This window comes from Euleptes europaea, chromosome 4 (assembly GCF_029931775.1).
Source record: "Euleptes europaea isolate rEulEur1 chromosome 4, rEulEur1.hap1, whole genome shotgun sequence".
Lineage (NCBI taxonomy): Eukaryota > Metazoa > Chordata > Lepidosauria > Squamata > Sphaerodactylidae > Euleptes > Euleptes europaea.
This window is the reverse complement of record NC_079315.1, coordinates 91,666,333-91,810,511: the sequence shown is the minus strand read 5'-3', so window position 1 is coordinate 91,810,511 and position 144,179 is coordinate 91,666,333. Positions and strand designations below refer to the sequence as shown.

The 144,179-nt window shown below is 43.3% G+C and overlaps 3 protein-coding genes across 3 annotated transcripts; 2 read left to right on the top strand and 1 right to left on the bottom strand.

Annotated features, from left to right (window-relative positions):
- The first annotated feature begins 19,474 nt into the window (after positions 1-19,474).
- SERINC5 (serine incorporator 5) lies at positions 19,475-48,285 on the top strand. Its single transcript, XM_056848615.1, has 11 exons — positions 19,475-19,635; positions 23,753-23,931; positions 25,400-25,482; positions 28,534-28,627; positions 31,031-31,242; positions 31,976-32,071; positions 34,470-34,596; positions 35,668-35,734; positions 38,601-38,640; positions 44,556-44,703; positions 48,040-48,285. The coding sequence occupies exons 1-11, from the start codon at positions 19,555-19,557 to the stop codon at positions 48,185-48,187; spliced, it is 1,275 nt and encodes a 424-aa protein (XP_056704593.1). The 5' UTR covers positions 19,475-19,554; the 3' UTR covers positions 48,188-48,285.
- A 14,309-nt stretch (positions 48,286-62,594) lies between these two features.
- Positions 62,595-112,931, bottom strand: THBS4 (thrombospondin 4). The gene is made up of 22 exons (XM_056848612.1): positions 112,857-112,931; positions 100,798-101,001; positions 93,443-93,690; positions 92,706-92,811; positions 89,662-89,756; positions 88,741-88,792; positions 85,808-85,980; positions 85,411-85,548; positions 84,299-84,376; positions 82,787-82,939; positions 81,094-81,198; positions 80,308-80,415; positions 77,241-77,400; positions 76,341-76,459; positions 75,171-75,223; positions 73,389-73,582; positions 72,600-72,778; positions 71,183-71,231; positions 68,147-68,343; positions 67,739-67,911; positions 65,009-65,148; positions 62,595-62,818 (listed from the first exon to the last, which is right to left on the bottom strand). The coding sequence occupies exons 2-22, from the start codon at positions 100,937-100,939 to the stop codon at positions 62,757-62,759; spliced, it is 2,724 nt and encodes a 907-aa protein (XP_056704590.1). The 5' UTR covers positions 100,940-101,001; positions 112,857-112,931; the 3' UTR covers positions 62,595-62,756.
- An 8,884-nt stretch (positions 112,932-121,815) lies between these two features.
- MTX3 (metaxin 3) lies at positions 121,816-133,735 on the top strand. The gene is made up of 9 exons (XM_056848617.1): positions 121,816-121,896; positions 123,178-123,247; positions 123,881-123,957; positions 124,701-124,793; positions 125,975-126,157; positions 128,931-129,007; positions 131,782-131,939; positions 132,209-132,297; positions 133,594-133,735. The coding sequence occupies exons 1-9, from the start codon at positions 121,816-121,818 to the stop codon at positions 133,702-133,704; spliced, it is 939 nt and encodes a 312-aa protein (XP_056704595.1). The 3' UTR covers positions 133,705-133,735.
- Positions 133,736-144,179: the final 10,444 nt, after the last annotated feature.

Genomic DNA, 144,179 nt, shown 5'->3' with positions numbered 1-144,179 from the left:
CAATCCCCGTCATCTCCAGTTAAAGGGACTAAGCAAGTAGGTGATGCGAAAGACCTCTGCCTGAGACCCTGGAGAGGTGCTGCCGGCCTGAGTATACAATACTGACTTGGATGGACCGAGGGTCTGATTCAGTATGAGGCAGCTTCGGGTGTCCATGAGCTATTTGGGGAGGGGGCATGGCTCAGTGGTAGAGCATCTGCTTGGCATGCAGAAGGTCCCAGGTTCAATCCCTGGCATCTCCAGTTAAAGGGACCAGGCAAATAGGTGATATGAAAGACCTCAGCCTGAGACCCCGGCTGTCTGAGTAGACAGTACTGACTTTGATGGACCAAGGGTCTGGTTCAGTATAAGGCAGCTTCATGTGTTCATGTTAAGTGGCATTATAAATACCGGTAAGTCTAATGTTTTTATGCATGATAGTAAAAGAGCCATCCCTTTTGCTGTTTGTGAATGTCAGGGAGGGTTAGAACACAGAAGAAAGACTTTTTAAAAACGAATGTTCATTCTGTCCAGTTTAGGGGGTGGCATCAAACCATAGAGAAGAAAATGGGGAAAATGTTTACTCACAGATGAATAAACTCTTAAGAAAATTCATTTTTTGTCACATTTTTATTACATAACTTTAAGTGTAATGTGCACATTCAGTGTATAGTTGTATACAAACTTGCTGTCTTCAGTGCCTTGTGCTGTTACACATTTGAAATTCTTCTCCCCTTTCTGTCTACTGATATTAGCCATAAGACTTAAGGTTGCCAGCAGTGAGTTGGGAAATACCTGGAGATGTTTAGGGCGGAGCCTGAGGAGGGTGGGGTTTGGGGAGGGGAAGGACTTCAATGCCATAGAGTCCTATTGCCAAAGGGGCCATTTTTTCCCGTTGAACTGATCTCTTGGCTGAAGACCAGTTGTAATAGCAGGAGATCTCCAGCTAGTACCTGGAGGTTGGCAACCCTAATAAGATGGTTTTTAAAATCATTTCCTCAGAGATGAGACATATCTCTGTGTGGGGAGGGGGGTGATTTATGTTGTGTTTAGATAAAGTGTGACTGCTCAGCTGTTCAGTTCGGTTGGCTTGCTAGTCCAAACCAAAACAGAGCTGTCTTGAAATGGTTCATAATATTTCCACTTGAAAAGTTCATGTTTTCAAAGTTAGGCTTAGAAATTCCCCAGAGGAGAGACGGCATTCGTTGGTGCACAAGACACAACATATATAGTCATACTGCTGAAGGACAACTGCTTTTTGACCTGTTTGAGAAACATATAACAGTTTTTCTACCAGCAAAGGGAGAGAGAGAGAGCGCATCTCCTGTTGCTGATGACATGGGTTGGCAGGGCTGATAACGCATTTTTCTGTAGTGAAATTACACTGTGTTAAGGCATGTTGCAGACAAAGTTATACATTTGTAGGTCCCGTTGACTTCAGCAGGATCAAATTAGCACATACTTACCTTGATCCTCTTGAAATCTATGGGGTGTAATGGGATGTGCCATTAGGAAAGGATTTGCGCTAATGTGTTTTTAGAAACACCCTAACCGTCTGTAGCATGGATCTAGTTCAACAGAAATACTGCTCTGCCAGTTGAGTCCCGTGGTTTTGATCCTGTGAAAAATTATGGTGGGCTATGTATTGTTGGAACTGGAAAAAATAGCACTTGATCATAAGACAAAACAAATCCTTTGTGCATATACAGTGATACCATTACTTTGGTCAGACCCTACCATTTCTGACTCCCCTTCTGTAGCCGTTGGCTGACCAACTGAGGATCATCAGGAAGCTGACCTCACTTTCCCGCAACACACAAACAAGTTGTAGAATGGAAGTTCCAGATTACTGGATAACTTTATTAAAGGATCTGGATTGCAGTTTATATGCAGAATTTCTGCTTGTAGGTGCAATTTTAGCCTCGCTGCTAATAGAAATTTTAGTATTTTCTTAAGGAATGATCAAGCATGGCAAGCTTAAAACTTGTTTACATCCTATGTATCAGAAGGCAGCATTAGCAAACCTATCTGCATCAATAGCGACACCATCACTATGCACTTGCAAAACAGGGTTGCACTTATTTGTATTTGTTGTTCGTTGAGTTGTCTTCTGTGCATGCACAGGCCTGCTGATGGAGAGAAATTTCTAGCTTCTTAGGAGTAGAAGGGCCATTCTTCCCCGTCACCGTGTGCATCCTAAACAGAATGTGCCGAAGGGGAGAGGCACGATCTTCCCTCAGTTCCCCTGTGCCAACTGAGCAACTCGAAGATACAAGAAAAAACTGTATCTCGGAGAGCTCACAGCAAGGTAGGGAGGAGGGAAAGTGTCCCTGGACAGAAGACAACTTGACGAACAAGAGTTACAGGTAAGGGCAACCCTGTTTTTGTCTTTGGTCTTCTGTGCAGTCCCACACCGGGAGAGTAACTAGCTACTCCCCAGGGATAGCTTCTCATGCTGAGATGATGTTTGGCTTTAATGAAATGTAAGCAAAGGAACTACATTTAAGGGTTGCATGAAAAATATAGGCTATTAGGAAAAGCTTTCTGGAAGTGAGATTGTTGTGTATATGAAATGATCTCTCAGGAGTATTAGCAAATTATACCATCACATGGCATGCTTATAACCACCAATCTGCTGTTGAGAACAATACTTTTTGTTCTCCGAATTCTATACCATTCTTTCAGTTACAGCTTTTCCCTTTGCAGCTGAGGCTATAACCATGTGTGAAATCTGCTAACATGCGAAAGAGCTATTGAAAACATCTTAGCTCACAGATGGCTATCAGATATAGTAAACATTACAATATGTATATATGGATATGCATCTAGGAATATTACAACATGTATATATGAATATGTATCTAGGGATATGTACAATGTGTATATGTATAGAGTTTGCCCCCACGTTCTTCATAGTCTAAACATGGAAACATTTTTGTATATATTGTCCAATTGAAGTATTTCATAAAAAATCTCATGTAATCTTTAATTCTTTGAGTGAATATCTGGTACACATATTTTTGGACCAGATCCAACCTTGCACTAACACATGAGCAACAGATGTGATGTAAATATAACCATATCAAGGATCCACAAATATCGTAATCAGTAGCAACCATACATGAAATTAAAGCAACCCCCCAAAAAAACTTGTAATAGAAAAAAGCTGCCAGCCACATACAGTCAGAATGCCCCTCCTTGATATGATGGGCAGCCCATTCCTGACCCTTTGGCGGCCGGGAACGGCGTGGCAGAGGTGCCGCCACCAAAGCCATTTCCCACCCGCCGAAAAGCTTAAAAAAAAAAAACAGCAAAAAAGCTGGCGCAGCAACGCTGTGCTCCCTGTCGGCATATTGGGCCAAAAGGGGACAGGAAGCTGCCTACTGGCATATCCCGGGACTGCTTCCCGAGGTGCCAGAGCAGGGCTTTGCACCAATGGGACGCCAGCAGAGGGGCCAGCCGTCCCTAGGCGGTGCTGGTACAGCAGCACTGGGAGACCGGCATCTGGGTCCCCCTGCCGGCGTCCGAGCCCACCTGGACTGCGTAATTGGGACGGCTGCTGGCAGCCGTCACACTTAATGCTGGCGCAGCCCCTCCTTGCCCTCCAAAGGACTTTCATCCTTTGAGGTCAGGAATGGGCTGACAGTGTTGCCTTTGGGGCTACCAGTGTAATTTTATTTGTTTTAAAAGGTTTCTGTGCTGCTCCTCAGACAAAGATTCCCCAGACAGTTAACAACAAAATAAAAAATCATTAAAACTCTGCCTGTGGAGACCAAGGCCCTGTGGGATCTCTCCCAATTCCGCAGGGCCTGCAAGGTGGTGATGTTCCACCAGGCTTACGGTTGAGGTCAGCGACAGTTATAATCTGGGACTGGCTGTCCACCGGTGAGGTCACCACAGATATTGCCTCTTCTCTCCCCCCCCCTTTCTCCCAACTATGAATGGTGGCTGCCAGGTTCCTGGGTCTATAGACAAATAAACAAATACACAATAAAATTCCTAAGAATATGTGCATAAAAAGTAAACATGTACAGTGTACTACTGGGGGGGAGTTAACCAACCAAGCGGCTCAACAAAACCAGCCAGATACCTGTCTAAAGAAAATTAAGCTGGCACCTGGAAGTAAGAAGATTGGGTACAAGATAGCTGGGGGTAGCAAAAATATTTTGTATACAAAGATTCACTGCAGAAAAGGTCTTTTTACCAGTAACTAATAAATCATCATTCTTAAGGTACGTTAACCCAAACTGGGGAAAATGTACATTATACATATTGTGTAGTCCTGCTATTACTTGAACTATTTGTGTATACAATACAGATTATTCACTTTCTGAAGAAAATAGCTTGGTAGGAAAAAATATACATATAATTAAGAAGCATATGTGTTTGGAGACGGTGAGGAAGTTAAAAGCAACAAGTTGAGATTTTAGGATTTCCGTTAAGTTTTCAGTCGTTCACTCCAAAATTCCGTAATTCCTTAAGAGCATCTTTTCCTTCATGAATCATTGTCATGTTCTCCTTAGTTCCTCAAAGAACAGTAAATGTTTTCATTATGTTGTAGTCTCTGTAAATAATTCTTAGTAAGTATGAACAGGATCACCTTCAGATTTTAGAAATCTGTCATCCTTGTGTTTATTTTATTTATTTATGTTATTTTTAGCCCTCCTTTCTCACTGAGACTCGAGGTGGATTGCACAGTGTAAGTCAATGCAATGGAAATATCCTGCTAACCTTGAAGGTCATCGAATCATAGAGTTGGAAGGGACTTTCAGGGTCATCTAGTCCAGCCTCCTGCACAATGCCAGAAATGTGCAACTATCTCCCCCCAAGTGTTTTTATAATAGTTATGGGAATAGTGCTTTCAGTTGGTGCATGTAAAACAATTGTTATGTGAAAGCTACTCATGTGGCTAGTATAGCTGGTTATTGTGGGGGGAATTTACAGGTCGTCCCCCCCCCGGGGAGGTTCTTAAGATTGGGTTCTCTGCTTGCTTAACTTACCAGAAGCAAGAATCAGAGTCTTTATAGGAAAATTGGATAGAGCTTGCACTCAAGATAGTTAAAACAGCACACAAAACAGGTAACAGAATTCATGCAGTTTATTAAACCATTCAAGCAAATATAAGAACAGAAACAAAAGCAAAGAAGTCAAAGCAATACGTAATAATAAATGTAACAGACCCCACACAGAAACAGACGCACAGCTAATCAAAGCTCTTTGGATCATTCCAAGGAAAGACAGAAGATGGGAATCAAGTGGAAACCCTGGTCTTCTCCCTAGAACAGTGGTTCCCAACCTTTTTTTGACCAGGGTCCACTAGGACTGTTTTGTTCGGTGCAGAGACCCCAAGGTTCAAAATAAAAATTCCGAGAATTTGAAAATAAATTTTAATCATAACTGTTAGTTAAACATTAAACTTAGAATAATATTTGAATATGTTTTTTTTATAATAGAAAACTTTTAATTGAAAAGATTAATTTATTATGGGTTTATAACTTTGTTTCGCGGATCTTAATTTAGTTCTCGCGGACCCCTGGGGGTCCATGGACCCCTGGTTGGAACCAGTGCCCTAGAATGACAAAGACTGTGGCAATTTGGTTCCTGTTTTATAGGTAAAACCGTAAGAGAGGGTCTCCTCCGGACCCCTCCCATTCAAATTCCTCAGGGTATGAGTTTTGCACAAATCATGGCTAATCTTGTTTTAAAATATAATGTTCCAAAATAATTCTTTCTTTCATCGGGGTCCCTGACAGGCTCCCTGTTTCCCCGTCAGACCTGCAAAAACAGTTCTCCAGCTAATTTGCTGCTGGCCTCAGCGACCTTGTTGTTCTCATAACATAATGTGGGGGCACCCAATGTGTCTTAGCTGAGTGACTCCTAGTAATGCCGTATCCTGTTCCCCTTTAAGGTCATGGGTTAGTTTGGAATTTAGGGCCAGTTAAAGGTCTACTTCATGAAGGCCACAGTCTAAGCTACAGGTTATAATATCCAGGTATGTAGGATTCAGGTTTTTCTTAACTCAAACTAATAATGTTTAATTCAATACAAAGAAATTCTCACCACAGTTATATGCAGTGAATTATTCATATTTGGGAGCTGCAGAAACTTCTCTGGGGTACTGTGGACCTCTAAATAAAGTGTTTCAGCGACTACACACAGCGCCAGTGTTGAGAAAACCGTTGTGTGGCTTTGGTTTCCCTCCAGATTGATCCAGCATTCTAACAGCATGCAAGTTGGTGGGCAAAATTAGTTCTCCTTGTGCGCTGCAAGAAAGAGCTTTGTGATTCTCATTTGAGGGTGGGTCCTCTCTTTTTTATTATTTAGAACCTTTTTATGCTTCTTCCTGCCCGACTTAGTGTTTGCAAGTCGGTGAACGCTTTATAAACAATTGAAAACAGCAGTTAGCAAAACACATAAATAGGAAGGAAGGTCAGTGAGGGAACGAAACCAACCCAGAAAAGTCTTCACCCGTTGGCCGAAGACAATGGTAGAGGGGGACAAAGAAATCTCACTGGGGAGGGAATTCCATAATTTGGGGGCTACAACCAAGAAGGCTCTTTCCAGCTTACCAGCCATCTAGCCTCAGATGGTAGGGGCAGCCAAAGCAAGGTACCGTAGGTTCATATGGGAAAAGGCAGTCCTTAAAGTATGCCGGTCTCACATTGCATAGGGCTTGACAAATAAGTGTGTTGCCAGTGTTTTGAATTGGACTCAAAAGCAAATTGGGAGCCAGTTAAGGTGAAACACGACTGGAGTGATATGGTCCCCTACATCCCACTGTATTCTAGCTGCAGAATTCAATAGGTGTATTATTGGCCTGGGTACAACAGCCCTCCCCCGATATAAACCTCCTCCTTTAGAAGGAGTGCACCTCATTCATAACAGGAGGCAGTTCTGTTCCTGGGTCAGTCCTTCAATCCAACAGTAGCACATCCATTTTGTTAGGATTATGAATTTATTAGCCCTCATCCATCCCCAAACCACTCCAGGCACAGATTCAGTGTTTTAACAGTCTACCTGGGATCTATTGGAAGTGTGAGATAGAGCTGAGTATCATCTATATATTGGTGACAGCCCAGTCCAGATCTCCAGATGACCTCTCTCAGTGACTTCATGTCGATGTCAAAAAGCATGAGGGACAAGATGCAACCTTGTGAGACCCGATAGGTCAGAGTCCAAGGTGTTTAGCAGCAGTCCCCTAGCACTGAAACCTGTCTCCCAGATAGGACCAAAACAACACTGCCATAGGATTTGGTTAATAACCCCTAGATTAGATGGTTTTTAAAGGCGATTGGACAGGTTCCTGGGGAAGGGTCTGTCACTGCTATAGGCCAGGTTGCCTGAATGGGATCTCCGTATTCAGAGGCAAGCAATGATCTGAGCAGTGTTTTGGCCATTGTGTCCTGCTTGAGGACACTCTCAAGCGTCTGGATGGCCGCTGTGGGAAAGATGATGGAATAGATAGACTGTTGGTCTGATCCAGCAAGATGGTTTGTGTCTTCTTATCTGCTTGGTAACTCTTACTGAAGTAGATACTGAGCTTCCTTGGGAGTAAAGTCTTGCTGTTGACGAAATACAACGATACCATTCTGGATATTAGATGGGTCTCCAAGCTCATTCTATGAAATGCACCAAAACTGTTACTGCTCTTTCAATGCAGAATTGCTAACAAAAACATCTAGTCTTAAATGCTCCTCTAACCTCAAGCTAGTAATCAGTTTCCAAGTTTTAATCTCTGCAGTTGGTCCAGTGGACATGATTTCCTGTCTTTTTTTGTGTGGGGGGGGCCTACTTTTTATTATTATTATTTCTTTTTATACAAGTTTCAAATATATATTTCTTTTTCTACATACATTGTTTGTATGACGTACTTTTCTCATTCCCTTCCATCCCACCCATCCCCCTCCCTAACCCCACTCCTTCTCCTTATAATTTTTAGTCTCTTAACCCCAGCCATGGGCACAAAGTCTGAATCTTCCACCGAATGTCTTCCTTCCATTGATATCCACTCTAAATAGGTCTTCCATCTACTTGTGATTTCCCTGTTCTTATCTTCCCATGAAGTCTTCTGATGCATCATCTCGACGATATCCGACTGTATAAATTCAAACAGATAGTTGTGCCAGATTTCTATAGTATGATTTCCTGTCTTGTACAAGGAAGAACCCAGCAGGAACTTTCCTCCCAAGTCACAAAGCAAACGAAAGCTTAATTGCATAGACTGTTAGTCTATCTCTTTCTGTTTGTGTATATTTTCCTTCAAGGAAAATATATAGGTTGTAGCCTGGCCTGCTGTTCAGCCCATACCATAATGGCGTGCGTCTGCTTATATAAAAACATCTGCTCTGTTTTACAGGAAACAGGATTTTACATTGGCTTTTGTGTAGCTTCTCTCCTGAGACTAAAAAGTGAACCTCAATCTTTAAATAAAGCAGCTGCAGTGGAAAAGTTTAGCTATGGTTGTTTTTTTGCATGCATTGTATACACGATAAAGACTAACACTGTTTCGGAGTGATACTGTGATGAGGTGGTTTTGGGAGGCTGTAATGTGTTTTCTCAGGCACTTTGTAATATTTTTAGCTATATTTCCATGACATTATGGTTTGTATAAATAAAAGTAAACTTCAAAGAGCCTGCCGACTTCTGGATCCTATCCTTAATTCAGTCCTACTCATTAGATTTGTCCTTACTGGAAGATGTTGCAACTAACATGGTGTAGTTGAAAAAAAATGACCTGGTTTCTTGGAAAATTTATTGTATGTCCCCACGAGGGGTTCCAAATGATGCACTCCAAACAAAACAGCCATTAAAGTGATCCTTTATTAAAAGCTCGAGCTGAGACGTTCGCCTAGTCTAAGTAGCAACTTGAAGACAAGGGAAGTTCTGCTAAGTTCATTATGGGTAGAACTGTGATAGTTTTAATGACATCACAGCGTTACTTACTAGGAAAAAAAATTGTATCATCCAATTAGACGTATACATGCGGCTTAGTAACTGTATCTAGCCTCTTGAAGCTGCAGAGAGGGTTAGTCAAATTTCTACTCTGTACCCTCTTATCAGTACTCAAGGACCGACACTTTGTCTTCTTTAGTAATTAATCTTTTTTAGAAAAGCAAAGCCAGCAGAAACACTGTCAGGATACAAAGGTTAATTTTTCGCCAGAGCGGAATACTGCAGAAAACAAAGATGGCTTCACTCATACTAACTTAAAATTCACTCACATTGGAAATGTGGAAGTTTTGAACTGTATCCGTACTACAGAGAGTGTCTCCAATAGAGTTAATCTTGAAGAAAGGATTGCACATTCATTGATGCACCACGCTTGTGATTTAGGGAGACAGCTACACCGGCAGCAGCTTCAGGAGCTTCCCCATACTTGTTGCATTGTAAGGGTTTCCTAAATCCAATTATTTTGAGAATTATGTTCACTTCTTAAAGTAGCCCTCATGTTTGAAGAGAAAAGTTTAAAGGGCAACTTCAGTAAAACCTTGAAACATTCCCGGGGTGGAGGGGAGATCAATTGTAGGCACATTTTTATCACCTCAGATTATCAAGTTATCTCAGCGGATAGTTATTTTGGGGCTTGCTGTTGTGTGAAGGGCAGAATGGGTTCTTGAGGATGCAGCGCTATGGATTCTTACCCGTGATGGCACCTCTATGTAAATTTGCATAGGAGTTCTCTGTAAACCTTACAAGTTTCTGGCCATTGCAAATATTTTATAAAACGACTTTGTAAAATCTTGGCTGGCATTTTGTTCCACTTTTGTTTCCTGAATGAATCTTATGAAGGAATATAACTTCTAGAACTGTTAGCATTAAATAAATTAGAGTACAAGACAAGCAATATGAACAAAAGCACAATGCATCACTGAAACCATCTATACATCTGAAGATGGCTTGAATAGTTTCAGTTGCCATTAAGAATGAGAAAGACTGCTTTCTTCTCATGGACATAGGAGACTGACCAATCCCAAACCACTATTAAAGGAGGAATTTTTTTTCCTGATCTTGCATTTGGAATACCATTATTATAGTAATTCCCTGATCACTTGTTATGAGTAAGAATTGGGTAACTAGGCAGGGTAGTGTTCATAAATGGAAGCTGTCTCATAAAAGATGAACAACTATAGGAACATGTGACATGATGATGCCTTACAGATAGTAGGTCTGTCAAGGTCAGTATTTTCTACTCTGAGGAGGGAAGGCAACATGGTACAGCCTGATCTCGTCAGATCTCAGAAGCTAAGCAGGGTCAGCCCTGGTTAGTATTTGGATGGGAGACCCCCAAGGAATACCAGGGTTGCTGTGCAGAGGAAGGCACTGGCAAACCACCTCTGTTAGTCTCTTGCCATGAAAACCCCAAAAGGGGTCGCCATAAGTCAGCTGTGACTTGACGGCACTTTACACACTCATTGTCTACTCTGGCAGCAGCTCTCCATGGTCTCAGGCAGTGGTCTTTCACATCACCTTTTTTTATTAAATTGCTGTCAAATCACATTTGACTTATGGCAACCCCTAATGGGCTTTTCAAGGCAAGAGACATTCAGAGGTGGTTTGCTGTTGCCTGCCTCCACTCCATGACCCTGGTATTCCTTGGAAGTCTCCCATCCACATACTTGACAGGGTCGACTCTGCTTAGCTTCTGGGATCTGATGAGCTCAGGCTATCCAGGTCAGGCCCATCACCTACTACCTGATCCTTTTAACTGGAGTTGCTGATGACTGAATTTGGGACCTTCTGCATGCCAAGCCGAGGCTCTCTACCACTGAGCTGCAGCCCCATGTGGAAAGATGGACTCCTAAAACGATACAGGCTTCTGAAGACTTGCATGCAAAGTTAATCTGCTCCAGTAATGTTTCCATTAAGGACAGTCTTTCATACGTCAACTCCAGTGGAGATTAACTCATATCTTCAGAACACATATGGTAAGCAGAGAGAGAGAGAGAGAGAACTGATAAGATGCATGCAATGCTGGGAAGGCCCTGCAAATATATTTTTAATAATACCATACTTCTACAGGGAGGATAATTTTGGCCGCCACAGTGATTACTGATGCTTCTGTGATCTCCTAAAGCTAGTGATTAAAGGCCTCTACAATTCCCTGTCACCTTTATTTTTTAAAATTGGCAATGATCAGGTACAGCAGATATCTGCTGTTGTATCCCTGGGAGTAGTCCTGCCAAACAGCATTGTACTCCAGTAGAAAGTATTGTGTGGCTTGTGGAGTGTCTGAAATGAGTTACAAGATTACTTTAAGGGATTAAGACAACAGCCATAACCATACATTAAGTCAGTTGGCCTTAGGCCGAAATCCCATGCATTGTAGAGTTCAGTGAGGCTGGAATATGATTGGAAACGTAACTTTCCTGCCTGGGTGTCAGTCCATTCAAAAACCTGGCACAAACTTATTCAAAACTGCCATTTTGCTTTGTTTTTCATAGGCACACCAGCAGTTGGATTGGAGCTAGAAAAGCACTTTCAGTGGCACATGATAAATTCAGTCTTACTTTCCAGGATTGGATTGTGAATTTTTGCTCTTACTCTTTAGTTGTCTGGCTTTACTCAATTTTCTGGAAGATATATCCTCTTAAACAAAAGAACTCTAGTGAGTAAGGAATTTGCCATTTGTCAGTGGAAGAATCTTTTTGTGTTTTGAACATAAGCATAAAGCAGTTACTTCAGCTGCATGCCAGCAACTTTTAAAGGGCTCTTCTCCCATTGTGTTTCTGTATATAGAAGAAGAGTTGGTTTTTATATGCCGGCTTTCTCCACCACTTAAGGGAGACTCAAACCGGCTTACAATCACCTTCTCTTCCCCTCCACACAACAGACGCCCTGTGAGGTAGGTGAGGCTGAGAGAGTTCTGAGAGAACTGTGACTAGCCCAAGGTCACCCAGCTGGCTTCATGTGGAGGCGTGGGGAAACTAATCATGTTCACCAGATTAGCCTCCGCCGCTCATGTGGAGAAGTGGGGAATCAAACCCGTTTCTCCACATCGAAGTCCACCGCTCCAAACCACCGCTATTAACCACTACACCATGCTGGCTGGTAATCTTCTGACAATTTAGTATTGTCAGAGAATTATCTGTAACCTGATTGTTCTTCTTCAATCACAGCCTTCTTTCCTTGGGCTCTGATGAATTGCTGCTGTTAGGAACAGCAGGTCTCATATATGCAATACTGTATTTATTTAGAAATTTTGATGCTGCATTTGGTTCCCAAGATGTTGAGAGCAGTAGAAATCTTAATTTCTGTCCTGTGGTGGTGGTGGTAGCTTTTTATCCTGCCCTCCTCCAGAGAGTTCAAAGTGACGCATATGCTTTGTTTCGTTTTTCATTCTCCCACTTTTATCCTCACAGCCCTGTGAGGTAGGCTAGGCCGAGAGGTACGTGACTGAGCCAAGGTCACCCAGTGAGCTTGATGGCCAGGATTTGATATCTCCCAGAGCTCTGACTCTTGAAAACTTGTACCCTGAAACTCTTGTTGGAATCCAAGGTGCTGCTGGACTCAAATCTTACTGTTCTGCTTCAGACCAACACAGCTACCCTCTGAAACTATCCTTGTCTGACACATCTCACTGGTAGGGTTGCCAGGTCCCTCTTTGCAACCGGTGGGAGGTTTGTGGGGCGGGGCCTGAGGAGGGCGGGGTTTGGGAAGGGGAGGCACTTCAATGCCATAGAGTCCAACTGCCAAATAGCCATTTTCTCCAGGTGAACTGACCTCTATTGGCTGGAGATTTCCAGCTAGTACCTAGCGGTTGGTAACTCTACTCACTGGCATTCCAGGTTGATGGACATGGAGTAATTCTTGCCTTTCCTTTTTCTTCAATGGCTATAGTTGTGATCTAGTGAACCGGGTTTGATTCCCCACTCCTCCATATGAGCAGCGGAGGCTAATCTGGTGAACTGGATTTGTTTCCCCGCTCCTCCACACGAAGCCAGTTGGGTGACCTTGGGCTAGTCACAGTCCTTTCCAAACTCTCTCAGTCCCACCTGCCTCACAGGGTGTCAGTTGTGGGGAGGGGAAGGGAAGGTGATTGTAAGCCGGTTTGATTCTCCCTTAAGTGGTAGAGAAAGTTGGCATATAAAAACCGATTCTTCTTCTTAAGACAGCACTCTTGTTTCACAATACGTTTTTGTATGCATGAGGTATAGTTGCCCCCATCCCCATCTTCACATGTTAAGCTTACCACTCTGCGCCACGGGGCTCTCTCCAAGTCATCTTACATAACAATAATTCCAGAGGAGTAGCTAGCTGTGTTAGTCTGTGATAGAAAAATAATACCAGAGTCTAATGATCCTGACCTGGGTGGTCCAGGCTAGCCCAGCCTTGGAAACTAAGCAGGGTCAGCCTTGGCTAGTACTTTGATGGGAAACCACCAAGTAAGTCCAGGGTTGCTCTGCAGCGGCAGGCAATGGCAAATCACCTCTGTCTGTCTCTTCCCTTGAAAGGGGGTCACCAAAAGTCTGCTGTGTCTTGATGCTACTTTCCACCATCAATGACTCCTCACAGGCATAACAACATTTATTCCTTTGTACGTTTTTGTGAATCGGTACTCACTTCAGTAGGTGCCTGGTGAACTGAGCTCGGACTCTCAAAAACCTACAAAGGAATAAAGTTTTGTTTTAATGTTTACACTAGACTCAGGTTTTATTTTACATACAAAATAGTAACACAGCTGGTTAAGTGGGTTTAGGCAAGCCCAGTGAGATTTTTTTCCTTCCCCTTTGAACCCACCCCATATCATATCACAAACTGCTTTAGAAATTCCCCTTGTTCTCTGAAGCGCTGCTCCAAAACCCCTTTGGGCACGTAGAACTAATTTCTTGGTTCTTTGGAGCCCTGCCCCTCTCTGTGTGTGGGGAGGGGATTATTTACAGCTTGATTCCTGCACCTGCCTAAAGGATTAAGCTTTTCTAAAGCAAAGAATAAAAGAAACGGCAATATTGGTTTTACCAGCAAAACCTGTTTTTGTTCTACTGGCCTGTCCAGGGATTCTGGGAGAGTTAATTCAACTTCAGCCCAAAAAAAAATTAATGTGATCTCTTGCTGTTAAAAGAGCTGTAGAGAAGCTCTTGGGATAAAATCCCAGTTTCGGTCTTTGCATGAGAAAAGAATGAGACTGCTGGGTGTGACTTTCTTCCCCATCTGCAGTCTTTCTGTTTTTGTGTTATCAAAAGGTCTTCTGTGCCAGTTACAGTGAGTTTCACACATGTACACACACAAAACGCCAACTAGGGTAAGGCTGTTTTCTGCCCAGAAAAGAAGTGAAGCCCAAATATGAAACTATCCACAGATGCATGATTTTACAGAATGTCCTCACCGTGCTTCTCTTGCTGATTTCAGTTATCGTAAGTCCAGTTTAAGCAAAGAAATTACCTATGTAAGATTGTATGTGCTTTGAGGACCCTGAAGTGCTATGTGTTGGCACACCAAAAAATCTCTAGCGTGAGCTTTTAAAATAATTTTTATTTGAAATATTAAATGAACCAACATGAATACATTTGCGTGTTATGGGCTGTCGAGTCACTTCCAACTTATGACGACCCTATGAATGGATGAATGACCTCCAAAACATCCTGATAGTTAACAGGCGTACAGTGCCTTTAAAAAGAGAGCATACAGGAGGAGAAAGTCCAGTAATAAGAACCATGCTCAGATATTTTCTCAACAGACCATCTGACTTTGCACTATTGTTAGCTTAAGCTTGTTAGTGTACCAAATCCTCCTCATTTCAGTAACAGTGTCCAATATTTATCTAGCTCTGTTGCATTGTGAGCCTTTTTGCAGGGCTGTTAGTCTCGTTAGGAGCCCCGTGGCGCAGAGTGGTAAATTGCAGAATTGCAGTCCAAAGCTCTGCTCACGACCTGAGTTCGATCCCGACGGAAGTTGATTTCAGGTAGCTGGCTCAAGGTTGACTCAGCCTTCCATCCTTCCGAGGTCGGTAAAATGAGTACCCAGCTTGCTGCTGGGGGTAAAGGGAAGATGACTGGGGAAGGCACTGGCAAACCACCCCGTAAACAATGTCTGCCTAGAAAATGTCGGGATGTGACATCACCCCATGGGTCAAGAATGACCCGGTGCTTGCACAGGGGACCTTTACCTTAGTCTCATTAGGGCATATCACTCCCTTAGCCCGAGCAGTTGTTATGCTGGCATACTGATGTGCATATGGTGGGATTGCTTGTGTAATGGCGCTGTTTGAACAAGACTGTGGGGGCATGCAGAGCTGCATGGGGGGGATACATGAACCTCCATCACACATAGGCTTTTTCTGGTCTGGAGTAATGTCTGATCGGGCGTTTGATTAGATAAAGGGCTTTTAACATGCTTAGGGTTGGATCCCATGATGTCACAGGATTCAACTTGCTGGAACTGGAGTCACAAGATCCAACCCCAAATCTTCTGCAGAATTTAGCAAATACCCATGGTATTTTGACCGTTCAGATATTTTATCTGATTTTTCTGCATGAGCTGGAAGATCTGAATCAGTTTTGTATAACTGTCTTTAACCCACTCATCACAATAGACAGTGAAGGTTTTGAATGTTGAACATAATAGCAAAAGTCTAATAAAGGTTCTAGTATTTTACAATAAATGCAAGATGGCATATACATTGTTTTTCTCTCTGGAATTCTAAGAATAATGACAGGAATATTTATTGGTAGATTAAATACAACATTAAACATCTGTAACACTTATTTGAGCTGCTATAAAGTCCCAGATTTAGTCCTTTTTACCACTTGCAAGCAGTTGCATGTTTAAAGAAGTTGTTTGTGCTAGATCTTATTCCTATGAAATCAAGCCTTCACTTTTTGATAGAAAATTTGTGTGAAAGGGAATTTAGTTACCATTAAACATGGAGGGTAGAAAAACTCAAGTTTTGCATTTTAATTCTCCAGTTTTTCAGCAGGAGTTCCATCTCCCCTCCTGCTCCCAAGCATTTTAGAATACATCTGATTATTCTCCTGGGGAATCTGTGTGTTTGATCAGTGTACTGTATTTACCTTAATATAAGGTAACCCTCCTTTTAAAAAAGTCGTATACAAAAAGTTTATACTGTACATAACTGTAACTTGTTTGCAGATTTAATATGATCCCCTTTTTTCTTGAAGGCACACTGTGGGGGGGGGGACTAGTCTTGGGGGAGGGAGGCTAGTCTTCCTTTTGCGTAAAGGTACAGGTAGTCCTCTGTTCAAGCACTGGGTCATTACTTACCCATGGGGTGATGTCACATCACAACATTTTCCAGGCAGACTTTGTTTACGGGGCGGCTTGCCATTGCCTTCCCCAGTCATCTGCACTTTACCCCCAGCAAGCTGGGTACTAATTTTACCGACCTTGAAAGGATGGAAGGCTGAGTCAACCTTGAGCAGGCTACCTGAAACCAACTTCCATTGGGATCGAACTCAGGTCGTGAGCAGAGCTTGGATGGCAGTACTGCAGCTTACCACTATGCGCCACGAGCTCTTTCCTCTGGAGTAAATGCAGTATTATGTTCTTCACAGATCAGGACTATTAACAGCCTTGTGCTAGTTACATAGTCCAAAAACATAAAGCACGAATGACCAAAAACATTAAAGCATGAATGACTTTGACCTCTGTTGATGGCAAAGGATGGGATCCCGTGACTCCCTTCCCCTAAGAGCCAGACTAGTGGTGATGCCATTCACAGGTTTTGGCACTTGAAAAGATGGCGGTGGGAGACAAGAGCATTTCCGCCTGCCACACTGCAGGTCCGATCAGGACCTGGCAGCTTTTTTAAATTGCTTCCACGGATGCTGTCACGTTTAGTTTGGCCCTAAATGTGTAGTCTTGCTTCTGACCAAGGACTCCTCAGCAGTCAAAAGCAATAGCTCTTGCCAGCTTTTTGAAGTAATATAAACAGAAGTAAAAAAAAAAAGGTAAAGGTCCCCTGTTCAAGCACCGGGTCATTCCTGACCCATTCGTCACATCCCGACATTTACTAGGCAGACTTTGTTTACAGGGTGTTTTGCCAGTGCCTTCCCCAGTCATCTTCCCTTTATTTTTTAAAAAAAATATTGAATATATTCAAGAGCACTTTGCTTGGAATCTTGATCCAATCTAAAACTACTTTTCAGTGGCTTTTAAACCATTAACAAAATTTTTAATCATAGATGTTTGTGTGCAAAATGCCATCAAGTCGCAGCCATTTTTATGGCGACCCCATAGGCCGGGTTTTCAAGGCAAGTGACATTCAGAGGTAGTTTGCCATTGCCTGCCTCTGCATAGCAACCTTGGTCTTTTTGGTAGTCTCCCATCCTAGTACTAAGCAAGGCCCGACCCTGCTTAGCTTCTGAGATATTAAGAGACTGGGCTTGCCTGGGCCATTCAGGTAAGGGCAGTCATAGATGGGGGCATTTAAAACGTTTCCCTTGCTGGCTTCCTTGCTTTTTAAATTCTCTGATGTGTTCCACTGCTATGCTCTTTCCAGTTGTAGGTGTCTTACAGTGCAATCCTAAGGAGAGTAAGTCCAGTCTAAGCCCATTGAAATGAATGGGCTTAGACTGGAGTAACTCTCTTAGGAATGCCCTGTTATTCAGCTATCTTTGGAAGGAGCAGGACTTGAATGGTTTAAAAAGCTGGATTTCCCCCCAAAATAGTATTTGTTAAGGTGGAATCATATAGACTTATTTAATAGAAAGTAACATATTCAAGGGGCAATACATTCTGGTACTGCCTGTTAAAATGCATGTTTATTAAACACTCTGAGTCAAATTTTGCATTACACCTTTGTAATTTATGCACCCCATATGGCAGAATGTAAACTGCTTGCTAACCCTTAACAACAGGGGTGTTTTTAGGTTCCTTTATTTATGTCTTTTAACAACACAAAGCTCTTTTGTAGAGAAGATCTAACTCTTCCCCATTTCATTCATCGCAAAAGTGTGTGGCGAATTAAGAATGGTTCAGTAGGACCATTCAGTCAGTTGCTGTATGTTAGTGGATTGCAAACAGCAAGGGCAAATTTCTCTGTTTCTGTTTATTTGGTGGAAATAGCTGGAATTAGAAGTTTTGTCTGAGTATTGTCAAATGGAAGAGTAAGTTAATTGGAATTAAGTAAATAAATCAAGTTTGATGCTTGTTGTGATGAAAAGATTAAAAATTCAATTTTTTTCCTTAGCACATCATGCAAAAGGAATTATATTTGTGAAAACTTCAAAAGTGCCTTTAATCAGCAATGAATCCTGATTTCTGTTTTTGTTTTGTTTTTCCCCCTGAACTATTAACTGTTCATAATCGTCACTATGCTACAATAGGCAAGCACTGCCCTGTAAACTACTTTCATCCCTTTTACTCTACTGAATGTTATTTCCTCCAAGGAAGTTCTTCCTTCCAATTACTGATTATCTCTGGTTAACAGCTGCTGCATGCAAATCACAGGGGTGGCTATCTCTTTCCTGCCTTGCTTATGATAAAAGTTCATAATTGGATTGGCCACAACTAGAGATGGCATGCCAGACAAGATGCCCTTGGTCTGGCGTTCTGGCCAGGCGTTTCTTACTATGCCTCAACATATGGATGTGAAATATTTATTTGTTTGCTTGCCTTTTCCATTTGGTTCTATAGAATCCTCGGAGCAATTGCTGCGTGAATATGATGAAATGAATTCTTTGCAGAAATTCACCCCCCAGTAATGAGTTACTCTGAAATAACTATAGAGTGTGTATGACTCCCCCCCACTACAAACACTGCTCTTCTGAAACTTATGTACATTGATGGTGAAGAGGTGATGTGTTACGGTCCTAGTTGATAGTAGCCTAATTTTGGAACATGGACAATGCAATCCTGGGCAGAATTTCTCAAGTCTAAGCCCCTCGATTTCAGTAGACTTAAACTGGAGTAACTCTGTACAGAATTTCACTGGGATTCTGTTTAAAGTCTATAAAAGTGCTGCCCAAGTAGTTCCATGCACATAGGGTGGTTTGTTTCATAAACAGCACCTCTTTCACTGCCACATTGAAATTGTGTGGGGGGGAACCCCTTCTTTTTTTTGGTGCAGCAGCTGTCCTACCTGTGTGTGTTAAGTGCCGTCAAGTCGCTTCCGACTCATGGCCACTCTATGAACCAAAGTCCTCCAAAATGTCCTGTCTTTGACAGCCTTGCTCAGATCTTACAAATTGAGGGCTGTGGCTTCCTTTGTTGAGTCCATCCATCTCTTGTTGGGTCTTCCTGTTTAACTGCTGCCCTCAACTTTTCCTAGCATGACAGTCTTTTCAAGTGACTCTTGTCTTCTCATAATGGGACCAAAATGCGATAGCCTCAGTTTAGTCATTTTAGCTTCTCCATTCACGTCAACCACTGAACGTCCTTTAGGCTTTAGTCCAATTGCATCATTAAGAACAGTCCTACCTGCAGTTGTCTAAATCTTTCTAGGCAACCCAGACATTTTGGTGTACCTGATTATAGTTTTCCAACTGATACTAGTTTTGAAAATATTATAATGTTGACCTTTTTCTCTCTCCCTAGTTGGCCTGTTGCTGTGGTAATGCTGCATGTTCCCTCTGCTGCAAATGTTGCCCCAAGATCAAGCAGTCAACCAGCACCCGCTTTATGTATGCCCTATACTTCATCCTGGTAACTCTCATCTGTTGTGTCATGATGTCGCAAACAGTAGCAAAAGAAATGAAGCATGTGAGTAACTGGAATTTTTTAGGTGGGAGGGGACAGACAATTAGAAGTTATTAAAATGAATGAAAGTGACTGTGTTATGTATAGCTAGATGGTCATTACCAGAAGAAACTATGTTTAGTTAGGCTGGAATCTTTTAGACATTTAAAAGGCAAGCCTGTTAATAATCACTAGATCCTGCCTTTTCATAAGAGATGTTTCTCACACTGGTATTGTAGTACATTGTAAATTTACTTGAACATTCTTATGCAAATACTGTTTCAGGAATTTTTAGTGACTAGAAAGGGTGTATTTTAGTAATGGCAAAAGTTTCATCCTTTTTTTTAAAGACTGAAAACTGGAGCGTAGGAAGAGCAGCACAAAGAGTAATTGTTTACATGAAGGCCAAAGATTATTGCTGTCTCTGTAACTTGAGTGTTTGGCAGTTTTGAATGAGAGAGTACAAGCAACTCAAATAGGGTTTCTTTGTCAGGGATCTTACTACTTTCTCTGTTTATTGTGGCAACTTTGCTTATTGCCTGTCAAATATTCAAGAGCCTCTTAACTCTATCAGTGTGTGCCCAGGGGAATTCTTCTGTTGATTAGAGAGCCCAAGAGATTAACTGAATGTTCATTCTTCTCCCACCTCCTCCACCGTCTATTCCTAATATATCTGCTGTTCCCACTCATTCAGCTGGAAAGTAGACTCATTACTGGCCATTTTGCAGAAGAGCTGTGATGGTTGCATCAGAAATATGAAGGGCTGCCATAAGGAAAGTGGGGGAGGGGGGATCTCCAGCCTTTAGACCAGTGGCTCCCAAAGCGGGTAGTACCACCCCCTGGGGGGCAGTGGGATTACCTAGGGGGGCACTAAGAGGCAAGGGGGCAACAGGGGGCTCTAGAGGTGGGCCCCTCCCAACTGTGTTGTTGGATGGGGTAGTGGGCGCTGGGATTGAGTTTGTGGAACCAAGGTGACGTTGGCCCAAAAAGTTTGGAAACCACTTCTTTAGACTGGTGTTTGTACAAAATTAAGGTTACCTTTTTCCTCACACTTCGGGAGGAAGGCAGGCAGGCAGAGACCATTGATACTAATAGAATCGGCGTAGTAGAAAGTATGACCTGTTGGTGTGCACTCACACATACGCATACCTGTAAAGTTTGCAGAGATATCTGCTTTTTGATCTTCACTGACTGAAATAGCGACGAAGAGAGTTTGTACTTATTGGAAATCCCTCTGTCTTTATTTAGTTTAATATATTTTCCAGATGCAGCACGAATGTTCTTGTTTTGGAAAATGTTTTGGAGTCGTGTTCAACTCCACATATTCAGTCCTATATATGTTCTGATCAGCTAAATTTGAAACCACTCTGGTTTTGATTTTATATGTTGGGCTCAGTTCAGACATCCCAGACAAACTAGAGTTCATTTGTGATGGCCATAAATCCAGTTATTTTTCAGACTTGTGTGTTCTGTCTCCCCTCCGTTCTCCCCTCACATGTTTGACTGTCATGTTTGATGTTTGACTGTCATCCCTTAAGGATAACTTCTTTCTCAGTAACTGATATTCTTAATCATAGCCCAGTCCTGGTTAAAAATGCTAATCACTGGTTCTAGGTGCAGTTAGTTGAGCTCCATTGAAATGTCACAAGTAACTGGCATTTGGGGAAGATGCCTGTATTCAACCTTGAGTGTGCTTCACAAGGAACTTGGAGAGGGGGCTGGGAAAGACGTGTTATAACCAGCATTGTAGCTATCATGAACATAGTCTAGTTCATTCCTGACATCTGAAGTGTGCCTTGCTGTTTGATGAAGAAATTATTTTTGAAGGTTTTGGAAAATGTTTGGTGTTCTTGTTTTCCAGGCATACGTGCGCCCCCCTTGAGAGCTCTTATCCAGCCCGCGAGGCAGCCATCCCCCCCACTCGTAATCTGGGCTGATGAGCCCACCGCGGGCTCGTCAGCTGAGGCAGCCACCCCCCACAGTCCCGATCTGGGCATTAACCCAGCCCGACCAAGTGACATTTATGTCATATCCAGCCCTCGTAACAAATGAGTTTGATACCCCTGACCTAAGCATTCTGGAGCACCATTCTCTCTCTTATATTTAGTGAAGGGTTGCTGATATTGGCCAGTATTGTAAAATCTAAAACTGCATATAGTTTTTGCCCTGAAATGGCCAACCAGCCTCTCCTTCACAAGCTTCCATCTTGAATTTGTAATTACTATTATTCGGGCTTTACTGGGAAGGGGTCCTAGTTTGTCATTAGCTATACTATTCCTTGGATTGGATGCATGATTTCCAGGTGTTCGCTTTCTGCTCTTTCTGTTTCAAAGGCCAGTGTTTTTAAACATTTTTGTTTGAATGATGACCTTATGCTATATTCCAAACTGTTTTTGAAACGCCTTAGTTTTAAACGGAGTTTGTCGTGGTGGTTCAGAAACCACGTTTAAAGCCGTATTGAGCTTACGGAACTACATTGATGGGTCTTTTCCAAAAGAAGGTCTGTTGCCTTAAGAAAAGGGAAATGCTATGCAAGCAAAGAGTTATAGGTAGATGGTTGGACGTGGATCAGAGAGACCCAAGTCTGAAGCCAGTTTGGTGACCTGGGGCCAGTCATTTCCCACCCCCCTCAGTATAACCTGTTTTACAAGGTTGTTGTGATGGGAGAGAATGCGGTAAGCCTCCCATGCACACCACCCGGAGTCTCTTGAAGGAGCAGTTGGGATGTAAATGGGAGGAAATGAAATGAGGAAACCGCTTGAGTAGTAAGTTCCATTCTTGTCAAATATAGTTTACAGCTTCCCTTCATCCTGGTTGAGGTGAAATATAATTCTCTGTGTTGTTTTCCCTGCTTCTCTACAAACGATGTCTGTTTTTAAGTCTTGGAGAGTTGGCTCTTTTAATAGGCAGAATAGGTGAGTTATTGATGCTCATTCTAGCTGTTTTAAGAGTCCAGTTTGTCCATGGATATGAGAATATAGAGAGGCTTTTGTTGTTAAAATCTGTGGGTTTATATGCCAATGCATCTGTTGACAGACAACCCTAATTTAAGAGCGAGAATGCCAGTCTTCATGGGGCCCCGCCCAAGGACACGGGCTCCGGTCACAGATACGAGCTTTATAGGTCATGTTTTCTACATGGTGATACACTCTGGTGTGGTGAGCTCAAGGACAGAATGTGTGGCTGGCTGTTCTTTTTCTGTGAACTAGAACATGGCCTTAAAACAAATATTTAACCAGGGAGGAGGCAGATGGAATTTCCCCTCCTTTCTGGTATTTTATTTTTGTAATGATTTTATAAGGGACAGTAAGCGTTTCAAGCAGTTTGGGGACGGCAAAATATATTGTCTAGAGATCATATTGCAAATATACGCTGGTTACTGGAGCATACAAGAGAATTTCAGAAGAAAATCAGCTTGTGTTTCATAGATTACAGCAAAGCTTTTGACTGTGTGGATCATGAAAAGCTATGGCTGGTTTTAAAGGAAATGGGTGTGCCACTACATCTGATCGTTTTGATGCGCAACCTGTACTCTGGACAAGAGGCCACAGTTAGAACAGAATATGGAGAAACGGAATGGTTTCCAATTGGCAAAGGTGTCAGACAAGGATGTATTTTATCTCCCTATCTCTTCAATCTATATGCAGAACATATAATTAGGAAAGCTGGATTAGATTTAGATGAAGGTGGAGTGAAAATTGGAGGGAGGAACATTAATAATTTGAGATATGCTGATGACACTACATTATTGGCGGAAAATAGTGAAGATTTGAAACGTTTAAATCACTGGGCTTTGCTTAGTTGTAGCTTTGCTTAGGATGGCTCTGCAAATCACTATCACTGCAAAAGAAAAATGTGATTCAATTTCAGAATAAGAGAATTGATGTAGTTCAAAAGCCTTCTTTCCAAAAAAGCACCAATAATCTTTCAAGGGATTAATCTATGTCTTGGGTTTTTGTTTTCATACTTGATCGTTTTTGCATTCCCCTGTTGATAAATTTGAAAGACTCAACAAGAGAGCGACTGTGGCCACAGCCCTTAACAATCGGCAAGTCGCTTAAACTTGTTGGGAGCAGTGATTGAGACTGGCATTCTTTGAGTCAGCTGTGTATGTTTTAATGTGTGTATCTGTGTGTTTCAGATTAGCTTTTATGACACGATATGCCAACATATACAGGCCGGTGACAGTTGTGAGAAGCTGGTGGGCTACTCCGCAGTGTATCGAGTGTGTTTCGGAATGGCCTGCTTCTTCTTCATCTTCTTCTTGTTCACAATCAGGATCAACAACAGCAACAGCTGCCGTGCATACATCCACAATGGGTGAGCTGGATTGGGTGCCTCTTAAAAACCAGAAAATAAAAACAAAGCTAAAAGTAAAGGCTAGGAGGTGCTTTTCATCACAGTCTTGGTATTTCTTTCTTATCCGTTCTTTACTTCCTACTCCCTGTTTCCCCGCAGCCTAGTTTGCGACTGAAAGCCTTTTGGTATGTCCTTGTCTCTTGAGGAGATTCCTCATATATCCGTAGTACTGAACAAATGATAATAGCAGTGCTCACTAACGCCGTTTCTCTTTGTCATGCTATATTTACCCATCTCCGTCTCCTCCTGTGTTTGTACTAATTTTTTGCTGGCTTGTACTCATTTTTTTGTCTGTTTCATTAGATCATGATCCAGAAAAATATGTAGTAGTTCATCTTTGAACATTTATTAATTTATAGCCTTTTTCACTGAGACTCAAGGCAGGTTTTGTAATAAAAACAATGTAGTCATACAGTACAAGATAGCATAATAACAATGCAATAATACATAATTAAATGTGAAAAAACAGACAGCCTAAGGCAAGATATACTAAAGACAGTGCAGTAGGTGGAGTTGCAAAGGTAGAAGGTAATGCATTAAATGTACATCCCAGGTGAATTTTAAATATGGCTTGCTCCGGGTTGATGATTGATGATATAGTTGTATTGCACCTTCCTTGATGCGATAGCGGCAGTAGTTCTGTTGGTCCTGTTTAACTCAGATGGGAGGGCATTTTCCGTGGGACTCAGCAGAAGTGTTAGAGGCACTTCATGAAAAGTGTAATGTTTGTTCTAGGGCTGTCAATTCCCATGTGGAAGTGGGAAATCCTGTTGCCTCACTATTGCCTGCCACTGCTCCGAGCAACAGCAGGAGAAAAATTAAGAAAAAACCCTACAGCCTCACCAGCCTCACTGTGTACTCACCAGAACTTGATACAGTGACAAAGGTACGTCTAGGAGTTGCCTGACAATAGAGTTTCTGGTGATTCCTAGAGCTTCCCTTGTCACTTCTTATATAACTTCCAGTAAGTATATGAGGCTGTATTTTAAAAAAAGAAACATTATCCCATGATGCTGTACCTCCCACAACCCTCCCACCAGTTGCCAAACACAGCCTGGCAACCCTAATTTGTTCCTTCTCATCTAAAACCCCTTGGTACAAGACCTTGTTGGTTTTATCCCTTCCTGCATGCCAAGCAAGTCTTTTTTGGGACTACGGGTTATATTTGTTTATTTATTTATTTACTTCATTTATGGTCTGCCTTTTTCACTTAAACTTAAGGTGGACAGGCAGAATAGAGACAAGAACGCATAAGATATTTGTCGTCCTGGATTTTCTTTTGCATTTAGGAAGGCATTGTCGAGAGAGTTGAGATCCCCGTGTGTCTCACATGGGTCAACTACTGTGCAATCTCTGTTTGGGCATGTGATTTTTACAGCTAAGTAAATCCACTTCTCTGTGTGTTGTTGTTTGTTTTTTCCTTCCCCAGATTTTGGTTGATTAAACTTCTTGTCTTGGCAGCCATGTGCTCAGGAGCCTTTTTCATTCCAGACCAGGATACCTTTCTTAATGGTACGAACTTATAATTCTTTTTTTTTCTTCTTCTTGATTTTCCGTATGCAGGTATCAGTTTAAAGCAGCTAACTGGAGAATCTAAATTAGTTATATACAGCGACTTCTGTGTGCCTGCTAACTGTTGCTGAGTGAAAGGAACAGCTATAGTGTTAGGGTTGCCAAGTTCCCCCTCTCCTCCGGCGGGAGGTTTTTGGGGCAGAGGTGAGGCAAGATCACGCGCTCGGCTACACCAACGCAATTGCATCACTGGGAGTTTTAGTGGTAAACTGCCCCTTGCGATGCGGCGCTTCCGGGTGTAAACCGGAAGTGATGTGATGCGGTGGGAAGGCGCGCGTGCACACGTTGCCTGCTTACCCTCAGCTGGTCGGTGGGCAGCCAGGTGGATTGGCGGGGGTTTGCCCGCCACCACCTGGTACTTGGCAACCGTATACAGTATGGTGCTGTATTTGTCAGTTCTTTCCTTCTGAAAGAGACGAGCAAATGGGAAAGTGGAATGGCCAGAAGAGGGAATGGGTATCTATTCCCCAGGCATAGCTGGACACGATGTGGGAAGGGTTGTGTGCAAGATGCCAGCGTGTAGGAAGGGGCAGACAAAACAACCGGTGCAATGTTACCACTGAGAATTAAAACTGTAGGCAATGTAACTTGGAAACATGAAGCATAAATATGTCCTCTGTACACTTCTTCCCAAGCATAAGCGGTGGCATTAATATACGAATGCTTGCTTACTTGTGTGAGTTGCAAAACCCTCCCTACTCACCTTGTTCTGTATTGCAAAATATTATACAGTATTTTTATCCATGTAAGAATATTTCTGGGCACTAAAACTCCAGAGAGTACTTGAGAAATGAGTCACTCTGGAATGTGCGGAACTTCGTTGGTATGTCATGCTGTTATAATTAGTTCACTGAACAGAGGATTTGCTTGCAGGAATTAGTGTTTTGTTCTGTTTTTCATATGGAACAATTAAACCAAAGGAACTGAAATGCAAACTACACTTGAGCTAGTGCCTCTAAAAAATAAAACCAGCAGTGACTGTGGCTGAAAGCAATTGGGTTGGTTCCAATTTGATGATACGTCTGAGTGCGGAATTAGATTTATTGCCCAGCTTCCATTTCATTATTGTACAGACGTGTATCTGAAAAGTAGTGCCTACTAATTAAGGTAATTTGTTGTACTGCTATAAATACTGGCAGATGGCAGTGTCCAAACTCTCCAGGAAGGACAAAATAAAGAGTGCCTAGGAGTTGATCTTCTTGCAAACGCGACCAGCTTTTCATTAATACAAATATTAAGCGGATTGCTCTGTCTGATATTCAGATGATGGCAGAGCAGTTTAGGCCATATTTTAAGGAGTTGCAAATAAACCTCTCTGAGGATGTTGCTCCTAAAATATATGGAGGAGAAAAAACCTCTGCAACTCCTTTGCTATTGATATGAGCTAATTATATTGTGCAGATCATTTATCAGAATCACTGCACTTGTTCTGGCTCCTGGGCCTTTCTGTCATCTTAAAACAAAGCTCACGCTATTAGTTTACAGTTTCTTTTGCTCTCTGGTCATTTAATTCACAGGCAAAGAGGCAAGAGAGAAGAGAGAGCCAACAGCGTTGGCACAGCACAAGCTATCAAGCCTTGTAATGGATCTCAGCTACAGTGAACTCTTTCTCTTTTGGCTGAAGTGTTTAGTCATGATTCAGCCTAGTTATCTGCTGCCAGCTCTGTAATCATTCCCTGGTTTTGCCTGTGCCTATAACTTCACTGGCACATATTGGAGTACCTTTTAAAACAGGAAGACAAAGGTGTTGTGTTGCGGATACTTCAAGCACAATTTCCCATGAAACAATGGGAGCCAGCGTGGCGTAGTGGTTAAGAGTGGTGGTTTAGAGCAGTGGAATCTGATCTGAAGAACCAGGTTTGATTCCCCACTCCTCCACATGAGCGGCGAAGGCTAATCTGGTGAAATGAATTTGTTTCACCACTCCTTCATACAAAGCCAGCTGGGTGACCTTAGGCTAGTCACACACTCTCAGCCTCACCTACCTCACAGGGGAGGGGGAGGTGATTGTAAGCTGGTTTGATTCTTCCTTAAGTGGTGGGGAAAGTCGGCATATAAAAACCAACTCTTCTTTTTAATGCTGGTTAGATACTTGACAGAAATGTACAACCTTGCATGGACCTTTAATCCAGGGGCCGGGTTTGTATTTGATGAAGTGAATTTGGTTTGGGTTGGGTTATTTTGAAGTGTCATACAACAGTGTGAAATTTGAATCTGGGGACAGCTATCCAGTTTCAACCACAGATTCTGGCCTGCTGCAGTTTTAAGTTTGGCATTGGTTTAGTGTTTTCAGGCTTTCGTGTTTCACTTTCCAGGATTTACGTTCTAAGTTTAACCAGTCATTATTAAAACTGTAAGCATGCAGCTTTGAGCCAGGTGTTCCAATTGGATCATTTAATGCCTTGTAACTTTGCAAAATAAATATTTTCCGTCAATACGGCTGCACTTTAAGCACTGTTTAGATCCTCTTTGGCCTTCAATGCAGTGTTCTGGATATTTTGCTTTTTAAAGAGTTAGTTGAATTATTTAGTGCTAAGTTGTGTGGCACAAATCCCCAGAATTCTTGTTCTGACCTGATCAAGATCATGAAGTGCTTGCCTGCAGATATAAGTACATGAAGCTGCCTTATACCGAGTCAGACCACTGATCTATCAAAGCCTGTACTGTCTGCTCTGACTGGCAGCAGCTGTCCAGGGTCTCAGGCAGAGGTCTTTCACAGGACAGCTAGAGGTCTGATTCTTTTCCCTGGAAGTGACTGGGTGAGCTCGGATTTCCTGCATGCCAAGCTGATGCTCTACCACTGTGCTGCAGCCGTTCTGCAACCTTCTGGTGGCAATGGCACATAGAATTGGTTACTGGAAGGGGTCATGGACCAGTTCCACGTGGATCTTCACCACAATTGGATTGCTTAGCAAAGAACTTCCATTGCAAAGAAAATAGTTGGCTCATGAGAGTCCAGTCTAACACAGGAATTCCTTATGTCTCCAATAGCTTGGCGCTATGTAGGTGCTGGGGGAGGGTTCCTCTTCATCCTTATTCAGCTTATCCTGCTTGTAGAATTTGCTCACAAGTGGAACAAAAACTGGTATGTATTTTTCCATATATACTAATCTGCCTGTGGTAGTTGTATCTTTGAGCTGTGTTCTATTTTTTTTTCTAATTAAGAATACAGTTGTTTTTTAATTATTTTTTGGCACCAGGCATTCGGTCTGTCTCTTCCAGATATCTTCCTTCGTTTTTATCCATGCTGGTTCCTTTTATGCCTGGTTTGTGCATACAAGTTGAGTATTCCTTATTCGGACTGCTTGGGACCAAAAGTGGTCCGTATTTTGGATATTTCTGTATTTTGGAATGAGATATCTTGGGGATGGGACCCAAATCCAAGCACAAAATTCGTTTATGTTGTATGTACACTTTATACACATAGCCTGAATGTAATTTTAAACAATATTTTTAATAATTTTGTGTACAATGAACCATCAGAAAGCAAATTGGCGTGCTGCTGAGGGCCTGTTAATAATGCCTGCATGCCAGCTCAAAAAGTCTGGTTTTCAGGTTAGTCTGGATATCGGATGTCTGGATAAGAGATACTCAGCTTGTATTATTGTTTTAAGCTGTGTATGGGCTGCTACTTCTCGATAGGCTGTAGTGGTTAAATGTGGGTGGGGCAGCAGTGCCTTCACCAGTCTTTCTGTAGTTCTACATGGGTCAGATTGGCATAACCATTGTAAGAGAAGTATATGCATTTCTAATCCTGGAGTGGATTCTGATTTGGAGAACTGGGTTTGATTCCCCACTCCTTTACATGAACGGCGGTTGCTAATCTGGTGAACTGGAGTTGTTTCCCCACTCCTACACATGAAGCCAGCTGGGTGACCGTGGGCTAGTCACAGCTCTCTTAGAGTTCTCTCAGCCCCACCTACCTCACGGGGTGTCTGTTGTGGGGAGGGGGAGGGAAGGTGCTTGTAAGCCGGTTTGATTCTTCCTTAAGTGGTAGAGAAAGTCGGCATATAAAAACCAACTCCTTCTTCTAATGAGATTCCAGCATCTAGTTCAAAGGCTGGTGCCTGTCTCAATATATCCTCCTCTTCAGGAGTTACTCAAGTTTGTACCAGTTCTCATCTCTACAGATTCCCTAAATTAAAAAAAAAAAACCACTATCCTTCTCTTTGGTCTTTTTTCATTCTGATAAACCTAAACTCATTTTAATAGGACAAACCTAAGCAGCTCTACTTGAACACACATGAAGCTGCCATACTAAATCAGACCGTTGGTCCATCAAGGTCAGTACTCAGATTGGCAGTGGCTCTCCAGGGTCTCAGGCAGAGGTCTTTCACATCACTCTGCAACATGGTCCTTTTAGCCAGAGATGCTGGCAATTGAACCTGGGACCTTCTACATGCAAGGAAAGGCTCTACCGCTGCACCAAAGGCTTTCCCCTATTTGGAATTCCTTTAGGCCATATCAGTGTTTTGGTCTCAGACATTGCTTCTTGAAGTGCCATAAATACTTACTTAAGTAATGAAGTGAAATACCGTATTTTTCGCTCCATAGGACGCACCGCTCCATAAGACTCACCTAGTTTTTAGAGGAGGAAAACAAGAAAAAATCTTGTTTTCCTCCTCTAAAAACGCGGGCAGGGAGCAGGCGCGCGGGCGCGCCAAGAGCTCAGAGCGGGCGGGGAGGAGGCGGGCGGGCGCTCCAAGAGCTCAGAGCGAGCTGGGAGGAGCCGGGCGGGAGAGGCGCGGCAAGCGCTCAGAGCGGGCGGGGAGGAGGCGGGCGGGCGCGCCAAGCCGCCCCCCCTCCGCTTCCCAGCTGGGAGGCGAGCAAGCGCACAGAGCGGGCTGGGCGGGCGCACAGACCCGGCTGGGCGTGCTGGAACGGCGCGAGGCAGCTTTCCCCGGCTGCCTCCCAGCGCGCCCAGCCGGCTCTGTGCGCACATTCGCTCTATAAGACGCACCCACATTTCCCCTCACTTTTGAGAAGGAAAAAAGTGTGTCTTATGGAGCGAAAAATACGGTATTTTTTGGCAATATCTATGCACTCTTGGTTTCAAGGCAAGTCTTCTTGACAAATTATGTTAACGTTATCTTCAAACCACCAGGTACCTATGTTGTTGGGAAAAACAGGTGCCTTTTGGTGGTGATACCTGTCAAACACATTGCTGGAGGAAGATAAGAAGGAACCTTCTGGAGGGCCTGTAAAACTGTTCTTTTTCTTTTAGGGCTCTTTCTGATTTGTATGATTGATTTTGTTATCTGTTTAACGCAAACTTCTTGGAAGTTTGCACCAATTATTGCTATGTCATCATTATTTTTCACTGTTTGTGTTAATCCCCTAAGTGTTGAATGGGGTATACATTCTCAAATAACACCAGAATTAGGCAATGTAAATGAACGAACTTCAGTGCATTTTAAGACCAATAGTTGGTATCATTCACTAGCTTTTTCTCCAGCTAAATATATAATCGGCTTTTGTTTCCAAATAGGACATCTGGCACAAAGCACAATAAGGTCTGGTACGGCTCCCTAGCTCTCGTCACTCTCGTATTGTATTCTGTCACGGTTGGAGCTCTGTTTGTGATGGCTATCTTTTACACACGCGTGAACGGCTGTAATTTTAATAAGATTCTGCTCGGCGTCAACGGTGGCCTGTGCATGCTTATTTCCATGGTAGCCATCTCACCCTGCGTCCAAGACCGTAAGCAAGCTTTTTTGCTCTGGTATTGTTTGTGCTGAACTGAACTCTGCACTTTCTTGCCGGTATCGCAAAGGAAGGGAAATATGTGCCTTGCAGCTGAACTTGATCCCCAGTGTGGTCATCATAGGAGAATGTTGTGAGTGTTTAGAACCTGCCCATCTGTCCCAGTCTAAAGCCAAGTGGCTACCTCCTCCATGCTCAGAATAGCTTAATGCCCCGCCCACTGTCTGTTCTGGCTATCCATCCGCACAAGGCAGCTGTGTGGTTCTCGGGTTAAAAAACTGTTGAGACCCTTTAGGGGTTGCTGCTTGTGTCAGTTTATGTCTGTCAAGGCTTGTTTTGCACACTTGAGCGTTTGATTACAAATTGGGGGGGACAAACTGGGGGGGTGAAATGAGCGGATGTAATTTTAAGGCTTATTTCCTCCTGTCTAATTAGGTCATCAGTAGATGATAAAATGAACTCCGTTACAGCAGCCAGGGAGGACAGAAGTCAAATCATTACAGTTTGTTTATTTACTTTGCAGTCCATCTTTCTTGCTAAGACTCGAGACGGATTACAGAGTTGTTTAAAAATGAAATGAAAATAGTATAATGCATACAACAAATAATGCAGTAGAACTGACTAAAACTTTGTAATGTTAATAAAGAGTTTCGTTTTGTTTCCAAATGAAAATGCGAGCCGTTTTCAAGTTACCAAAACTTCCCAAAGATTTTTTTTTTTTTAATCCTAGGTAACCCGCATTCTGGTTTATTGCAATCGAGTGTTATCAGCTGCTATGTCATGTATCTTACCTTTTCTGCACTCTCGAGCAAGCCAGCAGAAACAAGTAAGTTCCACTGAATTATGTTACAGTAACTCCAGGCATGACATGTATGTGGGTGGGGCTGTGTAGGTAAATAAGAATGAAAAGCTAACTTTGGAATCAGCGTTGCTCCAGCGTGAGCACAGGTCTTCTTTGGAAGCATCCACCGAAAAAAGCTGCTCTTCCCCATCTTCTGTCTAGGCCCTGACGCTGCAGGGGGGGGGGAAACATCTACTCTATTGTCTGCCCATCATTAACACAAGGATTGTCCAGCTCCACACTGAGGCAGGCTAGCTAGCAAAACTGTTCCTATAGTCTTTGTCCGGCTGGGTAGCATATGTTAGACGAGCTTCTAAACATGATCACAGAGCCAGTTAAACTTGACTCTTGCAATGTTATTTTTATACAAATCACCTATAAGGTAATGGTGATTGTCACAACCTCTGTTCCATGCCTTTCTCTTGTTATTTTATATTTCTTGTTATATCGCTTTGCCAATATCAAGTACCTCAGGCTGGAGAGTTATGACTCACCCCACCACCCACACCCTCCTGTTATGTTGTTATACCAGGTCCGCCGCTAACTTTAGGGGTGAGAGGTCAACTGGATTCCTTGCATTAGTGTGTCTTATTTTAAACACACACATGATTCCTTTATCCTGTACCAGAGAACATATCAGCTGCAAATTAAGACCTTTTTCTCTGGAGCCTGCACAGTGTGGACAACAGGGGAGGCACAAATATAACAAAACACATAAGTTTATTTAGTTTGTAAGTGTGACTTGCAGTGCCTCCCTGCTCTAGCCTGATAGCTGACACAGTTACAAGAGCTGAGAGGTGTGCTATACTTAATAGTTACAATGTTGGTTTCATTCAGCATGTCAGACTTAAAGACAATAACTAGACAGTTTTTACAATTTACTGTTTTTATTGAGGAACAGCACCCAAACCCTGCCTGTCTAAAATTGTACACTACAGTCCCTAGTTGGACTTCCTGCGTAGTCCAGGATACCCCCTATCCTTTCTCCCTCCAAAACTCAACTCCTGTTTATCTGTTGGTTGTTGACAGTTAAACTCCCCTCAGGTTTTTTTCTTCTTCCTTGCTTCAGCCTGTTTAGCCATTTAGCCTGTTTGAATCCAATTGGTTTGGCTGACGGGTGAGAAAAGAGAGCGGGATCATCTCCTGTCCATCACGGCAACCGATATTCACCACAGTGGCTCCTTGACAGATGCATACAGCTAACTCAATGTGCCCAAAAGTGTTTTTGCCTCCCTCACTGTTCTTAGTATCAACACATTAGGAATATTGCAAGCTGGTTTTGTGTTAAACTTGAGCGCCTTCAAACACAATTTGCAATGCAGGGAGATTGACTGAGGGAACAACGGCCAGCTTGGCATGCATGATTCTTATTTGTGCCTAAAAGGACTTGCTGGATCACAGCCTAAGATATTTAGCCTGGCGCAGTGCCAGGTTACCCATCTGCAAAGACATTTGTGGTTAGTGATGAAGAGCAAGACACAACCACCACTGAGCAGCCATTTCTTGGGAACTTTATTATTCTTGACTTGGCCAGCAGTCTTCTGGGCCTCTCTGGCCCAATGCTCCAGTTTCATCTGACCCGTTTATATTTGAGGTTTAGAGTTCGTGTGTTCTGGCAACAAAGTGGTCATTGTATTAAAAACGTATGGAAAAGCTTTAGAGATGTTCTCAGTTTGAGAAATATTAGGACACCGCTAAGTGTAGTGGATGTGTAAAGTATCTGCATACTCTCATACCTGTCAATACCATAATGATTTAACTGCTAATATGTGGTTCCTGCCTGCTTCCCTATCCTCATGTTGCTTCAGGGTTCATTTCAGAACATGGATCTGTCCTATATTGTTGCATTTATGCTAAGAATTTCCATGCTGACTATCATGGCAAGGTATAACGAAGGAAAGGCTGTAGTTTTTTAAGACCTTGAATTGGTTCCTCTGTGTAGGCACACATGCACGCTTGTGGGTGAATCAGTCAGTAAACAATAAAAGAATAAAGAACAGCAACACTCCTTGATGTTAAACTTTGCTGCTACTTTGGGTCTTCAGTTTCTTAGATGAGCTTCTGTTTTAGTATGAAACATGTTGGTTTTCTTTATTTAAGACTAAAATTGTAAGGCCTGAATGTGAAATTGTAGCTTGAATCCCATGTAGATTTCTATGGGTACGGTGGGTGGGTGTGAATTTTGCTGATCTCTCCCCTCCTGTAGGAGACCTCCAAATCCCCAGGAGCAGCATTTCAGAGGGCATTTTGGGCTCCCAGGAGAGGGTTGAATCAGTTAAAATCATGCTCTCTCCTTTTTGCCCTCTGAAATCTGTGCAGGATTCAATCTCATAATGACAGTTTCCAAAAAGAGTCGTGCTAATTTTGAATTGATTTTTTAAAGTTGTAGATGAGAATAATAAGACCATCACAATCTGTGTACCTGAATTTAACCATGGGCTTCAAACGGATGAAAATTTGGTGACTGGGTTAGGAACTACCCTCCTATTCTGTTGCATTTTATATTCTTGGTACGTATGCCCTAAATCTGATTTCTCTGTTACGGTTGCATTGTAGCATTCAAGTTACTGGATGTATTTACAAAGCAAAAATACATCAGCTTGCTACTGAGGAAGAGAGAGTCTTGTTTAACACCATTCCAGGCATGAATGTTTGTTAGATAGTAATTCACAAATGGCTTAATTATGAAGCTACTGTATGAATAGCAAGAAGTTAGGGGAAACCTCTGTCTGTGCATTCATGTTAGGGGCCATCCCCAAGGTGTTAATTGCACCGATGGTATAACTTTAGTACAATTTAAATCTAGTCAGATAAGAGGAGCTGTTACTATTGATATCCCAATGGAAATAACTTCAGTCAAAGTGTTTACACTGCCGATATTATTCTTCCTAGTACTGTTTCTCTAACACAACTGTGTGTTTTAACTGCCTGGCTATAAGAGAGGGTTTTTATGACCTTCCTCTGGAAGGAAGGAAGCTAGCTCTAAGTTGCTGTGAAATCTTCACAACTAAATACTTCTCCTAATGGGCAAGTCTTTACAGGAAAGCTCATGATATTTAGGCCGTTTAGTTAATTTGTAAATTTCTCCGCGCAAAGTATCCCCAGGGAGGCAGTTGAATAGATGAAACAACATCCTCAACCGCAGCACTTGTACTGAGTGAGAGACGGCTTCCTGTGTGGAGCTGCGTCATTCAGGGCGGTTCTGCATGGAGCCATTTACAAGTGTTTGAAGCAGCTCTTGGGGCGTTCCTGTCGAGTTGTTTATAGAATATTGCTTTTGCAGATGTACTTAATGGGGAAAGTGGCTGCCACCTTCAACTAGAAACATTTTATATGGGACTAAGTACCACTGGTGTAAACTCTGTGTGGGAAGGGATTAATGCAGGATGAGTGTGACTCTGCCATGCGCTTCTGCGCAAACAAGCATTCCTCAGAATGAGATGTAAGCCCTCTTTTATTCCACTGAATTAAGTCAGAGTGGTGGCATTCTGAAAATGATGGTTCTAAAAGATGTCTGTTAGCAGCATCAGAAAGAGTTCAGTTGCTTTGATTCATTTCTTTTTCCCCCTGTTGGTTTCTAGTTTGACCTCGACCACACGTGCAAGTTCCGAAGCACTGCGAGGAATATACGCAACGCCGGAAACTGAAGTGAGCTAATGTTTTCCTTTGTCACTGGGTTTCTCTTCTTCAGCCAAGATTAGCCTCCTTGTGGAGGTTGCCTACTGGGAATTTTTCCATTCCTTTTGCGTTTTCTGCAAAAACCGTTCAGAGACACCAAATGTAAAAGCATGGCACTTCTTGTTCTCTCCCAGTATTTTTTGGAGAACATTGTCCTTCTGGATTATTTATCCTCTGTAGTAGTCTTTTAGAAACTGCTAGGTATCAGCCTTTTTATAGCCAGATGTTACTTGTTTATATAAGACCATCAGTGTTCTTGGTACTTCATAGAGCACGCAAACACAGGTCCCTGCCCCAAAGAGGCTGTAATCTAAAAACATTGGCATGGGAAACAAAGCAGAGAAGAAGATGGAGGCAGGGGGAGGTTCTACATTGGTGCAAGTTACACGTGATTTGGTTTAATTTCATTAGAAAGGGAAGGGGATCCACGGGATTGTGTCAAGGGAAAAGGTGAATTTATGATTGAGATAGTGAGAGAGATGAACTCACCCAGGTGGTGGTGAGTTCATCTTGGCATGGAGAAGGTCCCAGGTTCAATCCCCGGCCTCTCCGTTTAAAGCAGTGGTTCGCAACCTTTTTTTGACCAGGGACCACTAGGACTTTTTTGTTCGGTGCAGGGACCCCAAGGTTCAAAATAAAAATTCCGAGAATTTGAAAATAAACTTTAATCATAACGGTTAGTTAAACATTAAACTTAGAATAATATTTGAATATATTTTATAATAGAGAACTTTTAATTGAAAATATTAATTTATTATGGGTTTATAACTTTGTTTCGCGGACCTTAATTTAGTTCTCGTGGACCCCTGGGGGTCCACGGACCCCCGGTTGGGAACCAGTGGTTTAAAGGAACCAGGCAAGTAGGTAATGGGAAAGACCCCTGCCTGAGACCCTGGAGATCTGCTGCCGATCTGATTAGACAATACTGACTTTGATGGACCAAGGATCTGATTCGGTATAAGGCAGCTTCATGTGTTCTTGTGAGACAGTTCCAGGTATGAGGGGCAGCAGGGCAGAAAGGGTGGAATCATTAAAGGGATCAGGAGACATTTGGATGTCTCCTCCAGCAGTGCAGCTGGAGGAGCAAAGATCACAGCTGAGACGTGTTGCAAGAAATAAGGGCAGCAAGGTAGTATTAGAAGGCCAGGACAGCAGACTGTGCGATCCAGGAGCGGACAGTAGCCAGGGTAGGGATGTATGGAACAACATCACATGGTCATAGTAATGAGAGGGGTGAGTGGTTTTGGTGGCTGAGTGCTAGATGGAGGTGAGGAAGGACAAAGTGATGAAGTGGCACAGGTAGTCGATGGGGGGAGGGAATGCATTTTATAGTAAGGTCTGTCTACAGGCTGTAGTGCCTATACCCAAAATCTACATTTTTGCACTGGAATCCCTTGTGGAGAAGCAATATGCAATAATTGTACAGAGTAATTTTCAAATGCACAGAAGTGGAACAGTGTTGGCAATATCATGACAACTTATACCAAGGATTGGTATTATATTGGTTTCAGGCTTGCGCATACTGCTCACCCCAGAATGTGCTTTTAATTCTCTCCTATATTTCTTCTTTTGTAGGAAATTATAGTTGTTTTGTATGTGAACCAGCAAGCCATAGTTTATTCTTGCCTTCCAAACCAGAATCGGAAGCCATGATTGGAAGTATAGTTCTAATTCTACTTTGGAGGGCAAGAACAAGATTCAGATGTAGCAGCAAATGATGGTTTGCAAAACAGGAACTGCAGGAGGAAGTCTGGGGCATGTGAATTCAAATGAATGTACTAGCTTTTTTATGTCGAACCAACTATGGATTTAGTATTAGAAGTGAACGGTCATGATGTCTCAGATGTTTCCAGTGCAGGTCAAATAGGTTGATTACTTCTCACCTCATTTGAACCAGCAGCAACCAGCAATGCTGGACATGGGATTTAGCTCACGACTGGGAAACGCTCCTTAATGTGTCGATGCTTCTTTTACCCCCTGAGAGACGACACAGATGGATTCTGTCTGAAAAGACAGACCTCATTGGATGGGAGAGCTGGGAACTGCTGTACTGAAGTGTACCATAATAGAATTAGTTTTACATCATTTGCTTTTAAAGAGCACTACAAGAACCATTGCTCGGAAACAAAGAAGAGGCTAGCAGCCGGCAACTCGCTGTGTTTCTGATTCTTCCCCCTGACAGAGGGCCTTTTGTCTTCTGATTAGAAATGTAAACATAATTCTCTAGATGCATCTGTTAAACAGGGAGCCATTCTTGCATATAAACGAAAGATGGTTACCCGCATTAGGAGAACTGTTTGCATACATGCCAACATTGCTAATTGCATTTCTCACAAATTCACAAGCCATTACATCTGATAGATAAATCTTCTTAATTGATGTTGTTGTTTTTTAATTATAGAAGCATAAGTGGGAGACCACAAGGATTTGTAGGGGGCATCTCTTCTACCCCTCCCAAACTATTTTTCCTTTCCTTTCCTGAGAGCCCCCATATCCTCTCCCCTTTTCCTGCCTCCTCTTCTTCCCACCCACCAGCCAACTTACCTATCTGCCCCGACTTCAGTTTTCCCTCCTTCCCTACCCCCTGGCAGCCTCTCCCTGAGCAAACTATGGTCCAGTTGCACAGTGCCAGCTGAGCTTGGCCCCTTTGCACTGGGGCAAAGCTCACTTTCTCCTGCATCCCCTTCCCACACTATTTCCTCTTTCTGTCCTCCTAGCAACTCCCATATCCTCAGTTTTCTCATTTATCCTCAGGTTTGCAATTTTGTGTAGGTATGGATTGTATTGCTTCTTTCTGTGGGGAATGAATCTTTCTTTTTCTGTGTTTGTTTTATAGGTAGCACGCTGCTGCTTCTGCTGTTCTCCAGATGAAGAAAGTATGATTTGATTTTTTCATTGAATTGATTTGCATTCATATTGGCATTATTTAGAATAGGCATATATCTATGGGTGACAGCACAGCCTCTGTATGCTGGGCTACAATATTGAGAATTTCAGTTTGTGCAGAAGTACTTATCAGTGTGCCAATAAGTAGGAAAAGTTGGGGTGTTTTTGATTTTCATTCTTCCAGTTGGTCAAGCCTTTGGAACAGGAAGGCACATCTAATATATGAAAGCTAAAAACGAGTGGGTGGAATCCCACAGAGATGTTCTGCTAGCAAGGCTGATTTGTTCCAGGGAAAGGAGCTTATCTCAACACAAGATATTCAGAGAGCCTCTTGCATCAGAGGAAAGTGCTCCTACTAGTGAAACAGACCTCTGGGGTATCCAAGCTTACATTTCCAAAATCTCATGTCTCGGTGAATGGGCTAAGATTATGCCTTGATAGAATTAATGTTTGTGCCATTTGCATCACCAGTGAATCCCAAGGAAATCGGCCTATTCCTCTTGATTCTGTGCCTCGTTTCTATCCTGTCCTTCTTCCAAGTTGCTCAGGAGGGCTCTCTCCATTTTATCCTGAAAGTAACCACCAATTGTGTAGTGGTTGTAGTAGGGACTGAAATCTTTTTGAGCCTGTGGCTACCTTTGGACTGCTGGCACTGGAGGGTGGATGTGCAACCACAAAATGGCTACCACAAGAGGTGGAGCCAACCGCAAAATCTCAAACATATTGTTTAAAAATATTTTCTTGCACACATATAGCTTATCTTCAGTTATACCGTGAAGATCCTTGTGCAGAGGTGGCAGCTGCTGCCAAAGCAACTTTTAAAAAGTCTCCACAGCCAATCAGATCTGAAGTGGACAATCAGAAGCCCTGCTGGGCCAAAAGCCCAGCCCACTTTCTAAAAATACTTGGCAGGCACGAGGAAAGATGACCATGGTGCCCACAGATTCTGTGTTGGGGAACCTTGGGTTATAGTGTTGGTCTAGGCCTGTGGAGACTTGGGTTCCAATCCCTGCTCACCATGGAAAAACTTACCAGGCCAGTCATACCCTAATCACAACAGGACTGTTCTGAGGATAAAATGGAGGTGTGCAGAACCATGTACACCATTGAGGTCTCCTTAGAGCAGTGCTTCCCAAACGTTTTCAGGCCACCGACCTCTTGGTTCCGTAAACTCATCCCCCGTGTCCCTTACCATACCCTATAAAAAGCATTATTCAGAATAGTGGTTTGCACGACTCACTAAGGAAGGTAATAATAATAAAATTCAAAAAAGAAACAATTAATTGCACATTTATGCAAATGTTCCCCAATATTTATATTTCTTTACCATAATTTTGTCTCTTTCTGGAATTTTTATACCCTAAATTTCCTCTCAGTTACCCACGTTTTTCCTTGTAAATTTTTCCTTTAAAATCAGTTTTTTTTTCTTTTTGAAAACAATTATTGAGAAATTTTAAATCCTTGTGTAACTTAGAAATATCAATATTGCATGGGCTGAAACAAAAATAACACTTATATAGCTTTAAAGTACACTTGATAATCAACAGGTTCGGTACCTGAGAACACAGGAAAATACCATACTCAATACTATTATGTTAAGGACTTACCAGCAAAAATTTGAAAAATGTCACAGACAAAAACACACGCAGTGAAGACAGTTATCTCAAAACACAGTAAACTGGTACGGCTAGAGCTCTGATGGCGTATTTCCTAAAAATTTTGATAGTTTCTACCAGATTTCAGCACTATGCAGAATGCCATTTGCTAGCATGATGCTGTATCCAGGTCACTCATTAACTAACAGTGCATTCCTAAGGAGAGTTACTCCAGTCTAAGCCCATTCATTTCAGTGGGCTTAGACTGGAGTAACTCTCCTTAGGAATGCACTGTAAGTGAACAATGCAGTTGAAGTGGCCCACCTCCAGTGCCCCTCTGCCACCCCCTTGCCTCTTAGCACCCCCAAGGTAATTCCACCCCCCCAGGAGACAATACCACCCACTTTGGGAACCTCTTCCTTAGAGGATGAGCCGGATGAACAGTATAATAAATAACAACCTTGCAAATAGTTGGAATGAGAAATAGAGCGCATATTCCTGAAAACGAATATTCCTAAATTGAGTATTCTAAGACCATTTACTCTAACGTACTTCAAAGGGTATAAAACTGTTCTGGAATGCACCATTAGTGAAATTCACGGTTAAGGGGAAATTAGGACCTGGATTCCCAAAGTTCAGCACTTTATCTGCCTCTTTGACTTCGTTGTCTGCATGAACACCAGGCCACAGCTTCTTCTATTTCTGGTGGTGGTTTTTTTTTTAATGCCAAAAGCAAGCTTAAATTTCGCTTTGGGCACTAATAATTCCAGAAACAGAAGAAATCATGAGAAGTACAGTCGGCCCCTGTACAGTGTGGTTTGGCATCCACTCTATTCATGCAAATGACACACAATGTAAATTACATACAGCCCCCCTTCTAACCTGAGGCCCACAGGCATCTCTGTGGTATAGACATCAAACAGATGGCTTTTGAGGCCAGCGCAACTAAATTTAGGCGTGGCTCCTCCTTGCAATTTTGTGGCTTTTGCGTGCTCCATGTAGGGTGTGCTTGGAGCAAACGAACAAGATCAAAGAGTAAAATGTCCTGCTGGGAGGGAACTCTGACCCCTGCTTGTGTGGCAAGAGAGACTTACAAGGAACCTATAAAAACAGAACTTTCCTCCCATCCGTGCCTTCTTCCATGGGTTGGATGCAAGACCAGATGGAAGGCACTGCTGGCCCATGAGCGGTGTTAGGGGAATCCGGTTCTTCTTTTTGATTGCTCCGGAAGTGGAGCTTAGTTGCTTCTGTTCTGGATTGCTTTGAAAGTTTTCTGCAGCTGGCAGGCAGCAACTAAATCTGTGTTGGAAAGGCTGTCCCTCCAGCCCACAAGCAAAACCAAAGCAGGAGGCAAATGAGCAGCTTTGTCTTGAATGCACATTATATAAACCCTGAGGTGCGTACAGGAAGCATTTTTCTTTCTTTCTTAAATGCAGAGAAAATGTTCTCAAAACCAAAGAGGCGCAGATATTATATTTTAAATTATTTTGGTGCTTCGTCCCATTTTCCATCTTTTAACAGCATGGCTATTTTTGTTGCTGGGGGTGGATTTGCTATGGCATGTATAGAAAAATGTATGCCGTTGCGCAAGAAAGAAGGGCGTGCAACTTGAAAGGATAAACACAAGGATGTTAAATTACAGGCTTAATTTAAGAAAATCAGGGGAAACTTATCTGTGGATGGAAAATGGCACATGTCCTATTTACCCTCCGTGTGTGTTTAATATGCTTGTTGATTGCATTAGATTGTACCCTTGTGCCTTCTTGCACTGGGACTTTTTCATTTCTCTCCTTTCTACACAAACAGAAGAAGAAGAGTTAGTCTTTATATGCCAACTTTCTCTGCCACTTAAGGGAGACTCAAACCGGCTTACAATCACCTTCCCCTCCCCACAACAGACACCCTGTGAGGTGGGTGGGGCTGAGAGAGTGTGACTAGCCCAAGGTCATCCAGCTTGCTTCGTGTGGAGGAGTGGGGAAACAAATCCAGTTCACCGGATTAGCCTCCGCTGCTCATGTGGAGGAGTGGGGAATCAAACCCGGTTCTCCAGATCAGACTCCAATGTTCCAAACCACCACTCTTAACCACTACACCACGCTGGCTCTTCCATTATTGATAATGTGTATTGGGGAGCAGTAAGTGAGTGTATTACAGCTGCTCCATTCTGTCATGTGAACTCCACCCTCTCCAAACTGTAACATGAATTTCAGGTTTTCAGTCTAAGATTGCCAAGCAGTGTGCTCAACTCATTAAGATAGCGCTAAAGTAACAAAAACACCTCCTCTTACTGCTCCAGGCATTTACCTCCATGCCTCCAGATAATAGAGTACAAAGTTTGAATGAACAGGGTTTCTCACAAATGGTGAACACCAGTGTCCCTCAGGGGAGGAGCTGTGATGCAGTGGAAGAGCCTCTGTTTTGTATGCAGAAGGTCCCAGGTTCTATCCCTGGAATCCCCCATTAAAAGGACCAGGCAGTAGGGGGCCGTGAAAGACCCCAGAGAGCAACTGCTGGTCTGAGTAGACAATTCTGACCTTGATAAACCAATGGTCTGATTCAGTATAAGGCAGCTTCACCTGTGTTCGTGTGTATCGAAGGCAGCTTTTGCTTGCAGAAGGGAGGTTGGCTCTTAACTGGGATGCCAGTTGCTGGCAAAAGCTGCATTTGTACTTTGCTATTTTTTTTTACATCTTTTGCATGTGTTTGTACTGAAGATCGTACTGAACAGTAATGTTTGAAGCAGCCCGGAGCCCAGCAAGGCTGGGTTGAGGAGTAATCGGAGGGAGGCCCTGAAGTGGCTCACCATTCGATTGGCAAAGAAATGATTAATGCCAGTGGCAAGAGCCAGGTAGGGGGCCGGGAAGTCCAACAACCTGCCTAGGGAATAAATCTGCAGGAAGAATAAAATTTAAATAGTCTTTACGGCAAGATGGCTTCCTCATTTTACCCCCGCCTCATCTTATCAGAGCCAGCATGGTATAGTGGTAAAGAGTGGTGGACTCTAATCTAGAGAACCGGGTTGGTTTCCCCACTTCTCCACATGAAGCCAGCTGGGTCACCTTGGACTACTCACAGACCTCTTAGAGCTCTCTCAGCCTCACCTACCTCACAAAGTGTCTGTTGTGGGGAGAGGAAGGGAAGGAGATTGTACACCAGTTTGATTCTCCTTAAAAGGTAGAGAAAATCGGTATATAAAAACCAACACTACTACTTGTCAAAATCCTTTTTAACCTCCCTCCTTCCCGGTTAATGTTTTCCTTGCCACAGACACACACACACACCCCGCTCCTGGCTACAGCTCTCCCAGCTCTTCAGTCTGTTTACATCACATGCCTGCCACCTAGCCATTTGCACTCATTTTTGTATGCATTAATTTATTTATTTTATTTCTACCTCAGGCAAATTGGCATCCTAAAGTAGCTTACAGTACAATCCTCTCAACGTACAATTCAGGTAGCAACAAGAATTGTTGCCGTTGAAGAAATATGCAGAACTCTGTTTGGTTAGTAGAGTGTAGAGCAGGGGTGTCAAACGTACGGCCCTGGGGCCGGATCTGGCCCTCTGATAGCTCTTATCCGGCCCACGAGCCAACCAAGGCAGCCACCCACCCACTCTTGGTTGGGGCTGGCAAGGCATGGCCTGTCCCAACCAAGTGACATTTATGTCATATCCGGCCCACGTAACAAATGAGTTCGACACCCCTGGTGTAGAGTTTCTTTCCAGGGGGGAGACATGACAGTGTTCTGCGCTGGAAATGCCAGCTGCAAGGAAATGGATGTGAAGATGGTAATGACTAAAGCCCTCTTTCCCAAGCCTTCAGGAGCTGCAGCTAGTACTTTTTGTAGATGCCTTGCCCCTTCTATGCAGCACCTGAAGCTTGAATTGAAAGGAGATCTTTTTCCCCTTGGGCCCTGGAGATGAAACACAGCTGCAACTGCAGATGCTGGTACCTCTGTGATGCCTTAATAGATGTGTTTGAGCAGCGCTTACTTTGCATAGTGCAGTTTTTGTTTTTTTCTTTGCAATCAGGAAACTATTACAATATTTAAAGGGTAGATTTGCCTAGAAGGCATTTGAAATCTTATTTACCAGCATAAGCAGCTCAGTGCACCTTTGAATCTGTTCTGTAGGAACACCCATCTGAGTTGAGTACACTTCCCTTGGATTATACCAGGTGCTTAGGGGAAGTCCTAAAGAGCAATCCTTTTTTTTTCTCCAGAGTTTGCATCGAGATGGCTGACTTAGCTTGAGGTGGACTGTTCGGGCTGGAGGCAAATCCTAACCTTTTTCTTTGTGTCTGGTTTCTGCAGCTGATGTGGATGAGCGCGTTGGAAGAAGGGGTGGCCAAAGAGTTGTTTATGATGAAAAGAAGGGCACCGTATACAGCTATGCCTATTTCCACTTTGTTTTCTTCCTGGCTTCTCTCTATGTGATGATGACTGTTACCCACTGGTTCCAGTAAGTCAGATTCTCCAGAGTGAGATTTTTAGCGTTGAGTTTGTGCAGTCCTTTTGGCTTTGTATGAGCTGGCCCATTCCTGGTTAAATGGCACCTGAGCCACAAACCCCCACCTGATGGCCTTAGGAAACCCAATGTTTTCTTTCTTTTATTCAGAGAACTATATTTAGCACATAGGCTTTTACTCTAAAAGTAAAATCATATTTAAAACATAAAGTAAAGCAATCTGATCATACAAATTCTGGAATAGTTATGTTTTCTAAGTATAACCTAAATTGGACTATTACCCAAAGGGGAACAGCAGCAGCCCAGTAGAACCAGTAATAGGATGGACTTGCTCAGTGATAACCACAAATGTTAACTAATCAGATGAGTGGAGACTTCATATGCTGCTGAAATAAATTTGTCAACAGCCAAAGTAGCAAGTCTGCCAATTCTAGATAAAAGATTGAAGAAAGTGATAGTCATGGGAATGAACAGGAGATGTTACAAAAATATACGTCTTGTCATTAAAATCAGCCTCCTTATTGGCTACTTTACAAGCCTATATGCCAATTTTTATAAAGAGATCCAGGAAAATAAAACACCTGGCAGTCTAACTTTGGCCCCAGTTAAATGAATAGCAAGCATGATGGAAAGCTAGCACTTTTAACCCATAGAACAGGGGTGGAGAACCTTATTTTTGCCAAGGGCCATTTGGATATCTTGGACATCATTCTGGGGCTATACAAAATTTATATATATATATATATATATATATATATATATATATATATATATATATATAAAAAACAAAAAGTGATCAGCAGTGCAATCTTATGCAGGTCTAATCTAAAGCCTACTCAAGTCCAGTCAGCGGGGTTTCCTCATTGGAAAGTGTCAGTAGGTTTGTCCTGCAGATGTCTAGGATCTTAACCTATTGGCAGCCTACCCATTTTGGCCCAGAGAAACTATGAAGTACACTTTTTTTATTGGGAAATTTTACATGCTGCCTGGAACTTGACTTGGATGGCCCAGCCCAGCCTGATCTCATCAGATCTCAAAAGCTAAGCAAGGTCGGGCCTGGATAGTACTTGGATAGGAGACCACCAAGGAATACCAGAGTCGTTATGCAGAGAAAGGCAATGGCAACTCACCTCTGTTCATTTCTTGCCCGAGCCAGCAATGCCATGGATTGAACTTGGAAGGGTCCAGATTGGGGAGGGGCACAGAGTACACAGAGAGAGATGCTGCACATTTGGTAGTCCATCCTATACCTGGGACCTTCGGCATGCCAAGCAGATGCTCTGCCACTGAGCCACAGCCCCTCTCAAGCAGATGGTCTACCCCTGAACCAAAGCCCCTGCCAAGCAGATGCTCTACCCCTGAGCCACAGCCCCTCTCAAGCAGATGCTCTACCAATGAGCCACAGCCCCTCTCAAGCAGATGCTCTGACTCTGATCCTCAGCCCCTCTCAAGCAGATGTGCTACCCCTGAGCCATAGCCCCTCTCAAGCAGATGCTCTGCCCCTGAGCCACAGCCCCTCTCAAGCAGATGCTCTAACTGTGATCCTCAGCCCCTCTCAAGCAGATGCTCTAATTCTGATCCTCAGCCCTTCTGAAGCAGATGCTCTAACTCTGATCCACAGCCCCTCTCAAACAGATGCTCTACCCCAGAGCCACAGCCCCTCTCAAGCAGATGCTCTAACTCTGATCCTCAGCCCCTCTCAAGCAGATGCTCTAACTCTGATCCACAGCCCCTCTCAAACAGATGCTCTACCCCAGAGCCACAGCCCCTCTCAAGCAGATGCTCTAACTCTGATCCTCAGCCCCTCTCAAGCAGATACTCTACCCCAGAGCCACAGCCCCTCTCAAGCAGATGCTCTGCCCCTGAGCCACAGCCCCTCTCAAGCAGATGCTCTAACTCTGATCCTCAGCCCCTCTCAAGCAGATGCTCCAACTCTGATCCACACCCCCTCTCAAGTAGATGCTCTGCCTCTGAGCCACAAACTCTGAAAAGCAGATGCTTTGCCACTGACCCCCAGTTCGGGCGCACCAGCCGGGGGATCAAGCGAGGAGGGGCTGTGCAGGGGGCTCTTGGCGGCCATACAGGAAGCGTGTGCGCCAGCCAGCCAGGGATTCAAGCGGGGAGGGGCCGTGCAGGAGGCTCTTGGCTGCCATGTGGGAAGCGCGCACCAGCTGGGGGTTCAAGCGGGGAGGGGTTGTTCAGGGGGCCCTTGGCAGCCACGCGGGAAGCGCGCGCGACAGCCAGCCATGGGTTCAAGCGGGGAGAGGCCATGCAGGAGGCTCTTGGCGGCTGTGCAGGAAGCGCGTGCCAGCCGGGTGGTTCAAGCGGGGAGGGGCCAACCAGGGAGCTCTCGGCGGCTGCACGGGAAGCGTGCGCACCAGCCAGCTGGGGGTTCAAGCGGGGAGGGTCATTGCATTGGGCTTTTGGCGTCCGCGCAAGAAGCGCACACCAGCTGGGGGCTCAAGTGGGGAGAGGCTGTACAGGGGGCCCTTGGCGGTGATGTGGGAAGTGTGCGCGCTAGCCAGCTGGGGTTGGAGCGGGGAGGGGCCCTGCAGGGGGGCCTTGGTGGACACGAGGGAAGAGTGCGCGCCAGCCAGCCAGGGGCTGAAGCGGGGAGGGGCCGTACAAGCTCTTGGCCGCCGCGCGGGAAGTGTGCGCGCCAGCCAGCCGGGGGTTCAAGCAGGGGGGGGGGTTGGCGGCCGCGTGGGAAGCGTGTGCCTGCTGGGGGTTGAATCAGGGAGGGGCTGGGCAGGGGGCCCTGTGCAGGCAGGCCGCGGGCCAGATAAAATGATCCCGCGGACCGTTTATGGCCCGCTGGCTGGAGGTTCCCCACCCCTGCCATAGAAGAACAAGGCTTGCAAGGATTAATCAACATGACTTCTGTCCGAGAAAGGCCTGCTTTACCAACATTTTTTGCACCTACTGAGTTTGACAACCCTCACAGAAATAGAGATTTATCTGACATACATTATATACCTGAATTACCAGGAAGCTGTTGATAAAGTCCCTCCTCACCTAAGGATCCTGAATAAAGTTAGCAGTCACAGGAAAAGCCATTTAATTAATTAGAACTGATTCAAAAAAGACAAAAAAAATGTTCTGCACAATGCACAGATAACTTATTTACTGCCACAGGATGTGATGGTGGCCAGTAGTTGAAGAGGCTTTTAAAAAAAGATAAGAAAAATTCAAATTAATAGAAAACAAGTCTATTAACTTTAAGTAATCATTAACTTAATGGGGCTTCTGTGTTCAGAGGCAGTCTATTCAGAATAACATATACTGATACCATGCGCATTCACTAATCTGGATTTATTTTCATCTTTATAGTTATGAAAGTGCTGCAATCGAGAAATTATTTGCTGGAACATGGTCCATATTCTGGATTAAGATGGCTTCATGTTGGGTGTGTGTCCTTCTCTACCTATGGACTCTTCTGGCTCCTCTCTGCTGCCCTACCAGAGAATATTTAGTGTGAAATTTCATCTCAGTGTGGCTTTGGGTATAGAAAAATAAATCTGTCTATTGGCTACCCTAACAATACTGCAGGGTATTGCGTTCTCTCAGATGAAACTACACGTCTCTGGACTGGATTTTAAAACTTTTCTTTACACTGTCTAAGAGTCTGAAGGAATACATTTATTCAAAAGCAACACCTCAGTCCAGAACTGGAAAATACGAATACTGTTACCCATCCCAGCGTAAGTAAAAGCTTTTAAATGATGGAGTGTCCATTGTGCAAACATTTGGTGTCCCTCCTGTATGATGGAAAATATCTGTTTGCTCACAGGCTTCTGAATGTTTTTTCAGTGACTGATTTTTCTCACAAATAAAAAACACCTTTGTTTAGAATTAGAAAGTGGAACAACTTGGTAGGCATAGTTTTGTTGGTGCAGGCAAAAATAGCATCGGCTCAAGAGTTTCTTTTTCTATATTAGACACTTTGTAAATTATTGGAAATCTGGATTATGAAAGAAAAGGATTTATGGTTATATAAATATTTAATTTATGATATTAATGAAAGGCACCTTTATAAATCACTGGGTGATGGAATGTGGAATTTAAGATGGTGGACACTGTAAATGATGGTGCAATTAATTAGCAATTACTGTGAGCTACTCTGGGAGGAAATGCATCCAGTAAAATATTCATAACGGGACCAGTGAACCGCAAAATATTATTTTCCCTCAGCTGAGCTATCTTAATATGCCTGAGGAATTTGCCATTTTGAAATGGTTAAGTGACTACAGCTACACCCTATCAAGACCTCTGACCCTAACAAACTGAAATGTAGAACCTGCAAAATCTAGTGACAATTCATTTTGTAAAAATAGATGTGTCCTGAAAAATATTTAGGAATAAAAAATGTTATTTTCAGCGGTGTGGGATAGTTTTATCCATCACTATTTAGATGCCAATTTGCTCCTCTACCCATGTGTTTTTATGGTAATAACTTGTAACTTTAAAGTGCAATTATGGTTATAGTGAGAGCATTTTTCGGTTATAATATTTCGGGTCTTCGAAAATGTGTTGAAAATTAAGATATTGCCTTTCTAGCTCCTTATTAGGCATTAACTTATGCCTTTGACACTATCCTTTTGGGGAAATCCATGATTTGGATAAGAGATAGCTTTTTAAAAGATGTTTTTACTTTTTAATCCTGAAGAAGAAATTTATAAATTTTGGCTCACATAAAGCCACTTTAATCAGTGGTTTATATGTAAGCATGCGTCAGCTGTTGCATTACTTGTTAACTAGTTGGATGTCATCATTTCATTTTAAAGTTAGCACATGCCACTGTTTCAGATTAAACAAATGACTGGCAGTCATTTAAATATTCTACTAACAGGGTAGCTGTGATATGTAGGCTACCCTATTCCAGTCTACGTAAGAATCAAAGCATGGTAATATGGTAAAGGCACATTGTGCCATTATTATCAACGTACCTTTCCTTTTTTATTTTATAATAAAAAAGGTCCAGAGGAAGGAAAAGGGGAGAAAGGGAAAAAATAAAGCTATCCAACATGCAATTTAAAAAACCCACAAAATTTAAAGAACATCTTGAGCAGACTATATAGCCCTACTTTTCAATATCATTTTTTTCAATCTTATAGTTGTCCAAATTATAAAACAAAAGAGAAAAATCATTCGGGCATAATATCTCTACACTCAAAACGGTTGTCTAAATTTATGCTTAAAGCATCATTACCATTAACTAGTATTTAGTTGGTTGTTTCTTTTCTATTAAAATTAAATCTCAACATATTTATAAAATAGTTTCCACTTCTCCTGGAACTGCTCAAAGCTCACATCATTATTTGTGTTTATCATATTGAACGTACCTTTCCTTTTAATAATTAAGTGACTTTGGAAGTTGGAAAGGTGTGCTGGTAGTATTGGTGCAGCCTGCCTATGCAATGGTACCACACTTTGATTCCTGCATACTGTATTAATTGCAGCTTCTTCTTTAAGTTAATATTTCCTTAATAATTGGGAATGGCAGCCATCTGCTGGCAAAAGAGTGCATACTTTCAAGGGAATTAAGAGTTCTTGCCCGTACCTGTCTATGGCTTGAACCCAGTAGATGTTATGGTTGGTCCTGTTTTGTGTTATTTGTTCTATTTATCTTCACTATTTTTTTTTTCGTAGTAACTTTTGCAAGGCTTGGTGAACTTAATGGATCTAGAAACTGTACAGAAGCATATTTTGGAGTGTTCCAAAGCATAAAGCAGCAGTGCTGCCTAAGAAGCTTAGCATAAAGAATTGGATGCATTCAGGCAATCAGGGTATTTAGGGAAGCCAGTTCTCTGAGCTCAGAGCTGGTGATGCCTGGTTCCTTACCACATCAGTGTAATAAAATTTAGCTGTTGTGCTTTTAAAAGGGGGTGATTAGTGTGCATGTGTCCTGAAAGCATTTGGGAATTGTATTCCTCTGTTCACGTACTAAAATAATATACACGGATGGAAGTGAGTCCATTCTAATTAATGCTACCTTGGTTCAATTGTTGTGGGTGCTGGCCCTACTGTTTTTCTGTGAACTGTAGCTCTCCTTGCGTGTCTTAATATTAAATGTTTCTTGGAAATAGTTGTAGGTTTTCCCATTGTCTGAAATTCAACCTCTTCTGTAGATGTACATGATAAAAAAAAATCTTTTGCATAGCGTGATATCTTGCCTTTTGAGCCTGTTACACAAAAAGGGAGCTGGATTTTGCTCAGGAAGAGGAAGTGGTGCTACTGTCTCAAAGTGACCTTTTAATCATCTCCAGCTCTTGATCAAATGCTGAGTCTAGCCTCTGTTTCTGATATGTGAAGAAGGGAAAATGGATTGTTAAGGCAATAGATTGCCTCTGCGAAAGACAAAATGGGGTTTGTAAGATGCTGGTGCTCAGTCATGACCCCGCCAAAGGGAATCCCAGGGACCAGGTTAAAATGTCCTCCCTTTCTTACACTACTGACAACCTTTTCTAAAATAGGAAAGAATCTTCGTACTTTATAATCTAAAGGACAGAATTCTGCCGAAACATTTAAGGCATGCGTATCTAGAGCACTCTTAAGGCCTTATAGGTGCAACCCCTTTATTGGCATGTTCACACATGGCTTTTCATAGCCTTTAAATCTTACCTTACTGATAATATGGCAGACACTTCTGCATTATCACAAAAATGCATCTTGAAGTTTTTCATTCCAATTAAAAATGGCTTTTCTATTATAAAGTCCAAGTGTATTTATTATCTGCTGTGATGCACAAGGCATTTCAAATCTGTCTACTGTAAAAAAAAATACTGTTGGAACACCTGCTTCAAAGAACATGATTTAAAGTTTGGGATACAGCAGTAATGAAGGTGTTCTGCCAAAGAATTTGCCTCCAGAAAAGCAGAATATTGTGCTGAGGTAGAAGGAAAGCTAAACAATATTGCACATGCCTTAATTTTATTTTGCTCTCCATAATGTAAACTTCTAAATGTTTCTTGGCAGTGTTTAGGACTGTCATTTAAGAAATGTGAGTGGCACAGCCCACTAGGAAGTTCTCCTGTACAGTCTCTATTGAAATTAATGGGAGAGTATAGCTGCCATTCCCCTTCCATTCATTTCATTGGTGATTGAATAGAACTCCTTGTGGATGATAGCCAGAGGGTTGGATCTAATGACTTCTGTCTACTATATGAGAGGTTTTACTGTCTGTCTTACTCTTTTTTATTTCTAAATTTTATTATAGTGGAATGGCAGCATAATTTACAGGCACAATTCAAGCACAGTTCATCCCCTACAGATTCTTTCCCAAATAAAGTTTTCTTCACCTCCGCTCAATCAAAAAGTCCAAATTACCTTGATTCTCAGCATTGTTGCATAGAGCAATTAACTATAATATAAGCTTGTTTTAAATTTCACTAAAAAGAATTCAAAACAGACTCGAAACTCAGAATGCGCACAGTTCCATCCACAAGGCCGAGAGAAGGCTATCAGATGCCGTGCCCAGGAAAATGGGCTGTCACATTACGCTGGTTCCTCATTGAGCAGAGAGAAGTGATTGGGTCCAATCCACAGTATTCTGTAAAGCAGTGCTTTCTCCCTTCCAGTGTACTACCAGTTTCTATTATTTTAACACACATTATCTAACAGTTCCTACTTATTTAGAATGTTTTTTTTCCATGTAAGTTTTAATGACTGAATACAGGCTTAGGATTTTTTCCCATAAGGTTTTTTTAAATGTGTTTTTAAAAAATCTTTTTGATACAACATCAGCCTTTTTTTAAAAAAAAAATTGTGTTTGTGGGGGGAGGGATTTTGTTCAGAATCGTAAGTAAAACTGGTTTCATTTTGAGTCTATGGCTTGTAGAAATTGTAAGACTTTCTATGTTTTTTAGACTTCGAGGGGGGGGGGGAATCATCCGATGTACACTGTATATGGTTTTTAAAGCATGTTACTGGGTTTTCTAGAGATAACTACATATTGAGTGAAAGTATCATACTCATTTAACAGACCAATAAACTTTTGTTCATTTGAAAACGCATCTTGTAGTCTTTAGTGTGTGTGTGTGTGTGTGTGTGTGTGTGTGTGTGTGTGCCGTCAAGTTGCAGCTGAGTTATGGCTAGGGCTTCCAATCTCCAGGTACTAGCTGGAGATCTCCTGCTATTACAACTGATCTCCAGCCGATAGAAATCAGTTTCCCTGGAGAAAATGGCCACTTTGGCAATTGGACTCTATGGCATTGAAGTCCTTCCTCAGGCTCCACCCCCAAAATAGGCAAAAAGAGACCTGGCAACCCTACTTATGGCAACCCCATAGGCAAGAAATATTTAGAGGCGGTTTGCCATTCCTGCTTCTGCATAGGCTGAGAGATTTCTTGTCCACACTCGCAAGTGAAGATTCCCTAACAACGAATTAATCTTTTGTGAAAACAGCCTTACCATTGACCACATCACCTTAGCTGTGCCCTGAACCTTTGCAATGTGAAAAAAAGATGTTGTGCCCTGTTCCAATCTTCTTAGTGGAATGACAATTTGCTGTAAAAACACATAGGATTCATGTAATGCCTTAAAGGTTACCACAGATATTGTGGCATAAACTTTCATGGACATAATCAGATAAGTCATCCGCAGTTGGCAGCTATGTGTATACACTTGCGTAGATAAATAGGACTGAAAATATTGGGGCAACACAATACAAGCAGTGTAGTTGGTGACATTTATATGCATTTATAAGGCTTGGTTATAGAAATATCGCAGACATTTCATTGTCCTTTTACCACACAGTTCACAGTTTTGTTCTCTATTCCGATATATACATATCTGCTAACTGACACACACTTTTTTTGAGTATAGAGAGGGCCCTAGTCCGTGAAAGCTTATCCCACAGCAATCCGTGTATCCTTTCAGGTGCCCCAATATTCCTTTTTGTGTTTGCTACAATAGCCCCAAATGGCATCCACTCTGCAATATTTTTGCTGTAAGCCCCGTTCCGATGCTCCTAGACCAGTGGTTCTCAACCTGGGGGTCGGGACCCCCAAGGGGGTCGCGAAGTGTTTTCTGGGGGGTCGCTGCCACTGTCCTGGGACAGCCCCCATCCCGGGCTGTCCAGGACTAACCCAGACGCCCTGTAACCCTGATCTGTCCGCGTGGGCAGGGAAGACCCCAAGCAGAGAGGTGAGGAACTGGCCGACCGCCAGAAGGAGCCGGGCTGCAGAGATACGGCGGTGAGCCGCACACCAGCTGTAGCCCCGCTGCCCAGCTGAGAGGTGGACTGGCCAGCCCTGGGCGCGGTCGCACCTGCGCCGGGCGGATGATGCGGCAGGATGTGTGGAAGGCCGAGGAAGCTCCCCTGGCTTGGCCAGTTCAGGTCTCGGAGGAGAAGAGGGCGGTCCCCCTTGAGGCTGCTACAGCCACATTGTTTTTACTTTTAGCCGCGCTCGGGTGGGGCGGGAGCTTCAGCCTGGAATCCAAGTGCGCATGTCTGTAGTGTGGCTTTGCTTTTCTGCCCTGAGTCATCAGTTCCGCTCTGGCAAGGCCAAGGGGGAGAGAGTCGAGGTGCATGCGCAGTTCGGGATTTCCCCCTCGAGCGCGCAGGTTTGGTGAGGCGCAGAAGGAGCGGTGACTGGCGGAGGGGAGAAAAAGGCACGAAAAGTCCGAGTGGGATAAGCGGCCCTCGGCTCTTTCCTGCCCCTTCGCTCTCGTGAGGTGATTAAATGGAGCTCCGCTTTGAGGGATAACTGCAGTTCTGTGCACAAGCAGTGTCCCAGTCACAAGAGAGGGGGTTTCCTCGCAAGAGCCCCGGCCTGCTTGGAAGAGTTTTTGGGGAGAGAGGGGAAGACAAGGAACGCAGTGCATGCTCAGAGGCACTCTTTCCTCCGTGCCAGGAAAGGTTGCCGCACCACACAGTCACAGCCGCTGCGCAACAGGTGGTAGTACCATTTGCTTGTTTGTTTTAAACTTTAAAATTTAAAGTAATTATATATATGGATACCCTGGACTGCCAAAAAAAAAAGTGTTTTCTTTATCCTATTGAAAATGTCATTTATGCAAATTTATGCAAATGTGACGAGGGTTGCAGGTTACTTGGCAATTGTAAAAGGGGGTCGTGACTCGAAAAAGGTTGAGAACCACTGTCCTAGACAATCCGACGTGCTTTCTGTTATCCAGAAGAGCATGTTGGAAGACCATCTTGCCACAAGCAGCTGGGTGCAACAGGTGATTGCTTATTACATGGCAGATTAAATAGGTTTATTTTAACACTCCATATTGCAAGGAAGAAAAAAAGGGTATCTTCTGAGTGCTTCCCCAATAGTGTTACTGTATGGACAGTTTAAAGTAAATGTGCATATGTCAGTGATCAATGGACAGGTCAGACTTTCTTTTGACAGCCCTACATTTCAAACTTTGGAAAAATTCTGGAAGAATGTTTTGACTACAAACATGCCTTATAAAATTTAGGACTATAAGAGCGGTGACATTTCCTAGTTTTACCGCGGGAGGCAATGGTCCTGTGTGGTTTGATACAGTGCCCATACAGATAGGGTTCTGAAGTCTCTATCTATGCACATGGCTTGGGAAGAGTTGGTTTTTGTTTTCTTAATGGAGTGCTTTACAGTGTGTCCTCCAGTTGTTCGAACTGCTAAAATTTCACATTTGATTGCAAGGTGTTCTGACCCAGCAGTCCTATGAATTTTCCACCAGTAAGATAAATGTAGCAACAGTGTCTGTACAACAGCAGATAAGCAGCTTTCTGTTGGGTAAAACATTGAATCAAAGGTTAGCTTTGTCAGTCAGTGGCTCGGATCCTGTGGAATACCTCCTCTGACAAAAGGGATTTCCTTGCCTAGCCCTCCTAGTGCAGCCCAAAACGGCCCACAAATCCTGCTCTTAGGAGATACGGGACCCCTCATCCAGGAACAGCATGGGGGAGAGAGTCTGAGGTTTGCTCAGAGGAGCAAATTGGCAAAAATTCCTCCCCTCTTGTCATTGGAGATTATCCCCTGGGGCCAACCCAGTGATTGAACATAGTAAATAATAGATTTTAACAACAGGCTAAGTTCTTTGAGTCAAGATGGAAAGGGAATGAGGTGTGCGTGTGAGAGAGAGAGGAGGGGAGGGAGGAGAGAGAACACTCAAAACTGAGTCATCTGATGCAATCTTTAATTATTAGCTAAAGCTCTTGACCCTCTTTTGCTACATGAACTTCCAAGATGTAATTGGACGTGGATAGAATACACAGGCACTTTGTTGCAAAGCCGTTGGGTAGAAAGTTCTCCTAGCTATATTTATACCAGATAATTTAGCATAGATGTTGGAGAAACCCAGCTGCTTATTAAAACAGATGTGAAGTATAAGTTTCTAAGAATAAAACTGCCCACTTTATCTCCACACTTTTGAAGCAAAGCTTACCCAGGACTGGTGAATATGTAGTAATCTAAATAGTACAGAAGTGCAGAATAGTGCTTCTCTTTAATCATGTTACTGGTTAGAGTTCAGAATCCTATGCAAGCCTGTTTTCCCCAAAATAATGTAGTGGAGGAAAACCTCTGAATTTATTAGAAGGCAGAATGGTAGTAAAATTGGCATTGGAGTAAGACACCTGCTTATCTATAAATTACCTTAATGCAGACATACACTCAAAAGAACCCTTTAAAGTGTTCAAGACACAGAAAATGGAAAACAGATTTACATAATATAATGCTATTGTTAGCTACTCCTTGTGAAGTTATTATTGATGAAGAAGAGTTGGTTTCTATACCTCCAGTTTTCTCTACCTTTTTAAAAGAAGACTCAAACCGGCTTACAATTCCCTTCCCTAACTCTCCCTACAACAGACACCTTGTGAGGCAGGTGGGGCTGAGAGAGTTCAAAGAGAACTGTGAGTAGTCCAAGGTCATCCAGCAGGCTTCCGGTGTAGGGAGTGGGGAAGCCAGCCCAGTTCATAGTCCACCACTCGTGGAGGAGTGGGGAATCAAACCCGGTTCTCCAGATTAGAGTCCACCACTCTTAACCACTACACCCATCACACTGACAGTTTTAAGTGTTTTCTAAAGTAGTGAATACCTTTCAAGATACTTGAGGGACTGACCACCCTTACATAGGCCATTCCAGACACTTTCTCCTGGATAAAATGGCGGATGGTGGCAATATACCATGCTGAGGTCCCTCCCCTACCCAGGTGCCATGTATGAAATCTCCAGAAATTTCCCAGTTCCTCCATCCTATAATAATTAGCTATAAGGGATAATTTTTATACAGAGTTCCATCCAGTATTGGATTTAGACCCGGAGGCCAAGGTTCAAGTTTTAGCTCTGACATGAAGTTGCTGGAGGAGGACTTGAGGCAAGGGTCGGTTTCAGCCTCACCCACCTCACAGGGCTGTTCTTAGGATGAAATGATAGAAACTGGGTGTGTTGCTCTGAATTCATACAAACCCATGAAGTTACCGTGTACTTTGTTAAACTATTATAGCCTGTCAAGACAGTATTGCCTACTCTGACTGGCAGCAGCTGTCCAAGGTCTCAGGCTGAAATATTTCCTACCACTTGCTACCTGATCCTTTTAACTGGGGTGCTGGAGATTGGACCCATCACTCCTTGGTGGCAAGGGTAGGATAAAAATGTAATATTGGAACAATGAGGAAAATGCATATTGCGTCTGAGAGGTGGAGGTGGGAATGGGCTATAAACTTTAGAAAGCAAGGTGGGCTTTCTTTTTTTTAAATGACATATACTGTGCAATTATGTCGAGAGGCTGTTAAGCCTGGAAATGTAGGTTAACTGTTGCCATCTAGCGGACACTGAAACATCCCATATAGTAAAAAAAAAAAAAAAAAAAGTCCTCTTTAGTAGCTGGGAAGTCAAAGACCTAAATCTAAAAATAAAGTAGGTGAAGTGAGAAACATGTATGTGTACCATTTCAGACAGCGGATTGCAGAAATGAGTTCTGGTAAAAAAAAAAATGGTTTGTCTAACATAAGAACATAAGAAAAGCCCTGCTGGATCAGACCAGGGTCCATCAAGTCCAGCAGTCTGTTCACACAGTGGCCAACCAGGCGCCTCTAGGAAGCCCCCAAACAAGACAACTGCAGCAGCACCATCCTGCCCGTGTTCCACAGCACCTAACATAATAGGCATGCTCCTCTGATACTGGAAAGAATAGGTATACATCATGACTAGTATCCATTTTGACTATGAATAATCCTATTCTCCAGGAACATGTCCACTGAGAGCCAGTGTGGTGTAGTGGTTAAGAGTGGTGGTTTGGAGCGGTGGACTGATCTGGAGAACCGGGTTTGATTCCCCATTCCTCCACGTGAGCGGCGGAGCTTATCTGGTGAACTGGATTTGTTTTCCCACTCCTACGCATGAAGCCAGCTGGGTGACCTTGGGCAAGTTACAGCTCTGTTAGAGCTCTCTCAGCCCCACCTACCTCACAAGGTGTCTGTTGTGGGGAGGAGAAGGGAAGGTGATTGTAAGCCGGTTTGAGTCTCCCTTAAGTGGTAGAGAAATTTGGCATATATAAACCAACTCTTCTTCTTCTTCCCCTCTTAAAAGCTTTCCAAGTTGGCAGTCATCACCACATCCTGGGACAGGGAGTTCCACAATTTAACTATGCATTATAAGAGGTCTCCATTATAAGAAGGCTAGTTTTCTGTCATGGAAGCTTCCACCTGCAGTTTGAAGTGATACAGAAGAACAGATGGGCAATTAAACTTACTGGGAATGTTCAGGTCTCCTGCTTTGCTGGGAAAAACCCCCACCCTGCTGGTGTGCCCATCACCAACACCCAGCTGGGTTGTAGGGGGAGAAATGGTTGAGGAAATTGGGAGAGGAGTGAATGGCATTGCTTGATGCCATGATGCCATTTCCAGAACAACCCGGAGTGGCACCTGCCTGTTTTCCCACCAACACCAGCTGGTTGGAGGACAGGTCTCCCTCTGTAGCAGGCAACCTCCCATCATCGGCTCCTATCTCCTGCCACCACTTCATAGGCAAGCAGGGGTGGGGAGAATAAGGGACTCACTGGCATGCAACACTTCCGATGCAGATCCAGAAGTGATGTCATTGTGCCAGAGTGACTTTGTTTGGCCAAAACTCTACGATTTACCACAGAGTTTCGGGCAAATCTTAGAGTGTCACTCTAATGCGATGACATCACTTTCAGTTTTGTGCAGGAAGCAGCACTGTACATTGGCATGATGTTGGCAAGCCTGTTCCTAACTCACAATATCTCCCAGCAGATTGCCAGCTGCATTTGGCACCCCTGTAAGGGTGCCTATGTGGGGGAGGCAGCAGCAGATTCTGTTGGTGCTACTGGCTGGGTCTGAACTTAGTTAATGGCTTGGGTAGTTGGTTCTTGTAGATTATCTGGGTTGTGAGACCGTGGTCTTGGTATATTATTTCCTGACGTTTCGCCCACAGCTGTGGCAGGCATCTTCAGAGGAGTAACACTGAAGGACAGTGTCTCTGTGTTAAGTGTGTAGGAAGGGCAATATATAGTCAGAAGTGGGTTGGGTTTGAGCTGAGTCATTGTCCTGCAAAGTATTGAAGGTAATGTGCTAATCACTGTCCTGTAAGTATCAAGATAATGTGCTAATGAGGGTGTGATTAGCACATTACCTTCAATGCTTGGCAGGACAATGACTCAGCTCAAACCCAACCCACTTCTGACTATATATTGCTCTTCCTACACACTTAACACTGAGAGACACTGTCCAGTGTTACTCCTCTGAAGATGCCTGCCACAGCTGTGGGCGAAACGTCAGGAAAGAAAATACCAAGACCACGGTCACACAGCCCAGATAATCAACAAGAACCAATGAACTCTGACCGTGAAAGCCTTCGACAATATGGCTTGGGTAGTGTTTGCCTCTGAGCCATTTTAATCTCCTAATCTGTTCCTGGTGATACAGTCCAGATATAAACTTCTACCACACATCTGTGACTTGAGAGAGGTAGGCTTTAAATTATTTAGTTTTCCAGGATTTGGCTTCTTTACATATTCTAATTTATAAGCTATTAGAGCCAGGGCCTGAGATTCCAGTTCTGAACCTCCTGTTCCTGGAGTGGTGTCCTGGTGCATTGCAATCAAAACCTTAATACAGCTATTTCTTTTAAACAAAAAAAAGGAGGTATTATCTTCTCCATGGGGGGAAAGTCTGGAAGCTTCTCATCAGTATGTTATCATTAATTTCAGTATTAATTGACTACAGCTGAGACTAGGAGGGGGGGAATTCACAAAAGGCCCAAAAAATGCAGTTTAAAACAGCCTAATTGGCAATTCTATGGATAAGCCGAAAGTCTTTTCCTCACCTTACGGGAGCCCTGCAGCCCATAGGGCCTGGCATATTAAAGATTCCTTTGGCCAGGCTAACAGCCCATTCCTGAGCCTTCGGCGGCCAGGGACAGCGTGGCCGAAGCACTGCCATGGCGCCTCCTGGCTTTATAAAATATTTGTTGTTTGAAAATGGGGCATTTTGCCCTATTGAAAACAGGGAGTCTGCGCCAGCAAAAAACTGGCGCCGCAACACTATTGTTGTGGATGGCGTACCCCAGGCGAAAGGGGTCAGGAAGCTGCCTACTGGCAGCTCCGCCTCCCCAGCATGCCCCGGGAACGCCCCCCGGCATGCCAGCATGGCGCTTTGTGCCAGTGGGATGCAAGTGGGAAGCCAAGGCAGAGCAGAGAGGCCAGTATGAGCAGCCCATTGCCAGCGTCCCTGCCTCTCGTGGCGGTGCAAGTGGCCTGGGTGCCGGCACAAGCAGCACAGACACCGGCGCAGGCACTTGCGCTCCTCCCAAGCTCTTTCCTGCCAAGAAAAGGCTGCTGCTTTTACAAATAATTCCAGTTGATCAAATGGCTTTCGGGAGATCAAACAATAATCAGACTTTCCAGAGCAATACACTTACATTCACATACATGGAATAGTAATATTGAAAAAGTGCAAAAGAGACATGTGAATTCATGGCACAACCACTACGTATCCCACATTCTTTGTTCCTTTCCTTTCAAGAGAATGTTCTGCAGCACAAAACACCTCCCTGATCTGAGTATTGGTACCCTCTCCTGTTGCATTACTGAAGCTTAAGTTTCATACCCACCTTTCCTATCTCAGGGAAGCTTTCACTGCAGCAGCTTGTGAAATCTGTTCCCCGCATTAAGTTGAAGATGATGTCATGTTTGCTGATTTAGGCCTTTAGTCATGCACTTGCATGTTGGATCTTGCGACTAGGAGAGCCCTTATAATCAAAAAGGAACCACACATATTTCTTCATTTTGAGCATCCCTGTGTGCGGATGAAGAAGCTGCTGTGCAAAGCTGTTCAGGGCCTTTACAGAGATCCCTAACAGGTGCCCCTTTTAAGTCCCAGTGGTACATTGTGTGAGAAGCTAAGGCTGCACACTGAAAGTCTTAGCAGCTGTTCCAGCACTTAGCAAGCCGACTGACTTCATGTGAAAGTAATGTTGGCTACTTTTCACCTCTTGGAAGCCAATGGAGCCAGAGGAGTCTCAGCATACATACACTGGCTGGGTAAAAAGTAATGAGACAATTCCAATGGGATTACTGGCCTGGATTGTCCCTGATCCAACAGAACTCAAGCACTGCAGCCAGCCCAGAGCTGCAGGGTCAAGAAGTCCTTTAAGGAATGCTAGAATAATGCCCCACGAAATTCAGGCCTCACTTTGCCTTCCAAACAATGGATTGCTGCAATTTCAGTTTCCTTTGAAGGATGACTCATGTGCCAGTCCTGCCTGGTGGATCTACAGGCTTGCCAGCCTCCAGGTGGCAGCAGGAGATCTCCTGCTATTACAACTGATCTCCAGCCAACAGAGATCAGTTCACCTGGAGAAAATGGCTGCTTTGGCAATTGGACTCTATGGCACTGAAGTCCCTCCCCTCCCCAAACTCTGCCCTCCTCAGGCTCCGCCCCAAAAACCTCCCTCCAGTGGCGAAGAGGGACCTGGGTGCCCTATGGATCTGACTGGGGAACTGCATCCACAGCATATGTGCCTGCACATAGTTTCCTGTCCTTCTCTGGATATATTAATGGAAGCTCATGTCATTTGTAAATATGGCCATGGTTAGACTGGGATTGTCCATCCAGAAACTCCTCCAGCCTTGTTCACTGTTGCACCAGCCAAAGGCAAGTGAATTTTTGCAACTCTACAACTCACTGGTATGTGTGTTAACGGCTAGCTACTTGTAACAGGAATATGCATAACAGAAAGTCCAGATGTTTAGAAGAAAAAAAGATGCTGGTCTAGGAGGGTGAAATGGAGCAAGGGAGAAGAAGCTTGTTTTTCTGATCCAAATTGACACACGCACACACCAGCAGGCTTTGCAAGGGTTAAGAAGAAGAGGAGTTGGTTTTTATATGCCGACTTTCTCTACCACTTAAGGGAGACTCAAACCGGCTTACAATCACCTTCCCTTCCCCTCCCTACAACAGACACCCTGTGAGGTAGGTGGGGCTGAGAGAGCTCTAACAGAGCTGTAACTTGCCCAAGGTTACCCAGTTGGCTTGGTGTGTAGGAGCGGGGAAAAAATCCAGTTCACTAGATTAGCCTCCGCAGCTCATGTGGAGGAGTGGGGAATCAAACCCGGTTCTCTGGATCAGAGTCCACCACTCCAAACCACCGCTCTTAACCACTATACCACGCTGGCTTGGGACATGCTTGGGACTCCACAGAGGGAAAAGCCACAGGAGGGGGATTTGAAATGGCAGAAGAGTGAACAGGGAGAGGATTCACGCAGCCCCTCTGCTTCTCTTCTCTTAATTCTGTCCTCCCCCTGCAAAAGTTGACATTTTTACATGGGATGTACAGCTAGGCCCTTACGTTTGTGTTGATTTGAATGCAAGCAAAACTGTATGGCAGGGATTGTACTTTAACGGTTCTGAAACGTCAAGCTAAGACAAAGTTTTATCTTTTTATTTTCACATTTATATTAAAAAAAAAAGGTCTGGGAGTTTTACATCAATCATAACAAGTGGTAGTGTGGACTCGCACCCAAAAAAAGTCATACAAGAATTTAATATATGCTTGTTCACCACAGCAATGTCCATTCTCAGCCTTTCCTTAAATATCTCCAACTCCATACTGCTGAGCTTGAAACTCTTGGAAGTCCTCAGGGATGGTATCTGTAAACAAGAAAGGGATCAAAAGATTCACTTACATTGTTGCTGTGGAACCAGAGTGCATTTTTAAAATTGTTTCCCCCCGATCATTAAACGGAAGTGCCGTCTCTTCAAGAGAAGACATATCATAAGATCACTGCTGGGAATTCTAATACATGCACATGATACATCTACCAATTCAAGGCTAGACATGTGTCACATAGTAAAAGCCAGTGGGGGTGAAGTGGTTATCGTGTCAGGCCGGCATCCGGGAGACCGATGTTCAAATCCCCACCCATGCTAAACAAACAAATTTATTTAATACAGTCCAAGACCAATAAAAATAGAATCAGTACAATAATTCAAACTTCCAACCCACCCATGCTATGGAAGCCTGCTGGGTGACCTTGGGCCAATCACACACTCCCTGCCTAACCTACCCCACAAGGTTGTTGTTGTGAGGGTGAGCCACTCTGTGAGCCCCACTTTGTGTGAGCTACTTTGAGTCCCCATTGGGAAGAAAGATTCACCCCAGTTCAGAAGGGGGGGGGCAGATCTGCTGCAGCCAGGAGCAGCACAGCTGCGCTGCCTTCTCAGAGACGGAGGCAAAAAAAAAAAAGTTTAGAAAATAAAAAACAAAAAAGGGGGAAATACCCCATTGACTCCAACGGGATTACGCCACCAAAAATGTGATGCAGCACCACCACAGAGCGAGGGGGCGTTCTCAGGGCAAAAGGGGTGAGGAAGCTACCCAATGGAGTGAGGAAGATGCCCCAGGAATGCCCCCCATGCCAGCGTGGCTGTGCTGGCAGCAGGGGCCAGTAGCCTTGGACGCCGGCATATTTGCCCCGTCAGCGTAGGTGCCATGCATGCCAGCGTAGGTGCCAGCATAGGGGCCACGCTGGCTCCTAAGGAGCTTTGGCCTCCACTTCAGGAATGGGCTTGTGGTTTATAAACAAGGTAAGTCAACAATAAGCAATAAAATTATGATCTGCAGCCCAATTCTATGCATGTTTACTTGGAAACTAACAGTGAGTGGTGCACAAAACCATCACGGCAGCGAGGGACAAAAACTAAGTGTGAACATTACCGTATATACTCGCGTATAAGCCGAGTTTTTCAGCCCAAAAAAAGGGCTGAAAAAAGCCAACTCGGCTTATACGCGGGTCAATACGGTAGGAGGGGGGAGGGGGGAGAGAGGGGGAACTTACCACCGCCGCCGCCGCCATCCCGCACGCCTTCTCTGCGGCCTGGGAGAGGCCAGCAGGGCCTGCCTGAGTGCAGGAAGGCCCCGCCGCCACCACCCCCGCGCCTTCTCTGTGGCTTGGGAGAGGCCAGCGGGGCCTTCCTGCGCTCAGGCAGGCCCCCCCCCCCCCCGCGCCTTCTCTGCGGCCTGGGAGAGGCCAGCAGGGCCTGCCTGCGCTCAGGCAGGGCCCCGCTGCCGCCTCCGGCCTGCGTGCCTTCCCTGCCGCCGCCTCCAGCTGATCAGCGGGCCTTGTCCTCCCGGTGAGTAAGGGGTTCAGGGGCTCTTCTCCCTCCCCCCTAGGGTGGCGCTGGGGTCAGGGTGGGTGTGGAGGGCCCGGGAGGGGGTGGCACTGGGGTCGGGGTGGGTCTGGAGGGCCCGGGAGGCCGGGCGGGAGGGCGACCTGGGGCAGGGGCATTGTGTAAGCCGACCCTCGGGTGCCTAATTTTTCCCCATTTTTGGGGTAAAATTAGGCACCTCGGCTTATACGCGGGTCGGCTTATACATGAGTATATACGGTACTCCCTTTTCTGGGAACCTGCTACTTTGTTTCTGTGAATAAGTCCAGAATAACGGGCCTCGACTGATGTGCTGGTTTAGGCTTTTGTCAATTGTCCTTTATGGGGTAGCCCAAGTACTTTGGCGATCACTCCACCTGAAGCCAATACCTCCTTGGTCCTATGAATGCACAAGAGCAGCCATGGATTCCAGCAAGTGATTTGGGTGAGGGCTGATTAGATTTCATATTTTTAAAATGCTCAGTCCTGTGCCATGATTACCAAGAGTTGGTGGTTTTTAAAATGATCGCTTGTTGCACAGTTTGGCTTCACTCACTTTGACCACTGCCAGGCACAGCCCAAGTCACATTGGATAAAACATTTCAGAAGCTCTCCAAGACTACAAAACCAGTCATGCAATCCCCACAACAGGTTTTCCCTCTACAGCAACTTTTGGCATAAGAGAAGGGTTACCATTGCAGCGATACTTCAGATTGGACCAAATAATGTTTTCCTGAGAGAAGCAGAAAACGCCGAGTCTTCCTCCACGCATGGTGGTATCTATGGTCACTCCAGAATCTGCCACCAGATCAGAGCCTTCATAAAATCTCGCCCTTAAACGTGCAACAAGTAAGTAAGAGGTTGATGTAACTGATCCTACACATGTATATTCAGAATCAAGTCCCAGCGTGGTATAGTGGTTAAGAGCAGTGGTTTGAAGCGGTGGAGTCTGATCTGGAGAACCGGGTTTAATTCCCCACTCCCCCACATGAACGGTGGAGGCTAATCTGGTGAACTGAATTCGTTTCCCCACTCCTACAAACAAACCAGCTGGGTGGCCTTGGGCAAGTCACAGCTCTGTTAGAGCTCTCTTAGCCCCACCTACCTCACAGGGTGTCTGTTGTGGGGAGGGGAAGGGAAGGTGATTGTAAGCCAGTTTGAGTCTCCCTTAAGTGGTAGAGAAAATCGGCATATAAAAACCAACTCTTCTTCACAACAGAGCTTACTCCTAGGCCAGTGTGTAGAGGCCTGCAAGCCCTAAGAGAAGATAAAGTACCAAATGCCAAAGGGACAACAAAGTTGTGGATGGAAGGGACTCTTGTATGGAGGACAACTGACGGGCAGAGAAGGATTAGGCACCCCACACATACTTGTGGGTTCCTCCTTGCAAGTCCTTTTCTTCCCCTGAAGATCAACCCTTCACCATTACTGGTGAGCCAAAACTGCAGTTACTTGTTGAAATGTCCGTCATGCTAGGAAATTAATACAAGTAAAATCTTGCACTGTGCATCACCCTCACCACCACCACCCCGCAAACATTCAATGGTTTAACTTTTCTCTGGTTTACACCTGGCTAAAGCCAGGAAGGGGATGAACAACTGAGAACTGTAGTGTAGAGCAAGGAGCTCAATTAGCAGAGAGGACTGTTCTTCATCTTTGCTGTCATCATTGCAAGCTCTGAGAATCAAAACAATCCAGTCCTATCTGGAGTTACTCCAGTCCAAGCCCACTGATTTCACTGGGTTTTGACTACGGCCGTTTATGCTTGGTAATTAGCAGCACGTTCCAGGCTGAAGTGCCCCGCATATTTTTTTGATTTCTTCACGCTGAACCCCAGTCATCTTCCCTTTACCCCCAACAAGCTGGGTACTCATTTTACCGACCTCGGAAGGATGGAAGGCTGAGTCAACCTTGAGCCGGCTACCTGAAACCAACTTCCGTTGGGATCGAACTCAGATCATGAGCAGAGCTTGGACTGCAGTACTGCAGCTTACCACTCTGCGCCATGGGGCTATACACCTATACATCATCTATACATGAGATAAAAGATTACATAGATTTTTAAAAGACAATACCTGGTTACATTTTTTGACTATATTTAGAAAACTTAAATTCACTAAATATTTTTTTTTAATTTTTTTAAATCTAATTGCCATGACCCAACTTTAAGGGCTTAGACTAGAGTAATTCTACATAGGATTGTACTGAAAGAATAACAGCAGAGAGGATTTGCCTCCTTGAAGACACACACCACCTGTAGACTAGAACTTATTTGTTCTGTAAACCATGTTTCCAAGCCTAACCATGACATCCATACGAGTTTATTCCAACTCTAATTTTTACCGTAAAAACCAGGTTTGAAACACAGGGCTGATTCACTTCTTTATATTCTTCATTCTACATTCTTCATATTCTTCATTCTTCAGGGTTGCCAATGGGCTGATGGGAGCGCCTGGCAAAGCCCTCTCTTGTAGTCAAATGTGTATATACATGTGTGAAGTGGGGGGGGAGGGGGGATTTTGCTGCCCAGCGTTAAGTTCTGATGGTGGGGGAAAGCAACATGTGAGACCTATAAAACTCATTTCCTTAGCTGTGACCACCATTCAAAGCAACACTGGGGCACTGTACCTTGAAACAAAAGAATAAAAAATGTATAACTGGACTGACGTCTCGGGACAGACAATGCACGCTGCTTGTTTCTCCCTAGAGCAATCTCTGTTGGGTTTATTGGGCAAAAGTCAAACTGAAAACCAAGCCTCCATCATTGATACGATCTGGATGTTGCAATAGTGCCACTTCACCAAGCAAGCGTGGGATTTGCACCGCCCACTCAATTCAGCATTCAGACAACTTCCCCTTGGCCTGTATAGCTCTTCGCAATGTGTGCAAATTGGATTGATTTCCACTCCATAATGCACATCTTGTATAAGTCAGATTTTCTTAGCACATAATTCGTTTTGAGAGCCAGCGTGGTGTAGTGGTTAAGAGCAGTGGTTTGGAGCAGTGGACTCTGATCTGGAGAAGCGGGTTTGATTCCCTACTCCTTCACATGAGCGGCGGAGGCTAATCTGGTGAACTGGATTTATTTCCCCGTTCCTCCACATGAAGCCAGCTGGGTGACCTTGGGCAAGTCACAGCTCTCTCAGCCCCACCTACCACACAGGGCATCTGTTGTGGGGAGGGGGAGGGAAGGTGATTGTAAGCCGGTTTGAGTCTCCCTTAAGTGGCAGAGAAAGTCGGCATATAAAAACCAACTCTTCTTCTTCTTTCTTAAATCAGCTGTTTCACACATTACTCAGTAACAACCCTCAATTTGCCACGGCAGAGGTTCTCTGCAGCCTATCTCACCTACAAGCCTATCTGTGCCATATAGGTACACTTTGAAAAACAGGTGTTTCCCCCATTTTTGCATCATTGTCCTACCTGATATAGCCAACTTGAGGTCTGTGCTGCAGGAACCAGCGATAGGAAACTTTATCTTTCCAGCCGACGTTTCGGGGGTCTTTCCACAGCAATCTGACTTGGTCATTAGTGTCCCCGGTATGCCACAGTGAATTCCTGAGGTGCTCCCCTGGCCCAGACTTTGATTTAACAGCCTGCGCAGACAAGTCAAAAGGAAGAAATTAACTTTCCATGTGAATTATGAAGGCAAAACAGAAGCATTAATTAGTTTTCCATTCTCTTATGGGAAAACAGGCACCTGCCCCAAGTAAACTAATTCATTACTCCAATAGCAACCAGGCCAGCCAAACACGGGGCCAGTTTCATTTTAGACTTTACTAGAAGATGGCATTCATGAGATTTTGATCATTTTTGGCTAGGAGCTAGCACCTTCAGCTGAATTCCTGGTTCTGCGACGGCTCGAAAGGGGGTTGCTTGCCAGTAGGTCTGTTCAGTCTGTTTCCACATCACCACATAAAAGCTGGAGCTGTCTTGGTAACCAAAAATGAAGCCCGCGTAGTCATCGTCAGTTGCTGTGTTCACGTGGAAAGTGCCTTCAAAATCAACCCCATTGAAAGCTGTGTAGCCTGTTCAATAGATAGGTATGCTCCTCAGGTCCAGAGAAATCATAGGCACAGAGCTTGATCAGCTCATATATGAACTTTATTACAAAGGAACAGGCCCAATCCAAACCACCAGAGAGATTTACCTCTCCCCCCCTCCCCCGCTAAGTGAGAAGCAGCATTGACTGGGAGATGGAGATGCAGTTTTTCGAGTTAGGCTATCGTCTGTCTGGGAGGGAAGGCAGGCAGCATGGTACAGCCCGATCCCGGAAGCTAAGCAGGGTCAGTCCTGGTTAGTATTTGGATGGGAGACCACCAAGGAATACCAGGGTTGCTACATAGGAAAGAACTGGCAAACCACCTCTCTTAGTCTCTTGCCTTGAAAACCCCAAAAGGGGGTCGCCATAAGTCAGCTGCGACTTAGTGGCATTTTATATATACACACTCACTGTCTGTCTAGCCCCGTAGAGTTTAGTCGCAGCTCCACAAGTCCTCAGACAGAGCCAATGTGGTATAGTGGTTAGTGCAGGGCCAGCATCAGCCTACTCTGAAGTGGGGCAGCTGCTGTGACCCAGGGCCTCTGGCAGAACCCACTCTCAAAGATCCCCTCCAGCTGTCCCCCTCCCCCACCGCCTGCCCGTGTGCCTTTCCATGCCCATTGGCCTGCAAGCCCTCCTAGGGCTGTTGAAATAAAAAAAAATCGGTATAGTTCGGATTTGGCCGGATTCGTCCCGTCTGGATTCGGGATATGCCGAAGTCCGAACTCCCCCTCTTCGGGTCCATGCAATTCGGCGCGAATTCAAAGTTCGGGGAAAAAAATTCAGCTGAATAAAGCCATTAAAAACACAACCGCACCTTTCCGCAGCTTGGGGGGGGGATTTTTGGGGGTAGAGGTCCCAAACTTTCAGTGGAGCTTCAAAGGACCCTTCTTGCAAGACCCCCCAAGTTTTGTAAAGATTGGGTCAGGGGGGGCTGAGATATGGGCCCCGAAAGGGGTCCCCCCCTTAATGTGCATCTCTGAGCAGAGCTTGCCGCCCACACACAAAGCTCCGAGCCCCAACGAACAGCTGAGCTGCAGGGAGCAAGGGCGGGGCAGGTGCGAAGAAGTTTGCAAAGCAACACAACTGCAAAGCAACACGTTTGCAACCATGCAAAGCAACACCTGACACCTGGGAGTTTGCAAACCATGGAAAGGGACAGAGGCAGCTAGCTATGCATAAGGAGCAGGAGGGGGTGGAATTTCCCCTTTTGCATCGGACTCGGGACCAGGAAAATTCATTTTTTAAGTCCATTTGAAAACCAGTTTTGAGCAAGCATCAAAATAGACCTAACCGATCTTATGAATGAGGGAAAACCTGAGGACACACAACTGAAGCCCCCCCTCAAACCAGGGAGAGAGACTCGAGGGGGCACACACACCCCAGGCAGAAGGGGCAAAAGCCCCCTTTGGCTTACCCCCCACCCACAGAAACTGCTCCCTCCCCCCCACACACACAGACTCTGCTTTCCCCCCACACACACACACACAGGAGAAAAATTATAGATTAAAGCCCCCAAAGGGGTCTTACTGTGGCTGTCTTCTGTTCCATCAAGAGGGGCTGGGAGGACTGGGTAATCCAATACGATACTATTTAAGCATGGGAGGTTTTGCCTTGGATTTGCCACTCTGGAGATGCATACAGGATCGGGTGATCCATTCATCCCAATAGGGAAAAGGGGAAAGCCCATATCTCGGGACCCCCTAACCCAATGTTTACAAAACTTGGGGGGTCTCTTAAGAAGGCTCGTCTGAAGCTATGCTGAATGTTTGGGGGCTGCACCCCCAAAAAGCGCCCCCTGCAGCCACGGAAATGGAAAAGGGGGGAGGGAAAAGGGGTGGAGCCCATATCTCGGGACCCCCTGACCCAATGTTTACAAAACTTGGGGGGTCTCTTAAGAAGGCTCGTCTGAAGCTCCGCTGAAGGTTTGGGGTCTCTACCCCCAAAAATGCACCCCCTGCAGCCACGGAAAGGAGCGAATGTGCACACCCACCCAGTCATGCACTCTCGGCCTAACCTACCTAATAGGGCTGTTGTGAGGAGGAAATGGAGGAAAGAGAATTATGTAAGCCCCTTTGGGTCCCCATTGGGAAGAAAGGTGGTGTATAAATAACGCACATAAATTTAAAAAGCACAGGTGGAATGTTGGAAAGGGAGGCATGAGGGAGGCCTGGTGGTGGGCAGAAGGGGGGTCCTGGGCACTGTTTGCCCAGGGCCTCCCAAAACCTGGCACTGGCACTGGGAGGGTCAGAATAGGATCTGGGTTCAAATCCCAGCTCTACCATGGAAGCTTGCTGGGTGACCTTCAGCCTGTCAGTCTCCCAGCCTAACCTACCTCATAAGGTGGTTATTGTTGTAGCGAGGGTAGAGTAGGGGAAGGGGAGAACAATGGGATAAGCTGCTTTGGGATCCCACGAGGGAGAAAAGTAGCATATAAGTTTAAAAAAATAAGTCAGAAGTATTTTCTTCTCCTGCTAACTTGAGGCTTTTTAACCAAAGGTATTGGGGACTGAATCTAGGACCTCATCTATGCAAAACGCATGCTCAAATGCTAAGTCATTCCCTTGCCCTCAGGTGAGAAGGAGAAGCCTGAACTCAATCTGGAACTCCCTTCCCTTCTCCATGCGCATCGAAGGAGTCATGCTTTCACAGCAGACAGCACTGCTCATCTGTTAGTCTCAATCTCTCTCTGCATGCACATGCACTAAAGAGCACTGTAAAGAGCCCCTTGAATCTGGAACTTCAGCGCCAATGGAGCAAAGATCCATGTGCAGACACTTTTTGTATTTGTGGAGAGCTGCATGATCAGAAAAACAAGCCCATACCTACGGCAAGTCCAGGATCACTGTTCATGGTCTGCACAATCTCCATGCCCTACAACAGATACAAGTAACATTGTTAAAGCAAAGAACTGGAGTAGGTGTCTTTCCTTTGTTACAATCACAACCGAAAGGTAGGAAAAAACTGCATGCCTCATCTGCTCCTCTCTGTGTCACCTAGTGAGTCGGACAAATCTCCTTTGGCTGTCTTTCAAACAATTAATGTACCGCCACATAAAAATTCAAACACCAAGTCTTCCAATGACTCAACTGTAGCTGCTAGCAAGTATTGTACTGGAAATGTGTGTGTGTGTGTTAAGTGTCGTCAAGTTGCTTCCGACTCATGGCGACCCTATGAATGAAAGTCTTCCAAAATGTCCTATCTTTGACAGCCTTGCTCAGATCTTGCAAACTGAAGGCTGTGGCTTCCTTTATTTACGAGAAATAGCTTCCTATAATGTATGGAATTTTATTTTCAAAAGCAAGTATCTAGTTTGGAAACTATGTAGCTGGTATATTCTGAGCTGGTAGAATATATTTAGCAAGTATACCCTGACCTGGATGCCCCCGGCTAGCCTGATCTTGTCAGATCTAGGAAGCATAGCAGGGTTGGCCCTGGTTAGTACTTGGATGAGAGACCATCAAGGAAGTCCAGGGTTGCTACAGAGACAGGCAATGGCAAACCCACCTCTGTTAGTCTGGTCCCTTGAAAACCCCACGGGGTTGTCATAAGTCAACTGCAACTTAGAATCATAGAGTTGGAAGGTACCATCAGGGTCATCTAGTCCAACCCCCTGCACAATGCAGGAAATTAACAACTACCTACCCCCACATCCCCAGTGACCCCAACCCTCCCCTTGATGGCTCTTTCCACCACCATATTCTGAAGTCACCCTATCTTTCTCTCTCCTCTGCATCCTCCAACCTACATTTCCTTCTCTGCTTTGCCCTTCACTTTCAAAAACCATTATACGAGCCCAACTATTGGGTTTGAGGTTGGATCCAAACCTCCACTTGCATATGCAACAACACTTACACTTAGGGAGTCACCAGTTCCCTCCCCCTTTGGATGCAACTCCCTAAAAAAAGATGCTCAAGAGGTTGGCAGTCTGCTATGCAAAACAAGAGGCTGCAGCGGGAGGCAATCTTCCCCCTGAGCAAAGGGAGCTTCTGCTTGCACAGATGGCAATTCAGATCCAAGCACACTACGTTAATTAGTGTAGTAAATTTCACTTTGGATAATTTGTGAACAACAAATTTGATGTTCTTTGTCCCCTAATAAAAGTTCCAGACTGCTGCCTAAGCCCCCAACTAAATGATGAAGTGCAGAAGCGTATTTGTTCAAACAAGGTTGGAGGGCAGCTTTTGTTTGTTTCACAACCTATTGTTCTTAGCAGTTTTTAGATATCACAGCGTGTTTTACCTGGTTTAGAACCACCCAGTTTGGATCAATCTGAGCATCACCTTCTGGATCCAGAACTACAGTCTGGTAAGCCCTGAAATCCGTGAGAGTGATCTCTGCATTTTCAGGACAAACATCAATCTGATCAATCACAGTGTCCTGGTCAAAATCCGATTCACAGATATCGCCAACTCCATCACCTGGACACACAAGCACGACACACATCAGGGATGTTGTCTGTCTTGTTATTGTATAAAAGTGACATGAGTATCACCCACAGAAAATGTTTGACATTCAATGCAAACCTCAGAGATATGTAGGAACTGCATGAGAGAGAGACCAATTTTGGACTGCCTCTAATGGTGAAAAGAAGAGATAGCCCTTGACAGACAGCTTCATGTCTTCACAAGACTCTGTTCAACAACAGGTTGGAAATTTCAAATCCTGTCACTGATAGTATAGGTCTATGTGGTGTAGCGGTTAAGAGTGGAGGACTCTAATCTGGTGAACCGGGTTTGTTTCCCCACTCCTCCATATGAAACCTGCTGGGTGACCTTGGGCTAGTCACAGTTCTCTCAGAAGTCTCTCAGCCCCACCTACAGCACAAGATGTCTGTCGTGGGGAGGGGAAAGGAAGGTGATTGTAAGCTGGTTTGAGACTCCTTAAAGGCAGAGAAAAGTGCGGTATAAAAATCAACTCTTCTGTCTTCTTCTATTACATTTTCCTTTGAAGAGGTATTGTATTCGGCCCACAGGGTGGAAAAACTACAGTAGAAGGGAAGAGGAGGAAGAAGAAACAGGCAATACATACTGTTGTCGTCCTCCTGTCCTGGGTTAGGAACCAGACGGCAATTATCAGGGCCAGGAGGAATAAGGTCGGGAATTCCATCATTGTCGTCATCGTCATCGCATTCATCCCCCAGGCCATCCTTATCAGTGTCTAGCTGGGAGCTGTTAATGACTGTGGGACAGTTGTCAGTGCTGTCTTGGTGCCCGTCTCCATCACTAGGAGGAAAGCAGGGAGGCAAGAAACACTCTGTTAGTTCCTATGATATATAAGAAGAGAGAATTGGGCGCCAATGGTATGTTGCTCACACGCTTCTTTCGAGTGAGGGCCTGGACAATGAGGCAGCAACTGAACAGGAAGCCTAGGTCTACTAAGCACCTGGGTAGGAGACTGCTGGGCAACCTCATGTACATTGACGTGAGTTTCATGGAAGGGAGGTGGGATATAAACGTAATCAATATTTCTGCCTTTCATAACAGATTGTTGGACTTTTGGAAAAGAGGACATCATCCTTCCAATGTCTGTCAGTGCCCCCCCCCCCAATATATACAGGCACACCGCATTTTACTGTGCCTCACTTTATTGCACTTCACAGATTGTCAGATAGGCTCTCTGTCAACCCTGGAATGAAACAAGATGGTTTTCCCCACAGCCAAAATGGAGTTTTTGCACTCCGTCCCTTCCCCTGTTTACACCCGGTCTCCCTCCCAAGATCTACACCTCAATGGAGACCCGCCCAGGAAATCGCCGACCTGATACCGGGTCCCGCAAAACAATGACGGAGCCCGGGAAGATCAGCCTGTTAACGCGCGCGTTTATTTTCTGTATGCGTTTGCTTAAGTACTTGCCGGTAGTTAAATTCTGTATTGTTTCTTTGTTTCTCAAACCTAATCTTCCCTATTGTATCTGCCCTATATATGTATCACTATTCCCCCATGCCTGTATTCTAGCCTTAAGTCTTTTACCTGCTGAAACCACTGACTTTCTGTAATAAACTTTTAACTCGCTGTACCGTCTGGAGAAAAGTTATTGCCAGGAACGCATTGGATTACTGAGGCCTGACACAGATATTGCGTCTTTGAGCAAGTCTATCGACGCCATTTTTCCAACAGCATATGCTCACTTCATGTCTTTGCATCACATTTTGGTAATTCTCGCAATATTTCAAACTTTTCCATGATTATGACACGGTCTTTTAGACATAATGCTATTGCTACTGTAATGCTACAGTGTAGTGTCAATATAACTTTTATATGCACTGGGAAACCAAAAACGTCATGTGACTCGCTTTATTGTGATGGTTTGGAACCGCACCCGCAATATCTGTGAGGTATGAGTGTGGTTCTGAAAACGAAGGCAAAAAAACCCACAACCTATCAACCAGCAAATAATTTCCACACTTGTGACAATTTTTGTTTATTTTGCAGATAAGATATACAAGAAAAATAGACTCGGTTTCTTTGTCCTACATTGGAAAAATATTTTCTGCACAGTTTTCATGGTACAGCCGCACAAAACAACATTGCAATATTATATGTCACTGGAAGGGCATGATTACTTTTCTGACCTTAGTGAATGTTTATAATTATTTATAATTTTCCAGGGAGAAGGGAATGTAATGTCATAGTGGTCCAACTAATTGATACAATGGTTTGAAAAGGAGGCAAAGTTAAATTTTACTCTGGAAGATGTAAGAGCCACTCCAACAAAAGCAACACAAGGATGCCAGCTCGTGCCAGGGCTGAGTCTGGCTGGGCGCTGTTGTACATAAGTCTTGCAAGTACATCAGAGCAAGCATTACTCTACCTGTCTTGATTTGTGTCACAGGAATCCCCGACCAGGTCATTGTCAATATCTGACTGTGAACAGAAACAGAAAAAACATTACAATATTAAATAGTAGAGAAATCTCATTGTTGCAAGAGACTCAACAAATATCTTTCAGAAATTTAACAGTGCAATACTAAGCAGAGTTACACTCTTCTAAGTCCACTGAAATCAATCGGCTCAGAAAGGCGTGACTCTGCTTAATGAGCAGAGAGGACCATATTTGAGAAGGCAGAATGGTGGTTTGTACCTCAGTTACTACTATGTTAATGTGCATAGGTTGCGGGGTCCTACTTGAATCAGGAAATAGCACAGCCTCTTTGTCATGGTTAAAGATTGCTTCCCCCTTTTTTAGACTTTTTAATTGAAACAATAATAGCATACTTGTTCAGTGAAGATTTTGAGAATGGTTCCACGTCAGTCAAATGTGGTACTATGATCATCATTCCTATAACCCACAATTATGATGATCCCAGGAGCAACATCATCACTCCATTATTCTCCTATGCCTTCCCTGTTATAGTCCCAATTTTCCCAGAAGCCACTTGTTGGGATTTTTGTTTTTTGGTTTGTTGTTGTTTTTGCAGTTTATAGTTTCTCTCCACCACTGTCTCATAGTCAGCACAATTTGTCATCTTACCTGAAACCTCCAGGCAATGCACCGATAGCTGCCACATTGGCTGTATGTATATGGGGTGGGGATTTGATAGGGAGAGGTTGGAGTTGCTAGCTAAAGTTAGCTGTAGCTGAGGTGCAGCCTAACTGGAGGTTGTTGCTCAAATTTCTCCCAAGAGATTGGATGCAGGATTACTGAATTTGTTGTTTAATAGCAGTGAGGAGACTGGGGAATAGCACTATGGCACCATGAAGTAATAGCGCAAACCAGCTCACATTTTTAATAAAAGTCATGGAGGAAAACCTCTGCTGATATCAGGGAACAGTGAGAGGGGGAAGATAAATGATCACAAGCGAACCACCCTCTGTGTGGATGAGAAAATCCAGGCAGTGATGGATTTCTCTGAATTAGTATCCAGTGGCATGTGGCTCCTTGGTTAAAATTTCTCATGCAGCTAAATAAAATTAAAAAAAAGGAATGAGCAAGGCAGATTTTAAATAAATAAAAATAATGAAATTTCTTTCAATCACTCACCTGATTGGGATTGCTAATATCTGGGCAGCTGTCACAAGCATCACCTACGCCATCGTTATCCCTATCTTGCTGTTCTCGATTGGGAACCTTTGGACAGTTATCCAAAACATTTTTAATACCTAAAGGAAATTATGATATAAAGTCAACATTTTATTTTGGTCACTCTACCAGTATGTAAAACTAGAAAAACTAAACCTTGGCAGCATACTGGATAGACAAACTGGAAAAATCTATGTTCTTACCCCCCATTTGGCCATGAAACATACTGGGGGACCTCAACTACCTACTGTCTCTCTGCTTCACAGAGTTGTTATGAAAATAAAGCACATGTCATCTTGAGCTCCTTCAAAAAAAGATGGGATACAAATAAGATGGGGGGGGGGGAGGCCAAGAGCTACAGAGGTCTGAGGAAGCACTTCAGGGACTTTCCTGATTTTGACTGTAGGCCCTTATGATGAGGTTCCTACCACTTCAGAGAATGTCTCAGTATCGAGAAGAAGCTTTTTGGTTAGCTGGGGAAGGTTGATTTAGAAAAGGGGGGCTTGAAAAGCCCTGGCAGATGTATGGGAACATTCCTTTGCATCTTGTGGAAAGACTTCGGTTAGCAAGTATTCACCATGTAGTTCCTCCAATGGAACAGCACTGAATTTTGGAGACTGGGGGGGGGGCAGTGATTCCACCCTCACTCTGCAGACCCCAACTTTACCATGATGTTGTTCCCTGCTGACCCCTCAGGAACAAAATTTCAATAGGCTGCAGTAGTAAGAGGAAGCAGGAAGGTCCTGCCCCACAAAGTTCCCAGGTGGTTGGATAATGGCAGTGCCTAACATTTGATGTGTACATACTAGGTGCCTGAGTGTCAAGTTTACTGTAGGCAGTAATGTGTCACCATTCACCCACCATCTCCATCCATGTCATCATCGCAGGCATCTCCTTTGCCGTCTCCATCTGTGTCTCGCTGGTCATTGTTTAAGACCATACGGCAATTGTCACAAGCATCTCCAAAGATATCCTGGTCACTGTTTTTCTGGTTGACATTAGAAGCGAGGACACAGTTATCCTAAAAAAGAGAAAGGCAAACTTCTCTTGACTCCATCCTTCCCACAGCTGTAGTGCTCATGACTCTTTACTGACCTTGCTTTTGCAAACAACATTGTGCTGCTAGTGAAAGCAACAAAGAACGTTGTGACAGCTTAAAAGACTAACAAATGTATCACAACATACACTTTTGTAGGCCAGAATAAGGAGAGACAATAACAGTGCAATCTGAAACAGAGTTAAGCCTTCCAACACCATTGAGGTCCAGTCGGTTGGATCCAGCCAGCTGTTCCACTGGTTAAAAATGAGGGAAGGGGTCCCCTTTGACTACCAAAAAGGTGATGTTGGGGATCATAGGACTTGTATGAACAAAAGCCAGGTGGGATGATAATAGTAATAAGGAGGGGAATTGGCTTAAGATTGAGCAAAAAAGTCTGCTGAATCCAACCCACTATAATTTTCTGTACTGAACAGATGCTCTTATGTCTTTTGAGGTTGTTCCACAGATTTGCTAACGAATCACACATAGGTGCTTCATGATGAAATCTCCATTTGAAACAGTTTTTGTGTACATACAGCATTTTTTAGTACTATTTTAATGTCTGATTCGTGTCCTTTTATCCTTGAGTACAAATAGACTTGTTTGGCCTGTGAAAACGGCAGAAAGACATTGATGGCAGATCACTTAATGGCACAGATCACGTTAGAAAATGTGCAAAGAAAGGAACCCCTGATGGTACAGCAGATGTCGTTTAGATCCATGATAGCTTTACATTTGCAGATATGGGGACTGACTTGACTCCAAGTTTATTGCAGGGGCTAGTTCTGGGATTTGTATTTCTATCTGAGCTAGATTCAAGTCCAGTAGCACCTTAGAAACCAACAAGATTTTCAGGGTATAAGCTTTTGAGAGTCAAAGTTCCCTTCGTCAGGTACTCGCTGTTGTTGAGAAGTAGTTGTTTGGAGCTGTATGGCTGCAGGCAAGCAAGGCCAGACCTTCAACACAAGGCCAGGAAAGGGTTGAATCATATTCCACGATCCTTGATGTTGCAATGGAGAAGTTTCACCTGAGAACTGTAGATAAACGGCTTTCTGTTTCTACAGGACAGACCCAACAGAAAAAGTAGATGCCTATCTAGTCACACTGATCTGTTTCTTCGTTTATCCAGTTAGATTTGAGTCCAGTAGCACGATAGAGACCGACAAGATTTTCTAGGTATAAACTTTCAAAAGTCAAAGCTTTCTTTGTCAGCTTTGACCCTCGAAGACTTATACTGCGAAAATCTGGTTGGTCTCTAAGGTGCTACTGGACTCTAATCTAGCTGTTCTACTGCAGACCAACACAACTACTCTCTGAAACCATCTTAATTTACGAAGATTAGGATGGTAGTTTTAAGAATGCCATATGTGACTCCGGCAAATGCTGGTCTCTGCCTGAGCAAACACTTGATTATATAATCATTATGATCCTACTTATTTTCTACAAACAGAAGACACTCAGCAGAAAGGCCTGTCCCATCTTGCTTTTCCCACAGTAGCACGCTGCTGTCCCCAAAAAGGCAATGTCATGGACAAAATGGGCTTTTTGTGTGTGATATGAGACCATGAAGAGCTGCTGCCAGTCAGAGCAAACAGTACTGACCTTCATAAACCAATGGCCTTGCATGGTATAAGGCAGCTTCGTGTTATGGCATACCATTTTTCATCTACGTGTTGGCTTTAGAAATGCACTGTCTTGACAATAGATCCTCAGACACAGGAACACCTGACAAATATAATTGTCACAAAAAGTGGGGTCTAACTGACCCGGAGAAGTGAGGGGAAACTGATAAAACTACATTTTCACCTCCCTGGTGTCCTTATGACAGAAATGAAAACCCTGCATTTTCTAAGCCATTTTCTCTACTTTTGCTAGACCTTTCCATTGACCAAAGTGCAGTCATTTTAGTATCCTTTATCCTTCTCTATCTTCCTAAGAAGTACTACCCTGTCGTGTCTCTCTCTGAAACAAGTGTATCTTCTTGCTCCAGCTAGAGATAGCCAAGAGGCCTCAACTTATCACCCTTGAAGGTCAGTTGTTTGTTACAAGCGAACAAGCACTCCAAAGACACACTCCATGAGAACATACAGTTTCTATGGTCCAGATAAGACCCGAAGGAGGGTCCATTCTGTCTTATTGCATCAGGGACACTCGCAACATGTACAGAACATGTAGTTATGTGTGTTCTTGGTGATGTGTTATGGCACCATAGGCTGTTGTTTTGAACATAGTGTAAGTACATAAGAACATAAGAAAGGCCATGCTGGATCAGACCAAGGTCCATCAAGTCCAACAGTCTGTTCACCCAGTGGCCAACCAGGTGCCTCTAGGAAGCCCACAAACAAGACAACCGCAGCAACATTATCCGGCCTGTGTTCCAAAGTACCTAATATAACAGGCATGCTCCTCTGATCCTGGAGAGAATAGGTATGCATCATGACTAGTGTCCATTTTTACTAGAAGTCATGAATAACCCTCTCCTTCGTGAACATGTCCACTCCCCTCTTAAAGCCTTCCAAGTTGGCAGCCATCACCACATCCTGGGACAGGGAGTTCCACAATTTAACTATGCGTTGTGTGAAGAAATACTTCCTTTTATCCATTTTGAATCTGTCACCCTCCAGCTTCAGCAGATTACCCTGCTTTCTGGTATTATGAGAGAGGGAGAAAAGCTTCTCCCTTTCCACTCTCCCCATACCATGGATAATTTTATAGACATCTATAAAGTAGAGACCCAAAATTCAGTATATGGATTGATTTTTACCTTACTGCTTTCTAATGTGCATTTTTGAAAAGTTTGGATTTTGGTTTTTACAGGCCAACTAAGTGGAAAGAAGAGACAGAAACGAGAAAATCCTATGGAAACTCAAAGCTGTCTATCACTAGTACCTGGTCATTAGGAATGCCATCCCCATCTGCATCATCATCGCAGGCATCTCCAATTCCATCTCCATCAGCATCTTCCTGCCCAGAGTTTGGAACATACTTGCAGTTGTCCTGTGCAGTGGTTGGGGAAGAAGTAAACGGTTGGAAGACGCAACTGGAATTCAGAGGGCTGGCCCAGTTTCTCCCCTTTCTATGACCTTTATTTATGTATTAATTTATCACAAGGACTGTGTTCGGAATACAATGCGGGTTCCATTTCTGTCAGACAGTTAAGAGTTAATTTGTTTGTATTGACAGTTTAGTTAGTCTCAAGAAAATGATGTAATGACATGTGTCTTTATTCTATTGGTCAGCAAATCACCATTGAGTATATGCCAAAAGTCACGTACCTGCAATTGTTTTTAATTGCTGTCTTTTGTTTAGAAGAGGCAGCAGAGTCAGTCACGTCTGGATCTTACACCGACCAGATGCAAGGCCTCTCTGCTCTTAGGAGCAAAGATGGATTTTAAGCCTGTAGATACCTGTTAGTGCAAACTAACAAGTTTTGTAGGGAACTAGTCATGTAGAAAGAAATTGTTGTTGTTTTAATCCATGTAACCCTACCCTCTTTGGAGAGTAAAGAATTTGTTTTGCTTAAGACAAAAGTCTTTATCTGTGTTTTATTGGGTGCTCTGATCAGACTCTTTCTAACCACAATCCCATTTCATCAAATTAATTTCTAACAGACTGTGGTTTCAACAAAGGACATATTTGAGATAATTTCCAATCCATCTCCCCAAATTGTCTTACCTTCCGGCAGCTTTCAGTTGAGCATGAGAGTTCTTCATCAGGATAACCATCAATGTCAACATCTTTTCCACACACAAAGCCATTGCCAGCCCAGCCGATACCACACTGCAAGGAAAAAGAATGACAGAACCAACATAGAAAGAAACTGGTGAAGCACAGTAGATGGGCCACTGGGCCCACAGAGCCTAAACTCTCGCCTTAGGCCAGCTGCTCACTCTCACTCCCCATCTGAGATATGGGGATAACAACATCGACCTCTTTCAATGCTGTCGTAAGGACTGCAGCACAATAATATGCATTAAGCACTTTGAAAACCTGAAAGTGTTACACAAATGGCCCAGAACAGTAAAAGCTTTGTTAGCTGGTTTTCACAGGGATTGCGTGTTGCTGGTTAATCAAATGTACTGGATATTCGCTCTTATCTCTATCTACAAGAAGCCACAGTGGTCAAACCCCACACCCTGGGAATGCTGAAGTGAGAGCCCCCATACCTGGCAGGACCCTTAACCACACACACACACAACACACAGCTGTCCTACATGGCAGGCAGACAAACAGCACAGGAGCCCCCCAAGAGAGAGCCAGCGTGGTATAGTAGTTAAGAACGGTGGTTTGCAGCAGTGGAGTCTGATCTGGAGAACCAGGCTTGATCACCCATTCCTCCACACAGCGGTGGGGGCTAATCTGGTGAACTGGATTTGTTTCCCCACTCTTACACATGAAGCCAGCTGGGTGACCTTGGGCTAGTCACTCTCTCAGCCCCACCTACCTCACAGGGTATCTGTTGTGGGGAGGGGAAGGGAAGGTGATTGTAAGCTGGTTTGATTCTCCCTTAAGTGGCAGAGAAAGTTGGCATATAAAAACTAACTCTTCTTCTTCTTCTTCAAAGATGACAACAGCTGGCAGAAGCCCCACAGCAACTAAAGGCATCATGCCAGCCAGCTGGGGAAGCAGGAGGCGGCCACAGGCACCCAAACATTTGGGTGTATCACGGATGGAAGGTGGAATTTTACCTTGTGGGTGATATGCTAGATAACCAAGTATTTTGAATATTCAAGTGGTGGATAACAATGATTTCACTGCATCATCATTATTATTATACCCATGCTGAAGACTCACAACATATTGTAGTGGTCAGTGAAAATAGGTGGGCTATAAATGAAGTAAATAATTTAAAAATATTTTATGTGTGTTATGTGTTATCAAGTTGCTTCCAACTTATGGCGACTCTATGAATTAATGATCTGCAAAACATCCTGTCATTGACAGCCTTGCTCAGGTCTTGCAGACTGAAGGTCATTACTGCCTTTATCCAGTCCATCTCATGTTGGATCTTCCTCTTTCCCCACTGCCTACACCTTTTCCTGGCATTGTTGCCTTTTTTAGTTAATCTTGTCTTATAATTTTTAAATGATAAAATTTAATATTTAAAAATTTATTTGAAATTTTTTATATCAGGAAATACCATTCACCCCAAGAGACAGTATGAAATGTAGAGTTCTCAAAATAAATAAATGGGTGACAAACAGTGCAGCCCTAAGCAGTTACACCCTTCTACACCCATTTACTTCAAAAGACTCAGACGGCTGGAATTCTGCTTGGGGTTGCACTGAAAATATTATTTTTCTGTAGAATGTCCAACTAGGGCTCATGCCATTCACTGATCTAGAAGCAAGTAAAATCAAAATCTTACCACGCATGAGATGTCTCCTTGCCTTACTTCAGTGCACCGTGCATAGATACTGCATGGGTTCAAGGCACGATTCCGGCAGCTTCTTTCAGCCCTGCATCCTCTGACCTGGTCTCCCGTGAACCCAGCTTTGCACGCTCCACAGCGGTAGGAACCCTATCAGGAAAGCAAGAAAGATCAGAAACAAGATTTCCCCCTGCTTTTAAATGGCATGTGTTCATTGCCCTACTCAGTTTATGCCAAGTATGACCAACAGGAGACCCACCAAGCCAAAATCAGCCCATCAGTCCAGTATGTATACTGCCCCAATCCAGGACTGAATACCCCTTCTGTTTCTGTTGCCTGTCTTTGTCTGGCTGGTCAGCTGCTTTTGGCTTGGAGGGACACAAGTTGGCAGGCCTACCTTATATTATCCAGGTGAGGGACTGTGTTCACTTGCCATTCTGATAAGCTCAGAGCTGCTTCTCATGCAGTGATTGTATTCAGATACAAGTACAAAATCACAAACTTGTGCAAACTTCTAAAAGGAAGCCAGAGTGACGAAGTTACTTGTTCTGATAAGTATGCACAACACTGCGAAAGCAAGATTCTAGTTTGAGGACATATTTATAAGGGCAAAAAATATATGTCTAAGAATAAATGGGCTGGTTCAGCTGTAATTAAGGGCGTTTTCTTAATTGCTAATGTGTTTTGACCCAAAGAAGGAGACGGGGGAAAATTCCCTGGGAAATGGGAGGGAGTGTGCCTATATGTTTGGTTGTGTAAAAATGTTTGGTTCTATATGTTTGGTTCTGTAAAAAATGTAAATTTGGCTCAGAATAAATGCAGCAGAAATACTCTTTCCTCCTACACTGCCCCCTGTTCCAATGCTGCATCCCTTTGAGGAAGGGCCATGGCTCAGTGGTAGAGCATCTGCTTGGCATGCAGAAGGTCCCAGGTTAAATCCCCGGAATCTCCAGTTAAAGGGACTAGGCAAGTACAGTGATGTGAAAGACCTCTACCTGAGACCATGGAGAGCCACTGCCAGTCTCAGTAAACAATACTGATTTTGATGGACCAAGGGTCTGATTCAGTATAAGGCAGCTTCATATATTTATGTATTAATGGAAGTCTGTTTTAGGAAGATTTTTAAATTTGAGACATTTTCTGAAGGCAGGATACACATTTTAAAAAAGAAGTCAATAGTGTTTTCTTCTTGCAGACATACAGATGGGGGGCCAGGACTGGTAGTTCCCTTGTTCACAGCTGGAGGCTGAGCAACAGGCTCACTTATGTTGTGGGGTGTAAGCAGAGAACCTATGACGCTTTATCTGCTGGCTTCACACCATTCTATCATCATCTGGCTGGTTTTTCAAGGGTTCATGAAAATTTTAGGGCTGAGATGGTAACCACACTTTCAGGTGGAGGATTTTTTTTGGGTGTGATTTGGCTCTTACTTTTGGGACAGCACCTGTAACATTTAGATTAATCAGATCTGGACACCTCCCCCCCAAAAAAATATAACAGAGTACTTACCACAGTGTTTATACACTGAGAATTTGGGACACAGCTTCCATTCGGATTGTTTTGACATTCATCTATGTCCAAGCAGACCTAACACAATTTTTTAAAATACCAAAGGAAATTAATTCCAAATACACTCAAGTACAAAATGACTTCCTTAAGAAGTCTTCTAAAGTGTACCAAACAAGCAAAGATGTGCTAATTGGGAAACAATATAACAGCACAGCAGTCGGTAGATCTAATCCCTACAGTAAGTGTGGGGCCTGGAGAGGGGAAATCATTCAGCTCTGTGCCAAATATGAAGACTCCCGGGGCCTCTGCATATGTGATTTTTCTTACCAGGCTGTCCACAGGTCCAGGATCTAACGAACACTGTCATGTGCAAAAAATGTAAGTTCTGTTACCACACATCAATATGGAAAATGGGATGAGTGCTTTCCCTCCCTCCCTGCTGGAAAGGTAGAAAGGAGTCTAAAGCAGTGAAATAATTACAATAGCCCAAAAAAGATCAAAAGTGGTGTGCACACAGGAAACAAAGGAATAGCTTGCCAATACTGGGCAAACATAACAACAGCCAAAATATGGCCAATGACAAGGGGTTCTAAAATCTCTCTTCAAAAGTTCGGTCTTATAGAACTGCACCAGAGTCAAACCCCCTCTAACTTCCTCCAGAAGACCATTCTAGAGGACTGGGGCAGCCACCCAAAAGGCCTGTAAACTAGTAGAGGGCATCTGCATGGGAGAGGTGGAAGTAGAGTTGCCAACTTCTAGGTGGGGCCTGGAGATCTCCTGGAATTCCAACTGATCTCCAGACAACAGAGATCAGTTCCCCAGGCGAAAATAGCTTCTTTGGAGGGTGGACTCTACAGCATTATGCCCCACTATATGCGTTATGCCCCTCCCCTGTCCAAACCTCGACTTCTTCAGGTTCCACCCCCCAAAAATCTCCAGGAATTTCCCAACCTGGAGTTAGCCACCTTATGTGGAACATTCAGCAAATAGTGCTGTGGTTAACAAGGCCTTTTAGAAGTAATATAATGTCACTTGTAAATAATATGGATCTTATAAATACATGTGTAGCAAAACCTTATTTTCTTTTGGTGGGTGGAATTGAGATCATATACCTGTTTATTATTTTTGGCAAAGTTTACTCCTACTCCTTGGATGATTTGGCCGGTGTATCCTGGAGGGCAGGCCTCACATCTGAATCCTGGAGCCATGTTCACACATCTCACTCCCGGGAAGCATGGATTATATCGGCACTTAAAAGGACAACAACGAGGTTCATTCAATAAGCGAATTACATAGCACGAGCCCAGCACTGTGAAGACCCTGTTCATTACAAGCACCAGTTGACTCTTGCTTCTGACTCACTTCTAACACCCAAAGCAGAGATTCATACAAGTCACCTACAGAGTATCTGATTTTAGGGGACAGCCTAGATCTCTCTGTACCTGAAAGCTGTCCTCATCACACTAGCGTCTACACAGAACTTTTTTAAAAATAAAAGGAGTATTTTACCTCATCAATATCTGCACATGTAACTCCATTTCCAGTGAAGCCTTCTGGGCAAGGGCCACACTGAAATCCATCCACTGTATCTGTGCATCGCACGCCTCTGAAACAAGTGTTGGCTTCACATTTTGGCTTGGGTGGTTCCGGGGGCAGAGTGGGGAAATTTCCAGCTCCCAATCCTGAAAATCATGAAGTAAGGCAACAGGTTAGGACTTGAACCAAGTCTCCTGCTCGTTCAGGCCCAGCACAGTACAGCATATGCCACAGGGCTGGTTGCAGTAACTTGCATGACATAGTAGCCTCTCTTGGGCTAGGGTGACCAGCACCATGTTGGGAAATACCTGGAGACTTTGAGGGTGGAGCCTGAGGAGGGTGGGGTTTGGGGAAGGGAGGGACCTCAATGGGGTATAATGCCATAGAGTCTATCTTCCAAAGCAGCCATTTTCTCCAGGTGAACTGATCTCTGTTGCCTGGGGATCAGTTGTAATCTCCAACCACCACCTGGAGTTTGGCAATCCTACCTTGGGCTGAGATCACCTGACTGGATTCTGGCACATGATTCAGGAAGCCAATCACAGAGTCCTGAGTCTTATAAAGCCTGGCCTTGTAGGTTGTCTCCACAGTCTGGACAAATCATTAGCAAGTGGGGACCTGACCCAGACTGTGTTTAGTTCCTTTGTGCTTCTTTTTGCCTAATCCAACCAGACATCTTGGAAGTCATCCATGCCCGGGATTATGCTTCTTGCCTCTGGCCCTTGCAGTCTGAGTTGTCTGCTTCGAATACTGATTCTTGGCCTAATTTCAATCCTGCTTCCCTCTTTTGGCCCTGCTCCTGGAACTGCATCCAGGCTCCTGACAGAACAGCAGTTTTAATTATTTATTACTAATCAGTAAACCGTGAGATAAAGGCTGGATTTAACTATTTATAAATAAATCACCTTATATTGTACTATGTCTCTGTTTAAAATATTTATATTCTGCCTTTGTGCTTCAATGGCTTTTGAGGAAGCTCCAAAGATTAAAAAAACAAACAAATATAATTAAATCAAAAAACAGCTATGGAAATGAACACATGAAGCTGCCTTATACTGAATCAGACCCTTGGTCCATCAAAGTCAGTATTGTCTACTCAGACCGGCAGCGGCTCTCCAGGTTCTCAGGCAGAGGTCTTTCACATCACCTACTTGCCTAGTCCCTTTAACTGGAGATGCCGGGGATTGAACCTGGGACCTTCTGCATGCCAAGCAGATGCTCTTCCACTGAGCCACAGCCCTCCCCAATAAAATAAAATAGCAACAGAGCAAACATCATATTCATTCATCAAAAGACTAAGCAGATAAGGTTGTTTTGCTTTTTCATCCAGTTGACTTAAGAGAGGGTACCTGTCTTTCTCCCAGTGTGACCTAGGGGGTTTCAGTCCCCAAACAAATTCAGACTGAAATGAATCCAGAGCCATTACTTGCAGCAAAGCAGGGCATCAGTACTCTTTCTGGATCTAGGGTTGCCAGTGTGACGCTGGCAACTGACAGGAGACTTATTTGGGATGGGGGCCTTTACCAGCAATGCTATGACATCACAAGTGACACAGCAACATCGCTTCCAGCACAATCTGGAAGTGACATCACCATGTAGGGGTGATGCTCTAGCATCCCCCCAAAACTCTATGGTTTTATCATACTAGAGCATTGACCAATGTGATGACATCCCTTTTGGGTCGTGCCAGAATGATGTCACCACATTGGCATGACACTGATTGCCCCTTCATTGCCACCAGCATTTTCCTAGTGCCATCCCACCGAGTGACACAGCCAGCAAGGGGCATAAGGTCCTGGCCTCCCTAGATCCGACCCATTATCTTCTGAGATAATTATATGATAAATACATCTTAAGGGTTTTGCAGCTTGCACATGTCACAGGAACTCAATGCCAATAGAGGTTTCCTGCCGAATATATGCATACGTGCATTTGTCACATGTGACCTCTTACATAAGTGTGGGCACATGCTTTCTTGTACAAGGAAATAACCAGGAGTCACTCTGCTTATGATGGCACTGTGAGTGCTCATGGGCTAGTAACTCTCTAACATACCTCACAAAGTTTTTGTAAGGATAAAATTGGATGCAGGGAGCACCATGTATGTTGCCTTGAGCTTCTTGGAGCAAGAGTGGGATGAAAAAATGTGCCTGATACTGGTTCGATGTGCCCCCTTTGTCAAGAGTGCAACAGATCGTTTCACAGGACCGGGCATGGTGGCATTAAGGCTGTGGAACTCTGTACCAAGAGAGAAATGCCTCACCACTGTATGTGTGTGTGTGGGGGAAGCTGTTGGGGTGGGGGACACAGCATTTTTTGGAAGGCCTTTAAGAACTGAAATATTACTGTTGTCTCTTGTTTTCTTTGCTGGTGGTATATTTTCTCTGCTCTCTGTGTAGTTGGCTTTTGTGTGGGTTTTTAAAAATGGTATGATTTTTACAATTTCTGTCGGGAGTTGTTCTGCAAACCTCACTTTGCAAAGAAGGGCAGGATATGTTTTCATCATCATACTCACCACTGTCCGAGTTAAAAATGTCATTTAAAAATAACATTGCTTAAGATTCTATTACCACCTATTAGCTGTGGTTATAATTAGTTAGCCTGGCAAATATCAGATGATATTTAGCACAGGGAAAGGGACTAGAGCCACCCCTTCATGTGTTCTTTTCCCAGCCTTAAATTATGCATCTTCAGGAAAAATGGAAATAGTTTTTTACTTTGAAATATATTGAGCGGCTAAGGACGCAATCCTAAACCAGTTTACTAAGAAGTAAGCCCAATGTTATTCAGTGGGACTCACTCCCTAGAAAGTTTCCTTAGGATCATAGCCTAAGAGTGAACAGGAGCTTCCTTTGTGGTTTGGGCCATGAAGTCTCTTTTAAAATAGGAAATGCACAAGCACTTACCACATGCCTGACATTCAGCTATCGTATTCCTCAAAAAAGTTGTTTCTTTAACCTTTAGGAAAGGAAAGGAATACATATGGATTGGTCTCATTTATCCTGAATTGCTGTTATCCAGAAGCAGCATAGAAGACAATTATGTAAAAGAATAACCTGAATTTGCAAAGAGCACTTAAAACTTGCCTCAACTGTTCACATGGGACTATAAATCTATTCTGCTACAGACAGAACTGGTTTAATATTTTAGCCTCCTATTTTATACTATCTTCATCAAAACTACTCACAGTAGGCATTAATCCCAAATTCAACAATCCCTCAAATACAAGTATTGATACAATGCTAAAATTTGGTTTTGTACTTGAATCTTGTTCTTAAATTAATTGTGTAATGATGGTCCCACTCAAATTATCAGTTCTGACTGAAGAACTCATTTTTATATTATATAAGCTAGATAGAACTGGAGTGGTGCGACTATATTTTGGAATTTTTCTGGGAAAGTCTGAAGTAAACCTTAGATCCTGTCTGATGTCAGTCTTGTCTCATAAAATCAATTCAAGGAGCCTCAATTTTTCTGCCTATTCAAGGAGCCTCAATTATATGCTAAAGTTTGTACATTGAGTTTCCCCACTTGTAAATAACTTTATAGAGTTTGGCATATCTTAGTATTTTTAGTCAGGTTCTTTCCTGGAGTTAATTTGTTGAGCCTAATTGTGAGATTCAGGAGTGAACTGTCCACATTTACAAGCAACCTCTCTCTCTCTCAAATTGTAGTGGGTTATTTTATTTCATATTTCTCAATGTGTAGAAAAACAGGTTTGTACAGCAAGCCTAATCCACCGGGTGAATTTTCTTTTAGCACCGCAGAGAATGTACTGTTTAGGTTAGAGACCAACAAAATGCAAATTGCATAACACTGTCAGTTACCTGTTGTCTTAGAAGATCTTTCACATCACCCAGTATTTGGTTCATTTGCATCATGTGACTCAGTAATTGCCTGTTAAAGTCATTTGTAGAGACTCCTACAACAATACAATGAGAACAATTAAATGGTATAATACAGAAGGTCTGAAAACCTTATTCTCATTAGTTCTTACATGGCACTTCGTAGTATTCATAAAGCTTCTCGTGGGTTATCACATGAATCTCGAATCAACTAACATTGCCAATCCTAAGCAAGTTTACTCAGAAGTAAGGGTCAAACCAGAGATGTTGGAAGATCCATGACTGGCCTCCAGCATGTTTTTAATGCTAAATTGCAATAATTGGGGGGGGGGCAGATTGAGATTATAGCACAGGGAAAGGGACTAAAGCCACCCCTTCCCAGCCTCAAATACCCGCCGCCTGAAAGATGCTACTTGTCCAGTTTCCCCCAAGGTATATATCCAGGAGGCTGTATTTTATAGAAGTTTATGTTATTCAAAGGTTTAGCATTTTCAGAGTGAAATTTCACGTTACCTGATCATACGGGTCTTCCCAAAACTCCCTTTTCCAAGGGAGTGTGAATGCAAGGACGGAGGGGCAGACTCAGCAGCCAAGAAGGGAGTACTGAACCTTCCCACTCTCCTCCTCAGCCATTTTTAATCATTTTTTTCTCAGAAGAATTAAACCTGACTGGGGGGAAGGAATAGCCTCTACTGGGGGGAGGGCCAGGCGAGGGAGGTGTGACATGCCCCTTCCTCTCTCCGGATGATGCTTCCCTGCAAGGACCCAGCATCCTCCCCGCCTGTATTTGCACACAGCTTTGGGAGCATGTATTTCTGACATAATATGTAATTGTACCTCAAAGGTACTTTGTGTGTTTATGTGTACAGTGCTGTCAAGTCGCAGCCAACTTACGGCAATCCCAGCAAGGGGCTTTCAAGGCAAATGATTAAGCAGAGGTGATTTGCCATTGCTTTCCTCTGCAGCGGCTTCCTTGGAGGTCTCCCTTCCAAGTACTGACTCTGCTTAGCTTCCGAGATCTGAAGAGATCAGGCTATACCATGCCGCCTTCCCTCCCTTTAAAGGCACTGCTCTTTAGAAATTAATAAAAATGTGTATTAAAAAAGTTAGCTATTACTTAGCTGCAACTCTAACAAAAGAAGGTTTTGATTTGTCTTATGTTCGGCTTCTTGCTCAAGATCAAAATCTTCTCTGTAGTTTTTGCATTATTAAACTTTACAATGCTGTGAACTTGCATACACTGTTTTTCAGACACAGTAAAACTTTTCATTCTTAACCTTACATAACCTACATACCAGGCATGCTTTACATTTACCACGGCTACACAGCAATAAAGTTTGCCTCTTTTATCCCACAACTTCCTGCAGTGCAGACACCTGACCTGTCTCTCAAAAAACACCTTCAAGGTGCAGAATATAAAGAGACATAAAGCCTTGTCCCAACTGGACTGAAGACCTGTGGTTACAGAAAGCCCTAAACCCTCTACGGTCGTTTATGCATGGGTGCTTTCACTCATGTTCACCTCTTCCAGACATCAATCAAAACAGACAACATTAAGTGAGAAGTGCGCAAAGGCAGCTCTTCACATACTACAATCGCCTTGTATAGCTGTCTAACTCAGCTTATCAAGCACATCCCTTCCTTCACTTGAAAGACAATCCTATGGATCAGCTAAGATGGCCACTGCAAATCAAAGGCTAACCCAGATGTTAAGTAATCATAATATGATCCTCCGGCTGCAAAACCAACATGCAATAATAGCAGTAGAGGTAAAAAGCAAAACAATAGCATTGCAACCATGACAGCCTCTTCCACTGACACATAACAGTGTGTGAGCTTTTGAATTCAACAGAACTCTTTTTCAGGTGGGATGCTACCAAACAAAGTTTTAAAAGGATTTGGGGCAGGGGGAATGCTTCAGGACATGGTGATAGGTCCTGTTTCCTTCAACCAGCAACTCCTGTTTCCTGCAATCTGTTTCCTATTTGCATTTCAAACATCCATGTGCAAGCATGTGGGACACCTATGGAACACTGGCATTATTGACACAGTGTATAACATCCTAAATTTTAAAAATGGAACTGCCAAAGCTTCCTGAGTGATCATCTCCAAGACACATCAGATTTTCCCAAGGTTCAACCATTTCAACTAATACAAAACACAAAATGCCCAGGCACCTACTCATTCATTCCAATAAGACAACTTTTTTTTTAACCTACATATGGTAGAGCAATTCAGTTTAAATTACTTTTGGCTGCAGATTTGATATATCTTTTTACCAGTTATAGTAGAAAATACTAGAAAACATGCCCATAGCAGAATGCAAGCCAAACTAATACTTCTCTAAGAACTTCAATATCTACCCTAAAGAGGTATTAGTTTAATGGTTTTGGTGTACTATATAATGATTGTTGCTTTAGTATTGTCTTATGATATTTTCTTCCTCTCTTTGAGACCTTATTCTGTGGAAAAGCAGGTTTATACATGTTCTAATACACAACAAAATGGAACTAGAGTATTTTCAGTGCCTACCCTTTTGGCTTTGGGTTGGACTTAGCTCTGGTTTGGGAAATTCCTGAATATTTTGGGGGTGGAGCCTGGGGAGGGCAGGGTTTGCAGACGTAAAGGACCTCAGAGGGGTAAAATGCCATAGAGTGCACCCTCCAAAGCATTCATTTTCTCTAGGCGAACTGATATCTGTAGTCTGGAGATGAGCTGTAATTCCAGGGGATCCCCAGCTCTCACCTGGAGGCTGACATCCCTAGGTTGCATGCAACATTAAGAGGTCACTGATGGGTAAGGGGTACCTTCTAAGAACGACCAAAAAACTGGCTTCTTCTTGCTATCAGGGTTACCCCTCCCCCAAAGAACTAGAGGATTTAGCCCAGTAGGAGGAGCAGAGTCAGTGAACAGAGGTTAGAAGCAGAGAGAGAGAGAGTTTGTTGGTGAGCTTGGCTCTTACCACCTTCAATTAGGAAACCCAAAAACTATTTCTGTGAAAATTTAATTATATATGTGAAAGTTACCTGGATCTTGGAATGATGGCTCAATCTGAGGAAGAAAACAGTCTTGCAAGCTTGCTACTTGGGGCAACGACCCTCTTACCACCAGCTTCAGATCTTCCAAAAAGTCCTAGAACAACAAAAGACACTCTCAGCTTCAGAGGCAGACCCAAGGAAGAAAGAGGAATACAGGATAAAAAGTGATGCCTCCAGTTTGAAATCCTGGTTTTCTGGGAAGATACAATCTGACCAGGCGTGGGGAGAGGGGAGACATTTCAAAACATCCTCCTAGATTTGTTTATTTTTGCTGTTATGTCTAATCAAGCAAAAGACAATTTCTCAAATTTATGAGATGGGTTGATTAATCATAAGATATGAAATAATAACATACTAATTCTTTTCTATTTGCATTCAGGTTTCTCAACTTTTCAAACAGCCTGAAATAAAATTGGGAGGGAAATGTATGCTTAGTATTTCTGAGTATTTTCCAACTTCTATTAACTGCACGTTTTGAAAAGAAAAAAGAAGAGAATTTTTGAAAAGGACACCAATGCAGACACATCCTTGCCACTTGAAGATCACGCGACAGAGCTCCCCTGACATCAGCAGCAGGTGCACTTGTGCCAATGGACTTGACTGCTGGATCCCCATCCTCTTATCCTGAATGCCACAGTGCACATCTCCCAGACAAGGCAGGCTGCCAGCCGGTCAGCAGAGGGGAATGGAGTGTGGAGCGTCTATTGTGCTCCACAAAGGCTCACCTGACCTTTTCTCTGCAGCGTCCGCAACTCCACCGCCTCCGAGCTCTGTGCTAACCCTGAAAAGGCTTTAGGCAGATCTTGAATGGAATCCATCTGCCTGCAGTCCACGTACAATTCGGCTTTGCTGGAGCCACGCTGCAGATCACTTAGCCTGAGGAGCACAGCATGGCGCTTCCCGTCAGCTAGCGGCACATTGCTGAAGACCACGGCGTTCAATTTCCCATCGCTCCTCAAATATCGAAGGGAGACTAGCATGACACAAAATTATTCTCAAGTTAGAGTACAATGCAACTGGTACGCAGCGGGAAATATCTGCTGACAATGCAGGAAGGTCAAGGAAGGTTACGGCACACCGTTGCTAACTTGGCTGTTCTTAGTTTAACCGTGTCTGTTGTGACAGTTCAGCCGCTGATCTAGGTTGATACACACACACACCATGTGGAATACTCTTGTAAACACAAATAAAGACAAATAAGCAAACAAAAGGAGAAAAAGAAACAGCAGTATGTCCTCATAGCTATAGGACTTGAACCTAGACATTAGGAAGAATTTTCTAACAGTTACAGCGGTTCCTCAGTGGAACAGACTTCCTCAGGAGGTGGTAAGCTCTCCTTCCATGGAGGTTTTTAAGCAGAGGCTAGATGGCCAACTGTCAGCAATGCTGATTCTATGACCTTAGGCAGATCATGAGAGGGAGGGCATCTTGGGCATTTTTTGGGCATGGAGTAGGGGTCACTGGAGGTGTAGGGGGCAGAGGTAGTTGAGAATTTCCTGCATTGTGCAGGGGGTTGGACTAGATGACCCTGGTGTCCCTTCCAACTCTATGATTCTATAGGCCATTTTTGGCATGGTCTCTTAACCCACTTTATTCCCCGTTTCAGCCAGGATCAAATTTACCCTGGCTGGGGGGAAACTGTATGCATTACCTTGAACGAGCAGGGGCGAAACTATGCAAATCAATCCATGTAAACAGAAAATGCGAGAGATGTGAAGTTCCTGTTTAGCTTGCAACACCCCCGTCCCTGGTGATTGGTCATTTTCCGGGGCAGGGAAGGCCCTCATTGGTCAATTTGAAACGACCAATCACCGGGGGGGAGGGGGCGTGCCAAACTAAACAGGAACTCCACGTCTCCCGCATTTTCTGTTTACATTGATCGATTTGCACACAGTTTCATCCCTGCTCATTCAAGGCAATGTGTAGTTTCCTCCCCAGCCCGGGTAAATTTCATCCTGGCTGAAATGGGGAATAAAATGGGTTAAGGGACCATGTGTTTTTGGCCTATGATTCTATGAAACCAGTATTTAAGCCCTGCTTCAGTCACACACTTACTGGGTAACCACGGTCAAATCCCTAGTTCTAAATTTCAACCTCCTATCTGTAAATTAGGAATACTAAAGATCTAAATTGTAGCCGGGCAGGCAGCAATCTCTTTTGGTCCATGAAACAGCAAATCCTATCCCCCTTATTAAAAATATAACACCACATTTGCTGATCATTTGCTGCCGTTCAATGTTTTTTCAAAAACTGTTGCCTGAAGGCAGCTGTCTCATTACCTAATAGCAAGCATAGTCCTGCCATTTAGGGCTGTTAAAAAAAAAATACAAGATTCCAAAATGGCTTGCCTATATGAATAATGTGAGATGGATGCCGGTTTTCACTTTGAACAGACCACTGGGCTTATAGCTGGTTCTCCATCAGCGTGTGCCAAGAGAACTGCTCTGGCAACAGTGTCAATGTGTGGGGGGCAGGGGCAGGAGTATGGCCCCACTCAATACGAAGGTCTGGGCAGAGCTAAATATGCACAAGTTGTGCACACGCCAGCTCTCTCCACATGGTCAGAACCCCTGCAGAAGACAGGCCAATCACACAAGCGGAGTGGACAACTCTGACCAGACCTTCAGCTGAATGCACAAGGATAAAGGGTGTAGCCAGGAGGCACTATCCTGCCCCCCTCCAAAGCTTATTCATTTCCACTGAGAGGTCTAGTGAGGGTTTAGCTATTGGGTCCAGTTCTGGCCCAACCCTGGCAGTGGCAACTGTTTCAGCAAACTGGGAAGGGGAGTCCCTCCATACCCCTCCACAGAGGTCACACTCACGCAGGGATGTTCTTCAAATGTGCTTTATATCTCCTAGGAGACTCTACCAAATACTCCTGCGCAGGGGAGTTGCTTCACTTCTCCGCAACTGGCTACCGGGTTCCCTCACCAGCATGAGGTAGTGGTTAGGAACGGTGGACTCTAATCTGGTGAAACAGGTTTGATTCCCCACACCTCCACATGAGTGGCAGACTCTAATCTGGTGAACCAGGCTTGTTTCCCCACTCCTATGCACGAAACCTGCTGGGTGACCTTGGGCTAGACACAGTTCTCTTATAATTCTCTCAGCCCCACCTATATCACAAGGTGTCTGTTGTGGGGAGAAGAGGGGAAGGCAACTGAAAGCAGGTCTGAGATTCCTTAAGGGCAGAGAAAATTGGGGTATAAAAACCAACCTTCTTCTTCTTCATCTAGCCATGTATCGTTGGATTCACCTAGAATGCTTGAGAACACTTGCCTTCCTCTGCCTCTCGGCCCAACTCTTCACCACAGACTTTCTTAAATCCACTCCTATGAGCTGCCTCCCACCTGGATGCCAGGGGAGGGATCCAACCCAGTGCCTCCCACCTCACACAAACATAGATAAATTTGAAAAGGGATTCGACAGACTTAAGGAGGATAGGTCCAACACTGGCTTCTAGCCATAGAGACTACAGTGGATCTCCACATTCAGGGCAATGAGTGGCCTTTTATAGAATCATAGAATTGGAAGGGACCACCAGGGTCATTTAGTCCAACCCCCTGCACAATGCAGGAAATTCACAACTACCTCCGCCCCACACACCCCCAGTGACCCATACTTCCTGCCTAGAAGAAGGCCAAGGTGCCCTTCTTCTGCTTAAGGTCATAGAATCAGCACTGCTGACAGATGGCCATCTAGCCTCTTCTTAAAAACCTCCAGGGAAGGGGAACTTACCACCACCTGAGGAAGTCTGTTCCACTGAGGAACTGCTCTAACTGTTAGGAAATTCTTCCTAATGTCTAGACGGAAACACTTTTGATTTAATTTCAACCCGTTGGTTCTGGTCCGACCTTCTGGAGCAACAGAAAATAACTCGGTACCATCCCCTGTATGACAGCCCTTCAAGTACTTGAACATGGTTATCATATCCCCTCTCAGTCTTCTCCTCTTCAGGCTAAACATACCCAGCTCCTTCAACCTTTCCTCATAGGACTTGGTCTCCAGACCCCTCACCATCTTTGTTGCCCTCCTCTGGACCTGTTCCAGCTTGTCTACATCTTTTTTAAATTGCGGTGCCCAAAACTGAACACAATACTCTAGGTGAGGTCTAACTAGAGCTGAGTAAAGTGATACCATCACTTCGCGTGATCTGGACACTATACTTCTGTTGATACAGGCATCAGAAGAGCCTAGCTGGATGAAATCAGATGTTGCTCCTAGCACTGGTTTGTAGAGGCTGGCCTTTTATGCAGGGACGTTTCCACATCGTCACCCCTGCCGGCTTTTCAGGGCTTCCTTTTGATTATGCATGCCTTTTCCACTCATCAGAGGTTGCCTCGCTCTCCCCGCATGTTTTGTCCGTGTTTTCCAGATGCTGTTTAGCCGGAATCTGGAAAATGCAGGAAAAATGCACAGGATGCGGGAAAAATGCACCATTTTCTTCAGCCTGGACTTGACTTTGTCACTGAGCTCAACTGGCGAGGCTCAAAATCAGATGCCCTGTAGTCAATGTAAGACTGACCCTGGCAGAATATGGAAGAGGGTAAGACTTTCAGCCAATCCTGGAAGCTTACAAATTTTAACTACGTGAACGGTATTTCACTTGAGAGGCTAACCCAAGAACAAGAAGCAAAACTTTGCATTCGGAACGTGCCTGAATGCAGCAAAGAATCAGAGAGAGAAAGCAGAAAAGGGCGGAAGAGCCCCCAGTTGGCCAGTGGCCATGAGACAGGATTGCCTGAGGGTAGGTGGGTTGGAGATGAGATCAAGGTTCATCTGAGGGGGTGAAATACTTTTTTTGGAGAGTGCAGAGGGAAATGCTTGCTAGGACCAAAGGCACAGTTATATTTAAAACATCTGTGCTTCTGCACCCGTCCACTACAGGAAAAGTTTGAATTAATTGTGCCAACTGACAATGAAGAGTTGTTGTTTTCACTGCTGAGAACCAAAGGCCCTGCTGTTCTGCTTCTGTGAGGCAATAAAAAAATATTTCAATTTAGGATACGAAAATCCCATCTGATATTTGAATAGGCTTCAAAGAGCTCTTGTTAAGTGAGCTCACACAGATTTTTAAGACCAACCAGTTTTAAAGATGAGCAATTCCATCTCTGAGTATATCTCCAGGTGAGAAGGAAGATCAGAGAAAAAGACTAGACAATGGAAGTTTCAAGGGAGTCAGCTTAATATGCTTGGATGGTCAGGGACCCAGAAGAGGGAATTCGGAATAAAAGAACAGATGGTTTTGAGAATATTTTGCCCTAGCTAAAGAAGATTTTAATTTTCTCATTTTAAAAAAGACCAACTCTTTTTTTTAGGAGAATGAAAAGGGAACAAATTATTTTAACATATCGGTATATGTAGTCAATAAATACGGTTGCCAGCCCCAAGGTGTTGCCTGTAGATCTCATGGAATTATAATTTTCACCAGACTACAGGGATCAGTTTCCCTGGGGGGAAAAATGGCTGCTTTAGAGGGTGGGCTTTATGGCATTATACACCACGGAGCTCCCTCCCCTCCCCAAATAGGGTTGCCAACCTCCAGGTACCATCTGGAGGTCTCTTGTTATTACAACTGATCTCCTGCCTAAAATAAACAAATGGAAGGTTCCTGATCACCTGGAGAGAGCCAGAGCTGTGAAAATCTGTATGCACACAGATTCTGTGCATATGTACCGATAAAGGTACATAGGTCAGAGACAGAACTTGTCACCACGATCCACTCACATGGTGCTGTAGGAACATGCTTATAACATCTGGAAAGGTCTAGGAGTTCTTATGTCTTCTGACATTCAAGCTACCTAACTTTTAACTCTCTGATACCTACACCCATGATGAAGACATTCGTACACAAGCATACATTTCTTCTTCCAGCAGCAAATCTGCAAATGCCTGCATGCACAAGGTACGAATATAGAAAACTTATTTCACAAGCTCATTCATTCCTCATTCCTAGCAATGAGGTCATTTATGCATGGCTAGTTTCACTCACGTTTGCCATCGGTCTGTCTCAGTTGTTCCTTGGAGTTATGCATGAGTTTTCCGTCCATTAGAGATGACCTTGCTGCCAGCCCTCACAAATCCCAGGACTTCCCGTTTCTTTGTTAACCTGATTCTTCCCTCTCCCCAGAGCTCAGCCTGAGTGAAAGCTCCATGTATAAGGCAAAGCGTGGGACACGCAAGCTTGGTTTCTCTCACAGTCAATTACAAAGCAGTGTGTAAAGAGGCAGGGATTCAAATGCTTCCTGCTTCCTCAGAGCTCTTTATGAGCAGAAGAAAGGTTTTTTAAAACTGAGGCTTGGATTTCTCCCCCCCTTTCAGATTGCTCCATTTTTGTTTTGTTTTTTTGTTCTTAAAATGCTTTTTTAATGCAGCAATTGGGTTTTGGGGGGAAGTTTCTCTCACAATAAGCTCTACAAAGTGAGCCAATTACAAAGCAGCATTTAAAGGAGCAGGGACTTGATTTGAGCTTGGAGACTCAACATAGATTCCCAACAGGAAAATGTGGGTCCAGCGAGGAGGTAAAACTCCCATGCATAAACGACCCATAAGGACTGGGTCTAAAACCACAGAAAATACCCAGAAGTCTAGAAGAAGTTTCACAATGCCAATGGCATCCATGGGATGGTGCAAAGTCAAGGACTGGCAAACTACTACTCCTTTTCCATATTCTTGGAGTAATCTTTTCAGTGCTCAGTCCCAGACAAGCAACAAAAACAGAAGGCTTACGCAGAGTCCCCGACATAAATTAATGCATTTGTGTTTGAAAGCACAGGTTGTACAAGCCTGCTTTCGATGTAAACTTAGCAGCAAATTAAGCAAACACAGACATTTGCTAGAATGCAGAATCAGATTTTGACACAATTGTTTTGCCTTTCAACGAGATTGCCTATTCCCCCCCCCCCATGCTACTCATTCATGAATGTACCGTATAACGTCAGAGTCTAGCTTTGCACAGAATAGTGCTGTGGTTCTAAACAAGCACATTCCACCTGATCAAAAGTACTTTCTGTCCTGTGGCTGATTTTTATAAAGGGCTCTGCAAACAGGAATGTTTATCTTGTGCAGTCAAAGCTAAACTTCAGCTCAACTAAATGAAGTTCCCCCTCTTTCATATGCTGAACACAACATGTGCGTGTGTCTACCAAATTCCTCGGTAATTTGAAACAGTGATTTCTCAAGGGGAGGGAAGAAAGAAAAACTTTTGATTTGATTGTTTGAGAACAATTTATCATTGCTGATGGCAAGTTAGCTGGCAGAGAGATGCCAGTGCCTCGTCTTCCAACAGGGGGAACCACAAGATGTTGCCATAAGCATATGTTGCGCATAGCTCTCTGAAGAGTGGAATGCAACAAGCATGTGAGATCACAAAAAAGAATAAACACACAGTATTAAAACTGTATTAACTAACACTTTGTCTCCTGACCTTACAAAATAGCGATTGCAATTCTGAGAACACTTTCCTGGGAGTAAGCCCCATTGAATGAAATGGGACTTACTTCTGAGTAGTCCCATTTAGGCATGCGTTCAGCATTGGTGAGACTTCATCTGGAGCTTCTCTGTGATATGTCCTGGGCACCACAGTGGAAGAGGGTCCTAACAATTTCTATTTTTTTCAGAAGGGACCTAGACAAACATCAATCTTGAAGCACACAGATGTATTGAAGCAGAAGCATTCACGGGCGAAAGCTCAAGTTAGGTATAGCAGTAGCTGTAGTTACAGCAGATGAAGAAAGTTTGCTGTATTGCTAAGTCCGCCCCTGTTCAGTACCAGGCTCGAAGGCAAGCAGCTGTCTCTGCTTCACTTGTGTAGAAATGACACCATAATGAAATGAACAAAATAAACTACCACCTACACAATGGCATTTTTGGCGTCAAGGAATATTTAACCATGGTCAAATAAGTGGTCTACAGATTAGTCAAATGAACCACTAGGCCAATCTTACTCCTAGGAACCTATGCAAAGACTTGAACAATCATTGTGGCCCTGTGTGAGAGACATTTGTACTGGACTATGCCCCATGTTTCTAGCACCCAGCAATATGCAAAAATGTCACTTTTCCCTTTTCATAGGACTTACCTTTATTCACCCGCCCCATCACTGTGAACTCAAAATACTTCCTGTTTTCTGCAACGGAGTACAGCCCAAATATGGTGGCTGTGCTTTTGGGCTGTAGTTTGAATACGGAGAGCACATACACTTCATTCAGCGTTGAATCCATGAGTGTTTGTTGCAAGAAGGTTTTTAGTAGCCTCTGGGTAGGAATTGAAAGAAGATCAAAAGCTACAAAAAAGAGAAATGGATTTGAAAACATTGACAAGTGTAATACACCAGCAAAATAGACATAATTAGTAGGTGACATGTGTGGTGTGTGGGTGGAGGAAGGGATGCTACATTGTAAGGACTCTGCAGGGGTTGTGTGTATTGCCGTATGTTCACTGCAAACTGTCCGTTTGGAGTGTGCCGTCCAAAGTACTAGCAACCCAGCAGTTCTGGATCTTACTTCCAAAGTCTAATTGGACATAACTCAGTGAGGGAGTAAACGTAGCTACGGTGCCACACAGCTGCAGGCTCAAATTCCCCTTGGTCACTTTACTTATGGTAGAACAGCTAGATTCGAGTCCAGTGGTACCTTAGAGACCAACAAGACTTTAAGGGTATAAGTTTTCAAGAGTGATAAATCCCTTGTCAGATGCCAAGATATCAGAGAGCTTAGAGTCTCTAAGGTGGTACTGGACTTGAATCTAGCTCTTCTACTGCCGACCAATGAAGCTACCCTCTGAAACTTTGCTTATAGTTGACTATGTATTTTGCTTGCAGAAGTGGTGGCATCTGCACTGAAAAGGATCCCACGTAATAATCCTAGGAAATACAACTCCCTGAAGATAGTTTCAGAGGGTAGCCATGTTGATCTGCAGTGGAACAGCTAGATTTGAGCCCCGTAGCACCTTAGAGACCAACTCAATTTTGGGAGTATAAGCTTTCAAGAGTCAAAGCTCAGCAAAGGGAGTTTTGACTCTGAAAAGTACATACCCTGAAAATCTTGTTGGTCTCTAAGGTACCACTGGACTCTAACCCTGAGGCATTGGAGAATCACTTCCCATCATAACAGACTGTGCAGGACTTTATGCGGCAGATTCCTATGTACTTTCATAAGCCCTGTAGGTCTTTCTTGATTAAGCTGGCTTTCAGAACCTTAGGGACCTTCAGTGTGGTAGGGTTGGGGCTCTTTTGCTTTTTTTAAAAAACCTTCCCTGAACCGTTGAATTACAAATACATGTAAATAAATGGAAATAAATAAATGAAATGAAAATAAATGAAAATAAAGAAACAACATAAAAAACCATTCCTAATCTCTAACGCCATTTGAAATCCATCTTCACCAAGAAACATTCCTTGAAACAATTAGAAGTGTTACAGATACCATTTCCAATTTTCTGAAGAAAGTGACATCAGAATGGTAGAGGAGTTTTATTATCCATTATTTATTTATTGTTTATTTTATGCTGGACTTTAACTTAGAGAGACTTTTGGGGGGATGACCCAGCCAACCTACAGGACTTTTAAGATTCAGTTATTCCAATGGAAGAGATTTGACGCTGCCCTTACCTGCCCTATTGAAATTAATGGGACTTAAAATTATTTAGCTAGCCTGGATTTCTCCATATATATTTAATGGCTACTCTGCAATAATTTGCAGGATTATTTCAGTCCTGATCCTGAAAAAGTACGTCAAATGAGCAGATTACAACTCCCATTTCTGTTGTTGTTTTTTCTTTCAAAAAATTAAATTCATGTGAATTTATACATGCCAAGTATCAAATTAAACTCTTGTTTTTTCAGGAATTAACACAGTGCTATTTTCCTAGCCAAGCTGTACTCTGATATAAGCCACACTGTTGATAGAAAAAATAGCTGCCTGTAAGCTTCTGCTGTTGGTGGTAAATTGTTCACAGCAGACACGTTCTGGCTTTGGGTGGAGACGCTCTGGATTCAGTCAATCTCTCACCACAAAGAACAATTCTGCTGCACCATTGGAAGTGAAAGGTTATTAAGTCAACATAGTTATAAAACTCTGCTTATTAAAACTGCCATATAAATGATGATGAAGAAAGAACAGTGAATAAAGGCCAGATATTTGTAAAGGGTAACAAAATACAGAACACGCATACACCCAAAAGCTAAAACTAGATTATGGAGTTTGAAGAAGAAGAAGAGTTGTTTTTTATATGCCGACTTTCTGTACCACTTAAGGGAGACTCAAACTGGCTTACAATCACCTTCCCTTCCCCTCCCCACAACAGACACCCTGTGAGGTAGGTGGGGCTGAGAGAGCTCTTAATAGAACTGTAACTTGCCCAAGGTCACCCAGCTGGCTTCGTGTGTGTAGGAGTGGAGAAACAAATCCAGTCCACCAGATTAGCCTCCACCGCTCATGTGGAGGAGTAGGGAATCAAACCCGGTTCTTCAGATCAGAGTCCACCGCTCCAAACCACCGCTCTTAACCATATCACCACGCTGTTTGAATCCAGAACAGAGGATATCACAGCCTCCCAGAAGAAATAAATGTGAGAAGAAGCAAACAGGAATGAGGAGAAAACACAGAGAAGGTCTCTGTGATTATCACTGCCATCCTAAGCAGACTTACATCCTTGTAAACCCATTGAATTCAATGGACTTAGAAGGGTGTAAATCTGTTTACCGAGCCCCGCAGCACAAAGTGGTAAGCTGCAGTACTGCAGTCAAAAGCTCTGCTCACACCCTGAGTTCAATCCTGACGGAAGTCAGTTTCAGGTAGCTGGTTCAAGGTTGACTCAGCCTTCCATCCTTCCAAGGTCTGTAAAATGAGTGCCCAGATTGCAGCTGGGGGTAAAGTGTATATGACTGGGGAAGGCAATGGCAAATCACCCCGTAAACATAGTCTGCCTAGGAAACGTTGGGATGTGACGTCCTCCCATGGTCAGTAATGACCCGGTGCTTGCACCCTTACCTTTAACTCTGTTTAGGATGGCACTGTAACCAGTTGGTGAGAGACAGCAGGTGATGGAGAAGAAAGCACATGCCCTAACATCCACCACACACATCATAAACTTGTATGTTACAAGCACTTCACAGGGACACAGCAGCTCAGGTACACAGCAACTCATGTTTGCACAATTCTTTCTGTGAATTAGGTTTTCATGGATCATCTGTATCACTCCTTACATTAATAGAGGGGGAGGGTATTTGCCTATTCCTCTACCATGCAAAGATTATCTCCACCAGTTCACTGTTCGAATCTGTTTGACAAAGGTAGCCATCAGGTGCTCACAGACAACCCTTTACAAAGTGGTGAATTATAATGCCCCGACCTGTTTGGCCCAGACTAGGCCAATCTCATCAGATTTAGGAAGCTAAGGGGACTTCCTGTAGAGCGTTTGGTCCGAGCGCCATTGTTTCCTGGGGGCTCCCAGGAACCAAGAGTCGTTTAGATTTGGAGTGCAAAAAGCACTCCAACTCGGTCCTAAATAGTGGATCGGGAAGCAGGAAATTCCCCTGCAGCCTTCAAGAGCGGTTTGGACTCCCATATTCTCTGAGAGAGCTTTTATTAAGCCTCTCTTAGACTTGGAAGTTGTCCCCGCCGGCACATAGGGGCCACCATTGCCACGGACGACTCTTTGGATTATAGGCTTTGACCTCCTCTATACATTAACATCAAATAATCTATGAAAAGAACAAGAAGCCTCACCTTTGGAAGTCAGAGTGAGTAAAAAGACACTTTTTGCCTTTATCTTGATTGAGAAGACCTGAATGACGATACAAACACCTACGAAAACCGGCGACTCCCTGCCCAGCGTAACAAGACTTTTAAAATAAACAAATGCCATTAAATGAACTGACTAAGACCTTATCAACTTGATCAGTGAGTAGACGCAATAAAAGGGACTTTTGAATGACTTTACAACTACCAATTAAATGCTTTGAGGGGAGGGAGGGAGACGAAAACCTTCCCCCCCCACTTCCGGCTTTCTTTGATTCAATGTCCAGCCACGTCGCCTCTTAAGACCGGAAGATAATAAGAAGGGCTTTGTTACCATCGAAAAGACAGGGCAGATTGGAAGACTTGAAGTGAATCTCCCCGGTGTAACCATCAAATCGTTCCTACCACTTAACCACCGAGAGGAGACGACGCAGGGTCTATGATACTGCAGTTTCCTGTCTACTTTCTTTTCTTTATCTGTGCTGCTTTGAAGCGTAATTGAGGATATCTTGAAAATTACAAAGCCTGCTTCTATATAAGAATACAAGCAGATATGTCAAACAAGAGGATGGAAGAGATGTTACTCAAACAAATGGACATGTTTGCAGTGCAACAAGATTTAGTCTTTGAAAAACAACAAGCGCTCTCACATCAAGTATTTCAACTAGCTGAGGTGATGAATATCCTATTTAAATCAATTAATGGAAAACTGGACACAATTATTGAGGAGATCCACGATATGAAGACCCAAGATATGACAACAATTATGTCAATGGAAAAAAATGACAATGAATTAGAACAATTTATTTTTAAAGAGGTAGCTGCAAGTGACCAGCTGGCAATGAGAGAGATCAACATGAGAGAACTCAATACCTCTACAATCTACTTGTCTGAGTTACTGCTGACAGGAGGAACATTATTATCCCAAGAAAACACTTCCTGGCAGCCAGCGATGGAGGGAGACATGACGAAGGATTTTACCAAGAAGCTGCTGGAAATTTTAACAAGAAGCCAATGGATACAATCACTGGGATCTTTTTTTACATTTTCAGAGGCCAGAATTGCAGCTACTATATTGAAAAACGGGGGGTGGGGATTGGGAAATAAAGAAGGACTGGCAGATCCCCTCCCAAAACAAGATAATGGCTAAAATGATGCTTATTTTTGGGGTGTAAGGGAGCCACGGTGGATTTACTTTGATGAATTTCTAATGGGAAAATTTGTTTATGTATTGATCTAATCCCTTTATTATAGAATAATAGAATGTTATATAGAGACAATGATGATAATATTATAACTAGGTAGGACTTGAAATTGCTTATAGAAGTAGTATAGATGGCTTAAAGCAAGTCTGTATGAGAGAAAATAAGGATTAGAAATTAATTTGAAATGCAAAAGTGTTAACCAGTAGAATTAGTGACTGAAGAAGATGCGGGGAAGTCACATATAGTAGATAGCATTGAATATTATAGATAACATATTCTCAGTAATAGCAATGAATTTTTTTTGTTACAAGCAGTTACAACCGAATATATTGTTGAGATATGTTTATTTTTGTTGAATTGTAGAAAATAATAAAAATAATTTTTTAAAAAAAAGATTTAGGAAGCTAAGGAGGGTTGGCCCTGGTTAGTATCTGGATGGGAGACCACCAAGGAATACCAGGTTTGCTATGCAAAGGGAGGCAATGGCAAAGTACCTCTGTATGTCTCTTTGCCTTGAAAACCCTATAGCAGGGGTGTCGAACTCATTTGTTACACGGGCCAGATATGACATAAATGTCACTTGGTCGGGCGGGGCCAGGAGTACCATAAAATTTAATGCTAGGTACCTGAGATACAAACTTGATAGAAGACACAGGCAAAGCCAACTAATGATATTAGTTTTACTTAAAATGCAAACTTTCTGAAAACAATAACACTCTTACAGTATTTTCTTCCATTTAATAGTCTTCGATCATTGACACCTCGGGGGGGGGCTGCCTCGGCTGGCTCGCGGGCCGGATAAGAGCTCTCAAGGGGCCGCATCTGGCCCCCGGGCCTTATGTTTGACACCCCTGCCTATAGGGTCACCATAGGTTGCCCGCGACTTGAAGGGGGGGAATGTATGGAATGCACAGTATGGAATGCACAGTAGTTGATCTGTAATATCTTGCCAGGTGAGGAGAATTTCACCCACAGTGACAGGGAAGTAGTAATACTCTTTTCAGACCTTGGCATCTTGTTACAGGTAACCCATTTACAAAATAGTTACATGTATTTGAGGAACTAGCTCATTTGAGGAACTAGCTCCTGTCATTCACATAGGTCAGGGGTCGGCAAACTCATTAGTCAAAAGAGCCAAATATCAACAGTACAACAATTGAGATTTCTTTTGAGAGCCAAATTTCTTAAACTTAAACTATATAGGTAGGTACACTGTTTATTAACTTAATAAACTTTAATTAAAGTTTTAAGTTTAATTAAACTATAGGTACACTGAATAAACTTGATATCATACTTAATAGTGATCTTATTTATTGATAAAAATTAAATTGTAAGTCCCTGCCATTTTCCCCTCCCCGTCCTCGTCTGGAGGCCTGGTCTACCGCCATAAAAACCTATTGGTAGACCTGGCCTCCGGCTGAGTCCCAATGGGAGGCCAGGTCTACCCATTGGCTTTCTTGGCAGTAGACCTGGCCTCCGGAGGCCCATAGAAGCCAATTGGTAGACCTGGCCTCTGAAGGGGGACTTTTTCCCCTCCTCGGAGTCCAGGTCTACCGCCAAGAAAGCCAGTGGGTAGACATGGCCTCCCAATAGGACTCAGCCGGAGGCCAGGTCTACCAAAGGAAGCCCGCACCGCCCAACAGTTGAGCGGGCACAAGAGCAGGGGCTCCGAACCAAGTTCGGAGAGCCGCACTCAACGGGCCAAAGAGCCGCATGCGGCTCTGGAGCCGCAGTTTTGAGACCCCTGACATAGGTTAATTAACACAGAACAGCTTATTAGCCTGTAAGTGTACACAGAATGCATGACTTCCCTCAGTGAATCAAACCAATTGGTCACACCATCTAGGGCACTGGTTCCCAACCGGGGGTCCGTGGACGCCCAGGGGTCCGCGAGAACTAAATTAAGGTCCGCGAAACAAAGTTATAAACCCATAATAAATTAATATTTTCAATTAAAAGTTCTCTATTATAAAATATATATATTCAAATATTATTCTAAGTTTAATGTTTAACTAACAGTTATGATTAAAGTATATTTTCAAATTCTCGGAGTTTTTATTTTGAACCTTGGGGTCCCTGCACCGAACAAAAAAGTCCTAGTGGTCCCTGGTCAAAAAAAGGTTGGGAACCACTGATCTAGGGGCTACTTGGATGCTGACTGGTGAATTTAGAACAGGAATTCTCAAATGTTTCAGAATGAAAATCTCAAGCCAGAAGGAGTGAAAATGACCTTTCCTGGGTATTAAATAACCCCAAAAACCAACATGTTCTTAGTACATTTAGAAATAATTACTGTAACATACCAGTACCTTAAAAAACAAGCAAACATATCCATCTTTAACTTACAGCCTTGCTGATTAAAACTGGTCCCACTAATTAATCAAATAAATATTTAATGGATGATTCCACTAGTAAAACCCAGTGAAAGCACAAATTCTAGCATTACTAATTCAACTCTTCTACTTGGTCATATCAACACTTGTAACACAATAAAGAAGCATCTATAAAATAAAGGAAATAAAGAATGGGAAATTAAAAAGAGCCCCGTGGTGCAGAGTGGTAAGCTGCAGTACTGCAGTCCAAGCTCTGCTCACGACCTGAGTTCGATCCCAACAAAAGTCGGTTTCAGGTAGCCGGCTCAAGGTTGGCTCAGCCTTCCATCCTTCCGAGGTCGGTAGAATGAGTACCCAGATTACTGGGGGTAAAGTGTAGATGACTGGGGAAGCCAATGGCAAACCATCCCATAAACATAGTCTGCCTAGTAAATGTCAGGATGTGACATCACCCCATGTGTAAGCTTTAAGAGAAAGGTGGATTAAAAAAAGGAAGACAAACACTTCTGAAAGCTGCTGTAGTAAAATTGTGAGCATTGCTTCCTCTATGTGGGTGAATACCATCCCTAGCAGTGGCTGTGAAGCAGCTATCTCAGGCATTCAGCCAAGGCCCCAGCCAGAGCTGTGAGGCTTAAAATCAGGACAGGTGTAACAATACAAATGTTGAGTGGCTTTTACTTCCCCTCCAATTTCTGAGTCTTAGAAATCAGCTCTCTGCACTAAGCTGTTCCCTCCACACCAATAGCTATTCCAACAGTGTGTGTTATGATTGCCACTTTTCCTTGTGGCAATTTTTCGTGGCATCAAGATGCAGTGATGCGCACACCATGCGCTTATTTCTGCATGCAGTGGAGTGATTAAAAGCACAGAAACTCTGCCAGGGGGAAAATGGTTAGCCCTCGTGAGTGTTGTGCGCTCTGAACTTAATGGTGAACGGTGTTGGCCTCAGAGATACAAAACCAATTGGAAAAAAAGAACCAGCTGAAATGGAAAATGTGAATGAAAAGGATTACCAGAGCAACTGAATGGTTAGACTGGAGTGCCAGACTAGGGCTAAGGACACCAGTTCGAATCAGTCATGAAATTCACTGGGTGTCTTTGGGCCAATCACCCAGGGTTGTTATTAGAATCAAATGCAGGTGAGAACAACATATGTTGTCCTGAGCTCCTGAGTAGTGCTGGATAAAAGTGTGTCAGACAGGTAGATTACCAGTAAGGAGATTTTATGACCAGTCTCTATGTGAGAGACTGACAATTGGTGGGATCCATCCAGTTTTTCTGGAATAACTTTGACATCCCCCCAAACGCTGTACTGGGAATCATGGGACCTGCATGGACAAAACCTTGTATGACAGGGACTGGAAAAAGGAGGGGAATGGGGAGAGCTTGAGCAAAAAAAATGGAGGGATCCGACCCAATGACTGCCCTCCAGTGCAGAGTTACATACATTTCTATCTATATGGTGGATTGCGACCATTCAATAATACATTTGCATGGTTTGGATCCTACCACCTTTCTAGTTGGCACAAGAGGGAAGAAAGGCAACCACAACCAATTTTCCTCCTCACTGAAGCTATGTCTTAGGCGATTCTTCGTCCACAGGAGTCCCACAATTCCCAGCTCAGCTTTTTGGGGAGGTCAATAGGGAAGCATCCTCCTTTTTGCACCAAGAGAAAAACTGGTTGGATCCAACCACAAGTTTGTATTTTTTAAAGAACTATTTTATTTTCCATTTAAAACAGTTTGCTTGAAACAATAAGCCATTTTCTTCAGTACCATTTTGTCACCCACCCTGTGGAACCAGCTTCCAAAGGAAATCTGCCTGGCAACCTCTTTGACCAACATCTGTTGGCTAGTAAAAATTTCCCCATAACGGCAGGTTTTTTCATCTGGGTAAGGGAGCTATCTTGGAGGGAAGGCAGCATGGTATAGCCTGACCTCGTCAGCTCTCAGAAGCTAAGCAGGGTCAGTACTTGGAAGGGAGACCACCAAGGAAGGCAATGGCAAACCACCTCTGTTTCTCATTTGCCTTGAAAGCCCCTTGCTGCAGTCGTCATAAGTCGGCTGAGACTTGACAGCACTTTGCACACACAGGGAACTATCTTAGAAGACCAGTTTAGATTTCATTTGAATTACATTTTATTTAATAGGGCTTACTCTCAGTAAAGTGTTTTCACAAGCACAGCCTGCGTCCCAGAGAAATGGGATTGAAAATTACTGCTGTATGTTTCTTCTAGTAATTTCAGGTAATTCTTCAATGTTACATGTTGATTTCATTAGATTGTAGTGTTTCATTTAATATGTTGGATGTTTTAATACAGTACACTGCTTTGGATAACTTCAGTAGAAAAGTGGCTAACAAATACATCAATAAATCAATTTAACAACATTTATGTGCAATCTGGACTGAATATTTCTTAGTTCAATCAATCAATAACTTTAATACGGTCCAAGACCAGCAGATAAAAAATATATACATAGTAACAGGATAACGACTATATACACCAATAAATATTTGATAAAAATAGTCACTCACTCATGGGGGAGCCATTAAGAACATGATTTTAAAATATGATACATAATTGCAGTCAATATAAATAAAAGTCACTCATCCATGAAGTTCAACCCAGGCTCGCCTAGTCTTCATAGCTCACCATCCAAATTTGGCCACTTTAAAGGTTAGCTCCATGTTCTTATCTGAGAGCATGTTATAAAGGCGGATTGCTCTGGATCTCCCTGGGAAGCCATCTATTACAGAGGAGATGGTTTCACATATCTTGCTATAGATTTTACAGTCAAACATGACATGATCGAGGGTCTCTATACTTATTTCTTAGTTAATACAACTGGCTTTGGTGTTCAGTTCAGTCCCAGATATATGAAGAAATGTAATGTCTAAAACTCTCTCCGGTGCCCAAATGGTAAACAAGTTAATTGGAAGAGCGTCCCACTGATGCTACCAGCGGTGGTCAATAACTTCCCAGCAAGTGTTTTGAAGATACAGGGTGCAATCCACTGGAAAGTGTTCCTACGCAAGCTCTTTTCAGGAGAATTGGGACCAAGCATGCTCCCATTTCAATGGGGCTTGCGCAGGAGAACTCTCCAGGGAATTATACGCAAAGACTACAGCTTCTTCTCATTCTAAATGTTTCAGTTATTTCCATCGCCGTCTGAACTTGTCAGCTCAAGCTGGCACTGTTTTCACAATATTTTGGTTTTTCAAGCTGTTCCCATGTTGTCATCATATTTGTGTCATCGAAGTCATTCTACTTAGGAAACATGCAGGAAAATATTTTAAATTACATTGCTGCACAAAGAAGTGAGTAATACATGGAAGGAGCGAAAGAAGGCAGTCAGCCAATTAATTGATTAATCTAATGACTGAATAACTTTTTAGTGTTTTAACCTGTGATCACACAGGTCAGTGAAACAACCTTAAGTTTCTTTTTTAATGTCATTTTTGTCACGCAATTAAAATTAGTGGGAAGGCGGCATGGTATAGTCCGATCTCATCAGATCTCAGAAGCTTAAGCAGGGTCAGTACTTGGAAGGGAGACCTCCGAGGAAGGCTCGGCAGAGGAAGGCAAAGGCAAACCACCTCTGCTTCTCACTCGTCTTGAATGCCCCTTGCTGGGGTCGCCATAAGTAGGCGACAATTTGACAGCACTTTAATATTAGTATGCATCATTTCTGCATGGGAAACTAAGACCATAAAACTGCACTCTATACGAAAGCACATATTACGGAAAAAAGAAGTTTTATTTGTCATTCCAACATTTCTGAACTATCTTAGCCTTTGCCATATTAACAACACAATAATGCAAGCCGTTTTAAATAACATCGAAGTTTCAAAAATGGATACAAAATTTGCCTCTGGGATTAATAGTAATTGCCCCTAAGCAGGTGATAACCCTATTAAGACAGGTTCCTTTCCAAACGTCACAATTGTGGCTGCCTTGAACCACAAGGAAAGGTGGGATATAAATAGTTGAATTAATTAAATAATAATTTACCACTGGAGAATACACTGTATCTGGGTTCATAGTCTGGTTACATCAGTATTATTGTAACAGAACATCTTTAAAAGGATAAATTTTGGTTTTTTAAGGAATGAATAATTTATTTGTTAATCTTCTTAATTTCTTTAAAAAATGAGAAAGAAGGGGGGGGAAGGAGAGATAAAGCAAGAATGCTTATGTGCGGCGACAATTTACCCCTCAGGAGTACAATTTTTTGTATAAGAATCCAGGGAATCTCCTTCCATCTCTCCAAGCGTCATGCCTCAAAGGTTTATTTTAGAATAGGGTTTGCTGTCTTTGTTTTAAAGGTGGTTTGTTAAGCCGAAAGAGGAAAAATCCAGTGTTGGGGCTTCCTCCCATCGCTCGATGAACACTTTAATTCACTGGTTCCCAACTGGGGGTCCGTGGACCCCCAGGGGTCCGCGAGAACTAAATTAAGGTCCGCGAAACAAAGTTATAAACCCACAATAAATTAATATTTTCAATTAAAAGTTCTCTATTATAAAAACATATATTCAAATATTATTCTAAGTTTAATGTTGAACTAACAGTTATGATTAAAGTTTATTTTCAAATTCTCAGAATTTTTATTTTGAGCCTTGGGGTCCCTGCACCGAACAAAAAAGTCCTAGTGGTCCCTGGTCAAAAAAAAGGTTGGGAACCACTGCAATTCAAAAGGCTCTCAAGCACCCCCCCAGGAGCTTTCCTCTCCCGAACCCCACATCCTTTCCCAAGTTCGTTTTACGTCTGGTCAGCTTTGCAAACGCCTCCTCGTTCTGCTTGCCTTGGGGACCGGCTGCAGCAAGAAGGGGAACCCCAGCCTCCCCGGGCTGGCTCTTACCTTGCGGGGCAGGCTGAGCGCCGAAGCCCGGGCAGAGGTGCAAGGCCAGCTGCACCAGGAGGAAGGCGGCGCGGCGCCTGTTCATCGCGCCGGCCTGGGCAGATGCCCGCTCGGATGGAGACGGCTGCTGCGCGCGGGGAGGCGGCACGCACTGAGCGCGCCCACCCGCACGAGGCAGGAGGCGCCTGCCCGGGGTCAGCGGGGGGCGGGGCTCCAGGGGTCCCGGCCGCAGCCCATTGGCCGGAGGGGACAGCCGGGCTGAGGGGGGGGGTCCCAGGAGGGAGGCATCCGAGGCAAGACCCGCACGGTGGCTGGCCGGGAGAAAGAGGAGCTCTTCCAAGGCTTCTTGTCCTTTTATCCCTTGGAAGCCCCTTGATCCATTGATCTTGAGCAGCATGTATCTAGTGTTGGAGGGATGTCAGGGCTGAAACAAATCTGGCCACTGACAATGTAGCCTTGGGGTCCCCGTCGCTTAGTACAAAAGGCATTATGGCAGTGACAGAGGCATTGGATTTGTATATTGAAAGGGGGGAAATATAGTGCGATCGAAGTTCCTCGTAAAAGCGGCATGGGCTAATAAGTCAATACAGCCAGAAGAGCAAGGCCAGAGCCTGTCTGAGTATGGTATATTCAGAATTCTCAAGGCTTCTTGTCAACCTGAAGATTAACACTGCTTTTCATTCGTATCTTTTCTAATATATTAGTTTCTGTGGAATTTTACTGGCTCCGTCCAATTTATATGATGCTTCACGTGTACTTTATGTGGATCTGTGATGATGACGTCGTAATTATGCCAATAAAGGTTTGCGTTTGTGGGCTTCTTGCCCAAACCCTGTAGCAACGACATTCCCGTCTTTTCTAACAGTTAGAGCGGTTCCTCAGCGGAACAGGCTTCCTCGGGAGGTGCAAAGCTCTCCATTCCTGGAGGTTTTTAAGCAGAGGCTAGATGGCCATCAGTCAGCAATGCTGAGTCTATAAACCTAGGCAGTGCATGAGAGGGAGGGCATCTTGGGCATCTTCTGGGCACTGGGGGTGTGTGGGGGAGGTAGTTGTGAATTTCTTGCATTGTGGAGGGGGTTGGACTAGATGACTGCAGTCGTCTTGTTTGTGGCTTCCTAGAGGCACCTGGTTGGCCACGGTGTGGACTTGATGGGCCTTGGTCTGATCCAGCAGGGCCTTTCTTATGTTCTTATGATCCTGGTGGTCCCTTCCAACTCTATGATTCTATAATTCTATGATGGCTCCGTTTTTGATGCGAGCTCTGCTCACGTACCGGAGCTGCCCTGTTCTGGCCAGGGCTGCCCTTGGTTTTCGTCCTGATCTGAGCGGTCAGGTTTTACTGTGGTACGCAGACTGGGTTGTAGAAAGCGATTTTCCGCACCCCCTGACTTTTGTTTTTATCCTTTTTAATACTTAGTTTTCTGAATGATTACATGTGTGATGGAAAGAGCGCCCTGGCTGGAACAACCCTGAGTACATGGTGCAGTTACCAGTTCTGAGAACTGAGTTGACTTGACATTTTGGTCTCCACTGCTTCTTGCTAAAGTTTAATGTGATTTATTTAAGAGTGTTATCTTAATTTTAAAAAGTAACTCGCCCTGCCCTTTTGGAGTACAGAAGAATTATTTTCAATGATTTAATTAAAAACTAAGTGGGGGGGGGGGATTCTGCCTTCTTAGTCGCCTGTGCTGGAAATGCGTGAATACCTTCAATGATTGGACATTAGAATTCAGCACTGACTTAAAATTACAAAGTCATTTACACAGAATTTTAGAAGTCTAATGAAAATTGGTGTAAACATCTGATGTGAAAAAAATGAACTATTGGCTGGTTAGTTATACTTTTGCTGGACTACTTTGTAATATCTGGATGAGCTGAGTCTGTTTCTGGAATCACTCTTCAAATAACAAAGATGATCCTACTGTTTAAAACACTGAAGTGAATATGAGGCAGGACATCTCATGATCTGCGGCAGTCATAGAAAACTGTAAAGGAACTGGGGTTTCCTTTAAGTATGTTGGGAGGATGCAGGACTGCTTACAGTGTGATCCTACATACTGTTGCTCCAGTCTAAGTCTATTGATTTCCATGGACTTAGACTGGGTCCATAGGAGCCCCGTGGCGCAGAATGGTATGCTGCAGTTCTGCAGTCCAAGCTCTGCTCACGACCTGAGTTCAGTCCTGACGGAAGTTGGTTTCAGGTCACCGGCTCAAGGTTGACTCAGCCTTCCATCCTTCCGAGGTCAGTAAAAGGTGTACCCAGCTTGCTGGGGGTAACAGGAAGATGACTGGGGAAGGCACTGGCAAACCACCCCGTGAACAAAGTCTGCCCAGTAACTGTCGGGATGTGACATCACCCCATGGGTCAGGAATGACCCGGTGCTTGCACAGGGGACCTTTACCTTACACTGGGTTAACTCTGTTTAGGATTGCACTGCCAGTTACTTTTGTTCTGCTTCTATGGGATTCTGATGAGGTTTCTGCCACCTCCAGTTTAGTGCAACAATAAACAGATGCAACAACAGCAGTGCAAACCAGTCTAGAAAATTCAAATCAAATATACTCCCTTCACCTCAGCCCTTCCAGGATGGCTGGTATTGATCTTACTGCAGCCTCACAGTGAGAAAGAGCTGGAAACTATGCTGAACTCTTAGTCCCCTTTTTGTAAGTGCAAAGGGCTTGGGGGAGGGATTAGGGGCTCTACCTCTTGATTTCAGGGCAGAAAACAATCAGCACCATGGTACATCCTCTTTCACAACTGTCTTTCCCACACATAACAAATTGCACTGGTGACAAATGGCAATGCAGCGGCTATGAAGGCAGAGAATCTTGGGTTCTGCTCTTTCGACTTCAGTCAGCTCCTTTTTGGGGGAGGGTCTCTGTGAAATCTTCAGTAAGGTGTCATGTTTGGGGTTTCTGATTCTATGAATTATATGGATATTGTTTAAAAGTTTGCTAATTCACTTTTGCTGAGAGGCTTTTCAGGCACCCGTGACCACAACTGCCAACGGAGCGTCTCTCTGACTTTCTGTTCAACTGTTAAAATATTTACCTTTCCTGATTCTTATACAACCAGCCCAATCATACACGTATGGCATATAGAAAAAAATGTCATTTGTTATTGATTTTACTTAAGAAAATATCAGGGTCTTGTTAAGTTTCCAAGCCGTGAGAAAGGGCTCATTAAGACAAATTTTATAGTTTGCTTATGGCACAGCACAAAAACCACAGCGTCTTTCAAAAAAAGGTTATGAGTCACTATTTTTAGGGAGAAAAAATAAGGCTGCCACTCTTAAGTAGCTTATATCCTGTGAAATCCAATAGGGCTGCCGTGAATTCGCAGCGCTGAGGATCTCAACCCTGAAGGAGCAACTGCCGAACATTTATACTTTGGTAGCCCTGTTCAAGCCAAGTTATATTCTATTGGCTTGGAGCTCTGGTTTATTTAGGCCACAGCAGCTGTCTAAGGTTTCAGGCAGTGTCTTTGCCAGCTAATCTGCTGCTTGGGATCCTTTTAAGTCAGGAAGCCAAGGTCTAGACCAGGGACTTTCCCCGTGCAAGAGAACTGTACCATGACATAAGGACCAACCTACATATTTCAAAGGAGATTCATGATCACATCTCTTAACATTTTTAAAGACTTAAATGCACCTGTGGAGGTTCACAAATCAGACTAAAGATTTGGCACTCTACTAGTTGTGTCTTCTTTCCCACATTGTAGTTAATAGACAATAATGCTCGGAAAAACTGAAAACAGCAGGAAAAGAGGAAGACCCAACATGAGATGGATTGACTCTACAAAGGACAGAACATTTTGGAACATTACAAAGCTGAGGTGCCTGTGTGTGTGTGTGTAGTGCTGTCAAGTCACTTCTGAGTCATGGTGAATTGATTACCTCCAATATCATTAACAGCCTTGCTCAGGTCTTGCAAACTGAAGGCCATGGACTTTTTAGTGGTGGCACCTCACCTTTGGAATGTACCAAAATGTTCTGTCATTAACCATCTTGCAGCTGAAGGCTGTGGCTTCCTTTATTGAGTCAATCCATCTCATGTTGGGTCTTCCTCTTTTCCTTCTGCCTGCAACTTTTCCTAGCATTATTGTCTTTTCCAGTGAGTCTTGTCTTCTCATGATGTCACCAAAATATGATCGCCTCAATTTAGTTATTTTAGCTTCTAGGAAGAATTCAGGCTTGTTTTGATCTAGCACCTACTTGTCTTTTTGGTAGTCCATGGTATCCTTAAAACTCTCCTCCAAGACCACATTTCAAATAAATTAATTTTTTCCTGTCAACTTTCTTTCTTGTCCAACTTTCACATTATCTTGGTCTCCAGCAACACTTCAATGAATTGCACAGAAGGTGATACGTGAAGTAAAATATTAAAGGTTTTGTGAAGAAAAAGGTTTGAAGTAGTAGAGGGCAGTTGCTTTATGGATACTCAACAGAAAGCAATTATTCTCAGCATCTTTAATTGGCCCTTACCTGGATGGCCCAGGTTTGCCTGATCTCATCAGATCTCAGAAGCTAAGCAGGGTCAGCCCTGGCTAGTACTTGGTGGAAGCCCACTAAGGAAGTCAAGAGTTGCTACACAGAGGCAGGCAACAGCACATCACCTCCATTAGTCTCTTGCCTTGAAAATCCTTTGGGGTCCCCATAAGTCAGTGGTTACTGTGCTTCCATTACCACCACTATCTTTAATAGGTATAAAGACAGAAAAGTAGGTAGACATGAGAGTAGAAAGAGCCCTTCAGTGTGCATACAGGAATTTGATATGTAAGGTACCAAAGAGATAGTACAGAGAGCCTTAAGCAGGTTACCATGGACAAGGCCCTGGTGGCCCCACTCTATAGAGATATTCACTCAGTCCACTTTTTCGTCATAGAATCATAGTTTGAAGGGACCACAAGGGTCATCTAGTCTAACCCCCTGCACAATGCAGGACATTAACACCTACCTCCCCCCACATCCCCTTCATTTCAGTGGAAAGTCAAAACTGTTTATTGGAAAGAGCTTTGAAAAGATAGGTTGCTTGAGGGTCCTACTGCTACAGTTTGTATTTCTTGGGTATTTATTTGGACCTAGCTATTTCTCTTGCCATGAAAACCCCAAAAGGGGTCGCCATAAGTTGGCTGTGACTTGACGGCACTTTACACACACAGCTATTTCAGTGTGCCTGCTTTTTAAATATGAACTGTATTTTATATATTTGTTATCAAGACTGCAGGCTATAAAATGGAAAAGCAGGATTTACATTTAAAATGCATCTTGACAATTACCTTCTAACCAAATTCTCTTCTAATTGCTTCCTCGCACCCAGTCTTTATGTATCTGTTTACCTGTCCCTTACTTCGAGCCTCTTCCATTTTTGCATCACTTAACCAAAGACCAAACAATGTGTTAGTTGCGAGATCTACATTCAGAGCTCCTGATTTTTAAAAGCTTCAAAGCAGCCCTAAATTTAATCAGGGAGTTTGTGCTGGGGAGGCCAGTGTCTCAGCCCCATTTTTTTGCCTTTCCTCATGGCTGCTTTCAATCTTTAAAAGCGTTAAGACCCAATTTATTTATTTCAGATGTTTATAGCACACTTTCCTCCCCATTGGGGAACCAAAGTGGTTTCTATTCATCTTTCCTCCATTTTATCCCCACAGACCAGTGAGACAGATTAGGCCTGGAGACAATGACTAGGCCAAGATTATCCTTATATGCTGGTGGGGATTTGATTTTGAGTCTCCCGTACCCTAGTCCGACACTCTGACCACTACCTCATGCAAGTTCTCAGGATATGCCTCCTACTGCTTTTTTTCCTGACATGTATCTTAAGATGTGTTTGGGAAGTTATGTGCAAAAAAGTAAGCAAAGGTTAACTTGTAGTTGGTCAGACCTGTTTTTATTTAATTCATCCAAATATGAAGAACAGATGGCTATTTTGTGTGTTCTCATCTCATTTCTGAAACTCTAGTTCCTATATCCATGGTGGGCAAGAGCTTAGGTCAAAAATAAATCTTATATAATCTCTGACTCCAGGAAAAGGGGTTTTATGGAAACCACAAAATATTTCAAGTCTCTCTACAAGTCTATAAACTCTCCATAAAATCCTAACCGTTGGTAACACTGACTAAAATGCAATATAGTTCACAGAATATTTGTGCCCTTGAAGTATTTCTTTGTTTCTGCCTCCAGATGAAATGAACAGTTGCAGTTTGTATTAGGTTTGTATTGTATTAGTTTGTCCAAATGTTCTCTTTTTAAAATGAAGATTCCATATTTTTCCTGAATGTATATTGTATCTAACTGAACTTTTTTAAAATGTTGCAATACTAGAATCTTTAAATGTCAAAATAATGGGCTTTGGAATAAAATCACAAGACTCTCAACTTTATTAAACTGTAAATAAACTAACGATAGGGCTAAAAGCACAGGAATAATTATACAGTTTACCTAACGTTTGACCAATATTAAAGTTGGTTTGTTTAGGGAGTTGTTATCCTGCCTTACTGCAAAAATAGCATTCAGTGTGGCTTACAAGATTTTAAAAGGCAAAATAATGCAAACTTTTAAAAAGAAAAAATCAAGTATTTACGAAACAGGGTAGCACCATACAAACGGCATATTAGTCAAACATTAGGCAGGAAGCTCTGAAAGGCAATAGGGGTTTTGAAGAGGCTATATCTGTGGCAGGATGGTTTTCCCTGGAAGCTGGAACCCGACCTGAGTAATATCATAGGGTTGCCAACCTGGGAATTTTTTGGAGATCTGGGGGCAGTGCCTAGGAGGGTGGACTTTAGGTAGGGGAGGGAGGTCAGCTGATATGTGATGCCCTTGCAGTCCACCCTCCAGAGCTGCCATTTCCTTCAGGGGAACTGATCTTTTCTGTCTGGACGCCAGCTGTAATTCCAGAACTCCCAGTGCTTGGCAGCCCTAAGTAATAACTGTAATACTTGTCAAATACAACAGAAGTCCAAGGCCTGTGCAACTTTTTAAAGCAACGTTACATCTTTCTAAATCTGTTAAAGTTAATGGGCTCGGAAGAGTGGGGATCTGTGTAGGATTGCACTAGCTAAAGATTAACACAAAGCAGCGCTCGCTTCACGAGATGTATGCTGCAATAACCTGTGGCCATTTATGCATGGGAGGTTTTACCTTGGATTTGCTGCTCTCTAGATGCACATTTCCCCCATCCAAATTCTTAAAACTCAAAAATAAGCCCCCATGTAGAGTTTTGAGAATTTGGATGGGGAAAATGTGCACCTATAGAGGGGCAAACCCAAGGCAACCCCCCCACCCCGTACATAAATGGCCTGTATTAGTCTTTAAGGAACCACTGGGATTCCTGCTTTATTTTGCTGCCACATACTAACAGGGCTACCCGTCCGAAAGAATTGTTCTGGTTACCCCCAGCCTGAGTCAGCCAGCCTTGCCTAGGGCACTCTCTTTTTCGCAGCCTACCTCTCACCCAGGGCAGCTGGGAGAATAAAATGGAAGAAGGGACCCTCGCATACATCACCCCAGTCCATAGAGGAAGAGTGAACAACAAGAACAGCGCACAGATTGGGATATTATCTACAATGAATTGAGACTGATTATGCAACAGAATATCCCTAAAACGCCGGAAATGATGTTATTAAGTATTATACCGGAAACGATATTAACTTAGAGATCTTTTTTGATTTATGCCACTATAGCTGCAAGATTGGTTTATGCAGCAAAATGGAAACTTTCAGAGATACCGGATAAGATGGACTGGATAAATAAAATGTTGGAACTAGCAGAACTGGCTAAACTTACGGCATTAGTAAATCAAAAGGAGAATACAGAATTTGTGGGAGAATGGGAGGCATGGACAATATATTGTCAAAATGAATTTAAATTGGGAAGTATTGAAGGTTATGTTTTGCTCTAATTCAATTGATTAAGGTAGAAATACTATGAAGATAAATGATTTAGATTTTAAGAATTGTTCCGATTTATCTATGAAGTATTGTATTGAATTAAATTAAATGCAAAGGTGACAATAAAGTTATCAAAAAGAGAGAGGAGAGGGGAAGTCAACGTAAATATATGAATTAATTAGTTATATAGAGAAATATTGTTTATAGCATATAATCATCTTAATGAATGATGGAAACTACTGTAATATAAAAAACAATAAAAATGTTATAAAAATAGAGAAATATTGTTTATATCATATAATCATCTTAATGAATGATGGAAACTACTACAATATAAAAAACAATAAAAATGTTATAAAAATAGAGTATTGTTTATATCATAATCATCTTAATGAATGATGGAAACTACTGTAATATAAAAAACAATAAAAATGTTATAAAAATAGAGAAATATTGTTTATATCATATAATCATCTTAATGAATGATGGAAACTACTGTCATATAAAAAACAATAAAAAATGTTATAAAAATAGAGAAATATTGTTTGTATCATATAATCATCTTAATGAATGATGGAAACTACTGTCATATAAAAAACAATAAAAATGTAAGATAGATAGATAGATAGATAGATAGATAGATAGATAGATAGATAGATAGATAGATAGATAGATATAAAAAGAACAGCGCACAGCATCTGAATTCCTCAACAGCCTTTCCCCCTGCTGCAACCCACGGACCACAGACCCGCCCTTGCGCTTCATAGGCCCTTTCAGCACGGGGAGGTTTTTCCCTTGAGTTTGCCGCTCTCCAGATGCCCTTTTTCCCCATCCAAATTCTCAAAGCTCAAAAATAAGCCTCCCCTGCAGAGCTTTGAGAATTTGGACGGGTGGGTGTGTGTGTGTGGGGATGTGCATCTGGAGAGCAGCAAACTCAAGGGGAAAACCCTCCCCGTGCTGCAAGGGCCCTCGCCTGGCAAGCTCCGCCGGCGCGCGCCTCGCCCGCGCACCGCCCCGACCGCGGGACTAGGGGCGGGGCTTCGCGAGGTCAGGGGTCGCCGCGCCAACATGGCGTCTCCCATGGAGCTGAGCTGCTGGGGCGGCGGTTGGGGGTTGCCGTCCGTGTGCGCGGAGTGCCTCGTTGTCATGGTAACGGCGGGCTCGAAGGGCAAGTTAGGGGGCGAGGAGGGTAGGCCCCACGGAGGGCTTTTCGAGACGGGGCTTGGTTTTTGGTAGGGGAAGCGTGGTGAGCTTCGGGTTGTGCCTGGAGTGACAGATTTCTTTTTCTTTTCCTCCAAAGAAAGATTTTGTTCAGCTGTCGAGAACCTCTGGAATAGCGCTGCCCTCTGCTCAGACGTGAGCCCCATAAGTTCAATTAAGTAAAACAATAAATAATTCAGGCAGTAATCAAATGCAGCTGTGACAGCAAGGTAGACTGCCCCTGACTATGGAAGTTCCACTGATTTAGCAATTTGTAATAATCTCTTTTCCTTTCTGTAACTGTATTAGGACAGCAAGGGGATAGCTGGTTCCCGGGCAGGATATCTCTGTGTGTCTGTAGTGCTGTAACTGGGGCAAGAGTCACGGAGGGTTACAATACACCATAACAAGAACTGGGTGAAACTGTTACTTTACTGCCGCGCCTCTATGTCTGTAGTGCTATCAGCTTTACCCTGAATGTTGATGGGTTGTCATATCTTGCATTTGGATAAATGTCTCTCCCTCAGTACAATCGGGACTCAGAGATTTCTGCCCATTAGGGCCTCTGGGTCGCAGCTGCCAGAATAAACTGTTTTTTTGAAATAACGATTCGGGTCTCTCTCCCCCCCGATCCCCCGTTTACCACAACACAGCAAAATCCATTTTAAAGTATCATGATAGCATTGGTTGTTCTACGTTCATGGGATCTGTAACGTTTAAATAGAAGGAAGTTAGAGAAACGCTCTCTCTTATTGTACTCTATAATTTTTTTCACAAGGGTCCTAGTTGAGCTCTAGATGTTTGCACCTAGCGGTCCACAACAACTAGTTGCTCCAGATAGTAGTGAATGTTCTGTCCACATCAAAAGACCCATTGATTTCCTGTGTTGTCTGGATGAGCAGTGTAACTGTGAATGCAGTTGTGCACCTTTATGCACATAAGCTGCACATATGGCAATGATGTCTCTGTTGGACCAGGGCAAATGTATTGCAAAATTAGTAATGTCTTCTCCAAGTAGCCATGAACCAAATCTACTGTCAATTATCCCATTAATTTTCAGGGATCTGTATGGCACCCCTGATGCTTCTTGTAGTAGCAATAGCATAATGTAATTGTGTATTCCAGGGATGAGAAGGGACATATTAGAAAAACTTACCATCCATCTTCATATTTAAATTGTATAAATTCTACAGAATAAATGACTGAGTTTATTTGTAACTTCTATTGCAGGCGTATGGAAGGTTTTCTGGTGCACCATTGAAAGTGAATGTTATAGATAATTCATGGAAAGCACTAAGAGGTATTCCATTAGTATTTTTAACATGTACATTATTGTATTAGGCGCCGTTTTAAGAAAAAGTTACATACATAACTGCATCTCCGCAAATGGGCAGTTAAAGTTGACATTGCTCATGTGTTTTGTTGTTCAAAACAAAACGTTGATAAGACCAAACATAGTACAACGTTGTTTTTTTGCCAGCACCGTGTTGCAAGCCATCAGTTGTACCAGAACATCTAGGATGCTTCCCTGACTTAGCCTCTCAGGACAGGGCAGCTGTACTGTGAAGAGTCTGGTGTGAAAATCAGATGTTGGTGCACAGGGGGAATGGTGGCAGAATGATGGAATAGCAAAATTTAGCACAATCCCGTGCATATTAATAAGATTAAAGTCCCTCCCTTGTTGCGCTGGTACAATGCAACTACAAGATATGAGTATTCATTCAAACCATGTGCCAAAAATAAAGGCTGCTAGGCTGCCTATGATGATATCAGCTTGCTCAAGCAAACATCTGGTGCAGCACCAGTCTTCTGGGGACACCCAAAGTATTGAACTGACAGGATGTCTCACATGAGCAAACTTGAGCATCAGTTAAGTTAGCCATAGTAGGGTCTTTCTGGTTATATGATCTTGACATTAATTCTTAACTTTTAGGGAGTGTACCATTATTGGTATCGGATGACATTGTTATTTCTCAGCCAGCAAAAATTCTAAACTTCTTAAGAAAACAGGTGGGTTTCCAAATTTGACATCTCATGTTTAGGTCAGTTTAACGTTTAAAGATTATTTTTATTTGTTGCGCTTGCATTTATTCGTGGATCGCTATCCTGTGCGAAATGCAGGAAGTCTTTGTGTGTAAGCTAAAGGCTGCAATAGACGGTTGAGGCACAACAGCAGCGAGACTGGTGCTGAGCACTCTGCTGGGATGCAGCCTGATGCCTGGGCCCACACCTGTGCTAGAAGGGCAGGATTGCATCCCACCTGTCTCCATCGCTTTCAGATCCTCTGCATGATGTAAACAACAGAGCCACAAGTATACTGTGAATAAACCTTTTGCATTCTTCTTTATTATCGCTTGAAGCTCTTCATAATTCTAAAATCTGGGAAGGCACCTCTTACATAAACATTAATAGTCAATTTTGTTAAAATTTCTTTCTTGTGTTTTAATGTATGTGTTTGTCCTGGACCTTAAAAATAGATGTCTGGATAACGTCAGCCGTTCTACTTTGAAATCATGAACTTGGAAAATATTAAGACAATAATTTGGTTTATTAAAATATTTCTAGAGCCTATTTCTCCACAGAATATGAACTCAAGGTAGATATATGATTTGTTATATATATATTATGCAACCAGGAATGAATAACTGTTTTGTTGTAGAGGGACATTCAGTTGTTCTGTTTCTTTTCCGTTTGGAAATTGTTGTATAATTTGTTTGTGCGCCATCTGTTTGTTGCATTTTTTCCACTGGCAGAAATACAATGCTGATTATGAACTGTCTGCAAAAGAAGGCGCTGACACACTGGCCTACATTGCACTACTTGAAGAAAAACTCCATCCTGCTTTGGTAAGTACAGAGTTGTTGTTAGGGGCCACAGGTAATGATTTCAGGTGCTGTTTAGCTAAGTCAAGCACATGACTCACTCATCGTTGCCGTGAGATGACTTAGGGAACCAACATTGACTTAGGGGTCAGCAGTTACTGTTAAAATCGGGTTTCTTAAAACAGTTTTAAGATGATCTTCAAATTAAAGTGGCAAGAAGAACTTTTTTGGCACTTTATTTATTTCCTGCACAGACTTGCGCTGACAGTTGATAAGGTATTCACACACAAACCCCCACGCCATACAGCAGCTGGGGTGTCACGGCAAGGCCCAGAGTCCCGCCCTCTTGCCAATTCATGCTGCACACCATGGTTTCTCCAGGCCTCGGAAATGAAGGGAATGAGGTTAGACTTTACCCTAGTAATTCTCTCCTCTTTGGTCACTTGTCTCTAGCTGTGGGAGGCAGATGCTGGTGTGTCCTGTCAGTCTCCACTCTCCTGTTTTCAAAGGCAACCTTACAGACTGTACATGCTCCATAGGAGCCTCACCCCTCTCGCAGGATAGGCAGAAACCCATTTCCAGGCACCTGTCATTGGGTGCTTCTTCCCTGTTAGGGGAAGGGAGATGACCTTGAAAACTGACTTATGCCCCACTTTCTCTGTTCCTTTCCGCCAAACAGGTGAGTGGGAGTTAAAGGGGCTGTGGTCCCAACTTCCCCCCAACCCATGCAAGTTCCCATGAGTTTGGGTGAGCCGCCTGGTGCAGCCCCCAAATTGTCCTCCATTGCATCTTCAGGTGTAAGGTGGACAGCAACTTAAATTGGCAAAGGGTGGGGACACTCCGCAGTGTCCTGACGTGCCTGTACTGCTGTTTGATCACCATGGCAAGCTCAGGCAATGTTGGGGCTCCGGGCAGATCCCAGTCCTGCCCTTCCTCCCACAGTCCTTGCTGTCCTGCCTGGCTCCAGAGGGAGTTGGGGCGGGGGTCCCTCCTTGGAATAGCTGCCATTCAGGAGGTTTGACACAATATGAATGGCTTGCTCCCCTTCCTTCCTCACCTTGCATGCTGGTTTGCTGTTAGATGCGATCAGGTTCCCATGTTACAGAAGCCTACTTCTTAGACAAAAAACTTTGGTTCTTGATAAGTAAGAGCATGATGTTTATTCTTGAATTGCATTTAATTTGCTCTTTATCATTGTGATGTAGCTGCATACTTTCTGGGTGGAAGCTGATAATTACTACGCTGTGACCAAACCATGGTTCGGTTCAAAGATTCCATTTCCCCTGAGTTGGTATCTGCCTGGGAAGATGTCTCGGGAAGCTCTTAATAGGATCTTGGTGACCAAAGGGGGGCCTCCGTTCAGCAGCCTTGCTGAAATAGAAGTACAGGTATGCCTTGCCTTGTTAGCCATTTAGGTCAAATAGATGCAGATTTATTGAAATCACATGCAAAATGTTTGCTTTCCTACTCTTTGACTGTAGAATGCAGCATTTATATTTGTTGTGACTTTGGTTTGCATCACATTTGTCTTGCTTTCTGGGCAGTCTTCTCTTGTTCCTGGATTTAATGTGTCGTTTTTCTATTCTGGTGTCTACCTACACTGATTTATAGCAGGGTTAGCTAAAAAGTCTTGGAAGGAGCAGTGAACTCTCATGGTCAATCAACCTTCTAAAATAAATCTCCCCTTTGTACATTTTCCCAGTTCATTTTATGATTTATACCCTTCCCTTTTGGCAAATATTTGAATTATTAATATCTATAATTAAGAAACACAAACAGACACAAATAAACATAAATGGCAAATAATATCTATTTTTTGTGATCCTGATTAGTGTCTCCTGTATTGTTTCATAATATAGATGCTCTTCATTCCTTTCCTTAAAACACACTGAAGCCTGATTTACAAAGGCTGGAAAATGAGTTGGTAGAAAGGAGTGCACTGCTTTCGCCTGCCTTGAATGTTCCTTTGCAATAAAAACTTCCTGCAACTAGAAAACAGCTACAGTAAGCTATGAGTCAGGGTAGAATTTTATTCATTGCTGAGCTAGCTTTCTGTCTGCATTAAGTTTTTATGCAAAGGAGCATTCAGAGCTGGAATCCAGAATGGTGCTTCCTACTTGCTTTTCTTGCACGTATAAATCAGGCCTGAGGCTTGGCTTAACCATGCAAAAGAATGAGCTGCTAGAACTAGGGTTGCCAACCTGCAGGTGGTGGCTGGAGATCTCCCGCTATTACAATTGATCTCCAGGCGACAAAGATCAGTTCACTTGGAGAAAATGGCTGCTTTGAAAGGTGAACCCTATGGCATTATAACCATTGAAATCCCTCCCCAAACCCCGCCCTCTTCAAACTCCACCCACCAAAATCTCCAGGTATTTCCAATTTGGAGCTGGCAACCCTAGCTAGACCACACTTTGCCACTTTGAACTGCAGGTGATGGATTCCAGTTTTTAAAGCTATTTTGCATGAAAAGTTCCACAATAATGGAAAAACAGCACAAACACAAGGGTCTCCAGCAGAGGTCTTTCAAACCATCGACTACCTGATCCTTTAAACTAGTCAAGCTGGAGATTGAATTTGGGGTCTTCTGTATACAAAGCAGAGACTCAAGCTCTGACCAATGGCCCTCCCCAAGCCTCTACCCCCTTCTTGCTGTGCTGCTGTTGTTTTAATTTGCAGGGAGCTTTTTGCATAGGGGAACGTTCAAAATGTGAAACTCCATGATCCTCCATCTACAGTCCTGTACAGTCTATTCTGCCACCTCAGCATTCTCTTTCCTTATTCTCATTCCATTCTTCTCCATTTATAAAGTAAACCTGATATGAAGTCTGAAAAGTATCCATTGGCAAAGTATTTGGGTGCTTTTTCAGAACATGCTGAGCACAATGTCAGCATCAGTCCCCCCTCTTTGTTGGAGAAAATGCAGTGTGTGGCTATCCCTGATCTCAATGGGTAGAGAAGTTTATGCATGTGAAAGTATTCTTTTAGGTTGTGTGTGGTCTTTCCTTCTCTCTCTCTCTTTCTCCTTTGCTATAACCCTCCCAAAGTCCACTAACTGTTTGATATTTATGTAGCAAGAGTACATATTTAGGGTTTTTTTAACAACAAGATATTAAGAGCCCCCTGGCACAGTGGTAAGCTGCAGTCCAAGCTGCTCATGACCCGAGTTCAATCCCAACGGAAGTTGGTTTCAGGTAGCCAGCTCAAGGTTGACCGCCCCCCACCGGTCCTGCTCCATCTTTCTGAGGTCGGTCAAATGAGTACCCAGCTTGCTGGGGGTAAAGGGGAGATGACTGGGGAAGGCACTGGCAAACAACCCCATAAAACAAAGTCTGTCTAGTAAACATCGGGATGTGACGTCACCCCATGGATCAGGAATGACCTAGTGCTTGCACAGGGAACCTTTACCTTTAACAATAAGATATAACTAAAGTTAATGTGTTGCTAAACAGGCACTCTTGCTTGCTGGGTAAGAACAAGGCCCACTTAATCCAGCATGTTTTGCAAGAATCTAAGCAAGTAGCAAACACTATAGGAGGTGGTCTGCAGTTTATAAACGCAAGTATAATATGACCTGGACCCAATGTATCTTGGAAACATGCCAGGAAGCAAGTTTGCCAACTGGTGTAGACTACAAGGAATTCATGTTATACATTCTGTCCACCCCAGCATTAGTCAAAAAAGGCTGTGCTGTTGCATCCTGACCCATTTGAAGCTTCTGAGATACCTTCAAAGCATCCTAACATACAGAAAATTGCAGTAGTTAATCTGTGAAATGGTCGAGGCGCAGATGATGAACATGAGATCTCTGGTTTCCAGGCGGATATGATAATAGTGTGGTCATGCAATGAACAAGCAAGAGGAAGAAGAGTCTAGCATTCAAAAGGATAACCACAGGCAGGGACAGGTTAGTGCAAGGTCACACATTAAAGTTCAGTAGCATTGTCTTAGGGTTAAATGCATGCCTCCTGTAATATTTGCCACTGTGAACAGAAGGAACATAAATCTTTCATGGCTTTAAGCGGTACATATTGTGGCACATGGATTCTTGGTTGTTCCTCTTGCCAATACTGGAAATCTCATGCAAATGAAATCATGATCAGTATTTTGAAGTAGTGCAGATAAGCTTAGGGCGTTCTTTTGTTTTTGTGTCCTTTTTAGATCTACAGAGAAGCCAAGGAGTGTCTGAATCTTCTTTCAAGCAGACTGGGGACATTGCCATATTTTTTTGGAAATATGTAAGTACCACGTTTGAAACATACATAGTGTGATATGTTTAATGTCAAAATCTATGTTCTCTTTTAAAAGACAAAGGTGATTTTGTTTTTTATGTTTTGTCATTTTGTTTTATGCTTTGTTTTTCTGTTCTTATGAATTAGGATTTTTTTAAAAAAAAATTTTTAACGTATACAGTGACTGATGTGCAAAACTAATAAGTAGAGGTTGCGTCAAAGTAAAAGATGACTAATTTTGTATGCCGAAGAGAACAAAGGCCTAAAAATAGAGTTCACCGAGTGTCTTCATCCCCAGGATGTGTTTGCCTCCTTCCTGGTTTTGCAGCTGAAATGACAAAATTGCGTACCAGCAAATCAAACACTGACTCAGCCGTCAGTCTGGCCTCTTCTTCCCCACTCTTCAGGCAGGCAGCATGTCATCTTTTTTTTCCCAACCAAATGAAAGCACCGTATATTCATTTTTCTATTTTTTTCATTCGTTTGACATTTTATTAACAATAATGTAAAATGCTATTTTAAAGTACAAAATTGCACTCGGGATGGGGGAAGGCATCTTGGCAACATCATAAGTTCCAGCCAATTAATGCTGGGCACAGCTGGCTTCTGGTGTACACCCGCCAGAGAGCCAGCGTGGTGTAGTGGTTAAGAGCGGTGGTTTGGAACTGCGAACTCTGATCTGGAGAACCGGGTTTGATTCCCCACTCCTCCACATGAGCGGCGGAAGCTAATCTGGTGAACTGGATTTGTTTCCCTGCTCCTACACATGAAGCCAGATGGGTGACCTTGGGCTAGTCACAGCTCTTAGAGCTCTCTCAGCCCCACCTACCTCACACAGTGTCTGTTGTGGGGAAGGGAAGGTGATTGTAAGCTGGTTTGATTCTTCCTTAAGTGGTAGAGAAAGTCGGCATATAAAAACCAACTCTTTTTCTCCCCCTCCCCCCATATCCCGATCCTATTGAACAACAGGCAACAGTTTAGCTAAACAGCGTGGTACGATTCAGACTTGAAACCAACGATGGTTTGTGAATGGCTGAATCGTAGTGCTGGTTTGGAGCTCTTTTCCAAGCCCCAGTTCAACCACGCTGTTGTTTGGCCTGATATTCAAATCAAAAAGGCATGTTTTGGAGCTGTCACTCCACCCTGGATGGGGGGAGGGAGTGGTGGCCAAAGAGCAGCTAGTCTGGGAGCAGAATGTAAAACCAGCCTGGTAGCTTCCTCGGGCGGTTTCCCAGAGCACTTTCTCCTCCAATCTCCAGCCTAGCCACAGCCTCATCTGCATCATCCCCACACTTCTACTTTTAAGTTAAAGAAAATGACTTTCAGCAGATGAAATCGGTGGTCTGCTGCAGCACTGTGTGTCATCCACCATATTTAATTAAATGTATTCTTTTTCCTGGAAGCATTTGCTGTGAGATGCACATATATGGGACTACACAGCTCCTGTGGAAGGGAGAGGGCACTTTTGCAAAACGTAACCTCACATGAAGGTGGAGTGTGCCTGGCCCTTAGCCCAGCCAAGATCAGCCCCCAAATCGCTGGAGCAGCACTTTGGCTCCCCCAGTCCATTGGTGCTGCCGACCACGAGCTTCAGATCTGCACGTGGAGCGATGCTTTGCCAGCAGGCAGGCCAGACTCAGCAATGCGGAGAACAAGCTTCAGTAGGTCTACCTGGATCTATTCAATGGAGCTCACTCCCAGGGAAGTGTTCTTAGGATTGCTGTGGTAGGATAGCATTCAGGGATTCTAAGGGGAGGCAGGTGAGGAGGCGAAAAGCATAAAAGACTGCTTGTCTGCACATCTGGAACTCAGTCCATGGTGTCACATCATGTTTGCGTCAAGCCATTCTCAACCTGACCCTGTATGTGTGATAAATTCTGTGTCATCAGAGCTCCTCCCCTGTGCTGCTTGAAAACGAGGATAATTCAAATTAGACCATGATCTTCGTAACCTTTACATTTTTATTTTCAAGTCACATGTGCAAAGTGGAGTGTTGGTTTTGTTTGTTAGTTTGATCTGAATGTCTGATAGCATTACATCACCATCTATGTATTAACATTCCATGTAGATTTCTTGATTTATCCATTCTTGTTTATCTTTCTTAAGTGAGCTGCTGAAATTAGGCCAGTGTTTGATATTAGTATCTGTCAAAGAGTTGCCAAAGGGCTTGAAATATATGATTGCAACTGCTGCTGTTTTATAATTATAGGTGCAGGCAATTGCCGTTGCAACCTGCTTGGTATGTGGTGGGATGCTGTGGGTAATTGGTACCCTGAGCCCTCTGCTGGAGGGATTTTATTGTTGTGGTGACCTAATACAGCCCTACCTCAGTTTTCAAGGAAATAACAAAACGTGCCGTCTGAGCACTTCTTCTTTTTTTATATAGTTTTTATTTATATAATTAAGAGGATACAGGGGGAAAAAAGGGAAAGGGTAAACGTTATATTTATAAAAACAATACAGTATTATAAAACAGTTTCTGAATAAAACTTAATTACAGAATCATTTGTTTATTCTACTTATGTCAGGCTGATTTCTATTATCTGATAATCCAGATTTTGCTTAGCAATTAATTAAAGTAAGAAAGATAGTACATAGCTTATTATGGATGTTTAAATTAACGTACTTCGTTCACCGTCTGAGCACTTCTGCCAACAGTTCTGCATTGGCACACATGCCAACATGAAGCCTCTAAGAATCCTCAGATTGCTGCATTTTTATTTTTTCTGTTTCCAAAGTTTCTTAAGGAAGCATGAGTGTCATATCTTTTTGTTTCCTAGGCCTACAACTCTGGATGCTTTTGTGTTTGGTTTCCTTGCTCCTCTTTATAAAGTGCAGTTCCCAAAAGTCCAATTACAAGATCATTTGAAGCAGCTTCCCAATTTATGTCGCTTCTGTGATGACATCCTGAGTTGCTACTTTAGACTAAACGTCACAGGTAACCTGTGCTTTTCTCTTTCTATATGTTCCATACTTTCAAAAGAAAGATATGCTAAAATCAAATAATTTCACTGATGAACTTTGGAAATCTGTTGTTTTTGAATTTGTTGGGACGGAGGAGTTAAGGTAGACAACTTTTGAAGTATGTGAGAGGATACAGTTTCTCAGTCTCTTTTTTTGACTTGTCAAGATCTTGAAAAGTTATATGTAAGGGATATACAGTTCCTTCTAATTTTCTTTCTCTTTCTGTGCATTTTGCCTATCTAGGCATCTCTCCAGCAGATCAAGACCCCATTGATGCAAACCTGCAGAAACTCATACAGCTTGTAAACAAGGAATCCAACTTAATTGAAAAGGTTTTCAATCAGCCTTTCTGTGATCTTTTGGTGGACAATGAAGGGCCAAACTGGGCATGACAGCAGAAGTTCTTTGTGTTTAAGCACAGGACTGTCTTCAGTCAGATAAAAAGGATGGGGGTGGGATTGAAGGAAGAGGTGTAAAACCTCAAAAGGGCAAAATGGTGATGCAGCCTCTCTTCTCGAGCACGTTTCTCCTCAGCGGAGGTCCAGCTCCAGAAGTTACCTCAGCTAGCAGAAACTGTTTGGGGTGGAGGGACTGCAGGGAGGATTCCTCCCTCATAGCTCCCTTTTGCTTTTGAGATTGGACTCCATCTTTCATGCCATGTGACTAGGGCAGTTCCACATGGAAGCATACGGAACCGTTGCGTCTAGTTTAATTGAACATTATTGCCTTAACAAGATCTTGTTAAAGTTTGTTTAAAGCAGTCGTTCCCAAAGTGGGCAGTACCACCCCCTGGGGGGCGGTGGGCTTACCTAGGGGAGACACTAAGAGGCAAGGGGGCAGCAGGGGGCGCTAGAGGTGGGCCCCTTCAACTGTGTTGCTGGATAGGTTAGGGGGCACTGGGGTTGAGTTTGTGGAACCAAGGGGGCGGTGGCCCGAAAAGTTTGGGAACCACTGGTTTAACGTATGCATTAGGAATGGCATTAGAAATAGTCAAGATGGATATTACTTGGCTTAGCAAATTCAACATCATGGGTTGGATCTAACCACCTGTTCTGATTCCAAGTGTACTGTTTGGAGAGTGACATTAAGTAATTATCAGACAAAAATTCTGTTTTAGTTGTGTTCTAGGATGATTGTTTCAGGTTCTGTCACTACCGAGGACAAATGTAATTTATTTGGGTTGGATCCTGTCTAATTCCAAGCACAAAAGTGCATCTTCCCTTTCTCCCCTCTCGTGTCAGCCTGAAATGCTTCTCCTTAGGGACAGGGAACCCACATGAGCAGTATGAATGGGGGTGGGGAGGGGGTTCCTGTAAAAGCTCCTCTTATGAGTCTAGGGTAAAGGGCCCCTCACCATCCCCTCTGTCTTCCTTATGTACACATGATAGTACATGAAATAGCATCCATTATAACATATTTGCCAGTCATACTCTGATAATTGAGATATTGAGGAAGGACAGTACTGATTCACAGAGCGCTCACCCGAGTCTGGTTTCCTTCATCTCAATGAGGCTACTCAAGTATATATATTTAGTCTTGAAAATAGTTAGTGTTTCATTACATGGAAACAAGGATATAAATACCTCGTTCATCAGGCATCTGAATAGGGTATGATTTGTTTCCTGCAGATGGACGACAATCTTCGGAAGAGCCCTCAGCACCCTCCGCGGAAACTGACAACTCTCAAACTTTCTACAACTGGGGAAGGAAACAGCTCAGTGAATCGCTTGTCACCCTGAGAGTTTTCGTGTTTATGTGTTCCGATGTCAGTCTCTCGTTGATCTTCACACTGATATACACACCGTGTGTATATGAAGTTACGGAAAACGCTGAATTGGTCAGCAGTAGCAAGTGCATTTGTGTGATCAATGCACTCAATGTTTATATAAGAAACAGTGAAAGTCTGTACCGACCACAGGCAGAGTCATTAAGCAGTGTACATTACCACATGAAGCCACCTTAAATGCTGCACAATGCTTGCCTTCCAGAGTTAGCATAGAGAAGCTAAGATTTCACACATCACAATACTACAACAGCCTCTTCTGTTGATTAGGCGTTCTGTTTTTACCACAATCATTGTTATGGCTTAACTAGGTTGTTGTATGTATGAAGTAGCTGTTTGGTCACCATTTTTTGCATTTTTCACGAATGGTTTGAAAACCAAGAGAATTAATTGTTGCCCTTTGTGGCAGGAAGTAAGGGATGAGGTTCCTATTTTTAATGTGCTATTGCAAGCGACGATTAGGAGAGAGGGCATTGTAAAGTGCATTTAGATTTTTTAAATGAACTGCACTGCTTCAGCATTTGATATTAGAACCTTTATTTAGCTCTGGTCTCGGTCAGGAATGGTATAAGTGTGACCAACCTCCTTGAGACCACATCCCTTCAAATTCTAGCACGTAGATTTACCGTATTGGTTCAATACAGGTAGGAAGTCAGACTTGGAACTCTGTTGCCAGCTAAGATTGAACATATATAATTCCCTTATGCTAGCTTCTAGAGTTTCATTAGCTTCTTGTTTTTATAAGTCCATGCAATAACCCAATTGTTTTCCGCCCTGGGTCAGTGATCTCCAAAATTAATGTCAAGCTATAACTTGGTGGATTAAAGGGCTGTTGATATGAAGCACTGTGGCCAGTTATGATGTGCATCCAGAGCTCCCTATGAGCATGGGCCTCCCTGTTCCTTGAAACAGCAAGGGCAGTCCACACAATCTGTAGCTGCCCACACATGCACCCACAATCTGTAGCTGCCATTGCAGTGAAGAAACACATACTTGTGCATGCAAGTCACACTGGTTTCTGCATGAACAGAGAATACTAAGTCAGGTGATTGTGTAACATGTATTTATAATAATAAGGGAGCAATGAATGAGGTGCATTTCATTTTAGCATTAGCTATGTCCAAGTGTTCCAAATAATTATCTTCTAAATAAAAGATGGCCTGCTTTTTAAAAAAAAAGACTGGATGGATGCCTCAGAAATCTAATCATGTTCTTAAAAATATTGTTCTAAATTACCAGTGTATCAGTAACTATTTTCCAAAAGGTGCTCAGCTCAAATGGCAGCTGCTCTTAATTGATCATTTATTAGCTGAGCCTAAAGAAATAGCTTTCATACCAGCATCAAATGCAGCTCTCCTCAACTGACTTGATTTTGCAAAGTCAAACAAAGCTGACTCCCCCACCCACAACTGCTTGCAGCGCTCTGTATGTGAAGAGAAGTAGTTGTACAAACAAGCCTGTAAATCATGTACATAAGCATTACTTTATAAAATAAGGATTGTAAAGATCGTTTATGTATCTTATTATTTATAACAATTTTAGATGTCTAACAATAAATTTTAAGTTTCATGTTACTTTAAGTATAATTGCTTTGATTATTTGAAATGTATGGATGCTATACACGCAATACTGATAGTCCTAGGGATAGATGTTAAAAGTAAAAATTGTTAATGTCTCCTTTTGACAAAGACAAAAAATGAGATTGTGTCACTTGGCTTATCCCAAACATAACATAGGTCTTTTATGCATGGGTACTTTGCTTTGCAATCACCGCTGGACTGCTTTGGGGCTTCCTTGGAGTTATATATGATTTTTCCATCCTTCACAGTTCACTTCACTTCACCCTGCACTTTCACCAAGTTTTTCCCGATGCTGTTTTGCCCGATGCTGCTCCAGGCTCAACTCAATGCAAATCAATGCCATTTGTGTGCGTATGGTTAACCTCAAGCTTCTCTCCACATGCCCCCATTCCCGTTTCCCCTTCCCACTCCCCCTCTAGCCAGACTTCAGCCAGCCCCTCTCCTCGAAACCCTGGAAGCCATCTTTTGTCGTTAGGGTTTCTCCATCGTCCTCTTCACCCACCCCCTTTCCTTTTTAAATTTTTATTTTTTAATTGAAATCATCAAATTATTGATCAAGCGATGAAAGAGTGCAATTGAATTGGCGTGTCCCATTTGTATCCCCCCCCCACATTGCACTCACAATCAATGGGTTTTGGTGGTTGGGTGTGGGAAGGTTTATCCAAACTCATTTATCAAGTTGTGGTCCAAGTATGCAGGGATATACAGGATTTCCATACTCCCCTTGTGAGCAATGTGCACCACGTTTGGTCGCCTCACGAGAGCTGTTTAAGTGAATAGTGCTTCGATTTACTCCCCCCCCCATGCACCACGTTTGGTCGCCTCATGAGAGCTGTTTAAGAGAATAGTGCTTTGATTTACTCCCCCCCCTGTTGATTTTGTGAACGCATTACAATTGCCATTCTCCATTTCGCTATCCCTGTTGAAATGCCCCCAACCTCTTTTTATTTGTGGGTGCCATTCTGGTGACAACTCACACATTAACAGATCACTTCAGGATACAATGTTTCCATATTAACATACCACACCGTCATTAGCACATTATCTTGATACTTACAGGACAATGACTAGCACATTACTTTTGCAGGACAATGACTCAGCTCAAACCCAACCCCTTTCTGATTATATCTTCCTACACACTTGACACTGAGAGACACTGTCCTTCAGTGTTACTACTCTGAAGATGCCTGCCACAGTTGCTGGCGAAACGTCAGGAAAGAAAATTCCAAGACCACGGTTACACAGCCCGGATAACCTACAAGAACCAATGCTGTAATTGGTCTCAATTACATCTGTGACTAGCCCCAAAAATGTGTATGTGAACGGAAGGCACATTTGGGAGTAAGAGGACAATCCTAAGCAGGTCTATTCAGAATCCTACTCAGGTCTGTTCAGTAGGGCTTACTCCTAGGAAAGTATAACTAAGATTGCACTGTAAGTCCCATTGAATCCTTTTTGACTTGTTTCCATGTAAATACAAATAGGTTTCAGTTAAACAAATGTTGAACTTTCTTTGTTTAAAATAGGCCAGTATAGCTGCACCACCTTCAATATACAGAATGGAAAACTTCATATATGGAGCAACATATTTCTAATACAAGAGTTTAGACACTATTTTAGGTAATTAAGAAAAAAAAATTACTCACTTTCCCAAATAAAGTCCTGGTAGTCTGAACACTGTATCGTACAAACTTCTAACTTTTTATTTTAGGGCATTGTCCTTATCTTAAATCAAAGGAAATGTAAGTGTCCTAGGTAATTTGATGGTATTTTAACTGAAGACAGAAAATTAAGCTGTAGGAAAAGAGGCACTGTAGGATTTTATCTCTGTTCTTGGGCATCATGGTTGAGCACTCTATGGGTGAGCACTCCAGAAGATAATTCCACATTTTAAGAAATTTGGCAAGGGCCATTTCAGATGCAATAAGTGGTTGGGGATATGCAATAATAAAATGCATTTCTATTAGAGATAAATCATACATTAAAAATATGCTATATGGTATATAAAGAAAACTAGAATGGGTTGGCTCCAGATAGCATTTTTGTTTAATATCACCAAATTCCCCTCCATATTAGAGCCTCTGTTCCAACGTGGCTTTTACCTGTGCATGTTCCATGGTCCCCAACATAGCCTTTTTGGTGGTCAAAGAGGACCCTCTCCTCTCTGGCTGAGTCCAACCCTGTACTTGTACATGCACACACTGAAACATACTTGCACACTCGCATGTTTAGGGTAAGAGCTTTCCCGGCAGACAGCTCCAGCACTGCTGCCATCAGAATGACCACTGAGACTGCAATCCTGTGCATGTGTATCTATTTGAAAGTAATTGCCACTGAAGGAAGTGGTTTACTTCTAAGTACACACGCATAGGAGAGCATGCTACCATCTCTCTATGTAGCTATCCACATTTATAGCTTCTCTGCATACCTTGGCCACAATGGAACCAGCTCTGATGCTCTCCCACATTCGCTGTTGTACGAAGCATGTATTAACTGCTCACCAGCTGAGAACAGTTCAAACGGCAGGGCTGATGATCAACCGGTCTCAACTCTAGTCCTGTTTTCGCTGCACTGGAAGGACAATGGAATGGCTGGAACAGTAGCTGCAGAAGGCTGCAGGGTGCAACACAGCAGGGCCCCTGTGAATAGAGCCACTCGGACATATCTTTTGGATTATTGTTGCTGCCGCTATTACATTACTTTTAGAAAAATATTGCCTGGTTGTTTAGTATGTGTGTGTGTTAAGTGCCATCAAGTCGCTTCCGACTCATGGTGACCCTATGAATCAATGTCCTCCAAAATGTCCTATCTTTGACAGCCTTACTCAAGTCTTGCAAACTGAAGGCTGTGGCTTCCTTTATTGAGTCAATCCATCTCTTGTTGGGTCTTCCTCTTTTCCTGCTGCCCTCCACTTTTCCTAGCATGACTGTCTTTTCTAGTGACTCTTGTCTTCTCATAATGTGACCAAAATACGATAGCCCCAGTTTAGTCATTTTAGCGTCTAGGGTCAGTTCAGGCTTGATTTGATCTATAACCCACTGATTTGTGTTTTTGACAGTCCACGATATCCGTAACACTCTCCTCCAACACCACATTAGTATAATGTTTGCTTAATTTATGCAACATAGGTATTCACTAGTAACAATGGCATATGAGAAAGAATTATAGCTACTTGGAGCCTTTTAAATCCCATTCCCCCACCCCGCTTCAAAAAAACCCACCCTACTTAATTGTGAAGCTAGCAGAATACAGTCCTCCTAGAGTTCATTAAACTTTCAGTAATTTGGCTAATATAATAAGCCTGGCTATTGTGAGCAACAGATCCACAGTCCTACCTATGTTAACACTTTTTAAATAATATGGCCTACGAACCCTAAAGACTGCAATGCGGGCTAATCAATGCGGCTTAGACAGAGAGGGGAAAGTATTTTGCCTTGGATATATTAAAAGTGAATTCCTGAGAATCTTTCGATGTCCAGCCTCAAGGGTCTGAATCTTTAATGCTGCTTTTTTTTAAAGAAAATTGAGACTGAGAAGCTAAACTTAAATTCTTACAAAGTTACAGCATGCTCACTAAAATATAATTACTTTAAAAATATTAGAATTGCCTGTGGTTAAAGTAGTTTTCCAGATACATTGAAGTATGTACCTCTAATTACTCAACTTTATTGCCTTTGGCATTGCAATGAGAATGACTTACATGCTATTTCTCTAACCTTTTGCTGAAAGCATAGACCTTCTCCACTATGATTTTAAAGCATTTTTCCATGGTGTTTTTGGTTTCTCTTCTTTTTGTGGTCTCTTGTGCAACAATTTAACATACTGAACTCTTGCTGTTCCTGTTGAATGCTTTCTGTATTTAATATCCAGAGTTGTAACTACTGGTCCCATTGCAGGTGATTACTTACATACAGAACCTCGTTTGTTTGCTTGCTTCCTCTGGATCCATAGCAGTCTTGTAAGGTTCCATCATCATAATCATTAATATATCTAATTCTCAACATGGCCTCATATGTGGATACGCAAATCCAGGGACTGGAGCCATGAACAGTCAAGATATATTTCTACAAACCTGAGAAAAGCCCCAGGTTTGTAGAAAAATCTGAAATCTTAAAAAGGGCTGGGTGAGTTAAATCCCCCCTCCAAATAATAGAAGCAGCGCCTGTAGCTTTAAGAAACTAAAACCCTCTAAGTGGCCACTGTGGGAGTTACAAGGCAACTACAACAGTGTTGTCAGCTTTCAAGTTTTCGTTTCTGTCGCTAAAAGGCAGCGGGAGAGGCATGGCCCTTTCTGGGGCTGTTTTGGCCTTTGAGGGAGAACTCATCAGGGCCAGGCCAGGCCGGGGACAACTACCACCAGGCGACTTGCTACGATACCTGGCTATGCGCTACTGTTCAACTGCAGCCAGTGTAGTGTAGTGGTAAGAGTTTCAGATTAGGACCTTGGAGACCAAGGTCTGAATCTTCCCCACTCTGCTGTAGCAGCTCATTGGCTTTCTCTGGAGTACTCTCACGTGTGCATGTCAAGTCTAGGGTTGCCAATCTCCAGGTACTAAGTTAATGAAAGACTCACCAGAAAACTGTAAGGAAGGTACTCACAAAAAAACAGTAATAGTCTCACAACGTATTGCAAAAATGCACAAGGTTATAATGTATACAAATCAACTGCACAACAAAGTGACCAACGGTGCAATATAGAACAAGACAATGTACATACATACACAAGCAAAAACACAAATAAACTCTATGAACGGTTCAAAAGAACTCAATATCCAACACTGCAAAACACAAGTGAAGTAGAATAGACCCTCAAAATCCGTATCAGTGGATCAGTAGAATGTCTCACTGTTGCTGTAATTTTAGCATGGATGGTCAAAGATCTTGAAGCGGCTGGGCAGGCAAAAATGCCAAGAGAGAAGAAGATAACGCTCTTCCGGAATAGAATGCATTTTCGCCTGATTGGCTTCATCAACCTCTAGAGATATTTCTAACACTGTTCCTGGATCTCAGGCTCCCGTTAGGGCTGCATGATTCTCTGGATTGTGTAAAATACGCTTTGGCAATTGGACTCCTTGGCATTGAAGGCCTTCCCCAGCCCAATCCCTGCCCTCCTCAGGCTCTGCCCCCAAATCCTCCCGCTGGTGGCGAAGAGAGTCCTGGCAACCCTTGTCAAGTTGCTTCCGCATCATGGTGACACAATGAATCATTTTCCTCCAAAATGTCCTATTGTTAACAGCCAGTCTCATACTCACAGCCTAATCTACTTTTCAGGGTTGTTGTATGAATAAAATGGAGGAGAGGAGCATGATGTAAGCTCCTTTGGGTCCGCATCGTAGAGAAAGTAAATATAGCTGAAGATGGGGGCAGATAAAAGATTGGTGGGTGGGTGGATGGGTGGGTAAGAGAGAAGAACAAAGGGAAAGATGAGTATATGGGGGCTGCCAAGAAGAGGGAAACAGGAAATAGTGTGGTGAGAGTGGAGAGGGAGATACAGGAGAAAGTGTGGTACCCTCCACATGAGGTTGCAGTTCCTCACTATGGAACTGGTAATATCCAACCAATTGTGAAAGGAATAAAATTCATAGAAGGGAATCTCTGCTGATCTTGTGTTCCTGCTGCTATCCTTGAACGGTTGCTTCTGACTTGGGCTCAGGAATTAAGTGAAATGTGTTGTAGGGTACTGAAATCCCCCATACAAACACTTGCATTAAGGGAGTAATACTTCACACAACAGTAGGGGACAATTTCCACCAGTGCCCCTTTCAACATTTACTCCTTGAGAGATATTTATTGTGAGGGATAGGTGGTCTTTGGGGAAAGCATGCTATATGGTGTGGTGTGCAGCAACAGAAGGGGGATTTTCCCCACACAACACTCTTGCCCAAGGTAAGCTCTTGTTCCATTCATGCAGGACCAGAGGCAAATTTTCATCAGTTCAGCTACTTCTGGCTCCCAGCACACATCTGACTCCATTATCAAGGGTTACCCACACCTCAGGAATAACTTTGGCGGGGGTGGGGGACAGGGACTCCTTCAGAGACTCCCCTTTTGCAATTGTTTGGTTCCATGTTTGCTTGCATGTACCACTTGCACAAACCTTTCTGTGACTTGCACAAAAGAAAGCATGTGTTTTATGCGACCATCATCCAACCACATCCCACGCTGTTCCTGAGGGCTGTCCAACTGCCAGGAATGTCTTTTGGGGGACACAGTCACCTGTGGTGGGAAGGTAGCAAAAGGCTCTCCCCATGAACTTGCTCCGTTCACAGTTCTATATGATCCAGTCCAAAACCAACCTTATGTTGTAGTATGTTAGAAGACTCCTTTCATCTTCACTTGATTAATCTAATTGCCTTATTGCCTCTGAAATCCTTAATATTTCATCAGCCGTGTTGGAGAGGAAGTTAAAAACTGAAAGGAACCAAAGGAAAACTGATCCCTAAAAATAGTTTCTTCGGATCAGGGAACAGGTTTCACCGAGGCTGATTATGTCACTGAGATAATTTCCTTAGAGTTCCAAACTGTAGTCAGGCTTCTGGCTCTAAAGCACTGAATGCTTCCGGGGGCAAAATTGCTGCTTTTTGACTTCACTGTTGCCAAAGTTGAGGAAAAACAGATGTGGCATCTGAAAAGGGTTTATTTTTGTATAAATGGTCATCATTTTTCCATTCAAGCGCCCTTAGTTTCTCCTTAAAAAAGTAGCATTCTGCTGTCATAGCCTTAGGCAGCCATTTTAGGAGTCAGGACTTTTATAAATATTCGAAATGACACATACCATGATTAGCAACAAAGCTATTATATTGTCGCAATCTCACTTAATTTTTCCAGACGTCTTGTATTTGCATACTATATAACAGACACATCATCATGCTGAAGCCATGTAGCTATTAATGTTATGTTCCTTGGCTTCCACTCTTTTGGATAGTCTTCTTTGCAGTACTGTAGTATCTGAGGAAAAGAAGTTGTATGGTATTGCAGCTTAACTGAATTGGAAAGTGTATCTGGGTGGTCAGGGGTATACAAGTTAGCTGATTCAGGCTGAAAGCTGAATGTGTGCCTGTTGGCAGGTGTGCATGTTCCCATTGTCATAGCCTGTGAGCCACAACTGCAGCATTTCAGTACTTTACATCAGAAATTGCTTATCATTGTATCTAATTTTCAACTATAGTTTCAGAGTGTGGATCAAAAAATCTGCACAATGAGGCCATGTGTAGATAAGCAATATGTTACCATAGGATCCAAGTCTCTTAAAGTTTTTGGTCTCGTGTAAAGTTGGGTGACTTTTTCTTTTATATGGACCTTTTAAATGTTTTGTGGGAGGGGTCTGCTATTTGTATTTTTCCACTCTGCTTGGCTGATTAGTCTTTTCTCTATGAGTACATATTTTTAATTGCTATGGTCTATGTTGCTTTGGATATTTATGATTATTTTCTGGATTTTAAACCATTTGTTAGCTACTTTGAGAATGTATTGATTGATGTTGCCACTTTGAGAATGTATTGATTGAGAAGTGCAGGATAGAAGTCTTTCAAAGAAATAATGCTTGCTGCGCTGTGTGAGCTACAAAAAACAATCTACCGCCTTCCTCACAATGTATAGCAAATAAAGGTTGGAAGTGATTGTGAGTATTGCTTATGTAGACTTCCTAGGTGAGAAAATTTTCCTTTTTTTGACAAGAAACAGTCTACAGCCTCAAGTAAAGAGGATCTTCAGTGGCAAGATATTGGATGTGGAGTACCTCAGAATTCTCTTTCTTTTTATAGCAGATTTGCAAAGCTTCTGCTACTGAAATCTTTCATGTAGCCATACAGTGTGGAGGCAGCAGTTTTATTTTTTGGATAGCATCAAGGTCCTTTGGGATTTGATTAAAACCTACATAAAGAACATCACTTCCCAGATCTGTGGATCAAATTTAAGTATTTCGTTGTTGTATTTTTAAAATAATTGACTATTAAGGATTTGCCAGAAATTGAATATCCAAGTTAAAATTAACATTGATTCCAGCTGTGGAGGCCACCCATAATACAAAATAACAGCCTTCATAATAGCTAGGTTCATAATTTAAAAAACATGTGCATTAATCATGTGTGCTCTGACCACTGTCACCATCCCCACAACCGACATACCTTCACGCACTTTCTAACAGCTTGGATTCTTTCCTTGAAGCTTATACATTTATAAAAGAAACTGGGGAAATAGGGGGTCATTGCAGTAAGTATCATATAAAGTAACAGCCTCATTAGGACTGTGATTGGTAAATATTAATAAGTAGTTGGAGTCTAGGGTGGCCCGCCCTGCACCAGCAAGAGCTGGGAGATTTGGGGGGCTTTGCCCAGGGAGGGTGTAGATTGGGGGAAAATGTGACATCACTTCCTGGCAATGCTCTAGGATTTTCTGCAATATTGATGATCTTTATCATAAAGACTGGGTAAATTCCTAGAACACTTCATGCTGCTCCAGGGGCAGCTGGGCCCAGTTCTCTGCAGCAGCGGCCATTCCCACCACAGAGAGCTGGGCCCGGCCGGGGGATTCCTCCTCCCCCCTTCATGGGAGAGATGGGATTCCTTGCCCCCCATGATGGGGAGATGGCATTCCCCCCACGAGGGGGGGATGGCATTCCCCCTGTGAGGGGGAGATGGCATTCCCCCCACGAGTTTCATGGGCCCCCATTTTTGACATCCAAATCCTACGTTTTAAGTGGTTTGTGGTATATGATTCTATATTTATTAGAGATACTGATTGTATTTACTATTTTGATACTTGAGTATAGAATCTTACTTTTAAAACTACACTCAGCCTAACAAAATGCCTGCAACTTACACTCCATTTAAAGGTATGGTGAATAAAATAG

Bases quoted from the DNA above. Each gene is read 5' to 3' on its own strand.
- SERINC5 (XM_056848615.1), top strand. From the start codon at position 19,555: ATGTATGCCCTATACTTCATCCTGGTAACTCTCATCTGTTGTGTCATG. The intron at 19,636-23,752 runs GTGAGTAACTGG...TGTGTGTTTCAG, and splicing joins TAGCAAAAGAAATGAAGCAT to ATTAGCTTTTATGACACGAT. The intron at 28,628-31,030 runs GTATGTATTTTT...GTTTCCAAATAG, and splicing joins CACAAGTGGAACAAAAACTG to GACATCTGGCACAAAGCACA.
- THBS4 (XM_056848612.1), bottom strand. From the start codon at position 100,939: ATGGATTCAACGCTGAATGAAGTGTATGTGCTCTCCGTATTCAAACTA. The intron at 80,416-81,093 runs GTAAGACAATTT...ACCACTGCACAG, and splicing joins CAACTGAAAGCTGCCGGAAG to GACAACTGCAAGTATGTTCC. The intron at 65,149-67,738 runs GTAGGACAATGA...TGCACGTTTAAG, and splicing joins CCTCAAGTTGGCTATATCAG to GGCGAGATTTTATGAAGGCT.
- MTX3 (XM_056848617.1), top strand. From the start codon at position 121,816: ATGGCGTCTCCCATGGAGCTGAGCTGCTGGGGCGGCGGTTGGGGGTTG. The intron at 123,248-123,880 runs GTATTCCATTAG...CTTAACTTTTAG, and splicing joins TTCATGGAAAGCACTAAGAG to GGAGTGTACCATTATTGGTA. The intron at 132,298-133,593 runs GTTTTCAATCAG...TGTTTCCTGCAG, and splicing joins AATCCAACTTAATTGAAAAG to ATGGACGACAATCTTCGGAA.